The sequence below is a fragment of the Argentina anserina genome, chromosome 2 (assembly GCF_933775445.1).
Source record: "Argentina anserina chromosome 2, drPotAnse1.1, whole genome shotgun sequence".
In the NCBI taxonomy this organism is placed as follows: Eukaryota; Viridiplantae; Streptophyta; class Magnoliopsida; order Rosales; family Rosaceae; genus Argentina; species Argentina anserina.
In genome coordinates, this window is record NC_065873.1 from 2,622,028 (window position 1) to 2,747,541 (window position 125,514).

At 37.7% G+C, this 125,514-nt stretch overlaps 8 protein-coding genes and 2 pseudogenes across 8 annotated transcripts; 6 read left to right on the top strand and 4 right to left on the bottom strand.

Moving 5' to 3' along the window:
• Positions 1 to 14,990: 14,990 nt before the first annotated feature.
• Positions 14,991 to 16,529, bottom strand: LOC126782419 (heat shock 70 kDa protein 3-like). The gene has a single exon (XM_050507660.1). The coding sequence runs from the start codon at positions 16,440 to 16,442 to the stop codon at positions 15,099 to 15,101; it is 1,344 nt and encodes a 447-aa protein (XP_050363617.1). The 5' UTR covers positions 16,443 to 16,529; the 3' UTR covers positions 14,991 to 15,098.
• A 15,437-nt stretch (positions 16,530 to 31,966) lies between these two features.
• On the top strand, positions 31,967 to 32,821 carry LOC126782458 (protein SEED AND ROOT HAIR PROTECTIVE PROTEIN-like). Its single transcript, XM_050507710.1, has 3 exons — positions 31,967 to 32,139; positions 32,218 to 32,270; positions 32,475 to 32,821. The coding sequence occupies exons 1-3, from the start codon at positions 31,967 to 31,969 to the stop codon at positions 32,819 to 32,821; spliced, it is 573 nt and encodes a 190-aa protein (XP_050363667.1).
• An 891-nt stretch (positions 32,822 to 33,712) lies between these two features.
• LOC126782767 (protein DWD HYPERSENSITIVE TO UV-B 1) lies at positions 33,713 to 40,983 on the top strand. Its single transcript, XM_050508072.1, is given in 11 exon segments — positions 33,713 to 33,871; positions 34,116 to 34,182; positions 34,592 to 34,845; positions 35,533 to 35,786; positions 35,789 to 36,096; positions 36,815 to 37,471; positions 38,173 to 38,610; positions 39,289 to 39,483; positions 40,174 to 40,233; positions 40,459 to 40,521; positions 40,601 to 40,983. Coding segments are annotated over 11 exon segments (2,412 nt in total). The 5' UTR covers positions 33,713 to 33,839; the 3' UTR covers positions 40,685 to 40,983.
• A 563-nt stretch (positions 40,984 to 41,546) lies between these two features.
• Positions 41,547 to 42,418, top strand: LOC126784443 (peamaclein). The gene is made up of 2 exons (XM_050509904.1): positions 41,547 to 41,889; positions 42,110 to 42,418. Exons 1-2 carry the CDS (start codon positions 41,808 to 41,810, stop codon positions 42,292 to 42,294), a joined length of 267 nt encoding a protein of 88 aa, XP_050365861.1. The 5' UTR covers positions 41,547 to 41,807; the 3' UTR covers positions 42,295 to 42,418.
• An 11,815-nt stretch (positions 42,419 to 54,233) lies between these two features.
• On the bottom strand, positions 54,234 to 54,716 carry LOC126782460 (1-acyl-sn-glycerol-3-phosphate acyltransferase-like). Its single transcript, XM_050507712.1, has one exon. The coding sequence runs from the start codon at positions 54,714 to 54,716 to the stop codon at positions 54,234 to 54,236; it is 483 nt and encodes a 160-aa protein (XP_050363669.1).
• Positions 54,717 to 55,282: 566 nt separating this feature from the next.
• Positions 55,283 to 56,992, top strand: LOC126782461 (heat shock cognate 70 kDa protein-like; annotated as a pseudogene).
• Positions 56,993 to 59,761: 2,769 nt separating this feature from the next.
• On the top strand, positions 59,762 to 62,463 carry LOC126783216 (thioredoxin domain-containing protein 9 homolog). The gene is made up of 4 exons (XM_050508634.1): positions 59,762 to 59,890; positions 59,978 to 60,253; positions 61,869 to 62,027; positions 62,116 to 62,463. The coding sequence occupies exons 1-4, from the start codon at positions 59,867 to 59,869 to the stop codon at positions 62,284 to 62,286; spliced, it is 630 nt and encodes a 209-aa protein (XP_050364591.1). The 5' UTR covers positions 59,762 to 59,866; the 3' UTR covers positions 62,287 to 62,463.
• Positions 62,464 to 64,293: 1,830 nt separating this feature from the next.
• Positions 64,294 to 68,082, bottom strand: LOC126782932 (uncharacterized). Its single transcript, XM_050508289.1, has 6 exons — positions 67,758 to 68,082; positions 67,224 to 67,429; positions 66,788 to 67,079; positions 65,986 to 66,093; positions 64,812 to 65,056; positions 64,294 to 64,608 (listed from the first exon to the last, which is right to left on the bottom strand). The coding sequence occupies exons 1-6, from the start codon at positions 68,022 to 68,024 to the stop codon at positions 64,491 to 64,493; spliced, it is 1,236 nt and encodes a 411-aa protein (XP_050364246.1). The 5' UTR covers positions 68,025 to 68,082; the 3' UTR covers positions 64,294 to 64,490.
• Positions 68,083 to 78,599: 10,517 nt separating this feature from the next.
• LOC126782465 (uncharacterized) lies at positions 78,600 to 87,093 on the top strand (annotated as a pseudogene).
• Positions 87,094 to 95,365: 8,272 nt separating this feature from the next.
• Positions 95,366 to 97,751, bottom strand: LOC126785509 (probable indole-3-acetic acid-amido synthetase GH3.1). Its single transcript, XM_050511223.1, has 3 exons — positions 97,345 to 97,751; positions 97,126 to 97,227; positions 95,366 to 97,027 (listed from the first exon to the last, which is right to left on the bottom strand). Exons 1-3 carry the CDS (start codon positions 97,662 to 97,664, stop codon positions 95,659 to 95,661), a joined length of 1,791 nt encoding a protein of 596 aa, XP_050367180.1. The 5' UTR covers positions 97,665 to 97,751; the 3' UTR covers positions 95,366 to 95,658.
• Positions 97,752 to 125,514: the final 27,763 nt, after the last annotated feature.

Genomic DNA, 125,514 nt, shown 5'->3' on the forward strand with positions numbered 1-125,514 from the left:
TATCACATCTGCTGGTGTCGATCGACCATATTTCGAACTGGAGTTATCGATCGCCGAAGTGTCCACTAATGTATCATAACATTTATATTAGGTTTATAATAAAACTATCGCATTATGAAACGACTATATGAAGGAAACTTCTAGGGATCGATCAACACCAGCCGTTGTGATCGGTATATATATTTAGTGACCCTATAAAAATTTCGTCCAATTCGAACCTCGTTTGACCGTCGGAATTTTCGGTAAATCGAAAACACCACTAATATGCCCTAAGGGAGGACCTATTACAAATATGCGAACGCCGAAAGCCGTTTGCATATCTGAAATCACCTAATTTTTGTTACCTATCGTGCGCGGTCACACTGAAGAAATCTATTTGGCAAAGCCCCAGTCGATATGTTTCTGAAAACTTTCTTCACGGAAGTTGTAGAGATCGTCGATACGATTTTGTGGACACGTCACGTGTTCTAATCGGATGTCGTACATAAAAGTTATTAGCGATATAAGTTAGTTTCCAATTTTAGAAGAAGTATAAAAGGAAATTTTAGGGAATTAGGATCTCCAAAAACAAAAACCCTTTCTCCCTTCCCTCTCTCCTCCCCCGTAGCCGCTCTCTCTCTCTCTTTCTCTCCCCGACTCTCCCTCTATCGAAATCGCCTCTGGCGATCCAGCAGCTCGGGCCTCCGTGGCCCTCACCGCCGACCCCAAAGGCACCGCACGGCCTTCCGCTTCCACCCCCTGCCTCTACACGCCTCTGTTCGCCGCATTGAAGCTCCCTCGCCAAATCGAAGATTCAATGACTTCCTCCGCCATCCAAGCACGTCGCCGGCGAGACCAGAGCATGGGGACCACACCACCACCTCTGATCCTCATCGCTGAAGCCACCTGCAAGCAAGTGGGAGCTGAATCGCGTCGCCGGTGTCACCTCTCGCGAAATCGACCCTGCCGGCACCTCGAGCTCCTCCGGCAACTCCCGGCCGTCTTAGGGCTCCATATAGATGGAAATGCATTAAATTCAATGATAAGAGTGATTTTGTGAAGTTTGGGAAGAATTGTGGAGAAATGGTGGAGAATTGGAGGAAGAGGAGAAATAGGGAGTAAAGCCGCCTTAGGCGGCGCGTGGGAGGGTGAGGGGTGCAGCAGGAGGCCATAGGCCGTGGAAGGGAAGAAGGGAAGAAAATGAGGGGTTTTGGGCGGTGGTAGGCGAGCTACGCGCAAGATTTAGAATCGGCGCATGAGCGCCACACCCGGCTGCCAGAGGTGGCGTGTGAACAGTAATTTTTGAATAGTAAATTTTTGTAAAAGTAATTTCTATACAGTAATTGTAAAATTTATTTACGTATATTAATTGTAAAACTAATTTTCTGTAAGCTAAATCGGTAATTAGAATTTACTGAAACAGTATTTATGATGGATTAGTACGTATATGAAAAGTAAATACGTAAATAGTACATATATGAAAAACAATACGTAAACAGTACGTATATGAAAAGTAATACGTAAAAAGTACATATATGAAAAGTAATACACAAACAATACGTACATGAACAATAAAACATTAGTACTATTTTGGTATTTGAGGTTTTACGCAACATTTCTAATCACATCTTATACAATCGAGGTGATCGATACAACAAGTAATTCGCTTGCGGAATTTTAGAAATTACGCTTAGGAATATAAGGTGAGTAAATCTCACTACGATGAGTCTACCCTTGGTGGTGATTCATAGTTACGCTTTATTTAAAAGATCGACATATGATATGTATATGGTATAGTGGGTTGTGTATGTGTATAATGGTAAAATCGATACATATATATGAGTCGCTATATTATATACTATCACATTTCTATTTCCAACTAAGTTTATTTATCGCACTGATATTTGTTTTATTTAAGCATGAAATAAATTGTCTTTTTGTACAATAACATGAGAGGAATATATTGTATGTGGTTTTAACTTGAGTTACGTTAAAATGTTTTTTGTCTTCGGACGTATTGGCATGTCGGAACCTAGCTTTGGCCGGGCGACGGTTACGATTCAGTTAGAGCTCTAGTCTGTCTGCCGGTGTACTGGCATGAGAAGTAACAGATGGGTTACCGGCTTATGAGTACCCATATTTTTGGATATTGGGTAACAAATGGTTGCCCAATGTCTGGCGGCGTACTGCATGAGGGGTAACATATGAGTACTTGGGTCTCATGAGTACCCGTATTATAAATATATTTGGGTAAACAGATGGGTTGTTCGATTTTTTATGAGTACTTATATTTTCAGATATTATTGGACAACCAGATGAGTCGTCCAATGACTCATGAGTACATTTATAATTGAATGTTTTCAGTATTTTTCTGTTGTATTTATATGCGAGTTATATTGTTGTTTTACTCATACGAGCTGCAAAGCTTGCCGAGTTTCTGTTTATAATCCCGGTGCACCTATTCGATGGTGTAGGAGATAGTTCTGCATGTGTGGATTAGCAGAATTGACGAACTACTCTGAAGATTTCGAAGTTTTCTTTATTCTATTTTATGGTGAGGATTGAGAGGATTTTACATTCCATTTGATATAATGCTTGAATTATAATTTGGTTTGTAATAATCAATTCGACTGAGATGTTTTATGAACTCAGTAATGATACGCTGTGACGATAAGATGATTCTGATTTATTGAGATTGTTTTAGAATTTTTCATGACTTCGATTTTGAGTTCAACACTTGAAATTTCGGGGTCGTTTCAGATGATCACCAAAATTTACCACCACAATCTAAACAATATTTCCAACAACTCCCTAGTTGACACCAAAGTCTAAATCGAAGTCTAATCGACGAAAAACATAAAATCGACACTATTTACAAACCCTAAAAAAATAAATCGTCGATTCTCCTTGTGTGTTTCGAAATAGATAAAACTGTTTTAGAGGGTTAATATACATCCTACAAGCTTCAAAACACAAGAAGAATCACCTTAATTGGTTGCCGGAAGAGGGAGTTCTCCTCACTTCTTCAAACGGAACAACCGTATTATTTATTCATTTCTGAGTTTCAAATAGCTTGAATCTCTCCCAAACACTAATCAAGATCGGTAGGGGATGAAGAGACGGTTCCAACACCACCGGTCTCACTCAATTCTGTCGCCAAATGACTGAGATATGGCCGGAGAAAGATTCGGGAACAAAGAGAGAAAAATTGTGTGAACAGTAACCGAGCTGATTTTTAGAAAAAAAAAACTGATTTTCTGATTTTTAATCTCCTCTTTCCTTTTATACTCATCCTAAAATCGGAAACCAAACTTCCGTTGCTAACAACTTTCATATACGACATCCGATTAAAGCGTGCCGCGCGTCTACGAACTCGTATTAACGAACTCTACGACTTTCATGAGTGAAGTTTTCTGAGATTCCTAACAGATAAAAGGTAAACTCTTCACCACTCACGGTAACGTTTCTGAGTATAAATCGCTGGAACACTTTCATTTTCTCCGTTGTAGTATATAATCGGATCACCACCAATTTAAATATCTCCAAATAATAATTATAAATTTTCGACAGATTACAGAAAAAATAAAGATTTTTTAAGTTTCAATGAGAAACTGATCGAACAGTGGATAATTTTATCCGAAAGACCAACTGTTATACATAATTTTATCCAAACTTGAAACATTGGCGTAATTAACCACTAACCGCTTCAACCCCTAGCACTCCTAAAAAATTCCAACCTATTACCAATTCTTGCATGCAGCGCATAAAGGGCGATCGATATCGATCAAGACGGACTTCAATGGAGTGTTATACCACGAGATATTACACGTGTGGCAGTGGAACGGTAACGGTCAAGCTCCCGGCGGATTGATAGAAGGGATTGCAAATTTTGTGAGACTGAAGGCCAACAATGTTCCTAATGGGTGGGTGACACCCGGCCAGGGTCAGCGTTGGGATGAGGGATATTCTGTCACTGCTCGATTCATAGACTATTGCAATGGCCTCAAGAAATGGTTTGTCGTTGAACTTAACAAGACGATGAGAAAATGGCTATAGTGACAATTTCTTAAGCCAGTTGCTTGGAGACAGTTGGTCAGCTAGCTGTTGAAGGACTATAAGGGGGGGGGGGGGGGGCTTCTGTATCCACATGTTGGAATTTGGAATGCTGACTGTTCTAGCTAGTTAACATATACCCAGAATGAAAAATGTTTCGGCGCCACAATATGGTTACAGATTCAGCGTCACAATCATATGTGACATGTCATATAATATTGTCACGTCAGTAATTAAAAAAATCGTAAAATGTCATTGTTTTTAGAGAAAATATCATTTTTAAATAAAAAGATAATCATATTCATATTAATCTAACGACTCTAAATTATTATATTTTAATATTTTTTCATTACGATAATGCTTTCAGAATTATTTTTTTATTTACGGAATTATGCTTGTATATATGTGTTTGTGTGTGCACGCGCGTAAAACATATTTTCAAAATAAAATTATTTCATCTGTGAAAAATATAAACGTATGTGTGTGAAAAATATTTTAAAATAAATTAAACTATTTCCTCCTAAATAATTTTGTTAGAGATTTTTCATATTTTTGTGATAGAAAAATGAAATTTTCTTTTATTACTATTGTAACATACATTACTAGTCTTAATTAATTATTAAAAAAGCTAATCTTAATCTGTATCCACATGTTGGAATTTGGAATGCTGACTGTTCTAGCTAGTTAACATATACCCAGAATGAAAAATGTTTCGGCGCCACAATATGGTTACAGATTCAGCGTCACAATCATATGTGACATGTCATATAATATTGTCACGTCAGTAATTAAAAAAATCGTAAAATGTCATTGTTTTTAGAGAAAATATCATTTTTAAATAAAAAGATAATCATATTCATATTAATCTAACGACTCTAAATTATTATATTTTAATATTTTTTCATTACGATAATGCTTTCAGAATTATGTTTTTATTTACGGAATTATGCTTGTATATATGTGTTTGTGTGTGCACGCGCGTAAAACATATTTTCAAAATAAAATTATTTCATCCGTGAAAAATATAAACGTATGTGTGTGAAAAATATTTTAAAATAAATTAAACTATTTCCTCCTAAATAATTTTGTTAGAGATTTTTCATATTTTTGTGATAGAAAAATGAAACTTTCTTTTATTACTATTGTAACATACATTACTAGTCTTAATTAATTATTAAAAAAGCTAATCTTAATCTGTATCCACATGTTGGAATTTGGAATGCTGACTGTTCTAGCTAGTTAACATATACCCAGAATGAAAAATGTTTCGGCGCCACAATATGGTTACAGATTCAGCGTCACAATCATATGTCACATGTCATATAATATTGTCACGTCAGTAATTAAAAAAATCGTAAAATGTCATTGTTTTTAGAGAAAATATCATTTTAAAATAAAAATATAATCATATTCATATTAATCTAACGACTCTAAATTATTATTTTTTAATATTTTTTCATTACGATAATGCTTTCAGAATTATTTTTTTATTTACGGAATTATGCTTGTATATATGTGTTTGTGTGTGCACGCGCGTAAAACATATTTTCAAAATAAAATTATTTCATCCGTGAAAAATATAAACGTATGTGTGTGAAAAATATTTTAAAATAAATTAAACTATTTCCTCCTAAATAATTTTGTTAGAGATTTTTCATATTTTTGTGATAGAAAAATGAAATTTTCTTTTATTACTATTGTAACATACATTACTAGTCTTAATTAATTATTAAAAAAGCTAATCTTAATTAGTATATACATGGACAAAAATAATTTGTTACCTTATCTGTCTCATAAAATCTAATAAATTTTCATAAGATTATAATAATATTTTCATCATTATAAGGTAACTTTTTGAACAAATATCGTAAAATGATTTTGAAATAAATGTAATAAGGTAACTAAATCATCTAAAGTTTAATTTTTATTTACTAAATGTCACATCTCCGAATTTCTAATGTTAAAAATTCGAATTCGAATCCATGGAAACTCTAAAACAATCTCAAATATATTGAAATCATCTTATCATAACAGTGAATCGAAACTGAGTCCATAACATGACTTAGTTGACTTGAATAATACATAACCAGTTTATACCTCAGTATTATAAACCAATGGAAATGTAAAATTCACTCAATCCTCACCACAAACAGAAGAAAAAAATCTTCAGAGTAAGCCCTCAGAATCTGCTAATCCCCACCTGCAGAACTATCCCCTACACCATCGAATTGGTGCACCGGGATTGTAAACACAAACTCAGTAAGTTTTTCAGCCCGTATGAGTAAACCAACAGTAAACATACATCGCATACAAAAGAAATATCTCAAATAACATTTAAAGACAAATGTACTCATGTAACACTGGGCAACCCATCTGTTACTCAAAATCATTTAAAAACATGGGTACTCATGAGAGTTAGGCAACCCATCGGTTACCCCTCATGCAGTACACCGACAGGCACTGGGCAACTCATCTGGTTACCTAAAATCATGTAAAACATGGGTACTCATGAGACCCAGGTACTCATCTGTTACCCCTTATGCAATATACCGACAGACACTGTGCAGCCCATATGTACCCAATGTCACTAAAGAAAATATGGGTACTCATGAGACTCAAGCAACCCATCTGCTACCTCTTATGTCGTACACCGGTAGACAGACTAGAGCTCTAACTGAATCGTAACTGTCACCTAGCCAAAACTTGGTTCTGATACTGCCAACACGTCCGAAGACAGAAAAAACACGTTTGAAGATAGAAAACGTTTTAATAAAACTCAATGATAAAACTAACGTTTTAATAAAACTCAATGTAAACATATATCGCATACAAAGGAAATATGTTAAATAACATTTAAAGACAAATGTACTCATGTAACACTGGGCAACCCATCTGTTACTCAAAATCATTTAAAAACATGGGTACTCATGAGAGTTAGGCAACCCATCGGTTACCCCTCATGTAGTACACCGACAGGCACTGGGCAACCCATATGGTTACTTAAAATCATGTAAAACATGGGTACTCATCTGTTACCCCTTATGCAGTATACCGACAGACACTGTGCAGCCCATATGTACCCAATGTCACTAAAGAAAATATGGGTACTCATGAGACCCAGGCAACCCATCTGCTACTTCTCATGCCGTACACCGGCAGACATACTAGAGCTCTAACTGAATCGTAACTGTCACCCACCCAAACTTGGTTCTGATACTGCCAACATGTCCGAAGACAGAAAACACGTCTGAAGACAGAAAAAACACGTCTGAAGATAGAAAACGTTTGAATAAAACTCAATGTTAAAACCACGTATAATAACAATCCACCCATGTTATTGTACTACAACAAAGTGACTCTTGCTCAAATAAAATAAATATAGTTGCCACAGTATAATTCATTTGGAAATAAGAACGTAATAGTATATAATATAGCAACCCATATATATGTATCGTATTTACAATTTTATACACATACACAACCCACTATATTATATACATGTCATAGTTAGATTTTTTTAAGAAAATGTAAATATGAGTCACCGCCAAGGGTAGACTCGTCATAGTGAGATTTACTCATATTCACCATAGTCCATAATCACTAAAACCTTTTTAAAATCATTTATTAAAATAATGTTTCACTTACCAATGAACCGTAGACGATCAAGTTCACGTAATTTAAACCAAAACATATTTTTAAAATAATTTTTATAAACTAGTGATGCAACAACTATGGTGACAACTCAAACTAAATTCAATAATTATAATACTACTTCGATCATTATGATTATTGTGAGGTTTACTCACCTTATTTCCCGCGTGCAACTTCCACGACACTGAAAGCGATTCCCTCACTCGTTTCGTCAGTCACCTAATAGCATGATAAACTGCTTAGAAAACGATACGTAAAATATCAAGTGACGATTTCAGTATAGTTAAATGATGTTCATAAAATATTGTTCATATTTCACTGTTTACCAAAACAATGTTCGGGTTTATTGTTTCACAGAACACTGTTCGCATACACTATATATGAACACGGTTTTTACAATTACTGTTCATGAACATTGTTCACAGTACTGTTCATGCGGCTCCACTGTTTGCCGACCACCACCAATGACCACCAAATTTCACCACCACAATCTAAATGACATTCCGAACAACTTTCTAGTTTACCACAAAGTCTAATTCTGAGCCTAAACACTACAATTTAACAAAAACCGAAAAGCTTCAATTTAAAACCTATGATTTCTTTTCTTCGATTCTCCTAGCACATAATGATTTAGGTTAAATCTTTTGGAGAGTTTGTAGTATGGAATGAGACCTTCAAAATGGGACAAAAATCTTACCGATTGGTTGCAGGAGGAGGGAGATGCGACGAGTTGAAGTTCGGCGAAATATGTATTTTCGGGGGAACTTCCGGACTTCACCGCTCCCAAACGGCGGCGAGATGGCGGGTGGGGCTGACACCAATCGATAGGGAAAGCAGTAACCTTTCAAACGTGACCGGTGCACAGCTCTATGGTGGCTGGACGGTGGAGATCCGGCGGCCCAATGTCGGCCGCTCGGAGAGAGAATTTTAGATTTTTTTTCTAGGTGAACAGTACCCATGAACAGTACCGATCTGAATTTTTGATTTTTCTCCTCATTTTTCTCTTTAATTCCCCTATTTGTACTATTTCCCAAAAATGTCCAAAATACCTTATGATTTGTAACTTCTTCATACGAACTCTGATTTAAATGTGCCCCGTGTCCACAAATTCTTATTGACGAACTATACGACTTTCATGAAAGAAGTTTTCTACGAAACTCATAGACTCGTCAAATTGAACGTTACCGAACAATTAATCTTTCGAACCATTTCTTTTTCATACTCGTGAAATAAAATTGGACAATGACCAACTTAATATTATCGGGGAACTCATTGGAAATTAGATATGAATTTTCAGGGTATTACACTAAATGTCCAAAAAAATATTTCATTTTTTATCAAACAAAATATTTCTAATTTAATAATCATAATGAATAAATATTTAAAAAGGATATGATTGTCTTTTTAATTAAAAATGACATTTTATAACTATATTAATTACTGACGTGACAATGTTATGTGGCATGTCATATATGATTGTGGTGCCGAATTTGTTATCATATTATAGCGCCCTAGCAGTGTCCTACTCCAATTAACTGTAATTGCGATAGGGTGAATGAAGCTATAAAAGTATAAATCATATTGCTTTCGTATCAAATTCACATACATACGGTGTCTTTTTTGGCATCTTTTTGTTGCAATAACTAACAAAAGTAAAGCTCGACAAAGAATATAAATTACTTGAACAAGAACGTACGTGCATGTTGATAATTTTTGTTTTGCCAAACTTCAATCACACAAATTGGCTCTGCAGCTCATTTACCGGTTAAATCAAGGCTGCTCGAGATAACATAGAGTCGACACTATTTGAATTAATGTGTAGCTCAACTCATGATTATTGGTTCCTCCCATCAGTCCCATGAGTTCCAAACAAAACTTCACTGGCATTGGGAGTATCAAAAAAATCTTTGAAATTTGATAAGAATAGTTTTAATAGGTGACTGCGTGCAAGTGCATATATACAATAAATCAATGACCCTTGGAATTAATTTTAAAAAAAATTAACATATAAATGACTCAAAACACAATCTAAACTAAAACTAAAACTAAAAAAGACGAAAACAAATCTAAACTTTAACAACCAACCTCAGTCCCACCTAATCACAGCATCAGAGCCGGAGAGAAAAAAATATACAGACTCAAAACAGAGCAAATAACACTGAGCTCCAGCTAAGAACTGCAACGACAACAATCCATAGGGATCGGCTTAACAAGATTTGGACTCGTACTAATTCTTGCCGACCTGGAATTTGAATACAGGTCATCTGGTTTGTTATAGATGACGGTTTCGGGCATGCATATGTTGGAATTTCCCGGTCCACTTTGATATTGTGATACATATAGCTAGATATACATACACAATAGTCAATGGTCATAGTTTTTTTTTTTCGGTTGTTTAGACGTTTATCAAATTGTTCTTCTCTATACATACAGTACAATGAAAACAAGTGAATAGAGACAGATGCGACCTAGTTTACCTGACCATACAAGAGATTCCAATAACAAAATGACGAAGTGAAGGGTCAAAATTAGCAGAAGATCAATCGTACTATTATAGCAAGAAAAAGAACTAAGAAAAGTATATGGGGCTTTTCAGGTAAGAAGGTCCTTATTTTAGCTTAAGGTACGGATTTTCATTTTTAACAAACTTGTTGACCGCGTTTTCACATATCCACCGTCAAATATCTAGGTAATAACGTATAGATCATCTCCACAAAATTTCAGCCGATTCCATAACCGTTAAGGTACTCATAACTTTGATTTTCTACTCACAATATGAACGGTTCAGGTTCGGCAAATTCAATACGTCCATTGGTATTGATTATTTCGATACCTTAATGATCATGAAATCGGCTGACATTTTGTGGAGATGATCTATACGTTATAACCTAGATATTGGATGGTGGAGATGTGAAAACTCGATCGAAAAGTTGGTCAAAAATGAAAATCCGTACCTTAAGCTAAGATAATGACCTCCTTATGTGAAAAACCTTATATACATATATATATATATATATATATATAATACATGCTTCCGTGGTCTCTGGTATCAGAGCCGTAAGAGTTGTAAGTAATTAATTTTTGCTTATTAAACCTCTTAGTCCCCAGGTGGAGGCTCTGCCTCTTAAGAGTGGATCCTAAGTGGATCTATTGTTTATTAACACTTCTCAATCCCCGATTGGCAGGCATAGTCTCCTAGAGTGGTTCTTGAGTTGAATCTTTAAATTCTCTATTTATTGTGCTACTTGTTTGTATTTATGTTTCTAATATTAAAACTTTAGGAATTTACTTCTATTTACTGGGGTTCTGGGTTCATTCTTCTCCAACCAAATAGTAAGTTTTCCAGGTCCAAATAATAAGTCCCGAGTGAGGCATGAGCAGATGCGACATGAGCGGAGTAGAGAAGAGTGTTACTCTTAGGTCTAAGTATCCTAAAGTCAATTTTCTATCATTTTAAGTCTAGTACCAGATCCCTTTCATCTAGCACAATGAGCAGATTTTTCAGATCCAATTCAGTCTCCTCTCGTGGGTCTAGTTTCTCCTTGAATAAGATCCCAGACATTGTTAATGAAGAACATATTGAATACCAGTCAAATGATAATATTGACCCTAATGATGGGAACATACCTAGAGTACCTACCAGTGAAATTTATAAAAAGAAATGGAATCTTGCAGCCTTTAAAGGAGAACACCACATTAAATCAATAGAACAAGTATACGCCTTAAGTAAACAACATGAAACTTGCCAACTTCTCAGTCCAGATTCAATTAAAAAATATCAGAAGGATGACCACCATTCCTTCATATCGGCTTAGTTCAAATTGGTATTAAGCCTTTAACAAGGCTTGGCCTTAATGCCTCCATTCTCTTATGCTTAAGAGACGCAAGGTTTACCAACTTCACTGACAGTACCATTGGTTTCATCTAATCAAGCCTTTTTAATGGACCAGTTCACTTTAATTGTTTCCCAAATTTTTCAATCAGCTTAAGTGATCCTCATATTTTAAAAACATTAACTTTAAACATTAAGACCTCACGATACAATATCCTTGAAGGAACCCAACCTCTTGCTTTAATTTATCGAATCAATTACAAAGTTACTGGCACAAATATGAATTTTCAAGCCATTAATAGAAGTCCTAAGAGCCAAACCTTGTTGATTCAAAGTAGTCAAAATAATGAAAACATCACTGTTCCGCAAACTATCAGATTGTCAGATGTCCATCTTCCGGCTGAATGGTCTCTTACCAATGAATATCAACCAACAAATACTCAACGTAATCTTTCTTATTTAGATTCTATTTGTCAATATAACGATGGAACTATAAGAATTAACTTCCAAAATTCAAGAATTAGCAAAACACCAAGAATTCAAGAAATTGGAAATTCGTCTAGGCATTCTTTTGCAATTGCCAGACAATCATTTGCTAGCTCAACCACTGCAGATTCAACGTCTCGTGTGATCGTGACATAGAACTTAATAATGTCATCAGAGAAATTCGAATAAAAGAATTAGAAGAACAAGTTCAGAATTTAAGAATTAACAGTATAAGAACAAATGAACAAGTCAGCTACCCAAATTATACTGAAACTGAAAATCATAATAATACAACTGTTGAAGACAGACAAAACTCTCCAACATCTCCAATAGCTTCAGATTTTATTGTAGTTCCTCAAGAAAATCCTCATATAAATACGCTTAGTCAACCATTCAAAATCGATTATTCTAAATTAAATACTCATTTAGATGCTAAAGAAAACATCCTTAAAAGAAATCTTTTTAGGATGAAATTTCCTTTTGAAAATCAAAGAAAACAATTATTTAAATATTGGCAAAACTTGATGCAAAAACAAAAACTGAAATATTCTTTCTTGATTTCCTAGACCAGTTAAATGAACATAAAAACCTTCAAACTTTAACAAAAATAAAATGGCAAACTGTCATTCCTACTTCAATTCAAACTAACACTATTTCTTCTAGTCATCCTCTTTCAGAAATTATAGTTTTTAATCACAACTCAAGCCCAGTCTTAGCATCGCCTTTTAAAAATCATTCTGAAGATCTAAAAGTTAAAGAATTTTACCCAGATGCTAAGAAAATCATTGAACAAAATACTTACACAAATAATTACTTAGTTACCATTGGAGAACAATTAGACAAAATAGAAACAACACTTGATCATGTTACATCCAAAGTTCACATTCTACCTAACCCTAAAGCAGAATCTCCTATAATTCAGTTCAACAGTAAACTGACTGTCACGCCTACAAATTCAATTCAAAAAATAGAAAAATTGTTAAAAAATCTAAAAAATGAACTAAGATCATCTAACACAATCTCTGTAATCAATACGAAACAAACTCTTGATTATACTTCTGATAGCGATTCAACCATAATTTCTCAATTAGACAAAACATTCTAAACTTTGAATATTGATCGAATAATGCGGCCAAAGAAACAACACTCCAGAAATTAGACTGAAATGTCACTTCCAATAGATATTCAACCAAACACTTATTGAAATATACAATTTGCAGTTTCTTCTGACAAAACATATGAATGGAACATTGATAATTTATCAGAACAAGAAATATTAAATAAACTACATCACATGTCCATGGCAGCAAATAGTTACATCACAAATCATAACTTCACACAACCCGAAATTATTAATATTCTATTCTCTGGGTTCACCAGAATGCTGCATTCTTGGTGGGAAAAACATCTCACTCGTGATGCAAGGTCTGATATTAAACATGCAATACAATGTGAACCGGATGGAACCCCAATCTTTGATGAACGTTGTAATATGGGTATTTCAGATGTAATAAACACCTTATTCTATACAATCATTCAACATTTTATAGGTACTCCGAGTCATATCACTTCTCGAATTCATGATCAACTCAGTAACTTAAAATGTCCAACCTTAAGTGATTTTAAATGGTACAAAGATGTTTTCATATCTAGAGTAATGTTTCGAGATGACAGTAACCAACCATTTTGGAAAGAAAAATTCATAAATGGTCTTCCCAAATGTTTTGCACATAAAATTAGACAAGTCCTCAGTAATGAAACATGATTTATTAATTATGACTCTTTAACCTATGGAAACATAATTACAGTTATACAGAAAGAAGACATGAAAATGTGTATTGATATGAAACTAAATTCCCAACTTAAATCAGAAAAGAAATTAGCCAAGTATGAGTTAGGAATTTTTTTGCGAACAATATGGTTTACCATCATTACCTCCCTCCAGACGAAGAAAGTCATCCAATAAATTCATTCATCATTCAAGATCTGGTCGTCACAAACCTTATTTTCACAAAAGGGAAAATTTTGAATCAAACAAATTTTATTCCAAAAATAAGCCAAAGAAAAACTGGAACAAAAAACTAAAATCTTACTCAAAGAAAAGATCTTTTGATAAAAGTAAAATGAAATGTTTTAAATATCATCAAACCGGTCACTTTGCAAATGATTGTCAAGTTAAAACTACAATAAATCAATTAACACTTACACCAGTTGAAAAAGAGAATCTAATCAAAGTATTAGAATTAAGAAATACAAATTCAGACAATGACATAAGTGAAGATATTAGATCTTTATCAAGATCCTCTTTTTCTGAATCAGAAGAAAGATCTTCCCCCTCCCCAAAAATCACTTTTGGCTGCAACGATGCTTGTTGCAAGACAATTAATGTTCTTTCTAAACAAGAAGAATAACAAGAATTATTAATTGATTTAAATGCTAGAATTGATAATCATGACTTAAAAACTGAGTACCTCAAAAAATTAAAAAAATTAATCACCCAAGAAGATGTTAGTAAAACTCTCCCACCAAAAGTCAGTCTGACCTCAACATTTGATAGGTTTAACAAAAGTAAAAAAGAAATTACCATCCAAAATTTACAACATGAAATTAAGAACATTAAAATAGAAATTCATACTTTACAACAATCTCATTCTAAACTTATAGATGATAATATATATATATATATATATATATATAGTCATGATTTCTAATAAACTACTTCTATGCATAGGACTGCATGGAAGAAGAGTTTAGAAAACCAGCAACTTATTTATTATGAGTTCGAGGACAATAATTCAACTTTAGAACAATTCAATCTTGAGTATTCCTTGATGTAGAATATCACGTACCTCTCTATATAAACAATAGAGTAGATAGCAAATTCTGTACTAAACCGGAAACCAAGAAAAAAAAGGTTCTCGATCTACAACTATAGCGCTGAACAATATTTTTCTTGCCTCTCTTCTTAGTTCTTATAACACTTGCAGGTCTTCACGCCGCGCATGCAGTTGACTACACAGTCACTAACAAAGCTGGATCAAGCGCTGGTGCCGTCCGATTCAACAACGAGATCGGAGCAGACTACAGCTTGCAAACCCTAGCCTCTGCGGCTGACTTCATATGGAAAGTCTTCCAATGCAAGCTTAGCCTCTACTTTTTTGTTATATTCCTCCTCCAATAACTTGCACTTTTCTACTTTCTTGATCATCTTCTCAATTTCCACTTTAAATGATAACCCACTTATTATAATCCTGTTCTTAAGACGAAGCTTCTTTTCCTCAGCAGTGACAATCAAAATGCCATTGATATCAATCTCATAACAGACAACGAAGAGAGGTTTACCTTTTGGACCAGGAGGGATTCCGTCTAGTACAAATTCACCCAACAATCTGTTTTCTTTGGCAATTCTTTCTTCGCCCTCATACACAGGAAGTATTAAACCGGTTTGTTTTGGTATGATAGTCGTGTAAAACATTATTTTTTTGGTGGGAATGGTACTGTGTTTTGGAATGAAAATGTCAAATTCCCCACTTTCAAGCTCTAATCCAATAGAACGTGAAGTCACATCTAACAATAATAAGTCCTGCACTTTCTCAATACCACCTCGCAAAACTGCAGCTTGTACCGCAGCACCATATGCAACTGCTTCATCAGGGTTAATGCTCTTGCATAGAACCTTACCATCAAAGAGATCTTGCAATAGTTGTTGTATCTTGGGAATTCTACTAGATCCACCAACAAGAACAATAACGTGAATATTATTCCTATCCATTTTGGCATCCGTCACACAATTCTCCACCGCCTCCATACATTTATTAAAGAGATCTATGTTCAGCTCTTCAAATTTTGCTCTTGTCAATTTAGAGTGGAAATCGATACCGTCAAATAAAGAATCAATCTCAATTATGGTTTCAGTAGTTGAAGAAAGAGTCCTTTTTGCTCTCTCACAAGATGTTCTCAATCTTCTCATTGCTTTGGGGTCATGACTACAGTTCTTCTTGTGTTTCTTCTCAAACTCCTCTAAAAAATAGCTCACCATTCTATTGTCAAAATCCTCACCCCCAAGATGTGTATCTCCCCCAGTAGCTTTCACCTCAAAAATCTCGTCTTCAATTTTAACTATGGAAACATCAAAGGTACCACCACCAAGATCGAAGATGAGAACATTATTAGTAGTGGCCTTTTTTTCAAGACCATATGCAATAGCTGCAGCTGTTGGCTCATTAAGTAAACGCATCACATTCATGCGTGCTACCATAGCAGCATCTTTTGTAGCCTGTCGCTGAAAGTTATTGAAGTATGCTGGGACTGTTACAACAACATCATTGACTGTCATCCCAAGGTACGCCTCAGCAGTTTCTCGCATCTTTATGAGAACCATTGCAGATATCTCTTCTGGGGCGAATTGCATCTTCTGATTCTTGTAGTTTACCACAACCATAGGCCTGTCACCCGCACCACAAACTGTAAATGGCCAAAGTTTTATGTCGCTCTTAACACATGGATCACTGAATTTCCTGCCGATCAATCGCTGCTCCGGTACTCCTCCAGCCGTTGCCTAACCCTCTCTCGCCGCTGCTCCTCATCGCCGCTACCATAGACTCGCCTCTCGACGACGCCTCCGTAGTTGCGGCCTACCTCCGGAGCTCATCGACCCGGCCTGCTCCTCCGCGACGCTCCAGTCTCTCTCACTCTTTGGTGCTCTCACTGCCGGTCCGGTCACGTTCCACCACCGTGACGTCGCTCCTCCTCGCTCCGGTCACACTCCACCACCGAAGACGTCGCTCCTCCTTGGTATCCTCCACGAGCTTTCAAGCAATTTCAGAAACCCCAATTTCGGCGAAACACATTTATCTACGCCGGATCCGACCCGGCCCGCTCTAGATCTGACCCGGCCCGCTCTTGATCCAACCCGGTCCACACAAACCCGACCCGGTCAACAGATCCGACCCGGTCCTCCGACCGCCAGATTCTGTCATTGCATACTCACCGTCAGTGCAAATACACCGGCGACAGATTGTTCTCAATTTTGTTTTTGTTTGCTATCTTAATACCTTGTTTCTTTTCAATGGGTTCTGGACACGAAACTGAGAGTTCTCAGCTCTCGACCTTCGAAGTATCTGTCAAAAGTTCTGACAGTGGGTCATTTGGGGGCACCAAACTGAACGGAACCAATTTCCGTAAATGGAAACGACTCATGACTGCTCATCTTCGAGGCATGCACAAGATGAGACATGTCACCGGCGTCACTAAGGCTCCTAGTCCTGAGGATATTGTTGCCTACAACAAATGGGACGACGACGACGGTCTTGTCATGTCCATCTTATGGAAAGCTATGAATGATGAGATAGTTGATCTGCTGGAGGCATGTGCCACCGCACAGGTAATATGGGAGACACTAACTAGCTTATTTACTAATGACTCTGATTTCATACAGGTTCATGAGTTAATGTGCACAGCTTTGGCCATACACCAGGATGGGCAGCCGGTGGCACACTATTTCACCAAACTAAAGAATATTTGGGCTGAGATTGATGTGAAACGTCCTTGCATGATTCAAAATCAAGAGGATATCGTTTGGTACCAAAAGGAGAAGGAGCTTGAACGAGTTGACTATTTTCTGAAAGGTCTTGATGCAAAGCATACCAGTGTGAGAGGCAAATTGCTCCGAATGACCGAACCACCTAGCCTACTCACCGCTTTCACCTATATCCGAAAGGATGAGTCTCAGCAAGAGAGTATTCTTCCGGCACCAGCTGTCATTTCCAGTCTTACTGTTCATGCTCGATCTCCGGCACCACCCCTTCCGCAAGCAACTTCCGCTCCCCTTCATCGACAAGGACCACCACCAGGTTTCGGGAATCAGCCCCGCCCTCCTTGCTCTTATTGCCATGACACCAACCATGCTCGTGCGACATGTTGGAAATTATATCCACATCTTAGGCCCAAGAGGCATAATTATCGTCCCCAGGCAAAAGCAACAGCAGCTCTTCACTTAGTTCCGGAACCCGATATCTATGGTGTGGTTGGGCAGGATCATCATACTGCTGGAGGAGCACCTATCGCATCCATCGTTGGCCGTGGTCAAATTGGTATGACCTTCAATATTTCTCACTCTGTTAGTTCTGATACCTGGATTATTGATTCTGGTGCATCTGATCATATGACTTATGCCAAATCTTATTTTACCGTATTATCCCCTCCACCCGTACCCTATGTTATTAATGCTAATGGTGAGGCATTCCCCGTATTAGGGACATGGTCTGTTCGTATTACTCCCACCATAGAGCTTCACAATGTACTCTATGTTCCTGCTGTATCTCATCATTTGATATATGTTCCCCAATTGAACGCTGACGCTCAGTGCTCTGTGACCTTTTTTCCTATGTATGTGATATTTCAGGATCTTCTCACCAGACGGGTAATTGGTCGGGGGTATCTGAGGGGCCGGTTGTTTCATCTGGATCTGACATACGCAGGGGAAAAACCAGGGGGACCGTCTTAGACCGCTTTACTTTCCACTTCTGACAAGCTAAGTGAAGTTTGGTTATGGCATCGTCGCTTAGGGCATCCATCCTTTAGTGTTATGAAAAAATCCATGCCTACTTTATTTATTAATGTGGACGAGTCTTGTTTATGTTGTGAGACATGTGTTTTGAGCACGAGTCATCGATCTACTTATTCCCCTAGTACTTCTACTAAAAGTTTTCTTCCTTTTGAATTAATCCATTCTGATGTTTGGGGACCCTCGAAAGAGTCAACTGTATCAGGAATGCGATATTTTGTGTCATTTATTGATGATTGCACACGTCTTTCATGGATTGTTCTTCTTAAAATAAAAATGAGGTTTTTCTAGCTTTTTGTGCCTTCTATACCTCTGTCCAAACACAATATAATGCCACCATTCGCATTTTTCGGTCTGATAATGGGGGGGGGGGAATATGTGAATCATGTTTTTCAGGAGTTCTTTAACACATACGGGATTGTTCATCAAACAACGTGTCCTTACACACCTGAGCAAAATGGGGTTTCTGAAAGAAAAAATCGTCATTTACTTGAAATGGCTCGGTGTATTCTCTTTAGTGCCCACATGCCTAAATACCTTTGGGGTGATGCTGTCATTACTTCCGCCCACCTTATTAATCATCTTCCATCTCGTGTCCTTCAAGGGAAAGTTCCCTATGAGGTGCTTGCATCTCATATCTCCTTACCCTCTTTTCATAATCTTCCTGCCCGTGTTTTCGGTTGTGTTGCTTTTGTTCATCTTCCACAACATCAGCGTTCTAAGTTGGATGCCCGGGCAATTAAATGTGTGTTTTTTGGGTACGGAGGACATCAGAAAGGATACCGGTGCTATCATCCCCTACTCGGAAGTACTATGTCACTATAGATGTTACCTTTTTTGAGGATATGAGTTATTTTTCCTCTTCTGATACTACTCTTCAGGGGGAGAATTCATATTTTGAAGAGCTATATCATGGAAAGGGGGAGACAAGTGAGCCAGTCGATGTGGTAACAGGTCCCGTTGATATTACCAAAGTGTCAGGCACACAGGCGCCACCAGAGGTTGTCACTCAATCGATTGAGACACCAGAAGCTGACAACACAACTGCCCCTCATGTCTCCCGTATCACTGTTTATACCCCTGACCAATGCTCTTCTGGTACAGAAGATCACTCATCTGAGGTTAGTCATTCTATTAGGGATAATAGTAGACAATATGTTTTGCCAAATAGGTCTACTCGGGGACAACCAATAAAAAAAATATGAGCCTACCCTTCAGACTAAAGCCAAGTATCCAGTGGCAAATTTTATATCTACCAAAAGATTATCTAAGTCATATGAGTCATTTGTGAATCAAATATATACTGTATCAGTACCTAACAAAGTGCAGGATGCATTGGGAGATCCAAAATGGAGGAAAGCAATGGAGGAAGAGATTAAAACATTACAAAAGAACAATACTTGAGAGCTTGTACCTCCACCATATGGCAAGAAAACTGTAGGATGTCGTTGGGTGTTTACAGTGAAACATAATCCAGATGGGTCAGTAAGCCGGTATAAAGCACGCCTAGTAGCGAAGGAGTACACCCAGACATATGACATAGACTAGGATGAGACATTTGCACCTGTGGCAAAGATGAACACTATCCGGGTATTGCTCTCTGTCGCTGCTAACTTGAACTGGCCACTTAGACAGTTTGATGTCAAGAATGCATTCCTTCATGGAGAACTAACAGAGGAAGTATACATGGATCTTCCGCCTGGATATGTGGCCACCTCCCCAAGTAACTCCGTATGCAGATTGAGAAAGTCTTTGTATGGTCTTAAACAGTCACCTCGTGCTTGGTTCGGAAGATTCTCACAATTCATGAGGAAACTTGGCTACAGACAAAGGAATTCAGACCACACGTTATTTCTCAAACATCAACAAAGGAAGGTAACAGCCCTAATTATATATGTTGATGATATGGTAGTTACTGGGAATGATACTGTTGAGGTGGATAGATTACAGAAACAGCTTGCCATAGAGTTTGAGATGAAGGACCTAGGTACACTCAAGTACTTCTTAGGCATTGAAGTAGCCCGGGGAAGCAAAGGTATCTATCTGTGTCAAAGGAAGTACATCCTTGATCTACTAACAGAGACAGGTATGTTGGACTGCACTCCCATTGATACTCCTATTGAGCAGAACCACCGGTTAACAGAGTATCCAGATCAAGTCCCTACTGACAAACCGCGTTATCAGAGGCTAGTCGGGCGCCTGATTTATCTATCACATACCAGACCAGATGTTGCGTATGCAGTAAGTGTAGTAAGTCAGTTCATGCATAACCCCAGTGAGGACCACATGGATGCTGTTGTAAGGATCTTGAGGTACTTGAAGTCAGCTTCAGGGAGAGGAGTAATGTTTTCTAATCACAACAATATCGTTGATGTTTGTGGCTTCACAGATGCAGATTGGGCTGGAAATATTACAGATCAGAGGTCAACATCAGGGTATTTTACCTTTGTTGGAGGTAATCTTGTTACGTGGAGGAGTAAGAAACAAAATGTGGTAGCTCGATCTAGTGCTGAAGCAGAATACAGAGGTATGGCTCAGGGAGTGTGCGAGTTGTTGTGGATTAGGAATTTGCTACAAGATTTGGGTGTTAAACCTAAGAGTGCTATACAACTGTACTGTGACAACAAGGCAGCTATTAATATTTCACAGAATCCTGTGCAACATGATCGTACAAAACATGTAGAGGTTGATCGTCATTTTATAAAAGAGAAGCTAGACGCTAAGATCATTTGCTTTCCGTTTGTTCCTACAGAAGAGCAACTTGCAGATATACTCACCAAAGGAGTGTCCAAGAATGTTTTTTATGACTCACTTTGCAAGTTGGGCATGGTTGATGTGTATGCGCCAACTTGAGGGGGAGTGTGAGTGGAATGTAGTAGGTATAGTGGAGATAGTGGAGTGAGTAGGTGGTTAGTGTGAATTAGCCTATATATACCATTGTAATCTGTATATGAATTCATCAATTCAAATTCAAGCAATATACAAGCTTCATACCTTTTCTAGTATATAATTATATTTGTATGATTGAATGATTACCAATATGATGTCTATAAACTGTTAGTTGTGGATATAGCTGTTTTCTTGTCTTTCAAATTTCTCAATTCTTGATAGTGTATCTAGTTAAAGAATCAGTATTATTTTATCTACTCGGGAGGGAAGAGGGTGCAGTGAATGAGCTAATCGAAACACATTCAATCTGACGTTGTGTGAATATTATTTTTATTAAATCTGTAACACAGATCAGTTATGCATCTGGTAGCTGGTTTTCTTAAATTTATTCTCGTGATACTCTATTGACATGCCTAATCCTGTGGTGTAACCTTATCTAAATACAAAACCACGATGGTTTCTTTTGTTAATTTACCTGCTCTGCATCCATCTTCTTATCCAGAATTGAAACAACGCTTCTGCAGGTATTTCTATCTTACAATTATCATTATGAATATGCCTTATACATATCCTGGGATATTTTTTAACCAATCGCACAAACAATGCAGATTCATTCTTGTGCTTCACTAGATTTTTATACTAAAATGTTCTTTTATACATTCATACTGATTGTACGTATATGATGAAAATCATATAATCACTAGATATGCAGATAAATGTCTTCAACTTCAGAATCTTTAGAATATTCGTGCATTTTACAAGATAGAGTTTTTGCTATTATGCTTTTTTGTTACAGTCTCTTTGTCTATTGTTGTATTTTGCCTGAATTTTTCCTGCAGCTCATTTTTTTACGTTACATCGCAGTGGGAAATAGGACGTATACCTGCAGGTAATAATGTACTAGAAAGGGAAGGTAGTGCTATTTCTGCAGGATTTTCCCTGGGTCTTGTTGCATTGGGTATGCACATTAGATGTGGTCATGGCTAACTGTGGATATTGTTTATAGGTCGGGGAAGAAGATTCGTGGTCTTGGTTTCATGGAGGCAGTGGTTGACATATTGTTCATATTGATGGAAAAGAAGTTCGAAATGTATGTATGTAAATGGATTTTTCTCACCAACCTTCATTATATAGCAATTTTTCTCTTAACTTACTTGAATACTGATCCCAAGCCTCTCCCTTATGCTGGTTCACCATTTAATTCTAATCTGTGATTCTGTGTGATTCCTTTTTCAGACCGACTCATAGCTTTCACATCACTGATGCACATTCAAAAGTTGGGTCTTACTTAATCTAGTCTTTGTGATTAGACAAGTTTGAAGCAATCTAGGACAGTAGGAGTGTACTTGTTTTGGAAGGATGAACTAACAATATTCCCAGGGTCATTCCTACTCCTAAACAAGCTAAATACAAGACAATGATGATTAGGTGAAATTCATGGTCGTCCAAGTGTAATGCAAAAGAAGGTGGTAAGTTGGGAGGTGACTGGTAGAGGATTACTAATCCAGACTTGATCAAGGGATTCGAGAAGAAGAGAATACAGCTACAGGAATCAATACTTCAATAGTATGTGCATTCAATATGCGGTGGCCATGTTGACTGCAATGACTTGCTAAACTCTATATCAGGTTCTACTCATACATAAACTACTCTTCTCTGCCTCCCAGCTCATCTCTCCTTCATTGTGTGTGGACATGAATCATGTTGAGATTGCAGACATGTTTGAGCTGTGGAGGATTTTACTGTGCACATCAAGATTGAATGCTAATTAGGATTGCTGGGCGCTACTTACAGTTTGATATGTAGACATATCAGCATTTTATCGAGTGTTCTTGGCCCTAATTAGCATCCTGATCATGGCAAATGAATGCTATTTCTTGTAATTGATGAATCACAGATATGTTGGACACTATGGATGACTTTTTTTTTTTGAAAGGACATTATGTATAACTTTATTTTAACAAATAAAGAAGTAAATCTGTCGTCCACCCCTACCGTACACACCCCATGCTCAACTCACAAAAAAAATGTCACTACTACAAATTTGCCCATTAGCACTCCCTTAGCCACTGTTATTCTTGCCACCAATTATCATCAGTGGGTGTTTGAAACAGTATCACACTTTTGCAAGTTATCAGTGGGAAATTTTGTTGTCTCGCCACTGTCTCACTGTTAACAGTGGGTATTAAGCCGAACACTGTTAACAAAACAATGTTCCTAAAGTACTCTTCATGAAACGATGTTCCTAAATTACTGTTCACGAAACACTGTTCTTAAACAGTCGCGCGCGACCTCACACGCAGCCCCAAAACTCAACAATTTTTCTTCCCTGCACCGTCCTAGGTCGATTGCCTAGCCCCTACCGCCCTTACCTACTCTCACACGCCGCCACAGACAGCGACATGCGCACCACCACCACCTCCGCCCAAACTTCACCAAATCAACAAACATCCAACATCAAAGATGAAGATCATGAGGATAAGATCATAACCATACATTTAGTTTCCCCCAAGCCGGCCAGAAACCGCCAAAATCACCGCCGCAAGTTCCCGGATCTGGGTGAGGAGATCATAATTGAAATGGCTCGATTCGAGCTTCATCGCCGATGGGATCGTGTCGAGGAGGAGGTGGGAAGACTCGCGTCGCAACCTTGAACCACAGCGTCGCCGGCGACGGCGAGTTCGACGGAGCCGTCGCTGTGCTTCGTTGGGCGCGGCTGAAACTCCTCACGGGGTAAGTCACCGCTACCACAGATCGACGTGGCTCGACCGTGCGGTCCCAACGACACCGGCGGTGTCGTGCATGGTAGCCGGAGGAGGGAGATTGCCGGTGGAGAAGTTAGCGGAGGAAAATAGGGTCTGGGGAGGAGAGAGAAAGCTACGGGGGGGGGGTGGAAGAAATTTCTGATTTTGGAAAGTTTCCAAAAATGTCATTTTATAGCCTTCCAAAATCGCAACCAACTTCCGTTAATAATAACTTTCACATACATCCGATTAAGGTGTACCGCATGTCCACGGACTCGTATCGACGAGCTCTACAACTTTAATGAAGGAAGTTTTTAGAGATGAGCGACAGAATAAAAGTCGACTTTCAAGCCACTGAAAACATAACGTTTTCCATCTTAAATTTCTAAAATAAGTTTCATTTCGCAAGACATCGACGAAAAGGCGTAAAAATGCAATTATTCTCAATTTACCAAGCTTAGTAATTTACAAGAATTATACAACTTTAGACCCGAAAATTCGGGGTATTACACAATTCGTGTGTTTGTGTTTGAAATCTGGATTTTTGGGGTTACTAATTGAGAAATTTAATGAAGGTGTTTAGTGATAGTTATACGACCTTTGTATGCTCTCTGTTGTGTCGATTTAGTCACAGTGAGTGTGTGTTAAATCAGTTTCTTAAGGCGCTGTGTTGGATTTTGATGCATATAGTTGGTGCTTGAGTTGTTATTAGAGCGTACATGATTATATTAGATGATAAGTTAGCATTCTCGGTAGCTTGGTATCTGCATGCATAAGCTGCATATAAGCATTGCTAATACCAATTGGCCTCTATCATCTTTCCATTGATTGAATATTGTCTTAAACTTAACAATATATGTGCACTACAGCTATAATTATTCTATATCTGCATAATGAGAGGTCATCTTGATGAAATAGATGATAAGAGAAATATATATGTCTGCATAATTGTTGGTTGTAAAACCTAATAGAATGATAGGATACAAACATCACCTAATGAAGGCTTCTTTTTAGTAACTGCGTTTACCATTTCTGTACTTGTTTTATACGTAGTACATAAAGAAATTAGAGCTATACACTCATTATTCACTTGCTGCCTCAATCGATATGTATTTGTCAAAGAAAATTATAGATGTGCAATGTGTAAACGAATATGTCATATTAGATGAGACGATCACAACTTAGAAGCTATACGATATTGAATTATAGTTGATAGTAGATGGTACAAGTGTCACTCAAAAGTAATTACTTGGATTTGTCCTTTTCATGGTCAATGTTGGTGCATTTGACAAAAAAGTTTTGTTTACCTCCTGCCCCTTCTACTCTAATTTTTTATCAACATTGTTTAGTATGTGTAGATCGTCATAAATTCAGCCTCGACAGTGGAAATGCGGGTTGGTAACTTGGTAACTGCCATTGCTTTAATTGTGTTTGGATTAGATTGTAAACATTGAGATTCAGTCATAATAAATCTTTATTTTCTGCCAACCTATGTTTTACTAGGGCTCTTCGGCACAAGAATGTAATGTTTTGGTGATACTGTTTGGGAATGCTAGAGTTCTTCAGGTTAGAATTTTCCTGTTGTTTTTCTAATTTAGACTTAAATATATATATATATATATATATATATATATTTGCCTTCAGTTTTTACCTGCCACGTTAGGATGAAAGGATTGATGAAAAGCGATTGTCCAGTTTACCATGCTCTTACCATGGTTGAATATTTGTTGCTTTGACAAGTTGAGCTTGAAAGCTAGTAAGTCTCATTCTTTTCTTCTTTCAATTGAATCTAATGCTATCAATGGTCTTCTTGTAATAACCCGATTTTTCGGAACGATGTTTAGTTTGATTTAATTTCTATAAAGTTGTGAAATTCATTTAAAATGAAATTTGGTTGTTTGCGACATTACGAAACAAGAACGGAAACGTTCTCGGAACGTTTATTTAGAAAAACGTTACGTTTCCGCGACGTGAATATCAACTTTTATTCCGTCGCTCTTTTGTGAAAACTTCCTTCACGAAATTTGTAGAGCTCGTCGATACGAGTTCGTGGACGCGTCACGCATTCAATTCGGAAGTCGTACGTGAAAGTTATTAACGACGAAAGTTAGTTTCCGATTTAGAAAAGGGTATAAAAGGAAACTTATCAGAAGTAGGGTTTCCATTTCTGGAAATCCACTTCTCTCCCTAACCCGCGCCTCCCTCCCTCTTTTCTCTCTTACCCCCGAGCTCTCTCTCTCTCCTTCACTGTCAATGCCAGCGATCTCCATCACCAGCCGTCCGTGTCACGCACCGCCGGCCCAGGAAGCACTGCGCGGCCCTCCTCAGTCAACGCAACCTCTCAAACAGTGATTCAAACAGTAAATTGTAAAAATTTATTTTTACGACGGTAAATGTAAAAAGGTGATTTACGTACAGTAAATGTAAATTTATTTTACATACGGTAAATATAAATATAAATTACTTTCAGTAAATGTAAAAAGTAATTTCGGAAGGGTAATTCAGTAATTATTATTCACTGAGACAGTATTTACAGTTGAATAGTATTCATACGTACAGAAATACGTAAACAGTATATATATACGTATATGAATACGTATTTGAGGTGTATTTGTACAGAATTACATGAACAGTATGTATACGGACATGAATATGTATTTGAGGTGTATTTGTCCAGAATTACGTGAATAGTAAATACGCGAACAGTAAATACATGAATGGTAACCTCGTGAACAGTAATTTTGTAAAGCCAGAAAATTGCTGAACAGTAATATATTATTATTGTCTCGGCATTTAAGGTTTACGTAACAATTCTAAATGTTTTTCTTATCTTTTCAAGGTGATCGATAAATCAAGAAAATGAATTATTTTCGGAAATTGTGGGATTACGCACGAGATTATAAGGTAAGTAAAATCTCACTTATTTACGAATCTACCCTTGCGGAAATTCAAGATTATGCAAAAGTTTAAAGAATGAAATATGACATGTATTTGTTATAGTGGAATATATATATTCGTATTAATGGTAAATAAGTACATATATATAGTTTGCTATATTAATTACTGTCATGATTTCGTTGTGAATATATTCATTTTGATGATGAGATTATATATTGAGCATGTTGATTTAATTGTACAATATGAGGCGATGATTATTGTATGTGGTTTTAACATGGAGTTTGTTAAAACGTTTTGTCTTCGGACATGATTGATGTCTTCAGACAAGTTTTGTCTTCGGACGTGATTTGATGTCTTCGGACGTGATTTGATGTCTTCGGACGAGTTTTTATCTTCGGACGTGTTTGATGTCTTCGGACGAGTTTTGTCTTCGGACGTGTTTATGTCTTCAGACGTGTTTGGCATGTCGAAACTTACCCTTTGGCCGGGCGAAAGTTACGATACAGTTAGAGCTCTAGTCTGTCTGCCGGGGTACTGCATATGAGGTAACAGATGGGTTATCGGCTTATGAGTACCCATATATTTTTGATATTGGAAAACAGCTGGTTGTCCAATATCGACAGTGTACTACTTGAGGGGTAACAGAGGTGTACCACCGCTCATGAGTACCCGTATTATAAATGCATTTGGATAAACAGTGGGGTTGCCCAATTCTCATGAGTTCATATACTTTTCACATTATTAGACAATCATATGGGTCGTCTAATTTGTCATGAGTGCATTTATATTTGTTGATTTGTGGATTTTCGTATATATTGATATGCGAGTGGTATTTGTTATTTTACTCATACGAGCTGTAAAGCTTACCGGGTTTGTGTTTACAATCCCGGTGCACCTATTCGATGGTGTAGGGGATAATTCCGCAGGTGTCGATTAGTGGAAATCGAATGACAACTCTGAAGATTTGAAGTCGTTCATTTTACATCTTGTGGTGAGGATTTATTATGGTTTTGTGTGAGAATATGTGAGGATTATTACATTCCCATTTGATGTAATGTTGAATTATAAATTTGTTTTGTAATAATTGGTTTTGTCTGAGTTGTATTATGAACTCAGTAATGATCCTCTGTGACATTAAAACGATTTCGATTTATTGAGATTTGTTTTAGCGTTTTTCATGACTCCGGAATTAGAGTTTCATACTCGAAATTTCGGGGTCGTGACACTTTTAGTACTTCAAATCCTCTTAATTTTCTTTAAACTATATCTTAGTATTGAATTACTGAGTTTTCGTTTGCTGCTCTCAAGTAGTTTCATTCTACAAGATGAATATAAAGTTCTTGAATTTATTTTTTTGGATTTAGTTATTACTGGATTTATAATCATTCAATATATTTAATATCCTTGAATTTGCTAGACTACTGAATTTTTTTTATCTAACATGTTATATGCTTCTTTTCAGGGTACATAATTTGGTCATGAAAGAGCACACTGAAAAGGTATGATTTTATTTGCTATCACTCTGAATTCAACCAAACTAGAGAATTACTTTATTTAATTATAGAGTCAAAATTTAATATTACTAACATGATCTCTCTTGCTTGGTCTATATATTTTCTTATCCATACTGTTTCTTGTCCATACTTAAAGGGTGTTGATTTCTGCCTCATTACGATTACTATATATTTCAAGTATATATAAATTAGGGCTGTTAATCGGTCCCGGTTCCTTAAGGAACCGTTGGAACCGAACCAATTAAGACCCATTCGGTTCGGTTTCTGTGAGAAAAAAATACATATATGACTAGAACCGAACCGTTTTATATAAAAACGGTTCAGTTCGGTTCTAATATTTGAAATGCATATGAACCGTTGGATATAGTATGAGATAATACTGATCGTTAGATGTCTAAGTAATTATCTATTCAACCATGAGGCATACGCAATAACAGTTCGACTCTGCACTTTAAGACTTTAACAACCTCCCACTCCCAAACCTTCAATCCGTTCCCAAAGCTTCTAGTCTCCGGTTCATTGACGAAAACACGGCGCGGAGCTCCATAAGACCGCTATGGAGAGTGAACGACAATATTTCCGATGGTGGTAGATTCGCTGGGTGGTTAAGGAGTTGACGAGATCCCCGACAGCGGGGGTGGGTGAGTCAGATTGGGATTCCGGCGATGGCTTGGTTGTGATTCCCACTGTCCATCGGAGCTTCTTCAAGTACATATCAGTTACTCAGTTTTTCAGGTAAGCAATTTTGATTCATTCGAGTTATTCGATTCTTCATTGTAATCGTTGTTTCGATTTACAAGTCGCAGATTAGAAGTTGTTTGTTTATCTTCATAATATTATCTTGTCCTTTGGTATATTAGTATTGGGTTTGTCAGGCTGTAGAAGGCTATATATTCCCATCTCAATCTTGTCGTGTCTGGTTTCAATATCTTCTCTCTAACATTGAAGTTTAAGTGTTTGGTACTATGCTTGGGGATGTTAAATTTTCAATTTTGTAGGCTTGGATTTGATGAATTGGGCACTAGGAACTTTAAACTTCATTTGGCTATTGGGATTTTGGTTTCGCTTTCTGATTTTGATCATTGAGGTATTGGGATCATAAAGTTTTAATCTTTCTGTATAGAGCTTGGGTTGTTAGTTTGGATTTGATGAATTGGGCTCTATAGTCTATGACTGCTCTGAATTGGTTTTTTCATGTCTCAATATCTGCTTCTCGACATTGTTGTTCTGTTGGATCCTGCTCCTTTTAGTATATATGATTGAAACCTTTTACTGCTCTGGTTGATCATAAGTGAGAGAAATAAAGAGGGAAAAACTAGAATCTTAGTTCTAGTTAGTGATGCGCTACTTCTGATGTCGATGTCATGTAATTTGTTCCCGGGGGTTGCTGACAATGGTCTTGATCACCTCTGGCAGAAGAAGAAGAAAGCTGAAGTGAAACAACAGTAGAAGAAGCACTATGAACTTAAACCGATTTTTTCTAGTATTATTTGACTATATTTTAAGTATCCAAGTGAACTATTCTATGGTGTAGTGTATTTTTTATGATGGTGGCAACTGGTTGGCATCTCTTTGTTGTTGACTTCTGAGTTGATATACTCATTAAAGCTTAAGTTTGCTGGATTTTTTTGAATCTGTGGTCTTGATAAATTGCCAAAGTAACTAGCGTTGTTTTATCACTTTATGTTTGTTGTTTGTTGTTTGTTGTGTGCACAAACAACTTCTGTTCTGCATATGCATAATGCCTTACTCCTGAAAAGCATTGCTATTTGCTTTAGTAAATACAGCTAAACACCCGCTGGCATTATATGGACTTTTGCATTTGCTTTAGTTTTCAACAGCATTTGCAGGAACCGTTTTAGAACCGGAACCGTAACGGAACCGTTTGGTTCGGTTCCTAACGGTTCCTACTCTGAAAAACACAAAAACCGAACCGTTTAAATAACACGGTTTACGGTTTCAGTTATTTTTGACGGTTTTGGAACCGTTTACAGCCCTAATATGAACTGCAATTCATATGATAGACATAAGTAGTTCTGATATCCAAAGTGTAGTCCTCTTTGTATACATGGTAACAAGATAATAAGAAGATTATTCTATTTTCCTCAACATCATCATGTGTTTTTTTTTATGATCAGTTTTATAACTGATTTGGAGTAAATTAGTGAAGAAAATGTGCTGGTCTTGTTCATTTTCTCTTCCATTTATTTTTCTCTAGTGATATTTGTCTTCTTAACACACATGCACTCCTTGGATTGCCCAAATTGTGTCATTGCAGGTTGTTAGTATCAAAAAAGAGTTGCAGTTGCTGGATGAAGAGTCTTGGTGTTTATGTATTGATGATTAAATTTGTAGTTAACATTGTAGTATAAATTTAGAATACAGTACTTTGCACAATATAGTAATTAAAGATGCCCACTAGCACCTGATATCAGTATCATTCTAAAACCACTGATGTTTATTAGTGTGTAAAACCCCATTAGAACCTCTTATAGAGGGCACTGATAATATATTAGTGGCTACACAGGTGCTAATGCAATTACACACTGATATCAGTGCCCTTTGCCCCCAATAGGTACTAATATCTATCAGTGTCCATTGGGGAACTTTGTAGTAGTGAGTATCATTTATCTCAACAAATTTATAACTATGGTTATTATAGAAGACACTTGTAATTTATTTATGAGGTGAGCATTAGTGGGCACGATAAGAGTGAGCGACAAATTTGTTTCCATCATAACTCAAGTAAATTTTCTTTTATGTAATTACTGATAGTGATAGAAAGTGTCAGGAGTTGATGAAGTTGGTTATAATTACCGGTATTACAAACTTTAGAGGAACAACGTAATTGATATTTGAGATTACAGAGATAGAAAGGCGCAGGCATCAGTTGTAGCATCACGTAGTCCCTTATGTCTTAGAGTTTAGGGATGTATCAAGAATTAAAATAGAGACCAAATTGCACTAATTGACACAATCCCTTTTCTTGTGAACATTGAGCCAAAAGAAAATGAACAAATACACAGTATTAAGTAATGAACAATTAGGCAACAAAATGGATACTATACAGTAATAGCACCCACGTCTACGGTCTACTCAAGCATATAAATATCGTGCGGAGGGTTACATTTGCTCTCAACGTGCACTGCACTCTTATTTGTAACGCTGAGTAGTTGCAGCACACATATATAACATATTTAATCCAAATATCAAATTTGAAATAAGTTGAAACCATGCATATATATAGAATGTTGTAAAGACCTATTTAACTCCAAGCATATCACCATTCCTTCACCACAAAGCATATTGTTATCGCAATATAATGACTCTCATTCGCTTCCTTCTTCCTACATGCATGGCTCTCTTTTTGTTGCTGAACGTCAGTGCCTCTGCCACTGATTATGGCTATGGTACAAAACCACCACAAGTTGAGAACCCAAAACCACCACAGGTTGTGATACCAAAACCTCTAAAGGTTGAGAAACCAAAACCACCATATTTTGAAAAACCAAAACCACTGCATGTCGAGAAACCTAAACCACCACAGGTTGAGAAACCAAAACTAGATCAGTTGTACGAAGAGAAACTACCTCACAATGTCTTCGGCGTTCAAGGGCTTGTTTTATGTAACTCTGGCATTAAGCCCTTCCCAATTCAAGGTGATCTATCTCTTAATTACTCCAACTTAATTAGCCATTGTACATATAAGTACTGGTATTTAATATTCAACACTATCACTTTTGTACGTACCTTAACTTGCATATCAATGATATCATCATCATCATTCATCTTGATATCTTAATTAAAGCTCATATCTAGGCATTTGTTTTGCTTAATGTTTTACTGCATGCAAATATATGCAGGAGCTGTGGCAAGGATTAAATGTTTGAGCGAGGACGAAAATGGGTATGAGACTGCACCTCTCGTTATCTTAAGTGGTGCAACTGATGCAAAGGGTTACTTCTTTGCAACATTATCAGCTTCAAAACTTGAAGGCAATTATAACAAGAAATGGAAGCTCTCAAAATGCACTGCATTCCTCCACAGTTCTCCATTGGAGAGCTGCAAAGTCCCCACTGATGTCAATCATGGTATTACTGGTGCTTTTCTTGCTTGCTCTCGCACTCTAAATGCCAATAAGATGAAGTTGTTCTCTGTTGGACCCTTCTATTACACATCAAAACCTAAATCCGCCCCGAAAGGCTATTAATTTATTGTTTTATCCTCTATTCACTATTTTGGAGTTGAAAACAAATTGAGCCTTCATTGTTGTTGGTTATTGTGACTTTGTTTCATTGATGGTAAGAGGTTTTACACTGCCATCCGGGATATTTGTAATAAGCTTTGGCCTGTTAGAGCATGCCTATTTTTTTACTTTGTTCTGCTAATATATATAATTTTTTTAATCTCCAAGCACTTCTTGTAAATCCAGGAAGTAGAAGGTTTGAAGTACGTCTTCATAAATATATCATTTACGCAGTACTTTTCATTTCACACCCCGGAAAGTAATTAATTGTTACGTGATTTTCTAGTTACTTTGATGATAAGATTGGAGCTCTTTGAACACCAATGTTCGGCACAAGGTGTGATAAGAATCGTAAGATTGTTTTGCATGCTGATCAAACACTTGTAACAGGAGCACAACTCAAAAAAAAATTGGGTGTTTATAATGTTTTGCACGACTCTTAAAACGAAACTACAATATTTAATCATTAAAGATAGATCCCTTGTAAAATAAAATCATACAACATAACCAAAAAAGAATTAAATTTGATGCATACGCAGTTTGCCTGGTTATTATTATGACTTCAGTATTCTCTAAATTTCAAGTTTTGACAAGGAGTGTCAGTCTATAGAAGTAATAGAACATCCAAACCACTGAATGACACACCCACCCGTTATTCTTTAATCAAACTCACGACTTTTCATTTACAATTACGAACTTGTAAATAACCATGAACTATCCTCATCACCCAAAAGAGGTTACAATAAACACAAAAACAATAGTGGCCATGGTTAGAGTTCAACAAAGCATCTGGGCCTCGTCCAAACCAAGAAGGCGATAAATAGACTAGTTCCATTTGCTACCCATTTCCTCAACACCCATCATTCTCTGAAAGACTGAAACAATGCACTTGTCCCCTTTTCTTACAAAAAACACAGCCATATTCACTTGTCAACGGAGTGATGGACCCTTTTAAGTCCGACAGTTGCATAGCTCGGCCACCATGGCAATCGACATCGCAACCTTAAAAGACAGGTCTGTTCTCACCTTAATTCCACTTTTCAGTTTTAGTTTTCTGTCAGCAAAGTCTGAAGCTTTGGGTTGCATTCCAGTTTGTTTAGTAGCTTTATCATTTCATCATTGTTAACTTGAATTAGCTGAGAATGAGATCAATTAAAGATTAATTCTTTTTTCTGTGTTTATGTTGCCATTGTTGATTTTTTTTAGTGCCAATACTATGCTAATTAAGTATTTATTGAATTTTGATTGTTGGGTATAGGTACATTGTTTCCTGTAGGAAGCTCTGTGTTTCACCTAATGCTGCAATTCTCTCTGCCCTCTTCAAGGTCAGTGATGATTTGTTGTCCAGTTTTTTCTTTCTCTTGGGTGTTGGAAATTGTTGATTTTACTTGCTATATGGTCAGAAAGAAGTAATTTTTTTTTAACTTGGAAATCGAGTGATTAATCAGCATTGGGATCCTAGTATTATTCATGTTGATTAGAAGTGTTACATGAAACTAGTTAGAAAATGGAGAAATAGGTAACTGCAAACTGAAAAGAGAGGAAATTGAAAAATGTGTAAGATGCAAGTAAAACTGGAAATGGTGAAAAGTTGTGTGGGTAGAGTCTGTAGAAGTGTGACGATGATGAGAATTGTGCTAAGCAGCATGCTTAGCCAACTTGCTGTTTCTATTGCCTTAATAAGATTGGTACACTATTCCCAATTTGATTCTTTGTTTCGGTATTTTGGTCCAGGCTGAGGTTAAAAGGTCTCATAATGAGCTCTGTAGCCTGGAGATTTCATTGGACCTCCTTAAGGACGCGGAGTTCCCACCACTTCTTGATTTATGTATGGAACTTGATGCTTCTGAGGTTGAAGCAGTTGACATATGCAACGAAACATTGCATGTTTTGAATGGAAAATATGCTCTGTTGTTGATGCGTGCTATCAGTCAAAAGCTCTGAGTTGTTGATCTCCAAGACTGGGCATTTGGAAAGGATTTTTTGAGGTAAACACTAGTGTTTGTAACAGTGGTTTTCTCTTAATGGTTTGAATCAACGTTTGTTGTTAAGCATGTCACAATATCCTTTATGCACGCAATTTAGTAGTAAAATTTAAGTGAGAAAACTAATATAGGTGAATTGTTGTTCATTGATATGTTTTTCCTGTCCTCTCACATTACCTGATCATTTTTGATTAGTTGATCACATATCAGCCAAATCTTAGGCAACTTCTAAGCTATTTTCCAGGATCATTGAATGTATGCAGTCACGGTGATGACAAAAGTTGATGGATTAGGAATTATATTTATATTCATAGTTCTTTTATTTTTCAAATTGACTTCGGACATGTTTACTGAAAAGAGGACTTAAATATTATCATTGATAAACAAAGCTAAAAAAAAAGGATCTACAAACAAGAATCTGATTAAGTTTTGAAATGCCTTACTGTTTCTTCTTTCTAAGGTTAGCCTTGTGTTCCTTTTTAAGTAGTTTATTGATTTGCTCTCAAAAAAATGTTTTCTTCTCATCTCCTGCCTGCAATTGTGCAGGTTCACATCATCTTTTTTTCTTCTTTTATTGCACAAAGAATAATACAGATACAATAGCTATAGTAGATCAATGTGTTGCATTTAAAATCCAGATGATTATTAAATATAGATGACTTGATTTTACTAATTCAAGTTTATTCGCAGGAATCTTTCACAGAGAGGTTTGACCTGCCAAGTTTTAAACTTGCGATCTTCACATTTTCGGAAGCTCAATATGCTGGGAGACTTTTTGCAGATACACACACTTAACCTTGACTTTAGCACTTCACTCACTAATTTTCAGGAAGATTGTTTTTCTTGCATGCCCAATCTAATGTGCCTTTCTCTTTGTGGGACCAGAATATTAAATCTCTGGACAACCACTGCTGCACTTTCTAAACTCCCTTCTTTGGTTGAACTCAGTTTCAGCACTGGTCCTGCTGCAACGATATCGGGCCTTATTCTGCATCATCTAATGGGAAATCCCATCACAAAACAGCATCATCCATTAATATTGGAGAACTAACAGACCAGTACTCAAGCACAGAAGAAGTACTCAGGAATATGTTTTTGCTTAATAATGTGGTTTTAAATGATGATGAAAGCAGAGCTGAGGATTCTGATGATAGTGAACTAGACTTTTCAAGTCCCCTGCACGAACATGGTTCTGTTGAGCGTTTTTCAAATGTTTTTTCAGGGGGGAACAAACAGTTTACTCAACAGAATGAGGTAATAACTGAACCTTTCCAGTAGATTAAGACTGGAGTGAATCTAGTGAGAAACTTTTCAACTAGATGTGACTGTGGAAGAGATCTTATCTTTTCTCGATTAAGCTGTGTTGTATAACCTTGATTTCCGCACTAAATCAAAATAGGACTGTGGGGAATGCCTATTTGCTTTGCTTGGTGATTAACTCTATGATTTTTTCCCACTAAAAAGAAAATAATTATTATCATTGACTACTACAAGTCTACAACCTTATATACGAAAATACGATCATCTTAAAAGAAACGAAAAAAAATCTCTTATAGCTTACTTACTCCTAGCCAAATTTTTCTGTAATTATGTACTGTAATTTTGTTGCATTGTTGCCTTTTCTCTATCAGCTCAAACCTCTAGGAGCGAATCATAGTCTAACACACTTCCTATTCATCTCAATATTGATTTGTGTGGTGTGATGGGACTGCACATATATGTTTCTTTTTGCCTGCTTTGCTCCTCTAGGATATGGCTGCACATAGGTAGAGTTTAAGCTTGATATATATTGTCGCTTCATTCCTTGAAAGTTAAGTTTGTGAAGTCCGTTTATTGTCTTTCTCTGTAATAGTCATAATATCTATTGGGTTTATCATAAGAACTATAAAGATGATCTGCTCATGTAATCATTCTTGTCATCCTATCTTCCATTCTATATCTTTGTTAATTGAGTTTCTACTCTGGTTGGCAGGATTCTCTTGATAATTTTCAGAATCAAAATGAGGCAGAGCCCTCTACTGGTCCCTTCACAAAGTATATTGGAGATAATCCAGTGAAATATATTTCTTATCATGCTTCACCAATTTGTTTTGAGAAATACTATAGAGAGTACATGGTAGCCTCATTACCTCGTTTGAGAAATTTAGATAATTTGCCGATTGGAAAGATTGATCAGGAAACTGCAAGGATGACATTTTCAAAATACTTTGAGCATGTACCATACCAAAGAATGCATAAAGAAAATGTCGTTAGTGTGTTACAAAAGCGTGAAATAAAATCATGTCAAAATCCTGTACCAAGTCCTCGGAGAAAAGGACCGAATATCTATGGAATGTCTCAATGTTTCTATTCCAGGTCTCTTTCTGCTGCCAAAATGGGATCTTGTGCTTGGCCATTCTTGCACCCACTTTCTGTTTTAGGTTCTGACTTGGGAGGTGATAGTAGGAGCTTTCGTCCTAGGCAATTTGAGTACCATCCATCCAACTCTAGCCTTATGGTATTTGGAACATTAGATGGTGAAATAGTTGTAGTCAACCATGAGAATGGAAAAATTGTCAGTTATATCCCATCACTAGGAGCAATGAATAGTGTGTTGGGACTCTGTTGGCTCAAGAAGTATCCCTCTAAGGTACGTACTTCATGGAATGCAGTGCCCCTGATTCTAGTCATGTTTCATTTTAATTATGTGGATTTCACTCTTCAAATCGTGTTCTTCTTTGCTACTAATCCCCTGATGCTGTATCATTAGTTGCTTTCCTTGTATAAGACTCTATTGGGAGGATTTATTCAAAATAAATATACATGGCATATGGCTTTTAACAGAAGGCACTGGCAACTAAAAGGGGGTGGGGTTATACAGCGTTGATTCATTATGATAGGATGTATATAGGTGTACTTTCTAGATGAATTTTCCTTAACTGAAGAACTAACTTGTCAACGTTGCCTAATACTCTGATAGCGGCTTCAAATTAAAATAATAATAATAATAATAAATTTTTTAAACACTGTATACTGGTACTTTTGAACATGAACATCATGACAGGATGATTGATCATAATTTGAGAGCTTCTATCACTAATATGTCCTTGTGTTCTAGAATATAATTATTAAAACAATTCGTAGGTGGAACTGTGGAATCCTTATGCATCAGATATTGCTCCCAATATTTAGATGTGAAAATTACTTCAGGCGAAACTATATGTTGAAAGTTTTATTTGAATGCAGAGAATTCTTGACACTTAATTACTGTTATCATCATGTTAATTTATCCAGATCTCTTGATTTGGCAATTCTAACTATACGCTGTTTATTTCTTATGGTTAATGCCAGCTAATAGCTGGTTCAGATAATGGCTCATTGAAATTGTACAACATCCATCATATGCGAACAGAAACAGGGATATATAGTGGTGCTGGGTCCGTCTCCTTTGATGAGTTTGACCAGTTGACATCTGTTCATGTTAATTCTACGGATGACTTATTTCTTGCAAGTGGGTACTCGAGAGACGTTGCCTTATATGACATTAGTAGTGGAAAACGGTTACATGTGTTTACTGATATGCATTGGGAGCATATTAATGTAATAAAGTTTGCAAACCATTCCCCAGCTGTTTTTGCGACTTCTTCATTTGATCACGATGTCAAGATATGGGACCTAAGACAGAAACCAATAAGCCCTTGCTATTCTTCTTCAAGCTCGAGGGGTAATGCTATGGTATGCTTTTCGCCTGATGATCACTATCTTCTTGTCTCAGCTGTTGACAATGAGGTAATTTCTAACTTATGTTCATAAAGAGTATGAGATCAAGTCAACAATATGTTCCCATGCCCAGTAGAAAAGGTTATACTTGACACTCTTTAACAGCTTTATTGATCCCAGTTGTAAAAAGGTTCTTGTTTTTTCATCCTTTTCTACTGGGCTCAATAGCGCTGTTATATTGTCAAGTTCATTGGTGTGTAGACTCTAAATATTAAATACCTGGTTAAGAACCAGACTTGCTGAGACTGGTAAACACTGATGCTCTCTGGTGTCGAAACTCATAACAAAATGCAGAATTTTGTTTTTAATTTCTGTTCAGATATCTAATAATTTTATGTTTTTTATTAAACTCATAACAAAACACTGATCACTATCTTCTTGTCTCAGCTGTTTTTAGTACGTGAAGTCTGGACTGAACTTGATTTTGACGCTAAGGTTTCTGCAGGTTTTAATTATAATGCAAAATGAAAATGTGGGAATTCTTGTCTTGCTGCCTTAAGTTTTTGCTCAAGGAGATAACATCTTAACAGAGAGTAGATGATTAGCCTGTGATGGGTCCGTTAAGATTTATTTAACATTATTTCTTATGCTATATTGCATTCAATGGTGTTATTTGAATTGCAATTTTACTAAATATCCTTTAAGACATTTTAGCATCCTTTGAGGTGCATCTGTTGATGGTTTCAGGTGAGGCAACTTCTCGCTGTTGATGGGAGGCTACACTTGAATTTTGGCATAGCCTCTACAGGCAGTAGTCAGAATTACACTCAATCCTATTACATGAATAGTAGAGATTATATTATCAGTGGGAGTTGTGATGAACATGTTGTCCGCATATGCTGTGCTCAAACAGGGAGGCGCCTTAAGGATATATCGTTGGAGGTAAGCTCTCTAGTTTTAATGTCTATGCTTACTTTGAAGTACCATAAAACATGATCTGCTTGTAACATAGAGTAGGCTTATTATGCTCCTAGAGTAGGATAATTAACTGTGATGACAAATATCTACTGTTTCTTGGATACTTCAATTTGTATCTGGATGAAGTTTCAAAGTTTATATTTTATCCAATTTACTCCAGGAGAGTGGACTCCATTGTTTCCATTGTAAGAGTATGTTGCACCTCACAGAGCAGAACAATATCCTCAGTATGTTTAATGAAATATAATTATGCACCCTTTCTCATTAGGTAGTACAAGTTTCAGGGAGAGGGGTCATTTTGGGAGTTGTGTCAATAGTAAGTTATGTGGCACATGTTTCTAGAAAAAAGGATATCCATCAGCCAAGTACGCAATCTGCATTCTTCGCCACCTCTTAAAAGGCAAAATATTCATAAGTCCAGGCTGAAAATACATCCATAGATAGTGGTATCATAACAAAGCCGACTACGACATAATGACAAAAGAAACAAAGAAAATAATGATATCTTGTTTAAGACCTTCAACCTGAGAGTCTTCATACTGAACAAGAATAGAGAACAAAATCGCCACAAGGAAAAGATAATGGATGATGACAAGTAAGCTCATCTACTGATTCTGCGTGTAGTAGTGATATGACTATTCTCCTGTTATGCAGGGAGGAGGAAGATCCAGGAGTTCTATGTTTGTGCAATCTTTGAGGGGTGATCCTGTCAGAGTGAGATTCTCTATACTGCTGACATCAATTCGTTTTGTTATTTAAATAGAATTTTCTAGTTCGCAACTTACTTGCCTATTGAAAGGTATTTGTGTTGTACGTCACATATATAATTTGACTACTTATTCAGAAGCAAACTGTTACATGCCTCACCGACCTCAGAATTTCTTCTATACCCGTGATTGTTTCTTCATTTTAATGTGCATATATGTTCTTATATCACAGGAGTTCAACTTCAGTATCTTGGCAGCCCAGATGCGTCCAAGGTCCAAGTCTGAAATTATTAAGGTAGGACTTGTCCTTCTCTGTTCTGTTGCTAAAGATTAAATATATGAGACACTAATGCTTTGTATTTGCAATGTTGTAGGTCAATCTTCTAGCATCTAGTGATTATGCCAAGGAACACTTTGATGAGCAGCAGGGTTGCCCAACCAAAAGTATGGGAGGTTGATATATGTACCTAATTTGTGAAATATGTATACATGTATGTAGGTGTGTGACTACGAATGTCTACAATCCTCGTCTTAGCCAAGAAACATGCAAAATAGAATACATAGGTCACTAGCAGTTAAATACTGATGAGAACGCTATTAGTTCTGGTTGTGTATACTGAAAAAACTGTTCGTAACATTGTTGTATCAGTCAATGAAAATCTTTCAAGAAAGCTCGAGTCTGACTCATCTGCATCAGCCAAGTTCTGGACCTCCCTGGAATTGAGATTCATAATGAGTTAATGAAATCGATAGTAACATTACAGTATTTTCACTCCTCCAAGGTAACAGAGATGGAATATCTGATGCATTTTGCTAAGCTACTTATTAATCAATCTTGTGACTTATGCTTAGAAGGTGGATTTTTTATTGTTGACCTGAACATGTGTTTAGTACTCAGTAGTGTTATCTTCTGGCATATAAAAGATTACTATTTTTTCATCTAGGGAAGGGTTAAGCTACTTCTTGATCTAATAAACTGATGTACTTGCTATGCTTCTTTATATGGGGAAGGTTTTTTAAACGAGTGCTAAACTAGGGAAGGGTTGAACTGCTGCTTGATCTGACAATTTCAAGGGTTTATTCTTCTTGATCTAACATTTAGAGTTTTAGACTGACAAGTTTATATGCTTCTGGATCAAGGAAGGGTTTATTGGTTGTGGCATTTCTTATTCTTGGTCAATCAATGGGGTTTAGGGTTTAGGACTGCTTCTGCTTATGCCACTTCACAGATACAACCAAAATTAGTAATCTTTAACCTGACCTTGGAACTCTCACAGACCGCGTGGACCTGATCCACATCACATTGTCTCCGCCGACCAAAAATTGTGCCTAAAGTTCAGTACTTCCAGCTGTTCTTCCCTAATCTTCATTATTTACCAGCTCAGATGCTCAGGTACAAAAATGGCAATGTAAATTACAGGTCTTGCTGATTCTTTTACTTGCACTTAATGAGGTAGGGCATGTCCAAAGTTACTGAGTCTAACCTCCCTTGCTATTTAAACCCCCACTTGAGGTTTTCCTCCTCCACACTACCTCAAGCACACTTTTCAGCTGTGACCTTTTCTTAGTTTCAAGGTGTAGATGAAGATCTCCTTCCCAGTTCTTCTCTGCTTTCTTCTTCTTAGCTCCTCCTTGATGGAGCCAGCCTTCGCTGCTACCTCCCGTAAGCTCCAATTTCTTTTTTACTAGATCAGTGGTTGCTTAAAATGTTGAACTTGAAGCTATTCATTTCCTTGATGGGTTTGTGCACATTATCACTTGTGTCACTATATTGCATTTAAAACTAATTGCTAAGCTCCCCCAAGTGTGTTTGTTTGGTTTACTCTTATTTATGGATGATGATGAGGGGTTTATATTTTTGTTTGTGGATGATTGTGGATCAGCATACTGCAGCAGCAAGTGTACAAATCGGTGTAAAGTGGCAGGAGTTCAAGATCGATGTCTCAAGTACTGTGGGATATGCTGTGAAGAATGCAAGTGTGTTCCTTCTGGGACTTATGGCAACAAGCATGAGTGTCCTTGCTACAGGGACAAGAAGAACAACAAGGGCAAACCCAAGTGCCCCTAAAACTTAATCAGGAGGGTCTCAACTCTCAACTCAACTTCTCATATATGATCTGCATCTGCTGGGACTACTCTCTGGTTATATTATAAATAAATTTGGAATGAGTAATAAGAGTGTTTGTGTGTCAGTTTGGTTTTATATCATATGATCCACAATATTTTGTGATTGATCTAGTGTACCTAGGAATTGATTAATACTCTTTTCGATGATCAATGTCCAATTGATGCTGGGTTTGTGCAAAATGATGAATAAAGCTCTAGTAGTCTTGAAAATATTTCACCTCCATCTATGTTCATAACCAAAAAAAATTATTTTGATATACATTGTTGCTTTGTTTAGACCTTAAATTTGTGTTTAGAGCTTGATTTAACAATTTATTTCCAATTCAAATAAAATTAAAATTTAAAAAAAAACTATGAAAGTGTAGTAAATTCTGGTGGACATGAATATGCTTAGTTAGAAAGTTTGGTAAGGAATCTTTAGGGAGTCGGAATTGCCTAGTCATTCTTCTGATCCTGTGTCATTCAACTCTGCTACTGCAAGTGGCAAAATAAACCCAGAAGGCCAACCTTGAATTCAAGGTTTAATATTTAAAGGTTGTTTGCAGACCAACAGCAGAAGAAGAAAATATAGAATAGCACATCATGTGCTTCAATCTCAATGCATATGACACTCTTTTGGCTTCATCTCTAAAATGGTATTATATAGTTTCAATAATTTTTACTTGGTGTGTATATCATGCATGGTGTTCTTAAATGTGGCGGTAAATTGTGTGACGCCAAATAGCATGACAATGATGGCAGCACAACCGAATTTCGGGTCCTTCATCATAAAATTGATCAGTGCACCTACTAAACTTATGAAAGCTTCTCCCTTGAATACGAGTCTACATCACCTCCTAATCTAACAACAAGAAATGAAAGACGATTACAAAGATTAAAGTGTCCATAACTATGAATTGGTACCATCATATGTGGATTCTGCTAATGCAAGAGGCCTCTGTGAATCTGGTAGGTGTTGGACATACAAGTCATGTACCATACTGATGTGTTCATCAATCCTGTCAACCGTCCAATCATCAGTTCTTATTGGAGGGAGAAACTTTACAGTTAGACGTGTTGGTCTTACGCGTAAGCTACCCTTCCTCCATACTCAATGAGTACCTATAAGAACAATGGGAACTGTAATAACTCTAGATTTTTAAAACAATATGTGAATTGATTTGAATTCTATTAAGTTTTGGAATTTCAAATAAAATGAAACTTATTGTTTACGATGCTTTGAAACGAAAAACGGAAACGTTTTCGGAACGTTTATTAAGAAAAACGTTACGTTTCCGAACGAAATTATCGACTTTTATTCCGTCGCTCGGTTGCGAAAACTTTCTTCACAAAAGTTGTAGAGCTCGTCGATACGAGTTCGTGGATATGTGACGCGTTCAAATCGGACGACGTACGTAAAAGTTATTAACGACGGAAGTTAGTTTCCGATTTTGGGAGGGGGTATATAAGGAATGATTTAGAGCTAGGGTTCCCATAATTGGAAACCCCCTCTTCAGCCCGCCTCCCTCTTCCCTTTCTCTCTCTCTCTCTCTCTCTCTCTCTCTCTCTCTCTCTCTCTCTCTCTCTCTCCCCGACCTTCACTCTCTCTCCCCGATCTCCGGCCTCCAGCTCCCCGTGGCCTGCACCGCCCCGCCTATCGACATCGCAAGGACCTAGGCAGCCACCCTCCAGCCTGCCAGCACTTGCTTCGCCCCCGTGAGGACCCCCGACGTCGCCACAGTCGCTGCAAGCCGCAGCGCCGATCCACCTCGCCACCACCGAGCTCGAGACGAGCTTCCCACCATCGATTGAGGTGAGATAGATGCTAGGAATGATTATGTGATTGTTGTGGTGATTTGTTGGTGTGTTTGGAGTGGGATCGGAGGAGGAAGAAGGGGAGGATCACCGCCGCCTAGAGGCGGCGCGTGTTGGAGTGTGGAGTAGCCTAGGGGCGGCGTGAGCCCGTGAGAAGGGCGGAGGTAGAAGGAGGATGATTTTGGGCCGGCGGTGGCGTCACACGCGCCGTGGGTGGCTTCGGCGAGTGAGCCCCACGGGCCGCCTGCCGGCGGGTGGCGCGTGTGCCCCACGCGCCGCCACGTGCGGTGGTGTGACATTGTTATCCGATAGGGGTAATTTGGTAATTTACTGTGTATGGTAAATGTAAATGTAAATTTTATTTACGTATGGTAAATGTAATTAAGTTTTACCTACGGTAAATGTAATTATAAATTACTTTCAGTAAATGTAAAAAAGTAATTTGTAAAAGGGTAATTTAGTAAATTTTATTTACTGAGTTTGTATTTACATTTAAATCGTACGTATACGTACAGAAATACGTATTACTATTTATACGTACAGAAATACGTATATAATATTTATACGTACATAAATACGTATATAATATTTATACGTACAGAAATACGTATTAATTGAGTATTGTACAGTAACCGTGAATAGTGAACAGTGAACAGTAACTTCGTATAAACCAAAATTGCTGAACAGTAACCGTTTATTACTGTTTTGGCATTTAAAGGTTTACGAAACGATTCTAAATTCTTTTTTTATTCTTTTAAGGTGATCGTTAAATCGAGGAAATGAATTAGCATCGGGAATTGTGGAATTACGCTCAAGTCAATAAGGTGAGTAAAATCTCACTGAATTACGAAACTACCCTCGTGGTGATTCAACATTTTTGCAAGTGTGTTTATCAAATGAATTACAACATGTATATAATTTAGTGGACTACATATATACAGTATAATAGTAATAAGTACATATATATATATAGTTCATTAAATTACGTACTGTTATTAATTCATTAACAATAGTCATTTTCGGTGACGGAAAATTGTGCATGAGTATGTGATTTAAATGGTACAATATGATGTGAGAATATTGTACGTAATTCTTCAGGTGTTTATGAAATATGACATGTATAGGATATAGTGGACTATGTATATATTGTATAAATGGTAAATAAATACGAATATATATAGTTTGCTATATAATATACTGTTATGATTTTTATTGTGGTGATATCGTGAAAGTTTTAAAACGTACAATATGATGAGTGATTATTGTACGTGATTTTAACATTGAGATTGTTAAAATGTTGATTTGTCTTCGGACGTGATTTGGTACAATATGATGTGAGATTATTGTACGTGTTTGGCAAGTCGGAACCTATCCTTTGGCCGGGCGAAAGTTACGATACAGTTAGAGCTCTAGTCTGTCTGCCTTAGTACTGCATGTGAGGTAACGGGTGGTTATCTGCTCATGGGTACTCAGTATTTTGGATGTTGGGTAGCGGGTGGCTATCCAATATCAACGGTGTATTACGAGAGGGGTAACGGATGTGTACCAGCGTTCTTGGTACCCGTATTATAAATGCTTTGGGTAACCAGAAGGATTACTTAATTTCCTCATGAGCGTTTTGTTTCACATTTCTTTGGGTCAACCAGATGGGCTGACCATTGACTCATGAGGGCATTTATATTTGTTGTTTTGTGATCATTCGTATATTTTGATATGCGAATTATATTTTTGATTTTACTCATACGAGCTATAAGCTTACCGGGTTTGTGTTTATAATCCCGGTGCACCAATTCGATGGTGTAGGGGATAATTCCGCAGGTGCTGATTAGTGGAGGTTGAGTGACGACTACAGAGGCTCGAAGTCGTTCGGATCCTACTTGTGGTGAGATTTTAGCATGGATTCGTGTGTGAGGATTTGTGTATTTTCATTTGTGAGATTTGTGAGGATTATTACATTTCCATTTTGTGTATGGATTATAATTTGGGTTGTAATAATTGGTTGTCTGAGTTGTATTGAGAACTCAGAATTGATCCGCTGTTACACTTTAATGATTTCGATTTATTTGAGATTATTTGTGTTTAACGACTTTAGAATTTTGAGTTTTTAGGCTCGAAATTTTGCGGTCGTTACAGTTGGTATCAGAGCCTAAGTGCGTATTTGGCGATTATCAATACCATCCGGGAGCGATGATCCGACTGCAGGCGGGCTCCCATCACATGCTCCTCGGTATAGATATGTCGTCGGGTACGCGAGAGTGTTTTAGGAGCCATACCTAATGGTTTGGTCCTCCGAGAAGTATTGTGATGATACTTCGATGATTCATCTTATCCTGAAATTTCATGTTAATACCTATTGAATCTGTTTTAGTTGAATTCGAGATTTCACAAGTATTGACTAAGTGTTTCGTTGTTTGAAGGTGATGAACGCTGATAAGGGCCGAGGACGGGCGAGAGGCCGAGGTCGAGGTAGGACCACAGGCCGAGTCCGCAACGTTGAGAACCTTTATGATGAGGCTGCTCCACAGGTAGAGCAGGTAGGCCGAGGTCGAGGTGGGGCCACAGGTCGAGTCCGCAACGTGGAGAACCTCTATGAGGAGGCTGCTCCGCAGGAGGAACAGAATGAGCCAGCTCCTGCGGTTAGAGATGACGGTCGAGTGTTGAAGCTGATCAAGGATATTAGTGCACTGTCAGCCCCTACCTTTCATGGGGGACTAGATCATATGGTAGCTGACCATTGGATCGAGGGTATGGAGACTTATTTTGAGATGATAGAGTGCACAGAGATTGAGAAGAGAAAGATAGCTACATTCTTTCTCAAGGGTGATGCTCTAGATTGGTGGAAGAGCATGAGACAGACTGTGGATGTGTCTACATTCACATGGGGAGGTTTCACCACCATATTCCGAGAGAAGTATTTTCCAGCCTCAGTACAGGAGGACTTAGAGTTGGAGTTTCTGGCATTGGTACAGGGAGACATGACCATTAGAGAGTATGATGCTCGATTCTCGCAACTGTATCGGTATGTCAGGCCTATGGGTACGATTGCTTTAGCTCAGAAGTATCTACGTGGGCTGAAAAAAGAGTACAAGACCATGATATCAGTCCTTTGCCTGACTTCACGGGAGCAGATATTTGAGAGTGCTATGAGTTTGGAGCAAGCAGAGAAGACTCAAGCAGGTGATGTGGGGAACAGAGATGCAAAGGGGAAAGGCAAGGCAGTCTATACAGGCAGCGAGCACTCAGGGCCGAAGGATAGGTCATGGAAGAGGCCAAGACCCCACTATCAGGCCCCGACAAGGGCGCCACCCCTAGCTATCAGAGCAGCACCAGTCAGACCATTAGCAGCAGTGAGGTGTTATAGCTGCAATGAGATGGGACATTACGCCTCAGCATGTCCGAAACCGAAGAGAGCAGGCTGCCACCGGTGCGGGCAAGTGGGACACATAGCTCGAGATTGTACCCGACCACTTCAGGGTAGGCAGGAACGGCCGCAGAGACAACTACCAGCGGGCCAAGCTAGAGTGTTCGCAGTGGGCCAGCGAGACACAGGAGTGGAAGGTACATTATCATTGTTTGACTACCTTGCTAGAGTATTGTTTGATACGGGAGCATCGCATTCTTTCATTGCTAGTTCAGTGGTGGAGATGCTAGGATTGATTCCTACACCTCTTGTGGACGCCTTATGTGTCACTTCACCCCTTGGAGTGTCACTTGAGTTAGAGACAATCTGCAAAGCTTGTCCTATTTTGATTGGAAGTAGAGAGTTCTCTGCTTCGTTGATTGTGATTCCGGACCACACTTATGATGTGATCTTGGGAATTGATTGGTTGAGACCACAGCATGCTGTGATTGATTGTTTTGACATGGTGGTGTCCTTTCATAGACCCGGAGAGCCAGTGTTTCGTTATCGTTGCCTCAAGTCTGATAACGCCATGAGATCAGGAGTTTTGGCACATGTGGAGTCAGTGGATCAGAAGGTATCTATCGCAGACATTGTGGTAGTATCTGAGTTTGGTGAAGTATTCCAAGAGATACCGGGGCTACCACCTCGAAGAGTGGTAGATTTCTGCATTGATGTAGTACCCGGTACAGCACCTGTGTCAAAGGCGCCATATAGAATGGGGCAGAATGAACTTAAGGAGTTGAAGGTGCAGATTGATGAGCTATTAGACCAAGGGTTCATTAGACCTAGTGTTTCACCTTGGGGAGCACCTGTTTTGTTCGTAAAGAAGAAAGATGGTTCTCTGCGGTTATGTGTGGACTACAGAGAGCTGAACAAGGTGACCATCAAGAATAGGTATCCCTTACCTAGGATTGATGACTTGTTCGATCAGCTCAAAGGTGCTACAGTGTTCTCTAAGATTGATTTGAGATCCGGTTATCATCAACTCAGAGTGAAGGAAGAAGATATATCGAAGACAGCCTTCAGGACCCGGTATGGACATTATGAGTTTGTCGTCATGCCATTTGGTCTAACGAATGCACCAGCTGTCTTTATGAGTTTGATGAACCAAGTATTTAGTCCATACTTAGATGAGTTCGTAGTGGTGTTTGTGGATGACATTCTGATATACTCCAAGACACAAGAAGAACATGTGGTGCACCTGAGAACAGTGTTGCAGACCTTGAAGGAGGCGAGACTGTATGCCAAGCTAGAGAAGTGTGAGTTCTGGAAAGAAGAGGTCAAATTCCTTGGTCATGTTGTCTCAAAAGATGGAGTACTAGTGGACCCGGCAAAGGTCGAGGCAGTGAAGAATTGGAGTCGTCCAAAGAACCCTACAGAGATATGTAGTTTCCTCGGTTTGGCAGGTTACTACAGGAGATTTATCGAGGGGTTTTCTAGTATCGCATCTTCATTGACCAAGTTGACCAAGAAAGATACTCCGTTTGTGTGGACGGATGCATGTGAGGAAGCATTCAGCAAACTAAAGACTAGACTGACCACAGCTCCAGTGTTGACGATTCCCTCTAGTGGTGGTGGCTATGTCATTTACAGTGATGCTTCACTCCAAGGTTTGGGTTGTGTGTTGATGCAGCATGGAGGAGTCGTTGCATATGGCTCGAGACAGTTGAAGATTCATGAGAAGAATTATCCGACACACGACCTAGAGCTTGCGGCAGTTGTATTTGCCCTGAAGATTTGGAGACATTACTTGTATGGTGAGAAATTTCAACTCTTTTCAGATCATAAGAGTTTGAAGTACTTGTTCTCACAGAAGGAGCTGAATATGAGGCAGAGGAGATGGATGGAACTCCTCAAGGACTATGACTTCACATTAGAGTACCACCCGGGGAAGGCAAATGTGGTGGCTGATGCCTTGAGCAGAAAACCGAGAGGCGTGGTAGCTTCACTTATGGTCCAGGAATGGTTCATGCTAGAAGCTGCATCAGAGTTTGATTTGGTACCATCGGGAGGAGAACCGAGGGTCTTTCTTGGTAGTGTCACAGTGCAACCCACATTTATCACGAGGATCATACAGGGTCAGGCGCAGGATAGACTCTCACGAGCTAAGTTGGCGGATCTTGTAGTTGATACGCTTGATGGGTGTCCTTCTGAGTGGCGAGTTGGACCCGATGGAGGGTTGAGGTTTGGGGCAAGATTGTGTGTCCCAGATTGTGGTGATCTCCGGGAAGAGGTTCTTCGTACGGCACATCGTTCACGCTATACCGTCCATCCAGGGAACACCAAGATGTACAAGGACCTATGCAGACAATTCTGGTGGAACGGTATGAAGAAAGATGTAGCAGAGTTCGTATCAAAGTGCCTTACATGTCAGCAAGTGAAAGCAGAACATCAACGACCAGCTGGCATGTTGAAACCACTGACTATTCCTCTTTGGAAGTGGGAGCAGATATCTATGGATTTTGTGACCGGATTGCCTAGATCGAAGAAGGGTCACGATGCCATTTGGGTGATTGTCGATCGGTTGACGAAGTCGGCTCATTTTCTCCCAGTGTCGATGAAGTACTCAGTGGACGTGCTTGGGAAACTATATGTGGATGAGGTAGTGAGACTTCATGGTGCTCCAGTTTCTATTGTTTCCGATAGAGATGCACGTTTCACTTCGAAGTTCTGGGGTGGGTTGCAGAAGGCGATGGGCACTACCTTAGATATGAGTACAGCTTTTCACCCTCAGACGGATGGACAGACGGAGTGGGTGAATCAGGTGATGGAAGACATGTTGAGAGCATGTGTGTTGGATTTCAAGGGTAGCTGGGAAGACCATTTGAGATTGATTGAGTTTGCCTACAACAACAGCTACCATTCTAGCATCGGCATGGCACCTTATGAGGCACTTTATGGTAGACCATGTCGTTCACCGATCTGTTGGGCCGAAGTTGGTGATGAGGCACTGATGGGCCCAGAGGTAGTTCAGGAAACCACGGAGAAGATCTCAATCATTCGGGATAGAATCCGGACCGCTCAGAGTAGACAGAAGAGCTATGCAGACTTGAAGAAGAGACATGTGGAATTTGAGGTCGGTGATCATGTGTTCTTGAAAGTTTCACCTATGAGAGGTGTAGTGAGATTCGGCAAGAAAGGAAAGTTGGCACCGAGGTACGTTGGGCCCTTTGAGATACTTGAGAAGGTGGGCGAACTAGCTTATCGACTAGCCTTGCCTACTAGTATGTCGGGTGTTCACAATGTCTTCCACATTTCCATGATGAGGAAGTATGTACCAGATGAGTCACATGTGATTGATCATAGCACCATTGAGGTGAAGGAAAATGCTACATTTGTGGTCGAACCGGTTCGTATTTTGGATAGGTCCACAAAGAAGCTTCGGAGGAGAAAAGTTGAGCTAGTCAAGGTGCTGTGGAGTCACCATGATAAGGGTGACGCATCTTGGGAGCTAGAGTCAGACATGATGACCAGATATCCACAGTTATTTGTTGAGTGAGCTTGAATTTCGGGGCGAAATTCCTCTAAGGGAGATAGATTGTAATAACCCTAGATTTTTAAAACAATATGTGAATTGATTTGAATTCTATTAAGTTTTGGAATTTCAAATAAAATGAAACTTATTGTTTACGATGCTTTGAAACGAAAAACGGAAACGTTTTCGGAACGTTTATTAAGAAAAACGTTACGTTTCCGAACGAAATTATCGACTTTTATTCCGTCGCTCGGTTGCGAAAACTTTCTTCACGAACGTTGTAGAGCTCGTCGATACGAGTTCGTGGATATGTGACGCGTTCGAATCGGACGACGTACGTAAAAGTTATTAACGACGGAAGTTAGTTTCCGATTTTGGGAGGGGGTATATAAGGAATGATTTAGAGCTAGGGTTCCCATAATTGGAAACCCCCTCTTCAGCCCGCCTCCCTCTTCCCTTTCTCTCTCTCTCTCTCTCTCTCTCTCTCTCTCTCTCTCTCTCTCTCTCTCTCTCTCTCTCCCCGACCTTCACTCTCTCTCCCCGATCTCCGGCCTCCAGCTCCCCGTGGCCTGCACCGCCCCGCCTATCGACATCGCAAGGACCTAGGCAGCCACCCTCCAGCCTGCCAGCACTTGCTTCGCCCCCGTGAGGACCCCCGACGTCGCCACAGTCGCTGCAAGCCGCAGCGCCGATCCACCTCGCCACCACCGAGCTCGAGACGAGCTTCCCACCATCGATTGAGGTGAGATAGATGCTAGGAATGATTATGTGATTGTTGTGGTGATTTGTTGGTGTGTTTGGAGTGGGATCGGAGGAGGAAGAAGGGGAGGATCACCGCCGCCTAGAGGCGGCGCGTGTTGGAGTGTGGAGTAGCCTAGGGGCGGCGTGAGCCCGTGACAAGGGCGGAGGTAGAAGGAGGATGATTTTGGGCCGGCGGTGGCGTCACACGCGCCGTGGGTGGCTTCGGCGAGTGAGCCCCACGCGCCGCCTGCCGGCGGGTGGCGCGTGTGCCCCACGCGCCGCCTGCCGGCGGGTGGCGCGTGTGCCCCACGCGCCGCCACGTGCGGTGGTGTGACATTGTTATCCGATAGGGGTAATTTGGTAATTTACTGTGTATGGTAAATGTAAATGTAAATTTTATTTACGTATGGTAAATGTAATTAAGTTTTACCTACGGTAAATGTAATTATAAATTACTTTCAGTAAATGTAAAAAAGTAATTTGTAAAAGGGTAATTTAGTAAATTTTATTTACTGAGTTTGTATTTACATTTAAATCGTACGTATACGTACAGAAATACGTATTAATATTTATACGTACAGAAATACATATTAATATTTATACGTACAAAATACGTATTACTATTTATACGTACAGAAATACGTATATAATATTTATACGTACAGAAATACGTATATAATATTTATACGCACAGAAATACGTATATAATATTTATACGTACAGAAATACGTATTAATTGAGTATTGTACAGTAACCGTGAATAGTGAATAGTGAACAGTAACTTCGTATAAACCAAAATTGCTGAACAGTAACCGTTTATTACTGTTTTGGCATTTAAAGGTTTACGAAAAGATTCTAAATTCTTTTCTTATTCTTTTAAGGTGATCGTTAAATCGAGGAAATGAATTAGCATCGGGAATTGTGGAATTACGCTCAAGTCAATAAGGTGAGTAAAATCTCACTGAATTACGAATCTACCCTCGTGGTGATTCAACATTTTTGCAAGTGTGTTTATCAAATGAATTACAACATGTATATAATTTAGTGGACTACATATATACAGTATAATAGTAATAAGTACATATATATATATAGTTCATTAAATTACGTACTGTTATTAATTCATTAACCATAGTCATTTTCGGTGACGGAAAATTGTGCATGAGTATGTGATTTAAATGGTACAATATGATGTGAGAATATTGTACGTAATTCTTCAGGTGTTTATGAAATATGACATGTATAGGATATAGTGGACTATGTATATATTGTATAAATGGTAAATAAATACGAATATATATAGTTTGCTATATAATATACTGTTATGATTTTTATTGTGGTGATATCGTGAAAGTTTTAAAACGTACAATATGATGAGTGATTATTGTACGTGATTTTAACATTGAGATTGTTAAAATGTTGATTTGTCTTCGGACGTGATTTGGTACAATATGATGTGAGATTATTGTACGTGTTTGGCAAGTCGGAACCTATCCTTTGGCCGGGCGAAAGTTACGATACAGTTAGAGCTCTAGTCTGTCTGCCTTAGTACTGCATGTGAGGTAACGGGTGGTTATCTGCTCATGGGTACTCAGTATTTTGGATGTTGGGTAGCGGGTGGCTATCCAATATCAACGGTGTATTACGAGAGGGGTAACGGATGTGTACCAGCGTTCTTGGTACCCGTATTATAAATGCTTTGGGTAACCAGAAGGGTTACTTAATTTCCTCATGAGCGTTTTGTTTCACATTTCTTTGGGTCAACCAGATGGGCTGACCATTGACTCATGAGGGCATTTATATTTGTTGTTTTGTGATCATTCGTATATTTTGATATGCGAATTATATTTTTGATTTTACTCATACGAGCTATAAGCTTACCGGGTTTGTGTTTATAATCCCGGTGCACCAATTCGATGGTGTAGGGGATAATTCCGCAGGTGCTGATTAGTGGAGGTTGAGTGACGACTACAGAGGCTCGAAGTCGTTCGGATCCTACTTGTGGTGAGATTTTAGCATGGATTCGTGTGTGAGGATTTGTGTATTTTCATTTGTGAGATTTGTGAGGATTATTACATTTCCATTTTGTGTATGGATTATAATTTGGGTTGTAATAATTGGTTGTCTGAGTTGTATTGAGAACTCAGAATTGATCCGCTGTTACACTTTAATGATTTCGATTTATTTGAGATTATTTGTGTTTAACGACTTTAGAATTTTGAGTTTTTAGGCTCGAAATTTTGGGGTCGTTACAGGAACTATTGGGAGGCCAGTTTGTAATGCCATATGAACAAAGACCTTTTTGAAAGGGAGTAGTCTTCCATCTGCAGACCTAGCTAGTGCCCTCAGGAAGCATGATCAAAGAGAGTTTCTTCCTCACGACTGCCTGAGCTGCCTCTTTCAGAGATTCAATGGCTTTCGATGGATCGGACCGATCTATGCGTAGATGGTTGGCGAGTACGAAAAGTTATCCTAATAAGGGATACCTTATGATCTCCTTCTTGGCAATGCTAACAGTGCATGTAGGAGTCAACCATATTGTAGGGAAAATATCTACAGCAGAGGCATGGTTACTGATAAATACTGCCCTCTCATTAGCAAATTCTGCTCCTTCAATCTTTACAGGATTCCCTAGAATCCACATTATCAATCTACTAGTGACATGTCCATACACATTACCTTGCTTAATCCTCTCATAAGGCCAGGGTAGGAGTACAAGCATGATCAATTCCCATATCACAGTTGTAACCATTATGGTAATGAAACATGCCACAATTCTTGCACAAGATATCAGTTTGAATCCCAAACCATCTTCATTGACATCAACTTCGTGTCCTACATCCTTCTCCGAAATTTCTGATGTTACTTTTGTAGTTGGATCAGAGCTTGTGTTCTTTAAGCTCTCCAACCTCCTCTTCCTTAAATTTAAACTGCTTCCACTATTTTCCATTCAGCAAGGTTGATTAAAGTGAGACGGTCCTGCTTGAAGGTAATTGGTGACCTATGAAGTGGCTAGGCGAAGAATATTGAGTGCAGAGGGTGGTTAGGAGGGATGTTGGAGAGGAACGTACAAATATTACTCAAATAGTACGAACAGCCTGTGTATTCTTGTTGAATACGGATTCTCTAGCTGACTGAGGTAATCCAAGTTTAACAAGGAAAAGGACAATCGAGAAGGAATCTTGTTACTTGTTAGTTCTAGGTTGCCTTTACCTCCTATTCTTAGCAAACCTTGTAGAGAGAAAACAATGTCAAGGTGGCAGAACCAAGTGAGTGCAACAGCCTGCAGTGTTACTACTGCAAATAAGCCTCATTGTACGCTAGTGCAAGATGTAAGTAGAAGGTGATTGAATTCCTATGAAATGTGTCACGACTCAAGTGTCTGTGTTATTTGAAAACTGCGTCGGCCATCAATGTTCCATCTCTCACTATATACACTAGGGTTCTGTAAGCACGGATGGACAAACACAAAGGTCTCTACGTAGGTGCATATAATAATGGCATTAGGGAGAAAAGATGAGGCTCCCAGCTATTGGCATCGATCTAGGAACAACTTATTCATGTGTAGGCATTTGGCAACACGATCGGGTTGAGATCATAGCCAATGATCAAGGAAACAGAACCACACCGTCCTATGTTGCTTTCACCGATACGGGGCACTTGATTGGTGACGCTGCAAAGAATCAAGCCACCATCAATCCAATCAACACTGTTTTTGACGTTAAGCGATTGATCGGCAGGAAATTTAGTGATCCTTGTGTTCAGTGTGACATAAAACTGTGGCCTTTTAAAGTTCGTGGTGCGGGTGACAAGCCTATGATTGTGATATACAGAAAGAATGAAAAGAAGCAATTTGCCCCAGAACAGATATCCGCAATGGTTCTCATCAAAATGCGGGAAATTGCAGGCACCTTGGAATGGCAGTCAATAATGTTGTTGTAACAGTCCCGGCATACTTCAATAACATTCAACGACAGGCTATAAAAGATGCTGCTATGGTAGCACGCATGAATGTGATGCGGATACTTAATGAGCCAACAGCTGCAGCTATTGCATACGGTCTTGAAAAAAAGGCCACTACTAATAATGTTCTCATCTTCGATCTTGGTGGTGGTACCTTTGATGTTTCCATACTTAAAATTGAAGACGAGATTGAGGTAAAAGCTACTGGGGGAGATACACATCTTGGGTGTGAAGATTTTGACAATAGAATGGTGAGCCATTTTTTGCAAGAGTTCGAGAAGAAACACAAGAACATTAGACATGACCCCAAAGCAATGAGAAGACTGAGAACATCTTGTGAGAGAGCAAAAAGGACTCTTTCTTCAACTACTGAAACCATCATTGGGATTGATTCTTTGTATGAGGGTATCGATTTCCACACTAAAATAACAAGAGCAAAATTTGAAGAGCTCAACATAGATCTCTTTAAAAAATGTATGGAGACCGTGGAGAATTGTGTGACAGATGCCAAAATGGATAGGAACACTATTCATGATATTGTTCTTGTTGGTGGATGTAGTAGGATTCCGAAACAACAACTACTGCAAGATCTCTTTGATGGTAATTAAGGATCTTTGCAAGAGCATCAATCCTGATGAAGCAGTTGCATATGGTGCTGGAGTATAAGCTGCAGCTTTGCTAGGTGGCATTGAGAAAGTGCAGGACTTACTGTTGTTGGATGTAACTCCACTTTCCCTGAAAATAGGGAATTTGAAGTTTTCATCCCTAAAAATACAACCATTCCCACCAAGAAAACGAAAATGAGTACAACTAGAGGTATGAACCAAGTTGGGTTGAGACTTCCTGTGTATGAGGGTGAAGAAACAATAGCGCGAAACAACAAATTCTTGGGTCAGTTTGTACTTGAAAATATCCCTCTTTGTCCGAAAGGGAAACCTCAAATCATCATCTGTTTCGAGATTGATGTCAATGGAAATTTGATCGTCTCTGCGGAGGAAAAACGACTTGGTCTAAAGAACCAAATCATAATTTCCAATTATAGATGTGGCTCATCTAAATTGGAAATTGAGAAAATGATCAAGGAAGCAGAAAAGTGCAAGTTAGGGGACGAGGAATATAACAAGACAGTGGAGCCTAGGCCTGTATTAGAAGATGGCATACAATCAAAGTTCACATCACAACGCCAGAAAGTCAGATAATCAGAGTTCAAGTTTTATAGCAATAAGTTTGGACTTGCTCCTGAAATCGTGCCTTTTATTGTAATGTACCTTACTTGTTTTGATAGGCTGAGTTACGTAGAGCAGCAATTATTTTCCCAACAATAAATTAGCATATCCAGTTGATGCATTCAGCCTAGAAGTTGTTGTTTTTTTTGGTCAAATCCAACTGTAAAATCCGGCAGCCTTCATAACAGCCATTACTTCATCATGGGGTGACCTTCATTCCATCCTGGGAAGCCTTCTCACACTTTATACTTGTCTCTCTTGGCGAACTTGTCTAATCACCTGATGAAAAATCATAACAAACAGTCAAATAAAGCACAACTTGGGAAATCAATTGAAAAACAAAATGACGGTCAGCTGAGTGCCAAAAAATCAGCAAACGAAAACAATATAATTAAATAAATTTAAATGGAATGCTAGGAAGAAAAAGATATATCCTTCATATTGAATATAAGGATAAATATATTCCAATTGCACCAACAAAGCCAGCAAATAAAGTGAAGCTAAGAATGATCGATACAGACAGTAGTCCTTTGTGTTGATTACTTACAAATGTGACAGATTTACAACTATCCTAATAGCATTGGTCATGCATGGGCAACTCTTTCCATGCAAATATATCGTGTATTCATCTAAGAGGGATGGATCAAGCATATTTTTCTTTCATTACAAAGTTATAGAATAAAAGAAAAACAGAACTAAACTCCATCAATAGCATCATCATGTATCAGGAGAAAGATCATCAGCAAAAAATAAAGAAGAAATCCCAAGACATGAGAAGAAGAGGAAGAATATGTTCAGTTAAGATGTTGAATTAAAGGCTCAATACAGAGAATAAATAAATAGGGAGATAGAGGATCACCCTGCCTAAGGCGCGCCTCTCAAAGGATGAAATGAAGATTGAAGCTCTCCTTTAAGTACAATAGAAGAGGTAGCAGCAGTAACACAATTCATAAGAAGATCAATCCAACGAGGATGGAAACCATATTTCCGTAAACTATAATGCATTCTATCCCAGTGCATAAAATCATAGGCCTTCTCCAGGTAAGAACCATGTCTATTTTTAGTTTTAGGAAAGGCAGTAAACATCTCATGCGCAATGAGAATATTATCAAAATTATCTAGAGGCATGGTTACTGATAAATATTGCTCTCTCATTAGCGAATTCTGCTCCTTCAATCTTTACAGGATTCGATTCCCTAGAATCCACATTATCAATCTACCAGTGACATATTTTTTTTTTTAGGGGAATGAATTAACTTCATTTGACATTAAGCCATGCACGACCACAAGGATCAAATATAAGAGGTGAAATGTCACCTCTCATACAAGCTAACTTAATAAACCAAATAAATGCACAAAAACGCGTTTATTATACAAACCAAATTCTTAAAAAGTCCGAAACGAAAACTGAAAAACACTAAAGCAAAAAACTAAAGCATAGTAACTCACTTGAGTCTAATCTAACGATTTTTAGACTAACAAATCGAGCTCAGAACATCAATTGCATACTCTTAATGTTAGTAAAATCGAAAGAAAAAACAAGAAGGAGAATCTTTCCTTGTGCAGTTAGGAAACTACTCGCCCTCCACCCCCCCCCCCCCCCCCCCCCGCTTGGAGGCTTGTAGCATCGTCCTCACTCTCCGAGCCCTGTTCCATCTCCTCCACTGGCTCCTCCTCCTCCTTATGCACATCTCCTTTGGGGTTGGTCATTCGGATGAACGCTGCCGAAGTCATCTCCACCTCTGCCGCATCCTCCATATGTTGAGTTGCCGGCGGGATGAGGTTTTCTTGTTTCTCTTCCCACGAGGATGGCCCGGTTTTGGTGGTGATCGGCAGATACCTAGCACCCCCGTCGCTGTAGCCTTGAGACCAAGCTTCGTCGGAGAGAGATTGACCGCTCCAAGCTTCAAGCTATGCCTTCCTCGCTTCTTTGATGGCCCTGCTGCATCCTTCCAGCGGCAGCAACACGCCAGAAATCGGGCTCAACCTCGAAGGCCAAGGAAGGAGTACAGGCATGATCAATGCACATATCGCAGCTGTAACCATTATGGTAACGAGACACGCGACAATTATTGCACAATATATCAGTTTGAATCCCGAACCATGTTCATCGACACCAACCTAGTGTCCTGCATCCTTCTCCGAAATCTTCGATGTTTCTTTTGTAGTTGGACCTGAGCATGAGTTCTGAAAGCTTTCTAACCTCCTATTCCTTAAATTTGAACTACTTCCACAATTTTCCATTAGCCGAAGGTTGACTAAAGTGATCGTGAGAGTCCCGCCTGAATTCGAAGGTAATTGGTGATCTATAATTCTTTGAAGAATCGTGCAGAAGGTGGTTTTGTAGGAGGAATTTTAAAGAGGAACGTATAAATAGTACATACAAGCTAAGTTGCGTTCTTGTTGGATGTGGTTTTCCTTTGCCCACTGAGATAATTAATCATAATCTAAGCGTTTAAGGAGATCTATGCCTCTGATATTAACAGTCCCAAAATGTTCTTAATTTGCAAAAGTACCCGAGCTTAATTCTTTCATTTTGTTTTTTCCCTTTATTTCAAAAACGTTTGTAACCCATGATTAACTCAAGAAATTAAACCGATATAAAACGACCGTTGTCGTATATATACATATATCAAATTTAGAAATCATAAGCTCCTCGTCCTCCTTGAATCATCAAGCTTGAATTCTATCATCTGCATGTACCCTCAATTTCGTGTCTACACGTACCATAGTGCAACTTTAGTCATTCATACTAATCTTTTTTAGCAAAACGACGTCGTCACATACCTCCAAGGCAATATAGGCTCATAAAATCAGAAAGAAAAAAGAGAAAGAGACCCGCCTTCTTTCTCCCTCAAATCGAACCAGACCCTCTTCTTCTTAGTCTGAAAAATCCATCAAATCTCCAACAATGGCGAACCGAGCCGTTCAAGAGGTACACGCACAGCCCTTCAAGACTCTGTTCCTCATTTCAAAATTCAAACTTTTCAATGGGTTTAACCTCGTGGTGGTTCGGGTGCAGATAATCGAGCAGCAAGTGCTGACGGTGGCGAAGGCGATGGAGGACAAGCTCGACGAGGAGATCGCGGCGCTGGATCGGGTCGACGACGACGATCTGGAGGTGCTGAGGGAGCGGAGGCTGCAGCAGATGAAGAAGATGGCGGAGAAGCGCAGCCGTTGGATCTCACTAGGCCACGGCGAGTACACCGAGATCCCTTCCGAGAAGGACTTCTTCTCCGCCGTCAAGGCCAGCGACCGCGTCGTCTGCCACTTTTTCCGCGAGAATTGGCCCTGCAAGGTTCCATTTTTACCCTTGATTTCAATTCTGAAACTTTATAAAGGTTTGGGTTTTTAGTGAAATGTTGTGGTGTGATTGTTGGAAATGTGGTTGAGAGAGAATCGATACGGCGGCATTGTAAGTTGTTATGTTAAGATTAGGGTGTAGAGGGGCTGTGGGAGCTGTTGGTTTTGATTGGATTGAGGCTTAGTGGTGTTTAGGATGGGAAGAATTGGGTATAGGTTTTCCGGGGGACTCGTACTTGCTGATTAGTGAGGTTGGGAGGGCTCGGAGAAGGAATGTTATGGAGAATGGGGTGGGGAAGATGAGGCATTAGTAGAGAGAAGAATTGTTTGAGTGCTGAATTGGAATTGTAGAAAGCTCAATAAAAAGATGAACTTTGCATCAAAAATTTGCCTGTTGATAAAATATAGCTGGGAAATTGAGAACCCAAATGGGGGAAACGTTGGTATGAACTTGGTTCTTGTACTCCTCTTCTTATTGGAAGTGTAAGCTTTCTATCCAACTTGATGTTTTGCATATAGAAGAGTTCACTGTCCTTTGCGATCAAGCAAAGATGTTTTTGATTGAGAACCTGTAGAAGATGCATCATTATAAGGCAATCACAGAATCACATATTGAAAACCATACGACACACATCCTAGAAACGAATTCAACCCTCTGGCCTTAATTAGAGAATGGGTGAATACTGAATAGAAAGGGAGAAACCAAATCCAAATTTTGCAGATGCAAAGGAATCAGAAACTAAAGTCACTTGTCCAACTAATTCCCCTGCTAGATTGCTACTGCTTACTCTTGTTTTTTTCTGTGTTTCTCTTGTTAAACTAATTCACTGACTGGATGCTCTATATTATTTAGTGAGGAATATCCTACAGCTATTTATGAATGCTCTTACATTTTTCTTAATGACATCTAACTAAATTTTTAATTTTATACTGCTGTGTATAAATGCTATTTTGTTAGATGTCCTTAAGGTCTCTTGAACATTTTGTTCAGCAGTGACTTTTATGAACAAAATGCTCGAGAGACCTCCCGGCTCAAGAGACCTTAATGAACCTAATTTCAGTACGATTTTTACTACCCTTTTTTGCCCAATTTTTTTTTTTTTTTTATAAAATTTCATTCCAACTTTTGTTGGGTTCAAGAAGACTTGAGTTGGTGATGACAAACTTGTTCATCACTTCATGCGTTTGTATATAGGTTACAGGAATTAACAAAACCATTAGGTGCATGAAATGAGTGGAGAAAACTTAAAGGATTATGGCATGTAAATAGTGTTTGGAAAGACTAGTAAGTCTGGTGTGATTGCAGTTGTCATGGGTTGTCTGGGAGAGGGTTCTGTTTAGCATTTGTTGATTTGTAGTTAGCAACTACAGTGACTGCACTAACTTTACTAATGAGTTGGTTTGGAATATCCACAGGCCTTCGTTATAAATATAGTCGGGGTAATCGATAGTAGGGTGTTACTAGTAAGATGTTTCTGGGCCTGGGATTGTTAGTGGTTACCTTGAGAATGTACCTGTTTATAGTAATGCGTATTAGAAGTGCTGTTGAAATGGAAGTGTTCAGTAAATGAATTTAGGACAAACCATTCATGTTTACAGTTGATTTTCAGGTTGTGGACAAGCACTTGAGCATATTGGCAAAGCAACACATAGAGACTCGTTTTGTGAAGATCAATGCTGAGAAAAGTCCATTCTTAGCAGAGAAACTCAAGATTGTTGTTCTTCCCACTCTTGCCCTTATTAAGAAGGCGAAAGTGGATGATTATGTGGTAAGTTATAGGAAGGACTTGCACAATGCATATTGAGTTGTTTTTGTTCTATCACAACTTAACACCGCAATGTTTCATCTTGCAAAAGGTTGGGTTTGATGAGCTGGGCGGGAAGGACGACTTCAGCACAGAAATACTAGAGGAGAGGTTGGCTAGAGCTCAAGTCATATTTTTTGAAGGGGAATCATCTATAAACTCCAGTGCAAAAACCAGGAGTGTCCGGCAAACCAGCAAGGATGATTCATCAGATTCAGAGTAACTCCATAGGTATCCAGTTTGTTTATTTCAGAAATTGGAGCAGTTCATGGTTCATGTAAATGATCAGATGTATCGATGCCTGTATTTGAATGATATGGTGAGACTTGAGGTCATCCTCTGGATGGTATTGCGTCAGTTTTGGTTGCTTGTATTGAGAAAGGTTTTGGAGCTTCCTCACTGCATAGTGCAATTATGAAACCGGTATCATGGTTTTCGTTGGTAAATTTGTGTTTGGGTTCTGCTTTTTGTCAAAATGTCCCGGACAGGTTCTTATGGCTGGGAGTTGACATAATTTCAAGAAGGCTTGAAATTAACTTGTGCCTAAAATCTCCTAAGCAACAGGCCCGGGACCCTGTTCTATTAGTTTTCACTCTGAAGAAAAGCTTGAGAAATTCTCTCGAATTCTAACCATTTTGTAACATGAGATCGCTTACAGCATGCTAGCTGTGGAAACTTGAGGTCGTGAACCATGCAAAATGGAAGCATAGAATCACACTCATCCTTTGCTACTATTTGCTAGACGTTATCCGAGCGGATTTTAAGTGCTTGAAGAGGATATCTACCAAATCAAATACGATTAGATATTCCTTTCATTCTTCTGTTGTTTACGGAATCTGGTTCTTCTGGGGTCCCTTGAGCACTACAGTTACCAATTTGACAACTAAATTTGTTCCCTTCGTTGTAGCTTGTTATCCTCAATATACCTTTACATATACAGACAATACAGTATCAGAGAGATTGACCTAATAATCAATTTCGATATCAATACTTAAGTGTATGTTGCCTTAGGTTTGAAATGTCATACCCAGAAGACAGAAGTGAACAATAACAAAGTATAACATTCTACACCAATTCTAAAGTGAGGTTCACTAACATCAACAGTGGATGGCGGCACATGAGCGTCAATGACAAGAACTAATGATGTATGAGTCTCTTTCCCAAGCAGCCAAGCTCATGAACATCAATGGTTAACCGTTATCAAGAAACATCAAGGATTAAGCAAAACTTAATGCAAATTTAGGAAGTCTTTTTTTTTATGTACATTTAGGAAGTCTTAAAAACAGCAAATATATGAAATTCATTCTTCAAGACCAAAAATATTGCAAGTCCATTCCCAGAAAAGAAAGACGAAGGAAAACCAATGAAGTCTGCCTAGATTAGGTAGAAGACTGCCCAATGAAGTCGTGAACATTATTTTCCTGGAGCATTGTGAGGTTTTCATTTGTGTCCAGTTTCAAATTATTTGCTGGCAGTGGTTATTTATAGTGTTCAAAGCAATATATAAATATATATATAACTAGACAGGTAAAAGTACCAGCTGTGGGAATTCCTTGGGAATTTTCTTGATATATACTCAACTGTAACTTACCTTGATTTAGTATGAATTTCATCTACCAGTTTTCTAGAAATATGAACTAACCCGTCACTTTTGACCAGCTAAACCCATTCAATTCGTCGCTGCACCAAATCATCGGTAACATCTGCATTTTTGTTTCACTAAGTTGCTGTGGTAACACTAGGTTGGAAAATTGTAACTTTGTGAAACATACTATCTCGACGAGCTTTCTGAGGTTTTTCTGTTGAGAAATCCTTGTTATATTCTTTGGTGCAATTAGCTATCACCCCCGCTAACAATGCTCTCCAAAAGTACCTATCAATAGTCCCATTAGTCACTCCCTCTGATTTCCATATCCCATAAACCACACATCCTACTCTACAGAAACTTAATGAAGCTTTCTTTGCCGCGTACAACCACTCAATACTAAGAAAACATAACCCAAGGTGGTTGTCAAGATGTGTTGTGAAAACAACTATAATTTTACATATTCAGATCAACTTGTTTGCCAAAAGTGAATTTATGATACGCATATGGAGTATTGTGCTGGCATCTATACATCGATAACATGTAACAAACTTGAACATGAATTTGAGCTCTCGAATCATGGCAGCAGATACGCAGGCAAGGAGATCAATACGTGAATCATAATGTTCTGATTTAAGAAAAACGGAAATGGAATTATCTCCTTCATTACTCAAAGGGACATTATGAACGATAAATGTGGTAAACTACAAATTACAATAAAGCACAATGTACATATTTGAGGATAAATAATCCATCTACGGTGTCTTCCATGATAAAGAAACAAATTTTGTATACTATCAACACATCTATATGTACAATTGCAAGGAAGGGAGGACAAACATTTAGGCAATTTGTTGCACATCAGGGGTATCACCTTCAGGATCGCTAGTCAGGGCAAGAAGTTCGGTTAGCTCCATTCGATACTCAAGGCCCCTAAGGTAGTGTCCTAATAGCATGCACCTTGGAAAAGAGAGAAATTGGATTAACTAAAAATGTAAACAGGTGCTAGAATAGAGAAGTATAATTACTGATAATATTATTATGGCTTTGGGAGTAAAACCTATTCATGCACAGCATAAGGAAACTTCCACACACCCAAGCACTCAAAAGAAAGGAAATGAAATGGGGTAATCAATATAAAAATAAATAAGGAGCAGCCCTACCAGAAGAGGAGGCATGCTAGGTAGTCCCGCCTCAATAGAATAAGGGGCTGAAACTGAAGTGAAGTATTCTCAAGTAGTTCAGCACAATCTTCACTTGCACCATTTATTGCTCCAGCTGAGGTATTCTCAGATAAAGGAGGCGCTTTAGAATGCATGTTTGAAGAAAGGGTTGCAAGTAGACCATGGACAACAGAGTGGATTATTTCTTTAAGTTCAGTGGATGTTGGTTCTGATAGCTCAGCTACCTGTATATAGAGTTAATAGGTTAATCATACAATTCCAATCAAAACCTTCTTATAGAAAACTGTGCAAACTAAAAAGCTATATTTGGCACATTATTAGCCACTCATACGCCCACGGTTAGAGCACAAATACAGTGAATAGATTGTATGGATGAAGAAATTTGGTAACAATTATCAAGCACAGTACCATAAAATTAGAGATATCAAAGTAAAATTATGCATTGTAACCTGATAGTTTCCAAGTGTCCGAAAGTTGGCCAAAAGCCACACTTCAACCCTATAAATCCATGGATATGAATCAGACAGACATGTCGACATATTTATTGTTTTGAAACATGGGGGTGGGTGAAGAATTGCATTTAGACTAGTCTTGAGAGTTCAGAGAATCCTCAAATCATTCCATGGAAAAGAATATTATAATGTTTAAGGTTGTGGTCTGAAATTAGCATTGAGACTACTATTCCAATAACAATAAGATATTAGAATCTCCTATCGACCGCAAAATTCTATGTGCTTAACAGAAGGAAGAAACACAGCACTACTACCATTTTTTATGCATTAAAGATAAGCGAAGGAAATAAATTGTAAGACTTTCTGCCACAATTTCAACTCTTTCTAAAATCATTCTATCAAGAAAGGGGTTCCCATTGAAAAGGAAACATCATTGATGATAAAGTCGTAAGAAAATTTCCAAGAGCAAAAGATTCATTTCACTACATAACCACTTCCAGTTCCAGCTATGAGTCCTCAATGAGGCCAAAGACATAATAAGCTATACATTGCAGGATGGTATTGATGTACAATCACTAGGATTTAGCAGTAACAGACATATAAAGAATCACTCTTAACGTAAAGTCTGTTTAACTGTATCTATCACTAGCATAGTCATATGCAAATATGAACAAGTGTATGTTGCCGAGATTAATACAAACCTTTTCGGGTTGTAGTGATCTTAGATAGTCTAGTAAATCATTCTTTTCTTCCCCAACAAACTGTTGCATTTGAAGGGCAGCACTTTTCCTTTTGACAGCATGGAGTTCCTTCAACAAAATAAAGAAAAACTGTGAGAATACTTCTAAATTAATCCATTTTTCAGTCGTTGGAAAAAGAAAGAAAAAAAATCTCAAATTCTCAATCAATGCCACAAAAGAATGAATATGGGATAGAACAGAAAAATAAAAATGCCTTGTGATTTCGTTGTTCTGACATGTTTTTCATCTAACCAAACACTTGATTTCACCCTGATGCACCACTGATGCCAGGCAATGACATAAGCAGGCCAGGTCTATCAGGCACTTTAAATCCAATGTTCAATATGAACTCTCTACACAACTCGCAACCAACCTAAGTCCTAACTGAGTTCATGAAACATAAAATGATCCCACCTTAAGGCTTTAGTACTAAGCTATAGGTTGTTTAAACAAATACACACAAGAAAATATCTTAAACGAGCCAACCGGCCACTAGAATCAGTAAAGAAAATCATCTTGAGATTACCAATTTGGCTGGGGCCTATAGCAGAATCTTGATGTATCCTAGTAACAATTTCTAAATTATCCTTTGTTCCCTCTAACAAGTGCCTATTACTTAGTTATATCCAGACTTAAGCATAAGATAAAACAAAACATTATTATAAGTTTACAAGACTATTGATGACATCTAACAAACACAGAAGATTATCTAGACGTCCTTTCCACTGGAAGATTCCATATTTCCATACATACTATCGAATACCTTTTTGGCAGAAGACAAATGAGCCTGCAAATGAAGAATATATTGTTGAACCTCAGGTGACACTTCACCAAGGCCTTGAATATCAAGATTCCCCAAAGAGTCTTCCGTGACTTCAGCGGCCTCAGGTGAAGACTCGTCTTTGGAATGAAACTTGATAATATTTGCACTTTCAAGCAACATCCCTTGTAAATCAACTTTAGAATCTTCTGATGTTTTCTGTTCAAGATTTTCTTCAGATACATCAAAATTTTGTTCTAGGCAAAGTCTAAATTCAGCATTCCTTAGAGTATACCTGTAATAAAAAGAAGATAACCATATACAGAATTGTGATTGATATCAGTTGACAAAAGAACAAACTTTACATAAAATAAAGTATGTCACTCGAAACTAGATAATCATCTGAAACGCACAAGATAATCATACACAATTAGCATACCCGGTCATCATTGAAGAAACCAACAACTTGGAGAGGGGTCCCCATAGAGCCTCAATAACAACTTGAAATTGATCCGACGGAAGTAACCCCAACATCCCCGAAATAGTCCTCTTCATAGCATCCACAGTCGTAGGCGGTACATCTTTCTGAATGATACTCACATTCAATGGCTCTATCTCTTGTATCAAATTCGATAGCACCGTTTTCTACAACAACAAAAGCAAACAACATCACATCCACTGATCAGTAACAATCTCTTTGAGTCACGTCATTAGCATCCTAGGCAGCATTACCTTCACTAATTGCAACATCGTCACACTCCTTTAAGTCCTATCCTAATTACTCATTCAGTCATTCCTCACTCGAAATCTTAGTTCAAAATTCACAACTTTCAACCATTTCTATATCGAAACTCAAGTTAATTACAGCTCAATTGTACCAAAAAAAAAACCCTAATTCAACAAAAATAAGGTCATAAACTTCGAAATTGGAATGGAATTGGCTAAAGAGAGAGAGAGAGAGCAGAGAGCTGACCTTGGATTGAACCGGACGCGTCGGCCGTCTGAGGTCGTCGAAAGGAGAAGCCGGAGACGACGACGACGACGAAGAAGAAGAAGCGAGAACGATGCGGGAGAATCTTCTAGGGTTCGCGACGCGGCGGAAGACAGGCGGCGCCGGCGGAGGTATAGAAGAGCGAAGCAGCTGAGGAGCAGGGATTAGAGGAAGAGAAGAAGAAGAAGAAGAAGAAGAAGAAGAAGAAGAATAAGAGGACGAGGAGATGAAGGAGCGAAGGGTGGCCATGGGAAGCTAAACCACCACCGCCGCCGCCGCGCTTTCTCTCTCTCTCTTCCTTCTTCCTCAACCGAAAGGCGTTTATGGAAGTGGTTCGATTATATAATTGTCCTGGAGTGTATTTAGGTATTTTTTAGGTATTGTATGAGCATGATATGTACTGTATTTGGGTATTTTAGACCCGACAGCCAGCTAGTACCGAAAGTATTGACCCGATTTTCTCTTTTTTCTTTGTGTTGCCGTCTCCCTATTGCCAATAACAATGAAACATTGATACTGTATTATACCTGCACGTATGGCGAATACATACGCATGATATAACAATGTACGTGTGAGCTTTGTGAGCATAGGGTAATGAACATAAGAAACTCTTAAATTATGGCTCATGTACAATACACGCATGTATAGTACAGTACAAAAAGTAAGTTCGTTATATTTCAGTGTTTACGATACTTTGAATTACTCACCCACTTTGTTTCAGCCTATTGCACATTTCTCATGTCCTTTACAAAATTTACTTCTCATGTAAATTTTATGTGAACCAAGTAACAACAAATACATGATTTGTGGACATGCATATAATGAAATGATCGTTATATATCCACTTCGATCAGTTATATGTACATATATATGCATGGGCTATAAGTCCTAATTGAGATATTGGAATGAATTAATAAATGTAGAGTATAATAACACAATCAATCACAATTGTTTAGGATTTAGTGTTTGTTTTCAAAAATATAGTGATAGCCAGTAGATCTTAGATTTAGTGTGACATTTCGTTTTGTTTCATCATTTTTTTTTCTGTAACAAAACGCCCTCCATTTCATGAGTTTAGAGAGCAAAAGAAAGGAAAGACCTCCAACTCATGAGTTCATAGAGTAGAACACGAAAACTGACCAAAAGATACTAACAGAAACAAAATTAAGATGAATTCGGAAACACAATTGATGAAGAATATTCAAAATGTTATTTACCCATGTTACGAGATTTGGATAGTAGCTTATTAAAGAAATCTAAATTAGTGATCATCTATTTGGAAATGACATCATATACTTAATAGCATGAAAATTATACATATACATATTGAAATATTTTGCTTTCATATTTATAGTGTAGTGGCACCCCATTTGCAAGAACGAAGAAATGACGGAAAATATTTGATCTCACTTCTAAATATTATAGCTGCACATATATATATATAGTTGGTTGCACGTGGATTCCACTATAAGATTATGACACCATGAACATGATATGACCACCGGAAAAAGGCAAGCATCCAATTAATTATGAGTCATCTCAATCTATCCAATTTTACTTCTCATAAATTTGTGTTTATTGGTAAGTAGGCTCGAGTCGCTCGTGTTTGACTCGATTTTAATTCGTTCGACTCGATTTCGTAAAGTTAAATTAGCCGAGTTTGAGCTTAATATTTAGCTCGATCTTGAACAACAAGTATTCAACTCGTTCGACTCGTTTAGCTCACGAACTAGCTCGGGCCTGTTAAAAACTCGGCTCGTTTAGTAATTAAGTTTGACTTATTAAATTTTATAATATATATATATAAAGTATAATTTTTATATGATAAATAATATTAGTTCGAAAGAGCTGAAATGTTTCTTTCTAGAATAATTAGTTAAAAACTTTAAGTTCTATAACTAGTTTGATTTGTTATTTTTAGTTTATTACAAATAAAATAGATTTTGTGTGATGTTATGACAAATTTTCTTTATAATTTCTAAATTTTAAAATTGTAATTTCATATGCTTCAAGCCGGCTCAATTCGAATTCAACTCATCTAATAAAATGAGTCGGCCCGAACTCAACTCGAACTTTTTAAAGTTGAGTCGAGCTTGAACATAAAGCACAAAAATCAAAATTTGACCCGGCTCAAGCTCGATCGAATGAAAACGAGCCAAACATGAACAACGTAGTATTTTGCTCGGCTCGGCTCAGCTCATTTACACCCTTATTTAGTGAGGGTCCAATCAATGTTTAGGAGACAAAATCAACCAGTGCGCCTAGAAATGGCAAATGGGCCAGCCCGGCCCATTTTAAATGGACCAAAACCGTGCTCGGGTCGGCCCATTTATTTTTTGTATCGGGTTCGGACCGGCCCATTAGTTTAAATATTAAGCTCGGCCAGCCCACAACCAAAGCTCATGTCAGGCCCATGTCGGGCCAAGAAGCGGGTTGGCGCGGCCCATTAACTTGATAAGACATTATTACCATTAAAAATTGTGTAATTAGAATATTTGTTTTATATAACTATTTATAATAGTAAAATAAATAAAATACTACAACATATGTGATAATCTTATTTCTAAAACGTTACATATGTCAAAATTAAAAATATTTTATCACTACTTTGATGATATTTGTGACATAATCTAATTAAAATAATGAAATAATCAAAAGGTTTATATTTAAACAGTCTAATATTCAATTATCATTATTATAATTATATGTTTACTGGCCGGCCCATGAATTTTATCGTGTCTGGTTCATGCCGAGCCTAAAACGGGCTCAGGCCTATGGGCTAAAATATCTAAGCCCAGTCTGGCCCATTATAATAACAGACTCGGGCCACTAACGGGCTTGGACCAATTTGTAATAGGTCGGGCTCGAGCTTTTCGGCCTACTTGCCACCTCTAAGTGCGCCTAACCATGTATTAGGACACAAAGTCACAAACATGTGCATTCTTTTTCGGTCAAATGTATAGGAGGACATATCAGTTGTCTCCCATTTTGATATAGTCGATTGAAATTGATCATTATTACCAATTGGCTACAAAGCTTAATTTGTGGCCTAAGTCCTAATCAAATGAGGCATGCAATATGAAACCGAAGCCTAGCCTTGTGGAAGCAACGGCAACTAGACAGAAATGTGGTTGCACATCTTTAATTTGTCTAAGAGCGATGGATGTCTTTGGAAGATTAGGCAAATTATATTTAGGGTTTCCAGTCCGATTGTTTGGTGAGAGATGTGTTTGGCTTAGCTAGAGGATGTTGGTTGTTCTCCGTGGAGGCTTGTTTGGCAAATTCATATTGTATATATTATTGTTGAACTAGATATTGATCATGACAACAGGGTGCCACTATGTTGGGGTGTTCGGCCATATGGTTTTCTTGCATGTATATCAACTGCTGCTCACCATGATCACTTCTACCTCACTCTATGAGCCTTTCTAGGAATGACATGACGAAAGGTCGTGCGCCATTGTTGAATCACTAGTTCACTACCAGCGGAAATTCAATCATCAAAGCTGCAGTTTCAACCAAAATTGGTACACATATATATATATATATATATATATGTAACGTACACATTACACATATATTCCATCTTATAGATCGCAGTACTCCAGATTTCCAGATTGATTGTCTAAAAGTTTATTTCATGATCTGTTTGCAGTAACTGTAGCCTTATAAAGCTAGCCATTTAGCTACATGGTGTATAGTATAGTGAATGACATAAAACAAGCAATTGGTGACAAGATTTTCAATGTAACTCAGTCGACCGTCGTAATTTTTCGATTCTATAAATGTGATCATCATATTACAATCACATGGCTTGAAAAAATGAGGCATGCCTAATTAGCTAGGATTGAGACAGTCCACATATGTCCAAGGACAAATGCTTCTCATCATCTCATGTAATTTACATGAGGAGGAAGTCATTGAGATGTCATGGTTTTTATTCTAAAATAACGGTGTCATTCGCTATATAAACAAAATAGTTGTCGCACATTCTATAACTTTTATTTAGTTATTTTACTTGTCTGATTTGAGATATTAGAGTAAATTAAATAAAAGATAAACTAAATAATTGAGTCGAAAAAAAGACCAATAAAATTGAACTACACATGTAACAGAGCTGCATAAGGGTCGATATGACCCTGATTGAAAATAGTGTATTCAATTAAAAACTAGAGATGCCATATAAATCAAAAGTTAATGTTTACAAGAAAAGTAGTTGGTGTTACGTTGTATACTTATACCCATTTACTTGTAAATTCTTTCATCTAGCACTCCTACATAATTTTTTTCAAGTGTTTGGTACGTAATTTGGTTCATCAGTTAAGACTTGTGTACTAATTTTCTCCTATACTAATTTCGTAACGTTTATAACATGCCATTTTATAGTGAGATAACGGCAGTTCATGTTCGCTATTACTTTGTATTAATAAAATTGTGCTAATTAATATGAACTAAAGTTGGCTAGCTAATTAATAACCTGTGTTTTTATAGAAGAAAATTATTAACATATGTTTTTTTTTAAGAACGACGAATTGTCATATATTAGAATAGGTAATGTACGAAACAACATAAACAAACTCATACTTCTTAATCGGAAGCAATGATAATTAAGAGTTTACGAAATGGTTAACTCCTAAAAAACTAGCAACACTAAAACTAAAAACTAACATCACAATGCTGAATCTTTGCAGTCGGCCCATAACGTAACTAAAAAATGTCTTATGTTAGCACGGCTAACTCGTTTGAGAGTGAAAATGTAGGAGTGCACCGTGAAAATGTTGCAAACCCTAGAATGTAACACCACTCGTAACTGAGAAGCAATGACTACCAAGTGATACCTCCTGGGTCCCAGATCTGGAACAAAGAATGAGTGGGCCTCAAAAACAAAGCCCAACACCCATTCTCAGACCCACCAAATGGCCCAAAACACTCCAAGCCCAACGTTGGGCACCTAGCTCTTCTTTAGACACCCAAGGCTGCCCAGATGATGAATTGCTCTACCGTTCAGCCGATGATGAAAGTTGATGGCATCTTAGCACCCGCGGCTGACGACGACGGGTACCATCTTCACCACAGCCTGCTCTCCTCTGGATCCATTCCGCGCCACCACTAAATTGCTTTGATCTCCGCCGCAACTAGATGACTGTGATTTCTTACAAGAGTGGCCCCAGATCCCAGATCTGACACCCATATCTCATCCCCGACCTCTCTTTGAACCCATCTGATCTCTCTGATCCAAAAGATCCGCGCCAAGCAAACCGCTAGAGGTCCAATGACCTACCGCCATAGATCTGCAACAATTTGACGCCACAGATCGATCGAAGTTGAGAGGCCAACCCCAAGTTCTTGTAAAACCATGAATTGACAAGAGTCGAACTTGATGGACTCGACACAGGGGTCAAAAAGGACGTCCTCCGAGAAGAAGAAACGGTACCGAAGTGTACGGAAATCAATAAGAAAAGCCGCCATAGCCCCAACCCTAATGGAGAAGCGCCGCTAGGTTTCATCTTTTAAACGATATTATAGATATTTAAAAGCAGTGACATACCGAGATAGGGGCAAGTGAGTGCATATGCGCCCACTAACTTCGCCCGCTAGGTTTCATCTTTCAATTGATTGCTACCATTATAGACTTACCATAGGTCCATAACATTCATGCCCTTAGTAGCCCCATATTTACTAATATATATGCACACACATACAAAAGTAGAATGTATTAGCCCAAGAGACCAAGACGTGTAATCAGTAAGACTAACCAACTTCTTTTTTTGGACTATGTGCTATTTCTTTTGGCATATGTGCTATTAAATTACAAATCAATATAAAATATTAATAAAAAAGTAGAGTTTAGAGATTTAATTGTTTGATCTGATTTTTGTTTTTTTGCTAAGTTTTTCGATATATAATATATTATAACTCGCTTGATAAGTATTATTCGAACGATATTGATTATTTCAAAGAAACAACAATTGTCTCTAATGTTAATACTTTCATTTTTTTTTCTATTACGCCTCAAACAAATGAAGTTCTGGGTCCGCCACTGTTTAAAAGTTAGACCCAAACAGATTTAATTAATAACATATGTTGTGAGCCCCTGAAATTTTCTTTTATTTTCTGATACATGGAACACACCAATCGACATTTTTCTGGGATGTTGAATATTAAGGTTAGTATTTTTGTATCAAACCACATGTTATCGCGAGCACGGAAGTATTCGTGTAATATTTTTCTGATGCTCGGTTAATTTTCTACGTATTTACAAACTTAACTCTTTTAAATTGTATTTTCAGGAATTACTATTTCATGTTTTTAAATATCGACCGTCCATTTGAGTGAATCAATCTGGGCTGTTGATTTTTCCTTTGGTATCAGAACCTAGGGTCCCACCCTAGGCTCTCTCTCTCTCTCTTCTCTCTCTCTCTCTCCCTCCCTCAACCCGTGCTTTTCCTCTCCCTCTCCTCTGTTACAAAACAGAGCAACCCAACAACGCCTTCTCTCGGTCTCACCGTTGCCGTCCGGCGACGCTTCGCCGCGACACCACTACTGTCGTGACCCACTCCTTCTCCTCTATAAAACCCAATGATTTCATTTGGGATTTGAGCCCATTTGCTTCAGGTTAGGATTTGAGGCCGACGGTGTGTTCTTGGAGTGTTCCGACAACATCCTTGAACTCCGGCACTTCAAAGCTCTTCTCTTGGTAAATTTCTCTTCCTTCTTCAATCTATAATATAATTTCCCCTGGATTTCTTGAGATCAAAGCCTAATCCCTCTTCCCCATTTGTTGTTGCGACCGTCGTGGAATTCGACACTCCAACGAATGCGTCTCTCCGAATATGTGACCAAGGTGAGCTCGAGGGGGGGGGGGGGCTGCGAGGCCTCATATTGATGCCAAAAGCTTGGAGGAGACCTCAATTGAGCTACAACAGCTCGACGGACGCAGAGCAGCGTCGGAGCCGACAAGATCTCTTCTAGTGCTTCGTTGAGGTATCAATCGAACTCTGATTCCTATGATTTTGGTGCTGAAGTTCGTAACGTTGTTTCGATAAGTTTGGTATAATTGCATGTTGATTTTTTGTTGATTGGAGTTGAAGTTTTGGCCGGAATCGTGATCGGTGATGCAAGGTTAAAAACCCTAGTTTTTACTGTTATCGAGTTACCTTTTTTGTTTTACTACCTACGTGAAATTACCTAAATGCCTCTGTTGACTTTCAATAATTATGATCTTGCCCCTAGCAGTAAATAAGTTGAAAAGTTATTGTTTTACTTAATTTACTTTGTACTTAAATCACATTTCAACCTTTTTTACTTTAAAATCTCCGATTTAAAATTGAATTAAAGGATTTTTGTATTTTCTACTAAGCGTACTTTTAGCTTTTTGGTTAAACATTAAACTCGATTTTCGCCAATATCAGAAATCGAGGAACTCTTAAGCGTGAGAGATTTAAATGCCGGAAGAATAAATTCAATCTTTTCATTTATTGGTAATTTCGCGTCTTAAATCGAAGATGCGAATATCTAAAATAAATTCACACTCACCTTTAGAAAAATCAATCCGAGACCTCGATTTAGAGGGTCAATCTAGTCAAACCGATGATAATTTACTAAATCGACTAAAAACATCGTGACTCTTACATTCTATTTTCATTACTTGTTGAGCTATGAGACTAACTCGAGGGACGTGATTCTACGCAGAGCACGAGGAGCGAGATTTTGGGCGTGGACTTCGACACTGCTATATCAGGTAAGGGGTGAGCCGCCCGCTAAGGTGAGTCGTTACCTTTCCGAGTTATAATTGTGTAATGCTCAACTTTATTTAATTTATTTCCTCGTTATCATATTTATCACTATTCATGTGTTTCTTTAGTCGATGTCTTGAGCACTTCACTCGAATTAAATAGTAAATTTGTTGAGATACTTTGTAAACGGTGAGTACAGTCTATGTCTCGAGCCCCCACTCGCAAGGGCGAACCATGGTACACCATAGGGTGGACTTAAGTCCACCTAGTTCTCCTTGAGGCAAAAAAAATCCTAGTGCAATATATATACAAGAATTGATATATATAAATGAAAAGCCTTTCAAAACCCACATAATACAAACAAAGTATTAAAGTGTAGGTGTTTAGCCCAACTAAAACTCTAAAAACTCGTCCTAAAGAGTAAAGACATCTTATTTAGGCACACATACTAACAGTTTCTATCGAGAGTGAAGATTCACTCTGAAATTAAAGAGTGAAGTTTCAATTTTGGCACACTTTTTGGTCAAATGTTTTCACGATAAGTGATTCAATATTTAGGTATGTTATTCAAGATCATCTCTATAGAGTTTCATCTAATTTGACAATGGTTTGAGCTTTTAAAATTGAGATTTACATGAACGGTTCATGTTAAACAGTTTTAATTCATTCATTGAATTAATCTAATTTCAATACCTTAACAATGTCCAAATTGGATGAAATTTTGTAGAGATGATCTTGAATAACATACCTAAATATTGAATTATTTATGGTGAAAACATTTGACTGAATAGTGTGTCAAAATTGGAACTTCACTCTTTAATTTCATAATGAAGCTTCACTCTGGATAAGGTTTAACTAGCAACCAAGAATGTTACCATTGATACAATTGATTTTGCGGACTTTTTTTTTCATGTTTGTGATAATCTAAACGTGTAAACTTGAATATCTATAATTAGATTAATTTGTTGGTTAGTTGAATAATTGAATATCTATATTTTGATGTATATGTGTTAGATTATAATGTATGAACCTCTACCGAAGAGATCAAAATTTACCTCATGGTTTTGAAGAAACAATGTTGAGTCTTCTAGTTCAAATGTCATCTCTCAGCCTTATGTATGCACTCCACCTATTAATAATTCTCCCCAAACTTCCATTTCGGAGCCTGAACCACAAGATGACCTCATCAATGAGAAGGTTATACAAGAGTTTGAAGATTTATCGAATCGTAGAGTTAGATTTAGCTAGTTTAAACTCATATATTACATTTGAGGGATAAGGCTTTATGTTCTTTTTTAAGTGCATTTTTTCTTTATAGTTAATAAATTTTCTCACACCGTTGAGATTTTTCCTAATGTATATCAGCAAACTCAAGTCCACCCTACCTTCCAATCCTAGGTCCGCCACTGCCCACTCGAGACTAGATAATATAGTTATTAATTTACTATCTATTTTGAGTGGTACACATTGTCCTAATTTCCGGTACCGTTACTCATAATTAACTAGTAGATAGTACTCGGTTGACCTGCTTGGGTGAATTATGGCACCTATCAGTAGGGATTAGAAACTATATTTATCCACATACGATATTTATCTATATAATATATTGGTGATTCCGTTGTCCTGATATCCGGCACCAATTATACTTTATTTATGGTGATTCTGTTGTTCTGATATCCGGCACCATGCTTTGTTATCGGTGATTCTATCATCCTAATATCTGACACCGTGTCTTATTTAGTATTGGTGATCCTGTTGTCATGATGTCCGGCACCATACTGTATTATCGGTGATTATGTCGTCCTGATATCCGACAAAGTGTCTTATTTAGTATTGGTGATCATGTTGTCCTGATGTTCAACATCATACTGTATTAACGGTGATTCTGTCATCCTGATATTCGACACCATATACTTTATCATGACTGGTATCATTGTCCTGATTTCCAGTACCGTGACTCGTGAATGGGTAGTACTAGACGCATAGTTCACCCGAAGGTGAGCTGAGACCCCAATCACCAGGGATGTCGATAATCTTGTGGTTTTCTTTATTATATCAACTGACCGTATTGTTAGCTCCATTTTGCATGTATGTATATCTTCATGCCTATCAATAACCAAACGTCGTTTTCGTTATTCCTTCACCTCCATTTTCTCACTTCCTACTTGAGCGCTCATTTATATGTTTATACATTTAAGCATTGCACCCTTATCTTATTTTCCTTCGTTTTCAAACCCTACCTCGGTAGGGTATCGGCCCTAAAACGGGTTAGCGAGGATGAGTGCCCACCCCCTGTTAAGGTATCTAGTGGCGTTGGTCTGGAGGCTAGTAGTTTGATAGCGTTCGAGACTCGTTGGTTGCTATCCAATCCCGAGGATCTTACTTCACAGTGTTCAACTTTCCGATCTCCGAGTTAGATCCAGTTGGCACAATTGGCGTACTCTAGTATACCTTGTCTTCTGACCTGGTTATTTACCTTCTTCTTGGACCGAGTTAGCCATTGAGACTTAGGCATGTTCTTTGTTTGACGTTTGAGTCTTACATTGCTACATTCACGTTTGTTTATTTGCGTTTATATTCTCGTTTGCTCCTCATGCCGTACTATCAGTTTATTTTTATTTATATTCATAGCCTTATAGTTTCGGATTAATAGGTAGTCGAAACGTCGTGTTTGACGTGTCAGTTTCTTATTAATTCGGGGCTACAACGAATACTATTGCATTCCGGTCCAAGAATTGGTTCCAGGGTGTGGCATATGTTAATCATTAGTGAATTTGAGAATCAAATAAAATTGTTGAACACAGAAAGGCTTTTAAGAACAAATAACTGGTTAGTTCTCAAACTTCTAATAACTCAGACTAACTTTCAAATAGTCACTCCTAATACTATCCAATTTCAAACAATTAGGTCATTTGGCCGTCTGTGGTAATTCCATGGGAGGATCGGTCGGTCTTTTCACTAATCTCTTTGTGGCTAATATATCTTGAAAATTCTCCGGTCAATAAAAAAAACCAATTCAGTCAAACCAAGTAAATTATAATATTATGGTCGGTGCTTGCAGCCATCGCTATCTTGCGGCATAATGACAATGGGTGTTGCGGAGAATGACGCCGACAAGCCCGTAGAGCATTTCCACCGGACGGTTCTCCGTTGGGATTTCCTCTGCATTCTCGACTCCGATGTCGTAATCTCTCTCTCTTCTCTTCTTTCTATCATTCGTATACCATATATACAGAAATTCTCAGCTGCAGACATCCGCACCGTCCGTACTATGCGGATTCGGCGATTCCGGCCACCGGCGACACGCAGCAACGGCGCTGACCAGCACAGACGCACTCCCCTCCTCCCGGCACTTCTGTCTGTGCCGGCCGGAGCTGCATCGCCGACCTACGGCGGCCGAAATCTCAAAATCTCCGTACGGTGCCCAGAAACATGAAATTTCGAGATTTTGGCCGGTAAACGCCGGCGCTGCAGTTCCAACTGGCATAGACAGGAGCACCAGGAGGAGGGGAGTGTGGCTGTGCTGGTCGGCGTCGTCGTTGTTTATATATACAGGGTTTCTCGGCTACGGACGTCCGCACTGTCTATACGGTGCATATTCGGCAATTCCGGCCACCGGCGACGTGCAACGACGACGCCGACCAGCACAACCGCACTCTCCTCCTCCCGGTGCTCCTGTTTGTGCAAGCCGGAATCTCGAAATTTCAAGTTTCTAGGCACCGTGAGGAGATTTCAAGATTCCGGCCGTCGTAGGCCGGCGCTGTAGCTTCAGCCGGTACATGCAGAAATGCCAGGAGGAGGGGAGTGAGGCTGTGCTGGTCGGCGCCGTCGTCGCGCGTCGTCGGTGGCCGGAATTACCGAATCTGCACCGTACAGATGATGCAGACGTCCGCAGGTGAGAATTTATATATATATATATATATATATATATATATATATATGACTGTTGATCAACCTTTTGAATGTGATAACATAAGAGAAATAATAAGAATGGTGATGAAAGTAGTTTGGGGCTTCGAGTGTCAAGGACAGTTACACCGACGTTGATGACTACATCTCCACATACGAGCCTCTTGTTTTCCAAGAAGTCCAAGCTCTGATTGCTACTTCTGAATATGATGAGACCTAGGGTGTGGGAGGAGCAGGCAAGATAACATTTGTGGAGGAATGCGAAGAAGACGGTCGTCAAGAAATGTGAGTCTGTCAAGGAAATCCTTACTCTATATATGTGTAAGTGATTTTAGGATGTATTTTAAATCTTATGCTCTAGTTACACATACACATGAATTCTACAAAAAAGAAAAATTAGGCAAGGCTTTTTTTTTTAATATAAATTTGATTTTTGGATGACTTGCTCATTTGAAGCCATTGAATACTACAGGTTCTATAGCAGAATTATGCATTTGCAGTGGTGGAAAGTCCACCAAGAAATGGGTTTATGATGCTTAGACTGTATTTAGCTGGAGAAGTCAGAGATTTGGATACAGAAGCAAGGCTTGCAAAAGTACGGTCATTGGTCACTTCTAATTGCGAAGGAGACAGGCTTTTTAACATTACAAAGGTAATACCACTTAGTTTATCACATTTCTGTTGCCATAAACATTACATAATCTTGTTGATTTCTCTTTCTATAATGTACATTTTTAAATACTAATTCGTGTGTTCTAATATTCCCCCCATTATGGATTATTTTATTAAAGAGAAATATATGCAATAAAAGATTCTTTACTTCTTAGAAGTGAATTTAACCTTTATATGCTTGTTTGGATACTTTCAACAATGACTTCCACTATACAGACAAGAACAATACAACACGGGACTGTATAAATATTCGATAAATCAATGATCACATGATATCAATGCTATTCCTTTGGGAGAGGGTTCACTTTTGGCGAAACTTCCTCAGGATTCAGAAATAGTTTATCCATGCTATTCCTTGTCATTGAAATGCTTATGTGGCATAGTCTATAAAAATGTCTACTGTTTTACTGTTTGATGCTATTTTTTAGATGCAGCCTAGAACATCTAGCTGTACATTTAATGGACTTCTTCTCCGGGATGTTCCTTGTTGAATGTTTAATAGAAGTTTATTTCTTATATCTATGAAAAAGAGATTGGAGTGACTTCAGTGCAATAAACATGTTTCAGATTTGCAGTTTATCAACTATTGCTCGTGATCATGTCAAAAAAAAAAACTATTGCTCGTGAATATATAGCTTTGCTGTCAATTGGTTTTCTTGAGGGAAAGTTTAGGGATTTGATGATACTTGCACCTTCCAAGATAAATGATGATGCGGAAGCCCAAGCCTTGAAAGTTTCTCGACCTCTTGAGAAATATATAAAAGACAACCTTAATGAATCTTTACAAGAAGCCATACAAGTATGTCTAGGGGTGGGCACGGGACTAAATGAGACGGTATGAGGCTAATCCCACGTCCAGTCTCACTCATTAAGTTCGGAACGGAATCAGGACGAGATTTGTGTTTTTAAAAGTTCGTCACACCCGGTATCAATCCCGTCGGGATCGAAATCGGGCCGGACATATCCCACTTTCTCGGACTTTAAATAATAAATACTTAATTTACTATTAATAAAATTTTAGTACCAATTATTGTAATAGAAGAAACATATATATTGTTCCAAATATCCTTTATCATCTACTTCGATACCATGAGTTTAATTATTATAAAATTAAATTAATCATTCAAATTATAGCGTTATAGATATTGCACGTAAAAATTCTAGTGTTATCATACAAGAGAAACATATATAAGTATATATTGTATATAAGATTATATAGGTTTCGATTGCTAAGTTCATAGAAATTTGTAATATACAAATCGTCTTTATTTATATCATATAACTCAAACTATATATTAAGAAGAAAATTAACCGGGACTTGTTTATCTTTAGGAAATGAACCAAGGTCCAAGATTCATTCTTTGAAGTTAGTCATTTCCTTATCAAATGCATCTAAGATGTTCTCACAAATTATAAATGTATGATGATGATGAAATATTTAATGGTTACAATTTAAATAAAATTTAAAGCGGGACGGGACGGAACGAAGCGGGATAGAAATTATTCGTCCCACGTCTCGTCCCACTATTATGAAACGGGACGGGACTGACGTTTTTAGACTTCTGTCACGTCTCATCCCTATGAATTTCGGGACGGGATCGAGATTTCGGCTTTTTATGCCCACTCCTAGGTATGTCACTACTAAAAGTATCCATGTTTCTATTTTATGTACAATTTCTATGTCACGACCCCGAATTTCGAATGATAAAAATTCGAATTCGAAGCCATGAAAACTCTAAAACAATCTCAATAAATCGAAATCATCTTATAGTCACAGCGTATCGTTACTGAGTTCATAGTACAACTTAGTCAAATTGAGTATTATAAAACTAATTTATAATGCACGCATTATATCAAATAGAATGTAAAATCCTCTCAATCCTCACCACAAAATAAAATAAGGAAACTTCGAAATCTTTAGAGTGATCTTTCAATTCTGCTAATCCACACCTGCAGAACTATCTCATACACCATCGAGTAGGTGCACCAGGATTGTAAACAACAAACCCGGTAAGCTTTGCAGCTCGTATGAGTAAAACAACAATATAACTCGCATATAAATACAAAATAAATATACTGAAAACATTTAATTATAAATGTACTCATGAGTCATAGGACGGCCCATCTGGTTGTCCAATAATATCTAAAAATATAAGTGCTCATGAGAAATCGGGCAACCCATCTGTTTACCCAATTACATGTATAATACGGGTACTCATGAGACCCAGGTACTCGTCTGTTACCTCTCATGCCAGTACACCGATAGACAGACTAGATCTCTAACTGAATCGTAACCGTCGCTCGGCCAAGGCTAGGTTCCGACATGCCAACACGTCCGAAGACAGGTCTAAAGACAGAAAAACGTTTTAACATAACTCAAGTTAAAACCACGTACAATACATTCCTCACATGTTATTGTACAAAAAGACAAGTGATTCATGCTTAAATAAAATAAATATCAGTGCGATAATAAACTCAGTTGGAAATAGAAATGTGATAGTATATAATATAGCAACTCATATATGTGTATTGATTTTACCATTAATACACATACACAATCCACTATACCATATACATATTATAGATCGATCTTTTAAAATAAAGTGTAACTATGAATCACCACCAAGGGTAGACTCATCATAGTGAGATTTACTCACCTGTTTTCATAAGCGTAATTTCCACAATACCAAAAGCAAATCCTTACTCGTTTTGTCGATCACTTAGATTGGATAAGAAGTGATTAGAAACGTTATGTAAAACCTCAAATGCCGAATCAGTTCTACTGTTACTAATCAGCAATTTACGGTGTTTACGTAATAACTGTTCACGTATTACTGTTCATATAAGTATTGTTTACGTATTACTTTTCATATACGTATTGTTTACGTATTATTTTTCATATACGTACTGTTTACGTATTACTTTTCATGTGCGTACTATTCCATCGTAAATACTGTTTCAGTAAATACTAATTACCGATTTACCTTTCAGAAAATTACTTTTACAATTACTACACGTAAATTATTTTTATATTTTTACTGTACATAATTTGTTTTTACATTTACCGTACAAAAATCACTTTTTACAAAAAGTTATAGTTCAGAAATTACGGTTCACGCGCCGCCCACAATGGCAGCGTGTGGGGCCCATGCGCCGATTCCAAAATCGGCGCGTAGCTCGCCCACCGCCGCCCAACACCCTTCCTTTTCTTCCCCTCTACCTTCCCACGGCCTAAGGCCGCCTACTGCCCCCTTCACACTCCCTCACGTTCCGCCTAAGGCGGCGGTACTCTCCCTTTCTCCTCCTCCTCCTCCGATTTCACCACAATTCCTCCACCAATCTTTCCAAACTTCAAACAATCACTCATATCAATCAATTAAATGCATTTCCATACCTATGTGAAGCCCTAGGACGGCCGTGAGTCGCCGGAAGAGCTCAAGATGCCGGCGGGGTAGATTTTTCAAGGAGGATGTGATGCGGCTTGATTCGAGTTCCAATTCAATCGCAGAAGGCGTCTGAGGGTGAGGAGCGGTGAAGAGGGATGATCGCCAAGTGCTTGCGTCGTTTGAGGCGGAGCTTGGATGGCGGAGGAAGACTCAAGGGCCTCGGGTTGTCGCGCGAGCTTCACGGCGGAGAGGGAGGTCGCGTCTTGCTCGGGGTTTGATGCGGTCGAGCTTGCGGTGGTCGTGGAGATCGCCAACGAAGGTGAGGGGGAGAGAGGGAGAATCAGGGATAAAGAGAGAAGATATGCGGGGGAGAGGAGAGAGAATTAGGGTTTCTGAAATTGGAAACCCTAGCCCTTAATAATTATTTTTATACCATTTTCTAAAATCGGAAACTAACTTCATTCGCTAATAATTTTCACTTACGACGTCCGATTAGAACGCGTGATGTGTCCACGAAATCGTATCAACGAGCTCTATAACTTTCGTGAAGGAAGTTTTCGGAAACGAGCGACAGAGTAAAAGTCGACTCCTGCGTCACAGAAACGTAACGTTTTTCCAATTTTAGATTTTCGATGATGGTTCCGTTTTCGATTCGACCTCGTCGTGAAGCGAGAAAAATGGGATTTATTAAATTTACCAAGTTCATAAATTTCTAAGAATTATACAAATTGAACCCGAAAATCGGGTTATTACATTTATTTTCTGACTTGGGATTTCAATTTCGCCAAGTAATTTATTGCTCCTTTGTAATCCACTGCTGGGTAGATTTTTGGTTTCTTTTGGAAATTTTACATATTACTAAAAAATTCTCGTGGAAGCTTGGTTACTGTGTATAAAAAATCATACAAGTATTCTCTAAAATAACATTGATTAACATTCTGTTTGAGGTGCATTTTGCAATCCACTGAACATAGAATCACAAATCAATTGTGTAATAGATCAATAGTAGTAAATTGAGGAGAAACTTAAAAGTAAACTTGAGCCCAGCGTTTCATTAAATTGTTGTTTTCTTGTCTTGTGTCAGCATTATCTTTATTATCTGTTTTACGTAGTGTTTAGATAGAAGGTTCTGAAGTCTAGGAATATTTCTTGTGGGTAGTTGAGTCTGGGTTTTTTTGTTTTTTGAAAGGGGAGTCTAGGTTATTTAAAGGGCTGTAGCTGTTGTAAATTTTTAGTTTTTGGAAGTTCAGTATAAACAGCTTATTCACGCCTAGCTAAAGGGTTCCAGATTTTATCCCCTTTTAGCTATTCTTACTTACTCTCCAGTCTAGATACTATTAAGGGTCTGCATCAACAATGTTCCGCAATATTAAGGAATAAGGGAAGAGTGAAGACACTTTTGGTGGCGTAGCATTCAAATCAATTTAACTGTTGAAAGACGTGATTTAGCCTCGGTTCATTTGCAACATTTGAGATATACAATTAAGTTGGTCATAGAGTTCTGTACTGAAAAGAGTTGCGTGATAAAAAAATCAGCACAACGTAAATTGTTTGCTTGAATGCCTGGCCCTATGCTTTTATAAATTTGGTCATTGAGTCCTAACTCGGCAGTCTCTATCAGATAAAGCAAAACTGAACACTTCAATTTCCATGGATGTTTACTTGTTTAGTAATCCAATAAGCAGTTATTATGTCAAATTTGTGCATAATCTATTCTTAAAATAAATAAATAAAACTAAAAAATTGTGCTTAATGTGAAGCTGACCTTTATTTATTTGTTATTCTTTGTTCGGACAAAGTTTGAGAATTTGAATATCTGCTTGAAGTCTACATTACAGTTTATACTTCATGGATTTATTTCCAGTTCTTTATGATTGTGCTTCAAATGATGTATGCGTGCTATGCTCAGGTGTGCGGGAGGAAAGTGACTGTTCCTATAATCCAAAAATTGTGTGGATTGGGGTTAAACCACACCGATGTGTGTTCATTGATGAGCAGGTAGGTTATCAGTTTCTAATAATGACCGCTCTCCAAAATTATTCATTTATAGAGGTTTTACGGTATCTATTAGTAATTACTTTTCTCAAGCAAGCTCGCATTTGTTATTGCAATTTCATATCCTTATGGAATATCTCATGTCAACTTGTCAAGGATTTCACATCCACATACAGATAATTCAAGATGCCCATGGGACCTGGGCTGCATTGTTAAAGTAATAAGTCATAATTGTGACATTCATGTATAATGTTTGTGGAAAAAATTCGGGAAAGTGTACACGTGTTGCTTGAAATTAAACAAAAATGTCCTGATGCAGGTAGAAAGAGATAAAAGAACTATGGGGGGTGCTAAACAAGCTGGAGATGATTATGCAGTCAAATCTACTATTTTGGAGGAAGCTGTAATTGTAAGTTACATTAACCTTTTAATATAAACTTATACTATTTACAGCGAGTTTTGTAAGGTTTTTGTTTTGTTTAAGTTGATCTGATTATTTTAGAACTATGTATGAATGACAGGTTTTTCGACCCTCAGTAGCAGTGATCCATCTCAATTCAAATGGGGTCATGGTTTTGATGCTGTTATTATAGATTAAGCTGCACAAGCCGTAAGTTCCTATAATCAATTTTATCTATTTCAAGTTTTCAACACTTCCTAAACGCCCCACCCATCCGCTGATCTCTGTCTCTTATCTTGATATTGTAAAGTAAAATACATATATTTCCTTGTGTATAATATTCAGTAATATGTTGCTTATACCGACACAGAAACATGAATTATAGGAATTTGTTTAATCAACAGCGTAGCCAAAATTTTATTCCGGACAGTCAAAACTTATATATTTTCAATTATAGTAAACAAAATGAACTTCATCAAATAACATAAAATTGGCCAGATCTAAACTTCATCACGTAAAAATTTCGGCAATGCTTCTCTCCTGTTGTGGATTTTATAAATTTTCCAAAACAAGTTTGTCAACGCAAATGTGGTCTATGACTACGTCACGAAACAAGATCAAGTTTCTACCAAGTATGCATTTGACTTTTCCCTTGATTATGTTTTCACATTCAGCATAAATAAATAATTTTTTTGCCTCTATGGTTGAATTTCAGATTATAAATAGCACTATTCGGTTTTATTTTCTAAGCAAAATATGGTGCATGTCTAATTCTAGGTGTATACTAATAATTTTTTGCTCGAGTCTCTGACATCTAGTGCATGTCATGGTTATATATTTAGGTTGAGCCAACGACCCTCCTTCCACTGGAAAATCAATCCAAACAAGTATTTCTGGTAATGGTATTTCTTATTAATTAATTCCAGTTTCTGTTTTCAGTTCTTTTCATCTTTTGAGTTGTTTCACATTTAGATAGATCATGACCCCCTTAAACTTCCTGCTACCGTGAGTCCGTGAAGTCTTATGTTGCTAAGGAATTTGGGCAAAACCACAGTATTCAAAAATTTCTTTAATTGTTTTATTAATTAGTTGATTTAGTGGTCTGATAGCTATTTCCTAATTGCAGGTATGAGACAAGTATGTTTGAGAGATTTCAAAATGCTAAATATCCAATGATCATGCCCAACATGCAGTATCGTATGCATCCAAAGGTTAGGTGAGAGCTTCCATTGAAGTTTATTAAAGATTGATCATTCTCTAAAAAAGTTGAGCCTTTGGAAACTGTGGTACTACACCGTACCAGTGAAATTTCTCATGGTTCCTGAACAAATGAGGGTGAAAAGATTATCCACCTACTATTAGTCTATTACAACCTCTCGACTTCCGTTAGCTTCCACCTGGCAGACATTGGTCCACATTTGGCCTTATGTCTTAATAAGATGAGCTTTGAAGCCACAAAATCACGATATTAATATTAATCTAAGATTTCAGAACTTTGGACATGACACAGGGGGAGTTTGGCCCCGAGTTTTTACCAAATTATAGATTTAAAATCTCAAATAATCTGAATGAGTATTTGGCAAATAGAAATTGTATGTGATTATATGAGGATTTCACACACACCGAGACAAATTCTAAATACTACAAATTGAAGCTTCTGATTCTGGGAGAAAAATTATAATTTGTTTATTACCTTACTACCACACTTTTTTAAACTCACCACACTTTTATACCAATATTCACCAAATACTTCAAGTACTCACAGTTGATTATTCTCACAGCTCAGCTGAAGCTGATTATAAAAAACTCACCTGGAGCCAAACTCGCCAATAGTAATATGAATTAATGAATAAAATGTGACTTAATCCCAATGTTAGAAAAATTCATTACATCTTCTTCTGAAAAGAAGTACAACATCCTTGCTTTGACAATCCTGAAGGTCATAATTCATTTTCGCTTTATAAGCCAAAATACGTAACATCAGAGGACGGCTTGCTATATTAAGTTAGTAAGTATATCTGTAGTCAGTGTTATTTGTTATAAAAACAGTGATATATTGCATATATAATTTAATAGGCTGAATTATAAATAATTATAAATCAGAAACGAAAAACACGAAAAGAAATTCAACCAAAATACCGAACGATTGATGATGGAAGAACTAGTCGAGACGTGTGTAATACCACATTGTCCTTAAGACGTTTACGCATCCTCTACCGGTGCAAGGATGCTTGGCGCTTGTCTCCCAAGATATAACGACTAAACGATTCTAGGAAGTTGCACTACTAACTAGAACCTTCAACGAACTCGAAATGTACATTTTTCTATCACCAGAGACAAGCTAAGAATTTTGAGAGTGGGAGAGGATTGTGTTTCGAATGGAATGATTTTACAATGAAAGGATTGTGGCTATTTATACTGTGAGGATTTGCAATCAGCAATTAATAAGATGACTGTTATAGAAATCAAAAGATCATAACATATAACATATATGAGTTACATATGTTACAAACATTGATTTCAATTCTGTTATAATTCTCCATAACACACAATAACTCAGTTGTTAAAAAAAAGAATTTGAACAGTCAATAGAATTTGAAGAGTCAGAACCGAATTTTCGGAAATGCAAAAAGAATCTGTGTTCCGACCCTCAATTCGGTGTTGCATTCATGTCCGCAGGTCGCACGGGCATACACGAGTTTCCCTTGTGACATAGGATTTCCACCCCCCCCTGCGCGTGCGCGAGAGGGTATAAGGCGGCTTACACACTTTACAATCCATACACAATTCTATATAAAGTCTTTTCAACACTTCTCTTTTCCAATGTGGGCCAAATACATTTCCCTCATTCTAAGTAGCCATCTTTGAGTGACAATTTCTTATTCACCCACAAACCAAATTACACAAACAAACATATGATCTTGTAGCCCTCATTATGGAGAACTCAAATCTATGTTCATCTTTGATTAATTATAAGTTTAACTTAATTAAATTAATCAATTAAAATTTGGTTTTAAATGGTTTTTCCAACCATTTTCCAACAATTCCCCACATGAATGAAATTGGCCACCAAAGACTCGATAGAATTTGGTGATAGATTTCTACGGTTGAAACCTGCATATGATAGGTTGCAAAGGCTCTTTGAACCTTCCCTTATAAAAGTATGCTTACTTTACTAACTAAATAGTAGATGCGATGTCTTTGAACTATTCGTAATTTGTGTAAATGATGACATACTTTACACATGAGTCTCCCTGGTACACTTCGGTTCTCATTTTTGTGCCCATTTTGGCCATAGAACACACGCCTGGTTCTGCAAGTAGTTTGATAAGAGTTATGCCCTCATTAACTCCCCTAGAAGCGGCCCCACTTCTCTCTTGCATAGGTGATATCTTAATTAAGAGTAACGCGCATTACTCTGCTCGATTTCTCGACGCATAAGAATCATTAAAAGTTTTAGCTTAACCTCATCCTTACGGGTATCACTGTTTTTCATCATAGGAATGGACTTGGGGAACTCCCCACAGTGATCCGAACTCATCTCCACAATTTGGTTTTCCCTTTTGAACCTAGATCTTGGGATCTCCAATCAGCTAGGTTGGGTATCCACTGTAGTGATTTTTAATTTCCAATGGGCTTTAGTCCCATTTCCTTCGATGATTTTTCAACTAACTCTATGTTTAACCTTTTGGTTAAAGGATCAACAATATTATCCTTAGACTTTACATAGTCTATAGAGATAACTCCAGTTGAGAGTAGTTGTCTAATGGTATTATGTCTTCGACGAATGTGTCTAGACTTACCATTATACATCGTGCTCTATGCCCTGCTAATTGCAGATTGACTATCACAATGTATACCAATCGCAGGCACAGGTTTTGTCCATCTAGGAATGTCCTCTATGAACTGGCGTAACCAATCTGCTTCCTCCCCACATTTGTCTAGTGCTACAAACTCAGACTCCATTGTGGATCTAGTTATAACTGTTTGTTTTGAGGACTTCCAGGACACGGCTGCACCCCCTAGCGTAAATACATATCCGCTAGTAGACTTTGAGTCTTTCATGTCAGATATCCAGTTCGCATCAGTGAACCCTTCTATAACATCTGGGTATGATGTGTAGTGCAACCCATAGGTACGAGTATACCTTAGGTATTTGAGTACTCTTCCAATCGCTTGCCAATGCATAGCTCCAGGATTACTCGTGTACCTACTTAGCTTATGAACCGCATAAGCTAGATCTGGTCTTGTACAACTTGTTAAGTACATTAGACTCCCAATTATTCTTGAATACTCTAATTGAGAAACACTTTCACCTTTATTCTTGGACAAATGTAAATTCATATCTACAGGAGTTCTGACAATTCCAGAACCTTCCTTGTCAAATTTCCCAAGAATATTGTCCACATAGTGTGTTTGACTCAACACTAGCCCTTTTAATGTTCTCGTAATTTTAATTCCTAAAATGACATCAGCAAGTCTCAAGTCTTTCATGTCAAACTTAAAATTCAACATGTCTTTAGTAGACTTGATCATCTTATCGTTGTTCCCAACGATAAGCATATCATCCACATACAGACATAGAATGATATATCCATTTTCAGTGTCTTTGACATATACACACTTATCACCTTTATTTATTCTAAATCCACTGGTTATCATGGCATTATCAAATTTCTCATGCCATTGTTTTGGTGCTTGTTTTAAGCCATATAATGACTTAACCAATCTGCACACCTTCTTACTCTGAGAAGGAGCAGAAAAACCTTCTAGCTGTTCCATGTAGATTTCTTCTTCTACATCTCCATTTAGGAAAGCCGTCTTTACATCCATTTGGTGTACTTCAAGTTTGCGCAACGCTGCAATTGCAAGTATCATCTGTATGGAGGTTATTCTCGTCACATGAGAATAAGTGTCAAAATAATCCAAACCCTCCTTTTGCCTGTAGCCTTTAATAACAAGTCTAGCCTTGTACTTGTTTATTGACCCATAAGCTTTTAATTTCTTTTTGAAAATCCACTTGGAAGTCAAAGGCTTACACCCAGGTGGCAAATCCACTAATTCCCAAGTGTGATTTTGCATGATGGAATCAACCTCACTTTTGATTGCTTCTTTCCACATAGGACCATCAGTAGAGCTAACTGTCTCTTTGAAGGTACGGGGATCACCTTCAACCATATGACAGGAAGTCAGGTCCATAGGACTTTGCGGTCCTTGCCCTTTTACTTCGTCTAGGTTCAACCTCAGACTCAGATTCGGACTCCGACTCAGATTCTTGATCCTGAGCATCATCAGTTTCAGCTCGGTTGTCTTCACATGCCCGTTTAGAATAATTAAATTCCTCTCTAGACTTCCGTGAAAATACATTTTCAAATAAAGATGCATTTCTCGATTCCATTATCGTATCCTTATGGATTTCAGGAATATTCGAATCGTGGACTAGGAATCGATAAGCCGAACTGTTATGTGCATATCCAATAAAGATGCAATCAACCGTTTTAGGCCCATTCTTCACCTTTTTAGGTTTAGGAATTTCCACTTTTGCCAAACATCCCTAAATTTTTAAGTATTTGTAGGTTGGTTTTCTCCATTTCCATAACTCATATGAAGTTTTCTCTTCTTTCTTTTTGGGCACCTTATTTAAAAGGTAATTTTCCGTGAGAATCGCGTCTCCCCACATTTTGGGTGGCATCCCAGAACTGAGTAGCATAGCATTTATCATATCCTTTAGAGTACGATTTTTGCGTCCTGCTACACCATTGGATTGTGGTGAGTATGGAGCAGTCCTTCGATGTATAATCTCAGTCTTTTATTACCTTACTACCACACTTTTTTAAACTCACCACACTTTTATATCAATATTCACCAAACACTTCAAGTACTCACAGTTGATTATTCTCACAGCTCAGCTGAAGCTGATTATAAAAAACTCACCTGGGCCAAACTCGCCAATAGTAATATGAATTAATGAATAAAATGTGACTTAATCCCAATGTTAGAAAAATTCATTAAATCTTCTTCTGAAAAGAAGTACAACATCCTTGCTTTGACAATCCTGAAGGTCATAATTCATTTTCGCTTTATAAGCCAAAATACGTAACATCAGAGGACAGCTTGCTATATTGAGTTAGTAAGTATATTTGTAGTCAGTGCTATTTGTTATAAAAAAAATAGTGATATATTGCATATATAATTTAATAGGCTGAATTATAAATAATTATAAATCAGAAACGAAAAACACAAAAAGAAATTCAACCAAAATACTGAACGATTGATGATGGAAGAACTAGTCGAGACGTGTGTGATACCACACTGTCCTTAAGACGTTTACGCCTCCTCTACCGGTACAAGGATGCTTGGCGCTTGTCTCCCAGGATATAACGACTAAACGATTCTAGGAAGTTGCACTACTAACTAGAACTTTCAACGAACTCGAAATGTACATTTTTCTATCACCAGAGACAAGCTAAGAATTTTGAGAGTGGGAGAGGATTGTGTTTCGAATGGAATGATTTTACAATGAAAGGATTGTGGCTATTTATACTGTGAGGATTTGCAATCAGCAATTAATAAGATGGCTGTTATAGAAATCAAAAGATCATAACATATAACATATATGAGTTACATATGTTACAAACATTGATTTCAATTCTGTTATAATTCTCTATAACACACAATAACTCAGTTGTTACAAAAGAAGAATTTGAACAGTCAGAACCGAATTTTCGGAAATGCAAAAAGAATTTGCGTTCCGACCCTCAATTCGGTGTTGCATTCGTGTCCGCAGGTCGCACGGGCATATACGAGTTTCCCTTGTGACCTAGGATTTGCATCCCCCCCTGCGCGTGCGCGAGAGGGTATAAGGGGGCTTACACACTTTACAATCCATACACAATAGATTCTATATAAAGTTTTTTCAACACTTCTCTTTTCCAATGTGGGACAAATACATTTCCTTCATTCTAAGTAGCCATCTTTGAGTGACAATTTCTTATTCACCCACAAACCAAATTACACAAACAAACATATGATCTTGTAGCCCTCATTATGGAGAACACAAATCTATGTTCATCTTTGATTAATTATAAGTTTAACTTAATTTAATTAATCAATTAAAATTTGATTTTAAATGATTTTTCCAACCATTTTCCAACACTATTCTTGTTGTACTGAAGATGAGATAACTATAATTAGTAATGAGTTTTGTATATAACTTGCTTAAATCATATATGTATGTCATGAGTTTAAAAGAGTAAAAAAATAATTAAATCATGGTGGTTGTGTGGCCTAAGGTGGCCGGACGGCGTCGGCGCACGGCGGCAAAGGCGTGACAGTTCGTCTGGGTGTAGAGAGGATAACTTGAGGGTGAAAGTCAACTTAGGTTTGACCTTTAAACAAACTGATGACATTCTTTAATAAAGAAAACAATTTGATGGCTGTGAAAAGTATTCATAGATTTATGGGTGGGATTGCCTAGATTTGATTAAAATATTAGATGGTCCCGTGGTGCATACAGTGTTATAAATATCGGATATATCGGCCGATATATCGGCGATATATCGACGATATTTAGAAAATGATACGATATCGTCATATCGGTTGACTATATCGGTCAACGGTTAAGTATCGGTCAAACCCCGATATATCGGTCAAACTCTGATATATCGGTCAAACTTTGATTTTTTTATTATTTTCACAATTTTTGTTTAATTTTTTAATATTTATTTCCTCTTTTTTTAAAAAAAACTTATTTTTTTTCATTTTTTCATATATATTTTACTTTATATATTTTTTAAATATATATGATGAATTTCAAGTCTAAATAATTATTCTTAAATGTCTATTTTTATTATTAGATGTCGTTCGTATACTTTAATTGTCATTAAATCAAGTATTTATTTTCTTCAGTGAAGTATAATTTTATAAATTTTATTGAAAATAAGCAAATCCGATAAAACCGATATATCCCCGATAAAACCGATATATCTCCCGATATATCGTTTTACCTCTCGACCGATACGATACCAAAAACGATATTTAGACCATTGGGTGCATACAATCGTCTTCCCTTGGAACATTTTAATTCTTCGTTTTCTAGTTCCATTTTCACTTCTTGATGTTTACATTTGAAATTTTTGTTTCACTATGTGTAAAAGATGGCATCTTTTGTAGAATCACATCGAGTATTCTAAAAGCTGCCATCTTATCTCGTCTCCAAAACCAAATATTTGACTGTACTGTATACCCTAATTTTTTAATTCTTAATAAAATTTGGATAAGCAGTTACTATAAAGATGTTACATATCTTTCAGCTAGGTTTTCCATCAACACAACATGATGATACACATTACCTCATCTCCTTTTCATCGATCCTGACGTGTTAGATCTGTGTATGAGTTGAACCTCATTACCAAAAAGAAAACGGGTTCCATTAGCATCCACATCAAGCTTTAGGATACAGCATTCATGGGGTTTGGCCGCCAATATCTGCTTAATCATGACATGGTTTGGTTAGGCCATTATGAGCCAATGGTAAACATCCATGTCTAATCAACTATTTGTGGAAATGGCATGATCGATTAAAAAGGTTTATATGTCTATATACATTTGGGATACTGCTCACTAGTGATTTGAGAAATGAGAACCAAATTAAAGCTGTCTCACATAACACTTTCTACATGTCACAATATTTCATATACAGTGAGGTTTTTTTTTTCCGGCAAAGTTATATAGTGAAGTTTGATAAACATCGTACGTGTACTATATAAAGTATACTTACATGTCATGTGTCATTACACTCCGGGATAACTAAAATAATAATGTTATTACACTCTGGGATATATGAATCATGATTTTTTTTGTTAGCATGATAACCTTTCATTTTTAATAAAAATACGGATGGCCTCTAGTTATTGAAAGTTTGAAATTAGGCATGAGCTACATGTGAAAAAAATCATTTAGTTAATATGTTTTGTGTGGGTACAATACACATGACTTATGGCTGTATAATCAAATATATGCTTATGTTTTCATTGATATGTTTATACATAAATATGAGATATTAGAGTAAACTAATTGATTTTGAAACTTTGAAACAAAGTGAATAGTTGATTATTGTTAGATAATAAACAAAAACCATTTGCTAAGAAGGCTGGTCATCATGAAAAGAACTGAGGCATATTTGAATCTTATGGGTTTGTGTTAGTCATGACCATTTTTGTTCCTTTTTTAGTTTGAACTATAATCTACTGGGTTCAATGGATCAATTGATGTTAATGCTTATATGAGTAATGATCTAATACTGTAGCTTTGAGAATATAAATATATGCAAATGTGCTATTTTAAACTCAATGACGCATAAAATAAAATAAAATAAAAAGCAGCATTACTTGTAAATTTGGAAACGCAAGTTTTAGTTACTAACCATTCAATTCAGCTATAAGCTGCCTTTATCAATAAAAATTGATGTAGGTTTGCCAAACACAGCACACATCATTAATAATGTATTTTAGTTAAATGACTAAATCAAATAATTCAAAAATGTGTGACTACAAAGAAGACCACTTGGACATGTTTACATCTCCAGAAGTTGGACATTCTTTTCCACAACGCTAATAAATCGAAGCAGAATACAAAACCTGACCCTGCAACGTCCTAATCCAACTTGCACTTTTTCATAACAACAAATCTACCCAAAAAAATATCCAAAATCTTATTACATGCATTACATTTTACGCTACTTTTAGGACCACAAAGTCTTTTTCACCTCGACATGCCAAATTGTTTTACCGCCTCCTTGCAGGGGTCCAATGCGGTAAAGAAGGGCTAAAATGCTTGGAAACCACCCTGGAGTCCAGTAACTCCATAATCGGGGTAAAATTCACACACCGCGGCACCTTGTACTGGTTAATTGACGCGCCTCGAGAGATCGCGTAGTCCATCAACTCCTCAAACGTCCCACTCTTCACCACTCGTATCTCCAACGGCCCGATCGAGTTGTCCGCCACCCGGCACTGCCGGTAAACCGAGTTCAACGATTCCTCCATCGCCAAACAGCACTGCGCTAGCGCTTCCGAGCTGGGCGGCTCGGCCGAGTCCTTGACTAGTAGCTCCCAGTATATGACGTAGTGGCCGGGGATGGTCTTGGTGTCTGCAAAGCTAGTGTACTCGACGACGCTGGCGTTGAGACTCTCGAGGACGAGCTTGGTGGCGTTGTCGACGGCGAGCTGGAGCTCGGCCTCGTCAGTCTTGTCGGAGTCAATGCTGAGGAGGACATTCTTGCGGCGCACGAAATGGAACTGCGGCGCCGAGTTGTGGAACCCCGTGACTCTTAAAATGTCGCCGACGCGGTAGCGGTAGAGCCCGGCGTAGGTGGTGATGACGAGCTCGTACTCTTTTCCGACCTGCACGTCGACCAGGTCGACGAGCCTTGTCGGGTCAAGGCTCATTGAGTTTGGTTCATAAGGAAGGAACTCGAAGTAGGCCATGTTGGGCATGATCGTGTACGAAACCTCCGAGGGTTTACACATCGGGTTGAGGTTGAGTCCGAAATAACACTCCGACGAAGCGTACATGGTGCAGGCCATCGGCAACCCGCCGCTGTAGTAATCCAAGGTTGGAATATACTGCGCCATAGCTCCGGTGACGATGACGTCAAGGTACTTAGTGTTGGGCCAAATCCTGGTTATGATCCCCTCCCAATTTTCCTCCCCGCATTGTTCGGTGACGAACTCGGCGAGTTCCTGGTTTGGTTTCAGAATCTTCTCCATGCAGTTCTTCAGGTCCGGGTCGGTGATTTTGGAGCTGAGAGTTCCCCTTCGGATGTCGGCGGCGAGCTGCTGCCAGTTGAGCTGGAGGAAGCGGATGGCACGGAGGAGACCGGAGGCGAAAACGGCGCCGAGGCGGAGGACTTGGTGGCGGTCGAGGAGGCCGCAGAGCATTTGGGTGTACATGGATTGAAACGAATCGGGGCAGAGGATGGCCTCGTTGGGGCTGGTGTAGACATTGTACGGATCGTAAGGGCGGGTCTTGAAATGCTCGCTTTTGTAGTAGCTGGTCAAAACGGGTCGGGCCAAGAGTCCGCCCGGCGTCTTTGTTTCCGACTTGACAAACAGAAAGTATAAGCCCTTGCCTTTGTTCAAACCAGGCACACAGCTGTGATTAATTAAACAAAAAACTTATCAGCTTCCCAGAAATTATATTATTAATGAAATAAAAAAAATGTTATTTTAGTGTGGGTGGCTTGAACTTACAGATTCATGACTGGCATGAGGAGATTGTAGAGAGATTGACGACGATCCAACTCCTCTTGAATTGTTGGCATCAGCTTCCTCTCACCCGCTGAAGTACCAGAGCTGTAATCAAAATCGAAATCTCCATCAGATATTGTGTTGTGTTTTATTATCATTTTTATTTTCATCATTTGATTATGTGAAAACGATGAAGATCTGAAAAGTTGAGCCGTAATTTACCTGGTGAGGAACTCGGAAATTGGATGAGAGGAGAGAATGGGAGAGCGGTCTCCATTGGCAATCCTTTGGATCTCCGGCTGGAGATCCTCGTAGGTGATCACCGGAACCTTGGATCTGAACGATTTCCGGTCAGTGGCGCCGCCGAGTTTGTGGCGACGGAGGTACTCAGTCTCGGCGTTCCGGCTCAAAATCTGGGCCAAGACATTCTCCTGGACGGCGGCGGCGTTCCGAGTCGTCTGTTCGATAAAGTGCAAGGCCTTGGCGTCCTTCTCGCAGGCCGGCGGTCCTAGAGGTGAAGGGAGCGAAGAATCAACCGCCATTGAATCGAAGGAGTTTGATTGATTATGTTACAAATAGATCGAGGAGAAAAGAGAGGAGGAGGAGTTTGAGTGGTGTTGTTGGCTGTGGTGCTGTGCTGTGTTGGGGTTGAGATGGGAGTGGGAACTATTTATAGGGAGGGGAAGGCGGGAGAGGAGTACGGTGGGGACCACATTGGAGACAAAATGGTAGGACGAGGGAAAAAGAAAAATGGAAATTGAAGAGAAGAAGATGATGACGAAGGTGAGAGCCGTGGGAAAGTAAAAAAGAGAGAGGGGGGTCGGGCAGGAGGGGGACAAGGTGGGGGCCCGCACACGTAGACATGGCCGGAGGGGAGGCCGGCAAGTGGGGATAAGTGGACGGACATGTCAGCGGAGAGGGGTAGAAAGGTAAATGTAGTTAAAAACGACGCGTCGCGCAAACTACGCGGCTGGTTAAATGGGAGGGTGAAATTCGTGAAAATGTTGGGCGACGACAGCGATGGGGTGGCGGCACACCCGGCAATTGCTACTGTAGCAGCTATTCCGCGTGAGCCATTGAACTAAAATCAAAACGTAGTTACACATGAGTTATGTTGAGTTACAACACACCTCAAATTATTGAAAATTTTGTTTTTCTAACTAATAAAAAAAATTAATTTTAAATATTAACTCACCTTAAATATATAAATATATATATATATATATATCTTATAAATAATCGTAATTCTTTTTTTCTAATTCAACCTATTATAAAATTCTGGTTCTGTCTCTATCTTTTTTTTGTTATATTTTTATTTCGTGAGTGACTTTGATGATGGTCATGAGCATAGTTTTGTTGCTTATCTTTAGAAGAACAAGAAAACATGTATGCTCTTTGGTGGTGTTTGTATTCTTCAGTGGGCATAATGAGGCCAAAATTTGGCTGAGGAGGAATAAGAATAAAAATTGCATGTGCATTATGGTTTATCCTCTAGCTTCTTAGATGTTTGTCATATTAGCAAATAGTTAGCTACTACAGTGTTAGTGTGTGTGACACCATGTGATGAGTTTCTTTTTTGAACATTATCTTTTTGTCCATCTTAACTCACAAGATTTTTATGTTATCTACCACAAGATCCATGTGTTTGTAATTAGTGAGTTATATGGTAGGTGTATCAGTTTTGATCAGACATTGTCACGTTACGATTTAACAACGTAAAAAAATTATTATTTTACATGTTATTTGTTCCTTTGAAAAAAATAAACAGTAACGCATAAATATGTCGACTAACTAATACAAAAGATTTATCAGTTATTATTTTAATTTTAGAGTCATACGTTTCTCTTTGTAACATTTTATATTTCAATAAATTTTGTCCATTATTGTTCTTCTTTGTAATATTTTTTATTTAAATAAATTTAAATAGAAATTTTTAAATGTAGAGTAATTTAATTTCAAGGTTTCGAACTTATTCGATGAAATGAAAATCGAAGCTTAAATCATATATAGAGAAATCAAGAAACTCATCTATGTCATAATGCTGCATGTACAATCAGTATATCTATCAGACATTGTCACGTTAAGATTTAACAAAGTAAAAAATTGTTATTTTACATGTTCCTTGTCCTTTTGAAGAAAAATAAACAGTCTAACGCATAGAATATGTCGACTAACTAATACAAAAGACTTGTCGGTTACTATTTTAATTTTAGTCATGTGTTTCTCTTTGTAACATTTTCTATTCCAATAAATTTTGTCAATCACCGTTTCTTTTTATAACATTTTTTCTTTTAATAAATTTCAATAGATTTTTTAGATGTAGAGTAATTTAATTTCAAGGTTTCGAACTTATTCGATGAAATGAAAATCGAAGCTTAAATCATATATAGAGAAATCAAGAAACTCACCTATGTCATAATGTTGCATGTACAATCAGTATATCTAGTTCTTTACGTGTTGTTTAGGTTCTACATATTTTTCTTTTCTCCTTGCATTGCTCGATCGAGTGATGTCATGAGGTTCCCCCGTGCCATTTTTAATATCTCCCTAGCGTGCTCTTAATTTTATATCGTGGGTTAGCGAGGAAAGTATACTAATCTTTTAGTTGCACGCAATATTAAAAGATTAATTCTCTGCATCACTGGGTTGCTTGTCATATCAAACAAAGTATGATTAACGAATTAATACTGTTAACTAGTAACCGTCACCATCATAAATTATATATTGCCACTCCCTAACCCTAAGAATTTTTTCCTCACTTTCATTTCGTTGCGAGATTAATAGCAAACAATTTGGGTTAATTTATTATACATCAATGTATATTATATATTCTGAATTCAACGGTTGACAACATATATTATTTTTCTAACATCACTCACAAAACAATATCGACCGTTGGATGTGAGATATATAACATACATTGATGTATTCTAAAATTTTCCAAAGAATCTCTCATATTAAAACACCTCTCAAACCAACATTTCGTCTTCCTCAACATATTTCAATCCCCCTCATGACCTCTCAGACTCGAACACATATACAATTCATGCACACGCAACACTTACATTTCTTTTTCATCAATGATTCTCGATCAGTTAGAATTATTAAGAATTTAAGAGCCGTAGCAAACACCATTTGCACAATGCTTCACGAAATAGATCGATCAAAGTCTTCTATGAAAATGCAGAAACTCCAAAAATTTTGCCACCCAAATATCTAATTTTCGTAGACTTTAAACCCAGGTTTATATGAAACTTGTGTATCGTGTACCAGAAGGTACGACACAGGTTTCCTGAGGCCGGCTGGTTTCGTCAAGTCTCTTCGTAGTTTGGCCGGCGACAAAACTTGAAGACATAATGTGCAAAGCATGGACTTCTTCGTATGCCATCCTCAATTCCTCATCATTTTTTTGTATACTAGCTAGGTTTTTTCAACAGTCAAATATTTTGGTGGAAGAATTTTGATTCGAAAGGATAAGGCATAGAGCAGTCAATTGAATACTCCCCATTTCTGAGTTTATAGTTTTCTTGCTTTGTGGGTAGGGTTAGGTTTCCATGGAAAAGTTAGCTTTGAAGACCTTGACATCTCAACAGCTATATAAGTATATATGCTGCCCAACCTTTTGAAAAAGAAAGGGGGCATGGAAAGGAGCTTTTCTTTTCAAATAGTTTGTCTGCTCGTATAAATTGATATATAGATATGGACCAATGAATATGTACAAATATAAAAAGGTCATGAGGCTAATTTGAGCTTACATCACTACTTGATTCATAGTTTATGTCACTACATATTGTATATATGAATAGTTTATTGCTCCTAATTGATCTAACACAAGGGCCATGGTTATCGATTGTGTTTGTGAAAATGGACATGGTAGGGGGCAAGCTAATTTGGATTATGCGTAGCTATATGCCTATATATAGTTCATCTAATGCATGAACATGCATGTATCATGGCAATCCACATGCATGGATGCATGCTCTAATTGGCACTTAATTAGTGCCTAATTAATTAACAGATGCAAAGTTTATATATAATCTCAACACGATGATCTTATTACTCAATATATCGATACATCATCGTGTATATATAATCTCGTTAACAATTAGTATGTCGTAGATTATCTTAAGTGCTGATGCGGTTGTCCGAAACCCTTTTATTTTGTAGGACTACCTAATTGCATTTAACATATTATACATAGATAAAATAATATTGTTCCTTTTGTAAAGATGATTAAATTGCTATCGATTCGATCATTTAGAACAATGACCGGTTAGATCTAGCCATAAAATCGATTCGAATTTTAACAATAAGACATTATACACTCGGGAGAGTATTTGTCAACGTCTTGAGTAACATAACTCCTGCTTTTGTGAGAGAGCATATATTTAGCGCGCGGCCTGGTTGGGATTTGAGATTAGTTTATATATGTAGTGTACTACTAATCCTAAGTTGAGAAGATCAATTACAATCATGGATAAGTTCTTGGTTTCAATTTTATTCAGAAGAGGAGTATTGTTTAGTGCACAAGTTGGACGACAAGCTGCAGCCTAAGTAGAATAACAGAGATAATTAAGAACAAGCTATTGGGTTTCTTCTAGCTAGTTAACTTGTTTTCTGGGTCTGAGGACTCTGAGCTGGTGTTCAATTACTTAATAATTACACATTTTAGGTGTTTTCTCAATAGGAAGCTTGCATATGCTTATGATCCTTGTTTTGTTAGCAACTAATTAAACTTGTAGACAAAGTCATATGCTCCATTTGGGTGGACATTAACTCCTATTTTCTGGTATAGACTATAGTCTATAGCCATAGAAAAATCGAGAACACGTTCGATCTGTTAACAGTTCATTTATGTCATAATGCAATGTAGATATCTGTTTTTTTATTTTTTATTTGAAAGGAATGTAGATATCTGTTATTAGCAAGAACAAACGAACAATTATCTCCGAATTACACCGAACTGAAACGGAGCTAACATAATATTGATTAGTCAATTAGCCTGCCAACTCTGTTGATCTTCTCGGAGGAAACTTGGCCGGAACTCAGAAGCAATCGAGGAGAACGACGAGCGGAAGACTAGAGCCGGTAAGTAGGAATCTGAAACTTTAGTCTAGCTAGCAAAATAGTTGATGGAAAAACACTGAACTGAAACGGAAACTGGTCAAATTGAAAAAGGAAGGTACTTCAACATTTTTTCGTTCTTTAAGAGCATCTCTAACGGCTATGTCATTTTAGAGAAATAAGAGAAATTTACAGATTTTAGGTTTTTTTTTCCACTCCAACAGATCCTCCATCACATTCTCTAAAATATAGAAATGGATGAGAGAGAATGTGAAATCCTTCAAATTTGTAGCAATTTGCAAAATTTTAGAGAAACAAATATTAAATGTTGTACATTTTATCCATTAACTCTTGAGTTATAACAACCAATCAAAATAATAAAAGATTAAAATCATTTATCTCAAACTAGCATATTAAATATATACAATAATTAATGGTTATAAAAATAGGATTATATAATATTTTTTCACTTGTAATAAATGCAGAAATATGCAAAATGCATAAACTGTTAGAGTTTGAATATAATTTTTTTTTTTGAAGATTTTGACATTTGTTTTTCTATTTTAGAGAAATTTTGCTAAAACTGTCGGAGATGCTCTAATATGTAAAATAATGAAGAGAAGAACACAGGAATGTTTCAAACTCGTTGTAAACCTGAATCAACTTGATTTAATAGTCAATTTGGTCGGTTATTAGAATAGTAATTCAAGTACATAATATTGATTAGACTCAAAGTGATACAAAGAATGAAAACCAATCATATAATCCCAGTGGCAACAATTATATTCAACCGACTTTGTGCCCGTACAAACTACAATTAATTGGATTACGGAACGCAGACTTCATATCTTGTTAGCTGTTTGTTACAAATCTGTCTCTGTACGACCCCAGGTTCAAACTTCATCTTCAAGCTAGTCTGTCTAAGATTCGTTAAGTGTAATTTCAACTAACAACGCAATTAGTTGCATAAATTCTCATATATGGAAAACTAATATCCATTTTCAAAGAAAATTGAAATAGTTGATGTGACTATGCGCATAAGATTCAACAAAAATCTGATAATATTCATAGACCACGAGTGATTGCGAGTGTTAAGGTGTGAAACGTACTCTTTCACACAACTGACATAACCATCTCTTTAGCTGAATTAGCTCTCGGCTATATAGTAACAATGGTGGAATTCCTTGAAATTTCAACATTGAAAATTTATACGCACGACAAAATCGTATATAGTGAGACGTTCCTACTTATATTATGTTGATTATTTCATGGATGCATCAAAAGTCAGTAAAGTAAAGTACTTAGTTTTGTCCGATGAACTTTACATTCACACGCATTTTAGTTTCGCAGTATATTAAATTAATTATCCTAATGAGTGATAATGGACGTTGAATTAGAGAAAGCCCTAAAGAGTTGAAAAATGAGTCGCAAAGTGGAACAAACGTGCAACAAAAGGAAGGGCGAGGGAAGGCGAAAACCAGCAATTTGTATTTGGAGTTGCTATTTTTGTTGTCGCCCTTCGAGCATTGACTCAAAAGTCAATAGTCTTCCATGTAATAAAATAATTTTGCACGTGAAAGTTTTTAAAACCCTGGGGGCGTCAAGGGGTAGGATGTTTCCTCTGTCGCCGAGTTCACGTGGTCCACGCTAACATGCGCCACGCCGGTTTCCTAACCACTTCCCGGTCCTCCTCAGTCAAACTCTCTAATTTTTCCTTCTCCGGTCCAAAACGTACGTAACAACGCATGCATAAAACTTCACTCTTTGAGAGCATTTCACTACTATATATATACTTCTACACCCACAGAGGACAGAAACCTGGAGAATTTAGATTTGGTTGAGCTTTTTCAGATGATTATGTGTTTTTTTTTAATCGTGGGTTGGGATGATTAGATGCTGAAAAATAGAGACGCACAAGTAAGACAATAGGGGTGGAGCTAGCGATGTACAAGAAAATATGGAGCGTAACCGGGTATGGTTCAAGTATATAATAACATGTTTACTAACTTGGAATGAAATTGAAAATGGAGAAATTGATTACAAGATGAGAAAATTTCGTCATTTACTAAATATATATACTGATCACATCTGCTGGTGTCGATCGACCATATTTCGAACTGGAGTTATCGATCGCCTAAGTGTCCACTAATGTACCATAACTTTTATATTAACTTTATAATAAAACTATCGCATTATGAAGCGACTATATGAAGGAAACTTCTCAGGATCAATCGACACCAGCCGATGTGATAGGTATATATATTTAGTGACCTTGTAAAAATTTCATCCAATTCGGACCTCGTTTAACCGTAAGAATTTCCGGTAAATCAAAAACATCACTAATATGCCCTAAGGGAATACCTATTACCAAGATACAAACATCGAAAGACGTTTGCATATCTGAAATCACCTATTTTTTTCACCGATCGTGCGCGGACGCACCGAGGAAACCTATTTGGCAAAGCCCTGGTTAATGGGGGTTTTAGTATGTCAAAACACATTTTTGTTGTTGACTGTAGGTACGGACGGTCAAACCATGTCCAAAATTGATGAAATTTTTACGGGTTCCCTAAATATATATACCGATCACATATGCTGGTGTCGACTGACTATATTTCGAACTGGAGTTGTCAATCGGCGAAATGTCCACTAATGTATCATAACCTTTATATTAGGTTTATAATAAAACCATCGCATTATGAAGCGACTATATGAAAGAAAATTCTTGGAATCGATCGACACCATCTGATGTGATCGATATATATATTTAGTGACCATTTTAAAATTTCATCCAATTCGGACCTCGTTTGACCGTTGGAATTTCTGATAAACCTAAAACACTACTAATATACCATAAGGGATGACCCATTACCAATATGCAAATGCTGAAAGCTGTTTACATATTTGAAATCACCTAATTTTTGTCACAAATCGTATGTGGTAGCAACAAGGAAACCCATTTGATAAAACTCCGGTTAATGGGGTTTCATATTTGTGAAAATACCCGGCCCTTATTTAAATTTACTAAGTCCTGGGTGGGTTGACGAGTCCTATCTACACCCACAGAGGATAGAAACCTGGAGAATTTGGATTTGGTTGAGCTTTTTAAGATGATTATGTGTTTTTTTAATCGTGGGTTGGGATGATTAGATGCTGAAAAATAGAGACGCTAAAGTAAGACAACCAGGGGTGGAGCTAGCGATGACGATGAGATTTACGTAAAAGAAAAGATGGAACGTATCAGGATACGGCTCATGTATATAATAACACGTTTACTAACTAAGAATGAAATTGAAAATGGAGGAATTGATACAAGACGAGAGAATTTTGTCGTTTACTAACACATAGAGGAATTAGAATAAATGTGGGTCTCATCTCCTCATCAGGAATTGATTCCTGACAGACCCCCTAACTTGATACCTAAAGGGGAGGTGGGTATCGAAATCCATTCCTCCATCAGTTTGGGTATCAATTTTTGTTACCAAAACTATCCTAATGTAATTGAGAATATTTCCAAATTGTATGTATATATATTGTTAAAACCCAAAAATAAACAACCACAAATATTTTAGTTCTTTTCTTTCTCCAATAATATTATACAATTTTTATTCTTCTATTTACATATACTATACAATCTATACGTGGAATCTAGTTGGAATTGAATTTGTCTTATTGGATACTTAAGAAAAAGAAATTAGTGTAGTGACATTTGTAGTTTTGCGGGTAAAAACGTAAAAGAAATAAATATGAGTATTTTAGTAATCAAATTAATTTAATTCTTATTCCGATAGTAAGTAAATAACATCAATCAGAATTAGTGTTGTTTATGTTCTAATTCCATGTTGTAAGTAAACAGTTTAATGAAATTGAAATCTCCACATAAATCCATTTCGTCTCACATTCATGATGAATTTCATTCCTGATGAGTTTCATTCTTGATGACGGAATTAGAAGATTACGTCGTATATGGTCATTATATAATAGATTCAAAGTAAAGACGTTTTCAAATATCACACCTAAAAAATGATGTACACAAAAATCTACAAAGAATCGATGAACTTCCCCTTTTGCTAAATACATGACTTCTCTAGGACAAGACAAAGTCACAAACAAGTGAAATGACTTGATTTGTTCAGTGGATTCTAAAGCACGAACCTTTAGAAATTTTTACCTTCTTTGCAAGGATAGGAAAACTTGGGATTCTTGGGGTTGTAGGCGCTTGTTCTTCGAGTCGCGTCTTGTCATGAAGTTGTAGCTTGGGTGAATAAGATAGAGGAGCTATCTTGAAAGATATCGCTCATGTTGCAAAAAAAAAAAAACTATTGATTCTGTTGAACAAAGCTATCGTCAACACATGTAAAATACACTGCAGCGATTTCTGATAAGATTTTTCTTATGATTTAAGTTGAAGAATGTAATGTCCTTTTGACAATGCCATGTATCTTCAGCAAATAGTATAAATTAATTAGCGTTTGTGGGTGTAATAGGTGTAAGTGGGTATCTAGCTAATTAGGGTAGTAGTATAAAATCTAAACAACTCTTTAGGTGTTTTCTTTATACATCTTGGGTGAATGACCCCTTGAGCCTCATCAGGCACCTCTTAATATAAGGACCTTATGTTGTATGCTATCACATAAGCAGCTTATGGGCGTGGGCTCATAAACGTTAAGCATCTCATATGTGCAAGTTACAAACTTTTTGAGCTCATCTCGAATGTAGACACTTCTCAATTGTAGACACTTTTTGAGCTCAACTCCATGTTGGGGCTGTACTCCATGTCGACGACGACCAAACCTTTAGCCGGAGGAGTTAATTAGGCGGCCATGATTTGGGTGGACGTCGAAGAGCGCCACCTTCTTCATCTTGGTGGCGAGGCTTAGCCGAGCAAGGATGAGGGTTGATTCGGATCTGGGTCATATGAGATGGGTTTTTATCCAAGTCATATGTGTCATGTTTGCACCACTCACACGCACAACGTGTGAAATATCGTTGGACTCGTGTATATTAATGGGCCGTGCACAGAATAAGCTCTCACTTTTACTAAGTTTACTCTTTCTTCACTCATTTGATTGGTAACGGGCACAAAACTAGTAGGGGGCTGGATGTGCTAGAGCGCGCCTCATACATGATTTAGCTTGTTTAAAGTAAAAGAAACTCATTTCATCCTCTTATGTTAGCCTCTATTTCGATTTTTTAGTTGTAATTACTATCTATCTTGGTCATCAGTTACAAACTGACTCTACTTTTGGTTAGATTCAGTAGCAGTTTTCATGTTAAATTAGCTTCAAGTTCCGGCCTATCTGGTTTTTAGTCTCTAATTTCGTCTATGCCGGATAAGATTTATTTCCATTTTGGTTCGCTATTATATGGTCAAACTAATTTTAGGTCATTATCAATTTCAATTCTTCGTATATTAGCATGTGATTTAGTTTTGATTTTCCATTTTTATGTTAGTGGGATAGTAAATTAGTAATTACCAAACATAAGTTGAAAATGGGGTGAAACAAATTTGTCTTTGGGTTCTGATCTGTTACCATAATGAGTAATATAACCAACTCTTTAACGAACACCTGCCCAACGTATTACCCAAAAAAATCCGGGTCTTTTCTTACGTCTCTGGGTCGGTCAACCCGCATCTTTAGAAAACAATGTCTCAATTTTATTATGAAACCGGAGAAATTATTATATATACTCGCCACATATCTCACGTGGCGTATCCTCTTAATGTTATTAGAATATTTTTTACTGTGATTGTTTCTGATTGGTTCTTATATGAAACCGATGATATACTGCCAATACTTTAAATAATCGAGACAATCCTAGCCGTTTATTTACTAAGACAAATCCCAGCCACCAAATGTTTTTTTTCAAGATTGCCCATCAGTTTAACTTAACAGTACTACCTCTCTCTCTCCTCTCTCTGCACTTGTACGAACTGACACAACTTTGCCTCCGTTGGCTAGGCGACCACCATCATTCAATTCCTCTCCTTCTTGTCTTCAAAACCAATTTCTTCAATGTAGATTTAAGCAAATTTTCAGCAAAACCAAAATTGAGGCATATTGAAAATTCGAGTTCCTGCGACCCTCCTTGGTGATCTCTCAACCACATCTTGGATTTTGCATTTTTTCCTTTTTAATTGTTCAAATCAGAGCTAATTCCATTTTTTTAATCTTTTTATTCTTCGCCACTACTTGAATTTCTCTTCTCTCTCGACTGGATTTCTTGCTGACTTGCTCTATCCTCTGCCGGAATAAAGACGGTGGGTTTAGAGTTTAGAATTCCTGGTTCGAGTTCTAGTCAGTCCCATGTCTGGGTTTATAGACAAAGACTTAACAAAGGCTTAAAAAAAAGTCACGTGCCTTGTCACGTGATTGCTGGTGCTCGCACAACACTGAAGCACATAATATAAGCCGTGTTTGGTGCAGTTGGGCTTATAAAAAAATGGCTTATACTAATTTCTGAAAATAAGTAATTGATAAGTAAAATAGCTCAGTGTTTGGTAAACTGACTTTTATAAGTGGTTGTTAGTGGCATAAGAAGTGACAAAAGATTTGGTAAACTCAAACTCATTTATATTTTTAATTTATCAAATGACAAACTTAGACATTTTAAAAATTTATATGAATTGTTTGGTGATATAACGTATTCAAGTGTAAATATTATTTATGTATCATTTTTCCTTAACTTTTAAAACTTAAATAACATTATAATTATTATGCAACATTTGAAAATAAACATATACATATTGGACCAATAAGTACAAGTAGTTGCTAACAATTTCTAGTCAAGAAAAAAAAATGCGAATGATTAATTTATGATATTGATTCAATACATCTATTTGAATATAAATTTGTACCATGAATCTTCTCATTAATAGATAACCACTCTTCTTCACCTATATATCCATGTTATATAATTCTAACAATGGTAACAATTTATTTGTCACAAGATTGCCCTTGACACCTTCAAGTTGCCCTTGGTACATCTGAGCTCCCTCTTCAAGTCTGGGATAAATAATCGTATCTTTTTTTGCCACAAAGCAATATTAATTACGCGTGAATTGGCTAGAGTTATTATAACTTGATGAATGTGCTTTTGCTGCTTGCTCAATAATTTGTTCATTGATTGCAAGACATATCCACAGTTGTAACAAAAGACATATCCACAGTTGTAACAAAAAACATATCCACATCTGCAACAATTCCAAACACAAAACGTTACCAAAGAACTGGTATGAAGAAAATCCGCATATGCAAATGACTCTAATAATTAGCAACCAGTGAATTTCCAAAGTATGAAGAATTACCTGCATTTCATGTAAGAGCAACCATTGGATTTTTCAACATAGTAATGGCAATTTGCACACCTCCATTTTTTCTCATAAGCAAGGTTCTTCAACAAATTATCTTCATTTCCTTCTCACTTTCATTCCAAGTTCTGATACTCTGCGCACTCTATGCCGGCATGCCAAGAGACCTTACACTGGGCACAAAACAGTCTCCTACAATTCGGGCACTATGATTCTCATACAATCCCTTTCCCATTGTATAAAGATACAAAATATTTATTGTCCTTGATTGCAACATGCAAATTGAGAAGCCAATAGCTCATATGCTCACTAAATATTTATACAAATACCAAGAACATTTTAACAAGAAGAAGATTAATACATTATGTTTTATAGTCAAATACTAAAAACTGACAAACCAAAAATTACAATCCAGTGATTGTTTACACAGATTCCTTCCGGAAATATAAGGACTAGGGTACAACAATAATGAGAACTGTACAAAATTCTAATGTATCACAAATTCTTAGCAAGTATCACCATAACTTATACATAAACAGAATCCTAACGTATCACAAATTACATCATAATCTAACTAATGAATCTTTGTCCAATTAATACTAGATATACTTAGCATAATTGGTTTTCCAAGTATTGTACAAAATTGCATCTCCTATTGAAGAACTGAATACAATTTGATTGTGATATGAATTATGTAGGTGTCTGAGCCAAAATACTCATTTTAAGTAAATACGAGTTCTGTGCCAATATTTATGGCTTTATTCCTATGATGTAATCTTATCAAAATCTATTTAGAGGTTTTTTGATGTACTTAACTGATATTTGCGGTTAAAGATATTATTCCGGAGCCTACATAATTCCTTGACAATTGTTTAGAGTTTCTGGCCCGTTGGACCGGTTATTTGGGGAAACTAATAGCAGAAAAGATATTCATTCCTTTTAGGAATAAGTTTCAGGGATATTAGAAAATATGAGTTGAGAAATGAATTATTATCCTGATCAACTAACGGATTTTGATGACTTGATCCAAAAGAAGGAACAAATCATGTTCTCCATATAAAAGGGTATTTAGCAAAAATTACACACACAACTCAACCAAACTTTTGTGCAACCGCAAAACCAAAGCCTCCCAACGGAGTACCAAAGTCTCCTCACGGAGCACTGCTACAATATGCACCTTCACTGCATGTAGCCCACTATAATATGTACTTTCATTGCATGTAGCACAAGTCTGACTTACCTCGGCACAATGTCAAGTCCATCAAGTCGCTACCTTAGCTTGTAGCAAAAACCTAAAGTTTGCCTAGTCAACAACAATCAGTACAAACATCCTCGCAATCTTGATATTTAGCTCTGCTTATTCCCCAAGAGGTTTAAGTAAGAACCGGCTATCTTACATAGAGGTTGAGAAAAATCCTAGCAGTCATCTGCAGCAGGTCTTATTCGAACCCAGTTGCAGGTTTAGTCAACATCTGCACTCAGTCGTTTGAGAAGAAAGAAGTACGAGCACGCATCAACAAGCAAAAGCAAGTTGTATCTGACTCATAGGTATTGGCACACCAACGCATACACAATCAAGAACAGGGCAAGCCTCAAGGGTTCGCCGCGGCGTGCTGACTGTTCGCCGGAAGTGAAATTCCGAACCGAACATTTGGCACGCCCAGTGGGACACGTTTCAAGATTGCAAGTTAGTGCTTGTACTCCAAACAGTACCCCTCTTGCAAGAAACTAGAGCATTTGCCTTGTATTCCTCATAATACAATGACTTGCAGAGGTTTAACAACGGTGTATGCGTTACTTAAGTTTGAAGTAATGGAGACACCAGAAGCGGTTCAAGATGCCTCCAAGAAGTTAATAGACGTCGTCATAGCGGGCGAGGCAAAGCTGGAATCGATGATTATGTCCATGGAGAAGATTCTTGCATATCACTGAGGCTTGAACTTTCTACAATTTGCTAGACCTATCCCTGAGGTCTCCATTTTAAGACATATCCCTGAGGTCTCAGCTTTAAAGACCTATCTTTGATAAGCTTTAAGACATATCCCTGAGGTCTCAACTTTAAGACCTATCCCTGAGGTCCAAGGTTTAAGACCTATTTCTGAGGTCCAAGCTTTAAGACCTATATCTGAGGTCTCCACTTTAAGACCTATCCCTGAGGTCCAAGTTTTAAGACCTATTTCTGAGGTCCAAGCTTTAAGACCTATATATGAGGTCTCCGCTTTAAGACCTATCCCTAAGGTCTCCGCTTTAGGACCTATGCCTGAGATCTACATACAGGAAGGCATTCATTGTTTGCCTTAGGATCCATTCCTACACAATGGAGCTGCCGACATTTAAAGCCAAGTTTGTGATGCAACGAGCAGAAACAGTCCATGCAGATAGCTAATTTCGCTGACAATTCTATACCATTCTAGGAGGAACTAGCGAGTGAGCCTTATATGTAGAGAATTCCCCAGATGTCTACTTTCTGGTAAACTTTACAAAGGTCAGATCCTATCAGATTCTGCCTCATGTGTGCTTGTGTGAGTTTCTGGGCTTCCAACGACTTATATTCAACAAGTCCTCGTGCTCCAAGCTTAGTATAGATGTCTACAAGGGGAATGGTTGGAGGAGCAGACACCTCAAAGCAACATATCCGCCAATATCTGTGGTGAACAACCTCTTATCATGCAGGGGGGCTTCCATGCCAACTGAAAGGCTTCACTAGGGTGCTTAACATCAACATTTTGCTACCGTCATTCGCCCATATTTCAGGTATCAAAACTGGGGGGCTATATGGGCAGCAGCTATTTCAAAAAATTTCTTGGCCAAGTGAACGGAGTAGTGGCAGCAACAAGTTATCGAGCATGGCATCGTTTAAAATGTAAAGAGGCAGATTTTTAAATTTGCCCAAGCAAGGAGACGAATGAGAGACTACAATTTTCTAGAATTTTCTCGCTTAAATTAATATTTATTGGGTCCTCTTATATGGTTCATGTTGTTCGCGTATTGCTCCGAAGTAGAAGAGTAGACGCTTGATCATTTTTAGGATCATATTGGTTCACTAGGGGGCTATACTATTACGTCATCATCATAAAGTTCGAAACTTATTCGGTGCACGGGCCGTATATCTACATGGCTCATCTTAACCGTCAGTTTCAGCACGTGGAGCACATTTCAGATCATTTGAGACAAGTCTCCAATTAGGCTAAAGTGTCGCGAGTGAGATTGAATAGGAAATATAGTCATCTCCGGTCATCTCTGTGGCTTTCTCCGTCTTGATCGATCATATAAACAGTATCGCACTATCAACCAAACACAGTATCACACTATCAACGAAACTTGAATCAGCCACCACCTCAAATTCCTTTTCACTGAGCCTAATGGCATCTGCCGAGATCGAGTTATGTTGCTTCATCGGCGAGATCACAGATTATCATGGAATCAAATATCCTAATAATCCTCTGCCCCAAAATCATCTATCTGTTCTGCGCCTAAACCTCGCCGCCCCGGTAAGGTTGAAACTAAATCCTCATCGACCAGCATCACCGCCGTCACCACCCGTCACCGCAACTCAGCGGCAAGTGAAACCCCAATTCAGACACCCTGCCACCGATTTCCACCTCAGCTTCTCACTCACCCTTGTCGTCAACATGGAACACGACCCAAGCGGCATCTCTGAATCCACCTAATAGTTATTCTGCTTCTGAGATTTTCGTCTCTCATTGGGCTCCTCTTCTGCGATCGAGCTGCTATTTGATCTTGATTCATCTTTCTTGGTTTCAATTGTTAAAACTAGGGTTGAAAAGACAAATCATTGAAAATCAAACACAACAACCACTGAAGCTCTAATTAGTTGGTACCAAACATGCTAAAAGAGTAAAACAAATCAAACAGAATAACAGATCAAAGAGAAGGTGGGGGATGAGAGGAACGACTACTGAAGGAGTGGTACATAGATGTGGTGGAGGTGCTGTGTTTCAGAGATACAAATCAAATGAAAGAGGCAGTGCTAATAGTGCGTGGTTGCACACATATCCCGTGTACATACAAGGCTCGTGTATTGAATAAGCTCTCCATCAAGTTCCCCTTTCCAAGTTCCCCTCGAGCTTCCAAGTTTCCCTCGAGCTTGTCACCAAAATCCCCTCGAGCTTCTCGAGAACCTCTAAAGCCAATTCATGTTGCTTTAAAATATTTTTCAGCATTTCAAGGACCAGCGAGTGGTTTGCACCAACAAACAAATAACTAAAATCCAATATATGTGGTTTTAAAAGGGTTTATTCAAATTTTTATCAAATACCAGTGAGTGGTTTTTGTAGAATTTCATAGGAATGAATACAAGCATATGGAGCAATTTTCTCTCAAGTATATTGATTGATGATATAAACTGAGTACAAAGGTTGAGTATTTATACACAAAGTTAGAGCATTATTATGCACAACCTACTTTAACAATTACACAACATGCTTTACCATGCTAAGGTAAAACATTAGATAAACCAAACCCTAAGCAGCCATGCTGAAATGAGACCACAATACTGCAAACCAAGATCCATGAAATCAGTGAAGAATAGTGAGGATCACTCAACCATTTCACCACACCACCATACTACTGCTACCATTCTCCAAAATACTCCCCCTCAAGCTGGATCTAAGAGGTTTGTAGATCCCAGCTTGCTAAGAATAGAGAGAAATTGAGCAGACGATAGAGACTTGCTGAAGATGTCTGCAAGTTGATCTTCACTCTTAGTATAAACAATTGTAATGACTTGAAATTGAACCTGATTTCGAACATAGTGGCAATCGACTTCAATATGCTTAATGCACTCATGGAAGACTGGATTTGAGATAATGTGCATGACAGCTTGATCATCACAGTGAAGGGACATTGGCACTTGACAAGGGAATCCTAGATCGCCTAGGAGACCTTTTAACCAGATCATTTCACAGGCTGCAGAGGCCATGGCTCTATATTCTACATCTGCACTTGAGCGAGCAACAACACTTTGTTTCTTACTCCAAGTTACCAAATTTCCACCAACAAAGGTACAAAAGCCCATTGTACTTTTTCTATCAATAATATTACCAGCCAAATTTGCATCAGCATAAGCTGAAAAGCTTGTATGACCATTGTTCTTGAGTCATAATGTGTTTCACAATGCTCAAATGAAAAGATATAGGAGCATGCATGAACTGAGATACAATACTTATAGCAAATGAGATGTCATGCCTGGTTATGGTGAGGTAAATCAATTTTCCAACAAGTCGTTGATAAGAGCTGATATTGGAGAGAGCCTCACCAGGAGTGTCAAACATGATTTTGCTATGAAGAGGTGTGCGAACATGTTTACAATATGTCACTTCTGCCTCTGTAAGCAAGTCTAGAACATATTTTTGTTGGTTTAGAAACAAGCCTTTAGGTGAAGTAGCCATTTCTATTTTGAGAAAATATTTAAGAGCACTAATCCTTCATAGTAAATTTTGACAGAAATGACTGTTCGAGAGTAGCAATTTCTCCAACATTATCACTTGTGACAATTAAATCAATCAAATAAATGAGAACAATCAATTTTCCATGATCACCATTTCAGACAAATAAGGATGAGTCTGCATTACTTCTGAAAAAAACCAACTTCTTCCAGTACAAAGCTGAACTTAGCATACCATGCTATAGGTGATTGTTTTAAGCCATAAATGGCTTTATGCAGCCTGCATACCAAGTTAGGATCAAGATTAGCATGTAAGTGACTAGGAGGCAATTTCATATACACCTCTTCTTGTAATTCTCCATGCAAAAATGCATTTTTCACATCCATTTGGTGAAGAGACAAGTTCTTGTTGACTGCAATAGATAAGAGAACTCTCACTGTATTCATTTTTGCTACTGGTGCAAAGGTCTCTTTATAATCCACTCCATAAGTCTGAGTAAATCCTCTAGTCACCAATCTGGCTTTGTGCCTTTCTAAAGAACTTATGCATTTAATTTATTTTTATAAATCTATCGACAACCAACTGCTTTCTTCCCTTTAGGAAGTTGAACAATGCTCCAAGTCTGATTGTCTCCAAGAGCCGAGAGTATAGTTTCCATAGCTTGCTACCAATTTTCATGCTGACATGCTTCCTCAAAATTTTGAGGTTCATGAAGACCATCCGGGTTGCTGAGATAAGCACATAAATTTGATGATATGCTGTTGTAACTCACAAAATCTGAAATAGGATATTTTAAAGTGTAAGCCACATAATCTATCATTTTCACAATAAGATTCCTAGTTCGAGGAGGATTTCTCCTAGGCTGAACTGGAGCTGGGGAATGATGCATATGCTCATCTGGATCAACAACATCTGTAGTATCAATCTGTACAGAGCTATCATTATTCCCATTTGCAACAGATACAAAAGATGACATTTTTTCAAAATCTTGCAAATTTTTAGAATAATTTGTCATATGATATGTGGCTCCTGAATCAATGGCCCAATAATCATGCTCACTATCAATGACAGTCTTAAAATATTTCATGATACCTGGAATATCACTGTCTTTCACCATGTTTGTCTCAGCCAAAAAACCAGCAAACTTGCCAAGGAGAGTTGTATGTGGATCTTTTCCATTATCACTGCCACCCTTGCTTTGTTTCTGTTGCATATAAGTTGCAAATTCATTGAGTATACTAGCAAGATTAGTAGTGAAGTCAACCAAACCCTCAAAAGCAGTGGAAGAAGATGAAGCCATACTAGTAGCCACATTAACCTTGTGAAATGGATTGTTCTAATTCTTTTGATTTTTCTTGCTCTCTCTTTCCTTCATAAACTTGGCATTTAACTCAGGGTGTAATATCCAACAAGTTTCTACCACATGGTTAGTTGCATTACAATGAGTGCATTTTAATATTTTTTGACTTCCCTTTAAAGTTTCTAACCTCAATAGATGATTGATTGACAACATAAGCCCTTGAGTTGGACATGTTGGTGTTGATTTCAACATTCATAACTTTCCTGCGAAGTTCCTCTCTCTGAACTGTAGCACATACTGACTTGAAAGATGGCAGCTCTGAGTTCATAAGAATGTGACAGATCCTCATAGTCAACATTGAGGTTGGCCAAAAGTTGGAAAATTTTGTCCTCTTCAGCCCTTTTCGCCAGAATCAGAGTATCAATAGTGTGAGGACGATAGAGAGATAACTCATTCTACTTAGCTGTGAGTTTTCCAAGATACTGGACAAATGGAACATCTTCTTGCTCTAGGTTGGCTATATCCCTCTTGAGTTGAAATACTCGAACTGAGTTGTTCTGGTTGCCATACATCTCCTTGACATTGTTCATGATATCCAAGGCAGTTCCAGAATAGTTGAAAATCTCAGCTAGACTTGGCTCCATGGAATTCAGTAGCCATGACTACACCTGCTGATCCTTGCTCATCCAGACATCATAAGCCTCAAATCCTTCTTCTGGCATGGGAGAATTGCCATTAATGAAACCAAGCCTTTACTTAGCACCAATTGCTAAGGTAACTACCCTAGACCAGTTAAGGTAGTTGAATGGAGTTAACAATGTTGAGCATAATCGCTGAGATGTGTTTGGATCCTCTTCAGAAGAACTAGCCATATTAGAGTTAATATGACCAAATGAACCAAAAGGGTTTTCCTCAACCGATGAAGAGCTTCCATGCATTTTGAAACTAAAGAAAAAATTTCAATCAACATGAAAAGAAAACAAGAAGAGAAGAGAAGATAAGCAGAGGCATGACACTAAAGTTTCTGCTCTGATACCATGTAGAATTCTATAGGCATGAATACAAGCATATGAAGCAATTTTCTCTCGAGTATATTGATTGATGATATAAACTGAGTACAAAGGTTGAGTATTTATACACAAAGCTAGAGCACTATTATACACAACCCTACGTCCCTACTCTAACATGAAATCAATGAAGAATAATGAAGATCACTCAACCATTGCACCACACCACCATACTACTGCTACCATACTTCAATAGTTTTTGATTTACGAATGCCAATTTCGGTGGCATTAATCAGATGCAAGCAGCGTGGTCGATATCATGGCATGCAACCAGGACAAAGGGATCAACATGATCATCTTGGAAATATCTTTTGAAGAGGTTGCTTTTGGTCTTCTATGCTCAATATATATACATGTCTGCTTGGTGGATATACAGATGGTTAATTCATGCATTCATGAGAGATGACACCACCACTATCACACTTTCTTGGCCAATCTCTGTGGCTGCAAACACAATTACACGTACAGCTACAATTATAGAGGCCTTATTAAGGACTCTGAGCTTTTATTGGTTCATATTGGGGGGCTAGCAAACAAAATTTCGACATTCGCAGAAGAAAATATTGAATGACGCTTTGGTTATTTTCGGAAGAAATTTAGAGAAAGAAATAAGAGAAAATAACTCTTGTATATCACTTTGTTATCTTTACACTAAGAGAAGAGCTGCAATATATAGCAGCTGCACAACTATTACAAACTAACAGCTACAGTAAAAACAAGATATAACAACTACTAATTTACAAGCATATCTCCATGAATTAGGGAAAGCTGAATTAAGGGAAGCAATAAAGCAACATTGTTTCTTAAATCCCGAGACAGAAGAAGTAGAAGAAGCAGCGCCCATGCTGCAGATTGTGTTGCAAATACATCCATATCACGATGAATAAGAAGGCAAGTACAACCTAATCTTCACTAACTCCATCCATACTCACATAATTCAACAGTCTCCCTCAAGCTGGTTCAAGTGGATTAATTGAACCAAGCTTGGACAATAGACGTTGAAATTGAACTAAAAGACAAAACTTTAGTAAATATATCAGCAATCTGATATTCATTGCACACATACACTGTCTGTATCAAATTATTCTGAATTTAATCTCGAATGAAATGGAAGTCAATTTCTTTGTGCTTGGTCCTTTCATGAAACACAGGAATTACAACTATATGCATAGCTGACTGATTGTCACAAAACATAGAAACTGGTTTGGAATTTTGGAAACCAAACTCAGCCAACACAACTTTTAACCAGATGAGTTCACAAGCCAAAGAAGTCATTTCTCGATATTCAACCTCAACACTGGATCGAGCAACAACAACTTGTTTCTTGTTTTTCCAAGTCACAACATTACCACCAACAATTGTACAAAATCCAGTAGTTGACTTACGATCCAAAGCATTGCCTGCCCAGTATGCATCAGTAAATCTGACAATTTCATGATGGCCATGTTTCTTCATATGAACACCTCTTCTAACTGAACCCTTGAGATATCTCAAAACTTGAGTAACCAGTTTCATGTGTTCAGTAGTTGGAGAATGCATATGTTGACTCACTAAACTCACTGCAAATGCAATATCAGGCTTAGTGATTGTGAGGTAGATAAGCTTGCCAACAATTCTCTGATAAGCTGTAATATCATATAATTTTTCACCTTTCTCAAATAGCTTCATTTTCACATTGAGAGGAGTAGAAGAAGGCTTACAATCAGACATTCCCACTTTTACAAGCAAGTTAAGAGTATATTTACGCTGATTGAGAAACAGACCTTTACTGGAATTTGCAACTTCAATCCCCAAAAAATATTTAAGTGTTCCCAGATCTTTGATAGCAAATTTATCTCTCAGTGAAGACTTAAGAGCATTGATTTCATCCAAATTGTCACTTGTAACAATTAGATCATCCACATAAATCAACACAACCAGAGTGCCTGCGCTACTTTTTCTGACAAATAGAGAGGAGTCAGAATAGCTTCTCTTGAAATTAGCCTGCATAAGAACAAAACTCAATTTAGAGTACCAAGCTCTTGGAGAATGTTTAAACCATAAATGGCTTTATGTAACTTGCATACTAAGCCAGGTTTAGATGACCTGGTGGCAGCTTCATGTCAACCTCCTCTCCAAGATTTCCATGCAGAAATGCATTTTTAACATCCATTTGACAAATGTGCCAAGCTTGATTGACAACCAAAGAAAACAAAACCCTTATAGTATGTTTGACTAAATGCTTGAGCAACTAAACGTGCTTTGCACCTCTCAATCTTTCCATTAGATTGAAACTTGGTTTTATAAATCCATCTGCATCCAACAACCTTTTTACCATCTGGAAGTGGCATAAAACTCTAAGTTTTGTTGTCTGCAAGGGCTTGAAGTTCTTCGTCCATGGCATGTTTCCACTATGGCAACTTCACAGCTTCATCATAAGTCCTAGGATCTTGAATACTAGACAATTGACTTAAAAAGGCTTGATGTTGTATAGACAAAGGCTTATAACAAACATAATTTGAAACATGATGTTTTGGAACATAAGTTTCATACTCAATCAATCTTTGGGGAAGATTCCTAGTCCGAGGAAGATTTCTCCTAGGTTGAGCATGAAAATCATGTTGCTGGTGCTGTACAGAATCTGCACTCTCTTCACTATTGTTAGGTTGCTCCACATCATCATCATTATTACCATTTGAACTTGAAAAGCTTGCAAAACTTGCTTCGTTAACTTCAACAAAGGTAGATGGAAATGAGTTATCTAAATTAATGCTAAATTCCCACTGCAATTCAGAATTATTCAAAGGTTGCTGAAAAAAATGGGTGTCCTCCTAAAACTGGACATCTCTAGATACCTGCATTTTTCTGATTTTAGGATTGTAACATTTATAGCCTTTTTTAATGGAGGAGTATCCCATGAAAACCAGCTTCTCAGCCTTAGGATCAAGCTTATCTCTATCTTTAGGCTAAATTCTTACATAACAGGTGCACCCAAATTCTCTAAGATGAGACAAGCCAATTTCTCTGCCTTTAAGCATAAGCCAAGGAGACTTGGCATTCAAAACTCTAGTAGGCAGTATGTTTATAATATAGGTAGTAGTAAGCACAACATGAGACCAATATTTTTCCGGCACATTCATTTGAAATATCAAAGACCTAGTTTTTCCAACAGATCTCCATTTTTTCTCTAAGCAACACCATTTTGCTAAGGAGTAGCAACACAACTAGTTTCATGAATAATCTCATGATTGCTCAAATAACTTACCTGGTGTTAGAGGTATATTCAGCTCCATTATCACACCTCAAGACTTGAATTTTAGAAGAGAATTGATTATCACTAGATTGTGAAAATCAATGAAACCATTCATTAACTCACTTTTGACTTTCAACATATACAACCAAGTAACTCTAGAAAAATCATCAATGAACACAACATAATATGTGTATCCATTAATAAAATCAACACAAGCAGGGCCCCCATATATATGAGTGCACCAGTTCAAAACATTTATTGGTTTTTGATTGAGACATGCTGAAAGGAAGTTTAGAAAACTTAGATGTTACACACACACTTCACAATGAAGTTGGCTATTACAAAACGCTGAAAACAAAGTGGATAAGACTTTATTGGATGGATGAGCCAGACGTTGATGCCAGAGCTTTTCAACAACAACATGATTGACACTGAGAGCTTGAGAAGATTTTGAGATTGCAAGAGGAGTTTTTAACAAATAGTACAGACCATCTAGGAACACTCCTTCACTAATCCTCTTCCTGGTCACTTGATTCTGAAACACAACACAATTTTCAGAGAAAATTGCAAGACATTTTAGAGTTTGTAACAATTTGCTGACAGACAGGAGTTTGAAAAGAAAATCTGGGACATAAAACACACATGAATCAATGGAGTTTCCAGAAAGAAATTTTAATTTTCCTTCTCCAAGAACAAGAACAATTTTCCATTTGCAATTGAGATATTTGAAGGTTTAGAAAATTTTCTAAAATCATGCAGATCACTAAATTGATTTGACATGTGGTCAGTAGCTCCAGAGTCAATTATCCAAACATCACCAATTAAACTAGCTTTAAGTGCAAAAGAAAAAGCCTTGATATTACCTGATATTTCATTACTGCCAATGCGGTCATATTCAGTCAGAAATCCAGCAAACTTTCCCACTAATGCAGTATAGGTAGCTTCAGTGATGCTCATCCCTTCATCCTTCTTATTTTTCAAATATGCAACAAAATCATTCAATAACACAGAGAGATTGGAGGTGAAAATCAATAGAGTTGCTGATATCGGCATATGAACTACACGTGCCTGAAGTACTGGCCATGTGAGCCTTGTGATTGTTGAAACCAGACTTGTTGCTCTTCTGTTTATAATTTTTTTTCAAACTTTGGTTTCAACTCTGGATGAAGAATCTAGCATGACTCTTCTAGATGAGTTGTTGAAACCACAATGATTGCACTTCCAGCAAGCTCTTTTTCCTTTGAAACCTCCAGATTTTTGACTAGCTGAAAAAGCTCTAGCCTAAGAACTACTTGCTTTGAACTCCAACTTCATTACTTTTCTGCGAGTTTCCTATCTTTGAAGAATAGTGCATATATTTATGAAGGTAGGCAACTTAGTATTCATCAAAAGATGGCTTCTCACATCTTCATATTCAGGTCCAAGACTTCCAAGCAGCTAGAACACCTTGTCTTCATTTGCTCTTTTGATCAAAGTATTGTTGGATATAAGACAACCTAAATGTTGAATGAAAGAATTTTCACCTTGTCGGATTTCAGCAATTTCTTGCATCAATTGATAAACACGTGCAACATTATTTAAATTGTCATACATGGCTTGTATGGATTGCCATAACTCTAAAGCAGATGTGCATAATTGAAAAATTTCTTGGATATGAGGCTCCATAGAATTGAGAATCCATGTTCTTACCACTTGATCCTTACCTAACCACCCATCATACGTTGGATCAGTATGATCTGGAGCTGTGATGGTTCCCTTGATGAAGCCAAGTCTTTGTCTACCACCTAATGCTAAACTGATAGCATTTGACCATCTGAGATAGTTGAATTCATTCAACAAGATAGAAATAATTCTAATACTGGTGTTAGAATCAGTTTCAGACATAGATAAAGATACAATATCTGTGGAAACATTTCCAGGAATAACTAGAGGATCTCTAGGCATGGCTCAGAGAGAAATATATTCAAAGGAGAATTTGCGGAATGAAAAATCAAAGAGACATGCCTAGAAAAGGTCATGCTCTGATACCATGAAGAAATTTAGAGAAAGAAATAAGAGAAAAATAACTCTTGTATATCACTTTGTTATCTTTATACTGAAGAGAAGAGCTGCAATATATAGCAGCTCTACAACTATTACAAACTAACAGCTATAGTAAAAATAAGATCTAACAACTACTAATTTACAAGCATATCTCCATAAATTAAGGAAAGCTGAATTAAGGGGAGCAACAAAGCAACATTGCTCATCAATTACCAGCGAGTGGTTTTTGATTCATAAAAGCCAATCCCTGTCGTTTTGAATTTTCAGCATCTTTGCAAGAGAACCGGTGAAGGGTTTGCAATCCAAGCAACTATACAAGCGAATGCTGAATTAAGTTGAGGCTCGGCGTGAAGCATATTACAGGGGGCTATAAGGCACGAGAAGACAGAAACAATGAAGTTATGAGGTGCTATTTGGCCACACATGATGAAGAAGCCGACGTACATGATCATCTGTAAGCATCTAATTCAAAGAGGTGGAGGTGATATTTGGCCTTAAATGCATATGTCTCTTCTCAGTAGCTATTTTTTGTTGGTTAATGCATGACTTAACAAGGAAAGGACACCAGCTTGATTTAATTCATGGTACCCTTAAAAGCTACGTGTCATGCAGCAGTTTTGTATATACTTTGGAACAGAGGCATATATGATTGATCAGAAACAAGCTCAATTGTTCACACTGGAGGTCCGTGTTCGCCAGATCCATCTGTTCGCCATTCATCAAAGTTGTTCGCCAATGCCGTTCCCAATTCTCCAAGCTGTCTTTAAATGTCCTCGAGGTACCTCCAGAATCTCCTCAAGGACCGCCAAGTTCCCTCAAGCTTGCTTCAATTTCTCCTCGAGGTACCTCCAGATTCTCCTCACGGGTCACCAGCTTCTCTTCAAGCCACTTCTGCACATCCAGAATCTCATCGAGGGTCTCTACAAGACAACAACTTGTGGCCCTCATCATTTGAATCAAGGAGTAGTTCAGAAATATCAGAAGGTCTAGACGGCGAATGGTGCTCAAGGTTGGACTGTTGTAAAGCTAGGATGCAGCAGTTTTTCTTGAAGCCACGAAGACGTCAACATGCAGTCAAAAGAGTCAGCGAATGCATGGCAGCCTTGGATACATTACAGTTGGCTTCAAGTTAAATGAACCTAATTGAGGTTTGTTTTTGTTGGCTAGCTAATTTTACGAAGATGGTCAGAACAAATTCATATGGTTTTACGTGGGGGCTCCATATTTAAAGCTATGTGCATGATTATCAATTATACTTGCTACTGGAGGTTTCAAGCACTACTCACTCCCACCGTTCGCCAAGGCCATAACCATCAATCAATTCAAGCTACATCCTACATGGCCTACTTAAGGCCTACATTCATATTCGCTCGAGCTAAGTTTTCTTAGTTTGAAATTTATCAATTAACCAACACCTGTGGTTAATTATTCAATAGAGTTCGACCAAATTGTGTTTGATCACAGTATAAATTCATCGCATTTGCCGGAGCTAGGAGATTTTTAAGCTCAGAAACCATTTGAGTTTCTTGAAACTGTTAGGGTTTCATATTTGTTACTTTTGGGTCTCAGACAATTGAACCAATACCTGTGGTTAATTATTCAATGGAGTTCGAACAAATTGTGTTTGAACACCAAATACAAGCCAATGCTTGTGGCTTCGAGGCGACATAGAAACTTGAGTCTTTTCCGTCAAGACGCATGACTTTTGACTTTAAGGCTTGGGGGCTATGTTTGAGCCAAAATATTCATTTTAAGTAAATACGAGTTTTGTGTCAATCTGTGACTTTATTCTTATGACGTAATCTTATTAAAATCTATTTAGAGGTTTTTTGATATACTTAACATATATCTGTGGTTAAAGATATTATTCTGGAGCATAAATAATTCATTGGCAATTGTTTAGAGTTTTTGATCTGTTGGACCGGTTATTTGGAAAAACTAATAGCAGAGAAGATATTCATTCCTTTTAGGAATAGGTTTCGGGGATATTGGAAAATCTGAGTTGAAAAAAGAATTGTTATCCTGATCAACTAAGGGATTCTAATGACTTGATCCGAAAGAAAGAACAAATTGTGTTCTCTATATAAAGGGGTCTTTAACACAAAATTACACACACAACTCAACCAAACTATTATGCAACCGCAAAACCAAAGCCTCCCAACGAAGCACCAAAGCCTCCTCACGGGGCACCGCTACAATATGCACATTCGCTGCATGTAGCACAAGTCCGACTTACCTCGGCATAGAGTCAAGTCCATTGAGTCGCTACCTTAGCTTGTAGCAAAAACTTAAAGTCTGCATAGTCAGCAACAATCAGTACAAAAACGTCCCCACAGTCTTGATATTTAGCTCTGTTTATTCCCCCAAGCAGTTTAAGTAAGAACTGGACATCTTACAGAGAGGTGGAGAAAAATCCTAGCAGTCATCTGCCGCAGGTCTTATTCAAACTCAGTTGCAGGTTTAATCAGCATATGCACTCAGTCGTTTGAGAAGAAGGAAGTACGAGCGCGCATCAACAAGTAGAAGCAAGTTGTACCTAACTCATACGTACTGACACACCAACGCATACACAATCAAGAACAAGGCAAACCGCAAGAGTTCGCCGCCGTGTGTTAACTGTTCGCCGGAAGTGAAATTCCGAACCGAGCAGTAGGTTCACATATTGTTCTAACAAGAGTTTCTTACAGGTATGCGAGTAATTCTATACCACATTCGATCATAAGGGCTTCCATTCATAATTCATACAATTTTGATTTCATTGAATTCATTGATCTCTTGACATATTGTAGCGCCAAATAAGACGCAGTTCTGATATCACATAACAAATTTAATCATTCTTTCATCCTTAAATTTCTTAATGTTGTGTTTTTGGTTCTTACCAAACATCAAAATAAAAAAAGAACCCAGTTCGCTGGAAGCATACAGCTTTAGAAAACAAGGATATACCCCAAAATCAAGAACAATTA

What these genes read in the sequence shown, in the direction of transcription:
- LOC126782419 (XM_050507660.1), bottom strand. Translation starts at nt 16,442, where the DNA reads ATGGTTGTGGTAAACTACAAGAATCAGAAGATGCAATTCGCCCCAGAA.
- LOC126782458 (XM_050507710.1), top strand. Translation starts at nt 31,967, where the DNA reads ATGGCTCTCTTTTTGTTGCTGAACGTCAGTGCCTCTGCCACTGATTAT. An exon ending in CCAAAACCACTGCATGTCGA is followed by an intron (nt 32,140 to 32,217) that starts GAAACCTAAACC and finishes CAATGTCTTCGG; the next exon opens with CGTTCAAGGGCTTGTTTTAT. An exon ending in TAAGCCCTTCCCAATTCAAG is followed by an intron (nt 32,271 to 32,474) that starts GTGATCTATCTC and finishes AAATATATGCAG; the next exon opens with GAGCTGTGGCAAGGATTAAA.
- LOC126784443 (XM_050509904.1), top strand. Translation starts at nt 41,808, where the DNA reads ATGAAGATCTCCTTCCCAGTTCTTCTCTGCTTTCTTCTTCTTAGCTCC. An exon ending in AGCCTTCGCTGCTACCTCCC is followed by an intron (nt 41,890 to 42,109) that starts GTAAGCTCCAAT and finishes ATTGTGGATCAG; the next exon opens with CATACTGCAGCAGCAAGTGT.
- LOC126782460 (XM_050507712.1), bottom strand. Translation starts at nt 54,716, where the DNA reads ATGGAAAATAGTGGAAGCAGTTTAAATTTAAGGAAGAGGAGGTTGGAG.
- LOC126783216 (XM_050508634.1), top strand. Translation starts at nt 59,867, where the DNA reads ATGGCGAACCGAGCCGTTCAAGAG. An exon ending in CGAACCGAGCCGTTCAAGAG is followed by an intron (nt 59,891 to 59,977) that starts GTACACGCACAG and finishes GTTCGGGTGCAG; the next exon opens with ATAATCGAGCAGCAAGTGCT. An exon ending in CGAAAGTGGATGATTATGTG is followed by an intron (nt 62,028 to 62,115) that starts GTAAGTTATAGG and finishes ATCTTGCAAAAG; the next exon opens with GTTGGGTTTGATGAGCTGGG.
- LOC126782932 (XM_050508289.1), bottom strand. Translation starts at nt 68,024, where the DNA reads ATGGCCACCCTTCGCTCCTTCATCTCCTCGTCCTCTTATTCTTCTTCT. An exon ending in GATCACTACAACCCGAAAAG is followed by an intron (nt 65,057 to 65,985) that starts GTTTGTATTAAT and finishes CTCTATATACAG; the next exon opens with GTAGCTGAGCTATCAGAACC. An exon ending in CTAGCATGCCTCCTCTTCTG is followed by an intron (nt 64,609 to 64,811) that starts GTAGGGCTGCTC and finishes CTCTTTTCCAAG; the next exon opens with GTGCATGCTATTAGGACACT.
- LOC126785509 (XM_050511223.1), bottom strand. Translation starts at nt 97,664, where the DNA reads ATGGCGGTTGATTCTTCGCTCCCTTCACCTCTAGGACCGCCGGCCTGC. An exon ending in ATTTCCGAGTTCCTCACCAG is followed by an intron (nt 97,228 to 97,344) that starts GTAAATTACGGC and finishes TTTTGATTACAG; the next exon opens with CTCTGGTACTTCAGCGGGTG. An exon ending in CTCATGCCAGTCATGAATCT is followed by an intron (nt 97,028 to 97,125) that starts GTAAGTTCAAGC and finishes AATTAATCACAG; the next exon opens with CTGTGTGCCTGGTTTGAACA.